General features: G+C 39.2%; 2 long non-coding RNA genes across 4 annotated transcripts; both read left to right on the forward strand.

Annotated features, from left to right (window-relative positions):
- The first annotated feature begins 9,991 nt into the window (after positions 1-9,991).
- On the forward strand, positions 9,992-21,548 carry LOC128097961 (uncharacterized). 2 transcript variants are annotated; one of them, XR_008214022.1, is made up of 4 exons: positions 9,992-10,118; positions 14,308-14,398; positions 17,600-17,659; positions 21,168-21,548. It is a non-coding gene; the product is annotated as an uncharacterized LOC128097961 (long non-coding RNA). The 2 variants fall into 2 exon arrangements; XR_008214021.1 differs by lacking the exon at positions 21,168-21,548 and having other exon boundaries at positions 17,600-19,214.
- A 5,884-nt stretch (positions 21,549-27,432) lies between these two features.
- On the forward strand, positions 27,433-111,128 carry LOC128097962 (uncharacterized). Of its 2 annotated transcripts, XR_008214023.1 has the most exons (4): positions 27,433-29,959; positions 34,053-34,122; positions 94,990-95,039; positions 110,199-111,128. It is a non-coding gene; the product is annotated as an uncharacterized LOC128097962 (long non-coding RNA). The 2 variants fall into 2 exon arrangements; XR_008214024.1 differs by lacking the exon at positions 94,990-95,039.
- The last annotated feature ends 33,051 nt before the right edge of the window (positions 111,129-144,179 follow it).

Here is a 144,179-nt window from a genome sequence, read left to right on the forward strand (position 1 = left end):
CTCATTGTAGTAACTGACTCTCAGTATGCTGAAAGAGTAGTATTACATATTGAGACTGCAGAATTTATCCACGATGCTTCAGAATTAACTTCACTATTTATTCAATTACAAGATACAATCAGGAAAAGGAGTCATCCTTTATATATAACTCACATTGGATCCCATACTGGTCTGCCAGGCCCTCTAGCACAAGTCAATGATGTGGTTGATAAATTATTGATAGGAAATGTGCTGGAGGCCTCAGAATTTCATAAAAAACATCATGTAAATAGCAAAGGTTTAAAAAAGGATTTTTCCATAACCTGGCAACAAGCCAAAGAAATAGTAAAGAAATGTCCTACTTGTTCCTTCTACAATCAAACACCATTACCAGCAGGATGTAACCCAAAGGGTACCCAGAAGAATGAAATCTGGCAGATGGACGTGTTTCACTTTGCAGAATTTGGAAAACTGAAATATGTACACCACATTATTGATACTTATTGAGGATTTCAATGGGCAACTGATCTGAGTTCTGAAAAAGCTGATTCTGTAATCACTCATTTGCTAGAAGTTATGGCTTTATGGGTACACCTGCACAAATCAAATCTGATAATGCTCCATCATATGTCTCTGTTAAAATGAAACAGTTTTTTGCTTATTATAATATAAACCATGTTACAGGTATACCACATAATCCTACAGGTCAAGCAGTTATAGAAAGATCAAACAGAACTCTAAAGGATATGCTAAATAAACAAAAAGGAGTAACAAAACCCCCCAGAAATAGACTACATAATGCTCTATTAACTTTGAATTTTCTCAATGCCAATGAGAAAGGAACAACAGCTGCAGAGAGACATTGGATAATAGAAAAAACTACAGAATTAAATCAACCTATATACTTTAAGGATGTGCTGACCTCAGAATGGAAACCAGGATATGTGTTACATTGGGGATGAGGTTTTGCTTTTATTTCTACAAGAGAAGATAAGCTGTGGGTACCATCAAAATTGATAAAGGTTCAATTTGAACAAGAGAGACCTCTTAATTAGAGGAGGTGATAGTTCATCAACTATCATAAACATCCAATTTAAACTAACTTACACCAGTAACACATGCCTCTTCATTTAATCAGATAACTTGGCAAAAAGGAACATCCCCAAACAACCTTGGGGAAAGGTTTTTGTTTTTGTCTTTTAGGAGAATGAAGGTTAAGGAATTTGAAGAACACTAGACAAATGAGACAACTGAAGAAAATGGACAAATCGTCTATCCTAAGAAACAGAGTGAAATGGCATATAAGTATGTTATCTAAAAAATTTTATGTCTTCCTAAATGTTTGTTTCTGTTTTTCTTTAAAGATTTAACACTATTAGTTTTCTTATAGTCCCAGTTCAATTAAAATTTAAAGCTGACTTTGGAGTTGGAGAATGGCTCTCTCCTTCTTTAAACTCAAGCATGTTGTTAAAAGGAAAATGCAAACTCCCTGTTTCATGCCAGAAGAAAAGAGCCATCTTCTGCTATGGGACAGGAGAAAAGCCAAATTAATTAAGGGACTATTCTATTACTAATCTCAACTCTTTGATTCCATTCTGATTCTTTAAACTTTTCTTAAAGTATAAATTTTATATCAAAATTTACAAGATTAATATATATAGATATATAGATATATATACATTTTAAACTTTGTTAAGATATGAATGGTCATATAGACTATTAATTAATTCTAGAAAAAAGGCTTCAATTAGCTGCATATATATGTCTTTGTGTTCGAGTCTCTTATCAGTTTTCTGCAGGAAATCACGGCCAGGCCTAACATCAACTGAAGTCTCCAGGAAGAAGATGGGGCCCCACAACAACAACAATTCCACGTGGACAACAATAATATCACTAAGCTGACAAACATCATCTACAGACCAGCTTTGAACTACAAGGTGCTCATAGCAATTTTGAGATGACTAGCTGAGATGATCCAGTCTCAAAGACTACTTGAATAAGGACTTGAGATAAACCCTGAACTTTGGCATTATACACAGACTGGATAATGAAGGATATAGTTACCTTTCCTAAAATTTGACAATTAACCTAAAATTTTTCTATTCAGGATAAAGATACCTTCACCCATACCCAGCAGGAAGCAATTTCAAGAATATGACGCCCACATTCCCAAAGAGGTGGTGTGGGGCGGGTGGTTTTTTTTTGGTCTTTTAATGGGTTTTGGGTCTGGGATAATTTTCATTGATTAGGGGGGTTGGTTACAAGTTGTTGTCAAGGGTTAGGAAAAAGGCTAAGCAAAGGAGATTAGATTTAAGGTTCTTGTTTAAAAAAAAAGAGAAAGAAAGAAGAAGAAAAAGACAATTACTAGTTTTAAATACTTTACATTGGATTGGATTGCTTTATATTATATACAAATTATATATATTGAAATTGATATTGTTAGAAAATGCTATATGTATATTTCTAATTGTACCATTCATTTAACAATGTAATGCAATTTTCTGATCCTTGAATGTTATTATTACCAACTATTAGGATATAAAGAAATGAAGGTTAGTAGTTAGACATTACAATAGAACTTGTAGTCATATTAGATATGTTTTAAAAATTGAGCAGATATATTTTAGACAGGTCATCTTCAAACCCTTCAGAGATCTACAGAATATGGCATTTAAAATGTTTTAATAACTTAGAAAATTTTTCTTTTTTGAGACATGTTGGCTCCTGGCAGTACCAATATACATCAGAGAAAATATGGGCATTGAAGAAACTGCATATGGAGTTAACTTTCATTGTGGCAAAAGTTAGCCACTGGACAACAAAGTATCCTCGAATCAGCTGCTGACAAAATGGACAGACAGGACATGAAACAAAGGACTACTGATTCTTGCCAAAACAAGTGTGGTTATGGCTTTATCAAAAGGCATCTTCTGAGGCCAGGACAATATGGCACCATCCCTGAAGTGGCCTTTGCAAATTGGAAAAGGTACAGTGCCCTTTTCTTTGAAGGCAGCTGAATAGGCAGTGCGCCGATGGCTTCTGATGTGCAATGGAACAGCAGCTGAAACAGTTATTCTTGAAGAGTAACTAAGCTCACGCCTCTCAATAGTAGACTGGCATTTGATAGAGGGATGTGGAGAAGAACGGGATGCTGAGATGAAGCCATATATACACAGCCAAGAAGAATGGACAGCTGAATTAAAAAAACATCAACAATTTCCAGAATTTAAAATCCTGAATCATGACATGACACTAGTGGAATTCAGGTGTTTCTGGTACATGGACTTCTCTGACCCAATGTGAGGTTGAACTGTTGACCTTGTGTACATCCTACTTCACAAATGAGTCTGTCAGATACGCTAAGCCTATAGGCTGAAGATGATGCCCCAACACTGCAGAGAAACCTCAGATGATTGTCCAGGCAGCTGGCTGTTTCTGTCAACTCACAATTTTTTGGAAGTTGCTTGCATATACTTCCTGTTTTTATTTTTTTGTTAGCTAATATTATTTCCTTCTTGGGTCTCTGAGGGAGTTGAAGATTAGTTAGTTATAGTTGAAGATTAATTAGGATAGAAAGTGAATTAGATACAATAGAATAGATAATGGAATTATTTTCTCTGAATTTGTCAAATACAAATGAACTAGACATTGTTTAGGTATTTATTACTTGTATATATTGTATATAGTTATTGTACTTTTGTATATAGTTTTTCTTATATTAGTTATAAGCTTTTTCTTTTTTTCCTTTTTATTAAAATAGAAAAGGGAAATATGGTGATATTTTATTTGTATTAAAATGTTATTTGTATGTTAATAAGTAAAGTCGCCCAGGGGTCAGAGCTATTAGCAAGCTATAGGAAAGCAGGGCAGTGGTGGCGTACGCTTGTAATCCCAGCACTTGGTAGGCAGAGCTGGGTAAGTCTCTGTGTGTTCAGGGATACAGCCATTATTGGATACACATGCCTTTAATTTCAATACCAAACATGGAAAACCTGGAGGTCTATACAGACAGGCCGTGACGAGGAGGTCATGTGGTTGGGTTTACAACCAATGAGAAGGCAGAACAGGAACTCTATATAAAGACTTTAACACAGGGGTAGCTCTGGTTTGGAGAGGTAGGACCACTGCAGGAGGAAGGGTAAGGTTTTAGCTCTTAGCTCTGACCTCTTGGCTTTCTTCTTTGCATTGGTTCTGTGTTTCTTATTTAATAAGAAGGTTGTTTATATCTACAAGATAGTGTTGCTGTAATTCTTACTTAATAACTCTTTTTGTTTTATGTAATCTTATGTTAAAGTTAAAAACCTTCCTTTTTAATTAGACAAAAAAGGGGAAATGCTGTGGAATAATCCTTTTGCACACTGTAAAGATTTGTCACTCAAATTGGTTTAATAAAATTGATTGTCCAGCAGCCAGGCAGGAAGTATAGGTGGGGATACCAAACTAAGAATGCTGGGAGGAAGAAGGGCAGAGTCAGGACTCACCAGCCAGACGCAGAGGAAACAAGATGAGAATGCCATACTGAGAAAAAAACTCCCAAGCCACATGCCTAAACATATATAAGAGTTATGGATTAATTTAAGTGTAAGAGCTAGTTAGTAATAAACCTGAGCTACTGGCCAAGCATTTATAAGTAAAATAATTCTCTGTGTGGTAATTTGGGAAGTGGCTGCTGGATATTTGGAGTTTCTGGCCAGACAGAAACTTCTGTTTACAGGATTGCTACACAGAGAAGCCCTGGCTTGAACACCCCACCACCACCACCAAAAGACTCTTCAGAACACATGTCATTAAATTTACAATCACCACAGAGAAAAACAGTCCTCCCACTGTCCAAGACCTAAAGAAGTCCAGTGTATGGGCATTTCCATCCCTGTACGAAGAAATGATGATTTGATATCTTGACCTCTACTGTCTATAACTGATCATAACCCAACTCAAAGAACAGACTGACACAGAAGGGGGAGGGAGATAGATAACTCACCCTAAAAGGGTCCAATATAATTGTGTTTTCAATATATCTCAGGGAACATTCAGACAGCTGGGATTTCTTAGAAAGATGTTCAATGGAGGCCTGATAAAAGTTGTATGGAATTTTCTCTTCTCATTAAATAAGACTGATAGATATTTATGAAGGTCTCTCCTCTAGCCTTCTCTTCCCATTAGGCAATGAAGATAACTGAGTTTGAAAATCCCTCCACAGGGTTATTTAAGGTTATGTACATGGAGACCCAGGGTTCCTAGGCTTATACAGAGCACATGCATGTAAAAGACTCATAGGTTTTCACCTGTCCTAAATGTCATTCTCTTTTGCTTACAGATACAACTAGCTTCACACACATACACACCACACACACACATAATACACACACACACACACACACACACATATACATGCACACACACAGAAGGAGAAAGAGAGAGAAGGAATGAGAAATTAAGATATATGTTCACTTACTATCATAAATAATAAGATGTTCGGTTTTCAGTTTATTGTAATCGTTGGATGAGATTGATGACATGTTGAAAATTGAATAACTTTTGTTAAAGTTTTGAAAATACATCTCCTTAGAATTTTATACAAACATTTTGAGTGTTAAAGCTTTTGTTAAAACTAATTATGATATAACTATTACCTCAAGAAAAGCAGTGCTGTCTTAAGAGTACATGTTTCCTGTGCTGTCTCATAAAAGCTAAATAAAGAACAAGTAGCACTTTCTATGTACCTTGCTTCAGGTAAATAAGTAAGGTGACAGTGAAACAACATATTTTTCTCGGTAGTTAGGCACAGAGTCAACCTCTAATAAGGTAATGAAGCAAGGAGCATGCTCTATTTGCTTTTCACCGGTAGTATGTAAGGATCTGGTCTCTAGGGAAGGCAGGTTCAACTAAGACTTGCAGGAAACACCAGGCCTGGGGGCTTTACTCAGATATGCACTCCCTTAAGTTCCTCCATACGCGTCCTAACATGCTTTAGGAACAAGTGATTAGACCTATGGCCTATTGTAAGACACTGAAAAGAATCTGTTCTGAAGTCACCAAACAGGATGGCTCAGAGGGTAAAAGCACTTGCAGTCAATACTGGTCACCTGAGCTCAACCCCCAGGGCCCACATGATAAAGGAGACAGCTAGCTCCTATAAATAAGTTGTTTTCTGACCTCCATGTGGGCACAGTAACACCATCATAATCCCCATTAAAATAATAAACATTCAATATATACAATTTGTATTGAGATAAGACATGCAATATAACATTTTCTGTCTAAACCAAATTTTTTTTTTAATTAAAAATTATTTTTCACCAAGAAACTATTTGTAATATAGCTGCTGGCAAGGGGAAAAATCACTGCTATCCAAAGGAGTGCCACTGGGTACGTCAGTCACCAAGCTCCGTGGCAGGTGCCATGCCCAAGAATAGTTGGCTAACACAAAATGAACTTCATGGGTTTTTTTTTTTTTTTGAGTGTGTGTGTTTGTTGGGGGGTGTTTGCTTAATTTTGGCATTTTTTGTTCTACTAGTCTTTTGTTTGCTTAGATTTTCATTTTGTAGGCTGTTATTATTATTACTATTTTGAGAATGAGAAAGAACATATGTTTGGTGGGAAGGGAGCTGAGGAGAATCTGTGAGGTGTTGGGGGAGGGGAAATATGATGAAAATAAAGCATTTTAAGTACACAGTTTGGTTGTCTTAAGTGTCTTTATATACTGTGACCATCAAGACTTCTCTTACAGAGCCTGTTCTCTTCTTAGATGGAAGCTGTGCCATAAGTGGGATATCTGGAAGCTGAACAGATTTTTGTGCCCTTAATTTTGTGTTCCATACTTCTCAGAGAATAACTATCTGTGGTTTTGACTCATTTTTGATTTGTATTTTTACTCTTTGTAACTGTTGAGTTTTGCAAATTCTTTGCATGTGCTAGATACTAGTCCTTTAATGTGTCTATCGTTTGTAACTACTCTCTCCCAGTCTGCAGCTCATCTTCCCACCTCTTCACCGAGTACACTTCAGAGAGTTCAGGCAGCTGCTTCTTCAGAGATCAGCGAACCACAGCCCCACAGGTTTTATTAGGTGTTTCCCATATTAAGCACTTGATGCAGCCTTGCTGAAAGAGTGACATGAAAGAGAAACTCCTAGAGTTACTTATAACTTGTGCTGGTGACTCCTCCTGACATCTCAATCCTGTTGGGTTTGAAAACCGTAATCTCAGATTGTGTTATACCTCTCCTGCTTCAGTGACACACTGCAGGAGATTGTGGGAGAAATACTGCATTTCTAGGGCCGGGAGGTAGAGTCCGAGGGACCAAGAAGAAAGGGGAACTAGGTAAGGTACACTGATGTAGGGATTCGTGGGGGCTTCTGCCGGCCTTCTGAGGCCCCTGATTGGTGCTTTGCTGATGTTTGCACCCGTGTGGTGCAAGCACAGTGTGGGTGTTGCTGGCCTCTGAACCAAGGCAGTAGAATAAAGCCGGCTTAGAATTCATTATGTTCTTTCCTCTACGTACTCGCAGGGAAAAAGCCAGCTTCACTTACAAATGCCCTTAACCATCAGTAAAAGTAACTCTTTTCACTGAATCTCTATTTTGAACCTTTTCCATGATGCAATGGTGTGTACAAGCAGTGATCGAAGCCAGGAGCCTCTGGTAAGAACTTTCCACACAACGCCAGAGTTTCCGTGACACAACTTTCACGGAAACCATTTGTTTAAACTTGAGTATTCGGTAGAGATTTTTTTCCCCGGAAATACACAGTGAGGTCACAGAATTCCTGGGAATGTGAACTACATGTAGCATGTGTTCAAGATCACTTTCCACCCAGAGCTCCTGTCCCATGTTCTTCAAGGCATCCTTACCTTGAGACTTGGAGTTACTTAATCAATGACTTTGGTAACATATACTTGCTTTGGAGTCCACCATCATGACAGAAGAATTCAAGTTCCTGTAAGATTATCATAAAGACTTCTAACAAAAGGGTTTAAAGAAGTATGGTGAAAATCGGACTTTGTGTGAGACAGGATGAGACTATTTGATATGTGGCCATCTTCCTGGCCCTCTGTCCTACTAACAGCGTAGCAATTAGTAAACATCACATTAATTACCTGCCTCTTTGCTACCTCTGATCACAAGACTGAACCTTTTGAAGGCAGGGCTTTCTGTTATCGAGCGTGAGATATTTTTAAGTCAGCAGCGGGCTTGGCACACGGCTAACATGTGGCATTCTTTGTGGGAGGAACACATTTTCCTCTGCCTGTGTTGGTCCCCTGCTGCTGTCTGTGTTCAATTCCATTGCTATTGTTGCTGAGACAGGATTTCTCTGTAGTCCTGGCTGGCTTGGAACTGGCTGTGTAAAGCAGGTTAGCCTCAAACTCACAGAGATCCACCTGCTCCTGTTTCCCAGCTGCTGACATTAAAGGCAAGTGCCACCGTACCCAAGTACATTCACCATTTCTATATTTGAAACAATAGCAACTTTGATATCTCTTAAGAATTTTATCATATTTCTGGCCAATGTTGGCCCCCAAAATGTATTTTGAACATGACATGAAGGTGGAGTAAGATGTACATAGTAATATGTATTTTATAGGATTATACATGTTACGCAAATACATTTATATAGTTAGACATATATATATATATATATATATATATAATTTTAATGTGTACACCATATGTAATTTTTTTACTATCTGAGGAAAAATCATTTCTGACTCTGCTTTTCTACTCATCTAACTTTAGTATTTCTATTTAGGACCTATAGAAAAATAATGTAAGAAAAACTAAAATCACACCAACCTTAATCTCTTTGGGACACTTGTTTTTAGGTGAAGTTTTGAGGCCCTCTGTTTATTATTCTATCTTGCTGTTTTCTTAATGAGCACAGTGTGGTGATATTTTGTTTGTTTTCTAACAAATAAACTTACATATATTATATAACTACTACTACTATATTATATAACTACTACAGTGGTGGCACACACCTTTAATCCCAGCACTTGGGAGAAGGAAGTGGGAAGATCAGGAGTTCAAGGCCACCCTGGGCTACACAAGATTGTGGATCCAGTCTAAAAGAGAAAGAGTCAGGCAATAGAGGCTCACACCTTTAATCCCAGCACTTGTAATCTTGTACCTTTGATCCCAGTACTTGAAAGGCACAGGACTTTAATCCCAGCACTAGGGAGGTGGAGACAGGAAGTGATATGGCTGGGTAGAGAGAGGAATATAAGGCAGGAGGAGACAGGAGCTCAGCCCTTTTAGGCTGAGTTGGTGAGGTAAGAGGTGGCTGTGGCTTGCTCCTTTGTCTCTCTGATATTTCAGCATTTACTCTGATATCTGACTCTGAGTTTTATTATTAAGACAAATTAGGATTTGTGCACTACAGCAGAATCCTGTTGGTGGAACACAGGTGCAATCATTGATATTGACCATCACTGTGACAGAATCTAGAATCATCTAGACAAGCTTGTGGGCACAGCTGTGTATGGTTTTGTAGAATAATGCTCACTTCTGAGGATGTCAGTGAGGGATTGTCTTATGCTAATTGTTTAGGAAAGATCCACTTAACTGTGGGCAGAACTGTCTGGGTAGAGGATCCTGCACTATACAAAATGGAGAAAGCAAGCTGGGCACTCTTATGCATTTCTCGCTCTTTGTTTTCTGAGTGTGGATGAAATGTGTCCAGTTACTTCAAGTTCCTGCTGTGTTGGTTTCCCCACAATGATAGACTGTACCCATGAATGTGGTCCATGACAATCCTTTCCCCTTGAGTTGCTTTTGTCAGAGATTTTTCTTTTGTTTTGTTTTTATTATAGCAACAGGAAAAGCAACCAAGACAACAGACAGCACACAACTGAGCCTGAGTATGATGTTTTGTCCATGCAGCATTTCTAGAGCTTGGGATCTGAGGTCCTTAGTTAATAGCTTTACAGGCAAGTATTGATCACTGGTATTTATTTTTTAATTGTTAATGAATTTTTCTACTTTAATGCTTATACAATTGTTTGCTTTGTACCAACAGACAACATTAAAAATCAGCAGAGCTGGTAATGGGAGAGAAGCAATCAAAAAGAAGTTGCTGTAGTTGCGATCATGAAGTTTTAAAGGCACTTCAGAATTTCTGGGGAACTTGTGTATTACTCTTGCAAAGGTAAAATGATGGCAGTAGTTGCCTGGATCCAGTGAAGAGGGAGGAGGAACTGGTGAACAGAGAGGATTCGTAGCATTGAGACCACCCAGTAGGGTACCACAGGGGTTGATGCATGCCATCACACATTTATCCAAATCATACAAAGTACAGTACCCAAGCAAACAACAATGTAAACTATAGACTTCAGTGAATAACTAATTCAGCAGTATTAGCTCACCAGTTGTAACAAGCATACTACTATAGTTAGGGGTGAAGATACTGGAGAGACTGTGGCTGTACTGCAGAGATCTGTTTAAATGTGAGAAGTCCTCCAAAGTTTGCATGCTGAAACTTCAGTCACAGTGCGATGGCCAGAGGTGGGGCTTTAGGGAGTTGGAAAGTGAGCTCTGACTGAACCAGTGCATCAGTCTATTAATAGATTCACAACTGAGTGGACTAGTGGGGAAGCTGGGACTGCTTTGAGGAAGAGCATCACTACGGCTGAAGGTGTGTCACAACAGCTTCTTCTTGGCCACTCTCTATATCCCTCTCCCTCCCGTCCTGGCCACCGCCAGTGAGCAGTTTCAATCTGCTGCACTCACATACATGTTTACCAAAGACCAGAAAGCAGTGGCAGCAAGGACATGGACTGAACCTTTAAAGAAACACAAGTTAATGTAAACTGTTCTTTGTTTAAGTTGCTTTTCTTAGGAATTTGTCACAGTGATGAGAAAGGTAGCAAATATTAGGGGAGATCCTTTCACCTTCCATTCAATTTCTATCATGACCTTGAAACTCTTCTAAAACATAGTCTATTAAAAATGTTGGACTTGGCTGGGATGTCACTCAATGGCAGATGACATGTCTCACATGCCCAAGGGTCTGGGTTCAGTTCCCAGTATCACACACTGAAAGTTAGGCAACATGTAACCTTATGATATATCTTCCTGTAAGTGTTATAAAATAAAACCACTTCCCCTGGAAAATTAATGAGCAAAGTATTTTTGCTTGACATCCTTAGTATCAGAATGTACTCACTTTAGTTACAATGGAAAGATATGTGACTTTTATTTTCCCAGAAATTATGTTTCATTTTTATAATTAGTGGTTTAAAAAGGTATATGTAAGCAAGGGACTTTTTGAGATATTAAATAGTCAATCTGTCTCATAAACAATGACTTACTGTCCAGATTCTCCAAGTCCTGTACTAAGGGTTCTAACATATGCAGAGCTTTAAAAACTCTAATTTGTTATTTCTTCACGTATTAGGTGGCTGGCTTGCCATTTTCTGTGCATTTCACACACACACACACACACACACACACACACACACACACATATACAAGTCATATGTTGTAAATATATATAATTTATTTTCAACAACTCTGACAGTAGGGACAGACTCAATACTCCAAACTCATGACATTTGTAGTAACTTTAACTTCATATTCTGTACAAAAATAAAGTTAAGACAAAATAGGATATAAAAGTCGTTTAGCCAACATCTTCTTAAAATTAGTTTAATTCATTTTTGAATGTGTGTGTGTGTGTGTATGTATGTATGTATGTGATTGTGGTATGTGTGTGCTGTGTAAGCATGTGTGTGTGCTTATGTGAAGACAGAGGAGAGCATCAGGCCCCTGTCTATCTGCCTTATTCCTTTGTGACAGGGTCTCCATGGAACTGAAGCTAAGCTGATGGGCAGTACCCACCAGCCAATCTTCTGCTTTCATCCCCGCAGCACTGACCTTTCAGGAACATGTGGTCACCCACCACAGATGACAGGAACTCAGATTCTGTCCTGTCTGTGTGGCAAGTGCTCTTACCCACTGAACTTTCTTCCTACTCCTGGAATACTAAAATTAAAATGCATCATTTAGATTATTCACAATTAAAGAATAAAGTAGGACAGAAGGGATATCCAGAGAAATTATTTATAGACTTAGAACAGGTTATTAAAGTTAGTAGTCAAAGTAAAAGATGATACTAATAAATTTAGGAGAAAGTAGTGATAATTAAGCTCTTACCAAGTAACAATGAGAACGTGTAAGTGGACCTTGAAGCCCTGGGTGATGTATTTTATTTTATTTTAGGAGCAGAAAGAGGAAAGTTGTGAACATGCTTGCTAAAATGACCAAGTAGAGCTAAAGTCCTTGGAAAAGTTCAACTCTGAACGCTTAGTTTTAATGACCTCAGCTGGAAGTCCCAGGCCCTCATTAATGTGGTCCTTTAGAAACCTCTGCCTCAAGGAGAGGAGTAGTTTCCTCTTTAGTTTAGATCTGGAATCTTCCCAAAAGGCTCTAGTGTTAAAAATTTCAGTCCCTGGCTGGCACCACTGGGAAATGATGGGATCCTTAAGAAACGGGACTAAGCAGAACATTGAGGGAGTGCCTTTGATGGGACTGTGTGTTCTGGCCATGACCTTAGCCCCAAGGAGTGGCACTCCCAACCTGTGCTGCCTTGTCATGGATCCAGAATAACATGGCCCACCCATCCTAACTGAAATGTCCCAAACCGAGCAATTTTCTCTTCAGAAGTAGATCATCTCGGGTGTCTGTGCCTTCCTGGAAATATACTGTCACCATGTGCTAGTTAGGTTTCATAAAAGGTAAGGGAGGGACTGGGAGCAGGGCTCATGCTACAGCTGGCATTGATGTCTGAAGAATTTGTCCTGAATTAGTCTAAGCTGCTATTTCTCTCTTGGACCCAGGTGGGCATCTATGCTGACCCTACCTCACTGCACATCTACACTCTTTCTCAGCTCTGCTGGGGTGCAGGCTAGCAGTCTGAGGGAAAAGCCAGAACGGTCAAATTCGGCAAGCTATAGGGTAGGAACACCTCTATTAAGAGAGTCGTCTTTGGCCGGGCGGTGGTGGCGCACGCCTTTAATCCCAGCACTCAGGAGGCAGAGCCAGGTGGATCTCTGTGAGTTCGAGGCCAGCCTGGGCTACCAAGCGAGTCCCAGGAAAGGCGCAAAGCTACACAGAGAAACCCTGTCTCGAAAAACCAAAAAAAAAAAAAAAAAAAAAAAAAAAAAACGAAAGAGAGTCGTCTTTGTTAGGAGCCTGCCCTCACTCCTGCACATGCGCAGCTTGGGGTCTTGCGTCTTACGTCATCAGGGGGCACTGGCAACTACACTGGCACAGAGTGGTCACTCAACCTGCACCTGAAAAAGCCGACTGCAGACCCCAAGCTCACTCTCTTTGCTCTCTCTCTCTGTTCCCTGCTCTGCTCTACTCCCCCCCTCCGCCCCCCCCCCCCATCTTCCTATCTCTCCAGGTCTGGCTCTCTTCTTTCCCTTACCCCCTTTCCCTCTTAATAAAGCTCTAAAAATTAACAGTGGGTTCTGTCGTGACCAGTCCACGCAGTAACCAGCCCTGCCACCAGCGCCATCTATCTTTCATTCTCGCCTCAAAAGACAGGTGGGGAAGTCAGGTCCAGAAAAACTGAAGCAGAAACTCACAGTCCAGATGGTCAACCATGTGAATTACAATCTTTAAACCACTGGATAAAAGTCATTCCTTTTTGTAAAGATTTATGTTACATTCAGAATTATGTACCCATGTGTGTATGGACAGGGGTGGGAGAGTACGTGCACATGAGAACTCAGGCGCCCGTGGAGTCTAGAAGAGGATTTCAGATCCCCTGGAGCTGGAGTCACAGCTGACTGTGAGCCACCTATAGTAGGTGCTGGGAATGGGACTCAGGCCATCTCCTAGAGCAGCACAGTACATGTTCTTAATGCTGAGCCTTCTCTGCAGCCTCCAAGGCTTCGTTTGTGTTTCCTTTTGCTCCACTTCAGATACTATCCAGACTTAAAATTGTGAACGATTTTATATCTTAATATTCAATTGATGGGATCATATTATAGAAGATGCAGTCCACTGATATTTCTGGGTATTTTGGAAAGATCTATATATATTTTATAATTTACATTTTATACTCATAATTTTTGTTTCTCCAATGTGAACATCTGTATTCTTTCTTAAAATGGGATGTGAAATATGCATTTTAATGTGGGATAGAGTTCAGAAGCAAATCGTTGCTTTCTCAAAAATTTCTGCAATGAATAACTAATCATAGACTTAGCTTACATCTTTGTTGTAAGATTTCATTTTAATAATTATTAATTATTTCCCCTTGGGTGTGAATTACTAGCCTGGGTACTTTCCTTCCTCTTCTGTTCTGTTCTGTTGACCCCTGTGTTAAGGAGATGGAGTCAAGGCATTGTGACACAAGTCAACCCTCCGTCAAGGACTGCTTCTGCCACCTCCCTGGAGCTGTTCTTCACAGAGTTTTAAGTAAGCTCTTTGCATTAAGTTTAGTCACATTTGTCTGTTTTATCACGTGTGTGTGTGAGTGTGTGTGTGTGTGTGTGTGTGTGTGTGTGTGTGTGTATGTGTATGTGTGTGTGTGCACATGTGTGTGTATGTAATGCGTGTACATGGAGGCAGAGGACAACTAGCATTAGGCAGTTCTCCTCTCTTAGGATTCCTGGGAATCAAAATCTGGTCGGCAGGACCGGCATCACCATCTTACCCACTGAGCCATTTTCACTAAAATTTAAAGAGGAATTCTTATCACTTCCCCTGTCCTTCTTGTTTCAATGAAGGCAAACAGCAGATTTCAGGTCTTGCTAACTCTGCTCTTCATGCACTTCACCCCTGTGCCTTGTGCCCTGAGGGTTCTCTGTAGTGAGCCTCTCTGCAGTTCTCCATGGACAGTCTGAGTTCTTGTCAACCTTGCGTCTCTCTCACCTGCTCTGCTGAGCTGAGCCCTCACTTCTCCTTGCTATTCCTCTTCTCCCAGTTTGTCCTTAGAAACCCTTCACTTGAGTCCACAGCTACCCATCCTCTTCCTCGTGACCCTTTTCCCAAAGTCGTCCAATGTTGGGTCTCTAATGCTGTCCCTGTTTTCTGTTCTTTCCCTGTGTACTGTACCCCTTAGACCTCTCTTTGCTTCAGGGTCTGCAACTCTGTCCTCATAATTTTTTTTTTTAATGATCACTAATTAAGACTTCTATGTGATCCAAACCAGTTTTTTTCAAGAACTTCCTGACTTTTTCTACTTGGGTTTCTCTGACTGCTTCATGAGATTAACAAACAGGAAGCTTAACCCTGAGTTTCCAGGTTCCTTTCTTCAAGTCAGACTCCAGCAGTCTGGGAGTTACCATATCACACTCTACTACTTCACATCTTAGCATCTCACCTCCTCTTCAGTCTGGTGGATGCCACTTCCTCCACAGCTTTTGTGTCTGTCTGTCTCTCTGTCTTCACTGCCACCAACATAAACTAGCTTCAAATGACCATTTGCTTGGACACTCTTAGCGTCTCTTACTAAATAGCATCCACCCACACCTCCACCAGCTCCTTTGTCCATGAATTCCTTCTGGAATTCTACAATCCAGTTGTCTCTTCACCAGGAAAAGCCTTTGGTTTCATAATTGGTAGAGGTCTGGGCTGCCCAGGCAACCCCAGAAATCCTGAGTTTAAACACTCCTTTTGTTCCCAGGGTCTTCAGGCCTGGGCTGGGAAAAAGCGTTCATGATGCAGAAATGGAACTCCCGTTTCTTTTCTCTGTGCTCTGAGAGGACCTGCTCTTTATGTCACAGCAGGTACATTTGCACTCATAGTAGATTCTAGGTGGTGTAAAAGCTGATACTGTTTTGTTGCCTGGAACTCAACCACTATTTTTATTAAATGAATAAAAACTTGCATTTCCCAAACTCAGATGGCATCATGCTCTTTTCATGGTGGCAGCAAGCCAAGGTGTAGGAAGCCCTCCACAGAGCTCAGGGAGTTCTGGTCATCTCGGGAGTGCATCTTTTGGCTATTTTTATGTTGTTTGCTTTATGTCAAAATTTTTCATTTCATTCTCCCTGATCATTTAATAAAGTTTCCCTTTTAAATGTCAAATGACTCCAAATGTCAGGAGTTGAGAAAAAAAAGTATGTGTGTGTGTGTGTGTGTGTGTGTGTGTGTGTGTGTGTGTGTGTGTGTATCTGTGTCTCCTTTTGTTTTGCTTGGCATATGCTATTGGGAGTTTTGCTTCGCTTTGGTGTATGTTGTCAAATCTTTTACTTCAGGGTTTCTAAGCCTGTCAGTCTTTATCTTCATTATTATTTTATTTATAATTGAGATTTTTGTGTGATCTAAACTCATCTATGCAGCCATTTTCTAAATTTTTGAGAGTCTCATAGTTGCAGCATAAGATTCAAGTGAGAGAATGCAGCACTGTGGAATAGTGAAGGAAACAGAGTCATTTGTCCCACAAGCTGTTCAATGTGGATGACTCTGCCCTCTATTTAGAGAGAAATTTGATCCAAGTCTGATATTGCAGCACAATGGAAAAATTGCACATTGGAGACCTGAGCATCTTGGTTCTTCATAATAGTGAATTCCATCCTGGAGTTCTTGTTAGGATTATTTTTATGTATTACTGATGTTCTCATTTACAAGTTCCCTTTGTGACTTGGAGTATTTTCTACTTATTATTTGTTTAGTAATTTCCCATTATTTATTTATTTATTCATGTTTTATGATCACAAATTCATACAAAAACCAACATAGACCAATGTGGACATGCTACAGCTTATCTTATGATCATTGGCATTTTGCAGAGAATTTATAAATAATTCAGAGGAAATTTTGTGTCATTAACAAGGAAAATGAAAGGAAAAGGAAAGCTTTCTTCCAAATGCACCAACCGTTAATCCATAGACTAAAGAACAGTCCTCACCTGGGTTAAGACTTTGCATTCAAATTCTCACAACTGTGTAAGAAAGCTCAACGCCCACACCCCAGGATCTTGGTCCTCTTCAATTTTCTCTAATTTGTGTAGTGAATAACCAAATACTCATAATGCAATTAGAAGATAATCAGGCTTGTAATTATGTTAATTGCTGGAGACTTACATCAATCCTCCAGCAAAGTGATAGGATTTCAGGGCAAGTATTAATGTGGCAGGAGAATGAGGAGAGGCCTGCACAAGAAGGGGGTGAAGCAAAGGCCTGTAGGAGGGGGGATTGACGCCCACCATCGACTTGTATCATTTAACAACCTGCAGAAGACAATGAAGGCATACATGAAAAGGGCCTTCAGGAGAGACCCAGAGAACATGGGGGTTTAGGTTTCAGCTAAGCATCCCCTTTTTGCAGTTTTCTCCATGAGTAATTATATTGTCTACTTACATTAATTGTAAGAAACCTAACTCAATGAAAGCATGAGGGATGGGGGAGGAAGAGAGGGGGCAGTCAGGGAGGGGAACAGAGAGAGAATTATTCCAATTTGCTCATGTTACTGCTGTCTTCCACAGTATGAAAAGAGAACAAAGTGGAATGCAATGGGATGCTCACAGGCTGGGCCTCTGCAGTGAAAGCCACCACTCTGCTTTGCAATGGAAAGCACCCTTCAATGGTTATGATCTAAGTAGCCCATACATTAAATTGTTTCCGAAAACAATGCATAAAAATATAAATTCATGCTTCTCTGTTTCCTTCCTAGTTGCTGGAGAGCCAGGCCCCATGTAGCCTTTGCTACTGCACTCTTCATGGATTCCTGCAGGTATGCAATCCAAGATCCCTTCTTTGCACCCACACTGCTGCATGCCATGACAGCTGAGAAAGGCTTGTGGCTCCTGATGATTGTCACTTAAAAATTCTCCAGTGACACATTTCTATCCACTAAGGGGTGAGAAATTACAATGCTCTGCAAAGGATTGGATTATTATTTAGAAATAGGACTAGCAGACACAGTAAGAACATGATATGTTGCTGTGGGATGGTCTGTATGTCAAGTGTGTTGCTGATTGGTCAATAAATAAATCATTGATTGGCCCGTGGCCAGGCAGGAAGTATAGGTGGGACAAGGAGGAGAATAAAGCTGGGAAGTGGAAGGCTGAGTCAGATAGACACTGCCAGCCACCACGATGACAAACAGCATGTGAAGATGCCGGTAAGCCACGAGCCATGTGGCAAGGTATAAATTTATAGAAATGGATTAATTTAAGCTATAAGAACAGTTAGCAAGAAGCCTGCCTCAGCCATACAGTTTGTAAGCAATGTAAGTCTCTGTGTTTACTTGGTCGGTTCTGAGCAGCTGTGGGACTGGCAGGTGAGAGAGATTTGTCCTGACTGTGGGCCAGGCAGGAAAACTCTAGCTATAAATGGCGTTCAACATGGTGGCAAGAGTTTCCACCTAAAAAAAGAGAAAAAAGATTCTAAAACGGAGCTAAAACAGTTCCTAGTTGTCTCTCTCAATTGAGCGGCAGCTGCCGGTTTGAGCTACTGGTGGGTTCCTGGTGTGCGCGCTTGACCTGCAGTATGGCAGGAATGAGGCCTCTGCAAGTGGCACATTAAGCTGCGTGGTGGATTTAGCCTTTGCTAATGCAAAACAAAAAAAAAAGAGGTTTCTGGGCTACACGCTGCTTGGCTAAAAGCATAGACCCACGATAGCTCCCAGAACTGGCGGTAAACGGTAAAGGTACCATTGCCATGTTGGGAAGCTGAGGTGGGCGGAGCCAGCAGCCATAGCACCCTTTCAGTCTTACAAATGCTGCAGTTTAAAGCAATAGATTCACAATAAGACAAATTCAGATGTAATAGTTTACAATATGTGTAAAAGATACGTAGGCTTGAAAGAGACAAAAAAGGTGATATATACAGTTATATAAACAAATACATAGTTTTAAAAAATAAAGTCTTTAAAGAGACAGTAAAATTAATATAAAAATAAGCCACTTGAAGATGAATATTACACAGAAAATCTGGATTGTGTTGTCTTTGGGATTTTTAACTGCAGAAAAACATTTGATCGTAAAAGATGTTGAGTTAAACCAATATGTATATTTTTTTTTTAATTTTTTTCATTTATTCTTTTATTAATTTCACACAACACATTTTGAATCTATTCTTTTCTATCCCCCAAATTCACTCAAAATTTTCCCCAATTCTTTATGCTCCCAACTCCATGTTCTCTTTGTTCAAATGATAAAAATTAAACAAAAACAACATCAAAGTCCAAATTATGTTGACTTGCTACTACTCCTGCCCTGGAGTGTGGTCACACTGTCACTCCAATTAAAGAAAACTGATTTTCCTCTTCTTTCAGTAGCTATCAATTGCAAACAGCTTCTTTTTTTTTTTTTTTTTCAGTTTTTTTTTTTTTTTTTATTAGAGGGACCTGATTTTTTTTTTTTTTTTTTAGCTCTGACCCCCAGACAACTTTATTTATTAACATACAATTAAAATCACATTTCAGTATAAGTAAAATACCACCACATTTCCCCTTTTCTATTTTAATAAAAAGGAAAAAAAAGAAAAAGGTTATAACTAACAAAAGAAAAACTATATACAAAAGTACAATGACTATATACAATATATACAAGTAATAAATGTCTAAACAATGTCTAGTCCATTTGTATTTGACAAATTCAGAGAAAATAATTTCATTATCTATCCTATTTTGTTAAGTCCAAAATGTATCTAATTCACTTTCTATCCTAATTAATCTTCAACTATAACTAACTAACCTTCAACTATAACTAACTAATCTTCAACTCCCTCAGAGACCCAAGAAGGAAATAATATTAGCTAACAAAAATAAAAACAGAAAGTGCATGCAAGCAACTTCCAAAAAATTTGTGAGTTGACAGAAACAGTCAGCTGCCTGGACAGTCACCTGAGGTTTCTCCACAGTGTTGGGGCATCATCTTCAGCCTATAGGCTTAGCATATCTGACAGACTCATTTGTGAAGTAGGATGTACACAAGGTCGACAGTTCAACCTCACATTGGGTGAGAGCAGTCCATGTACCAGAAACACCTGAATTCCACTAGTGTCATGTCATGATTCAGGATTTTAAATTCTGGAAATTGTTGTTGATTTTTTAATTCAGCTGTCCATTCTTCTTGGCTGTGTATATATGGCTTCATCTTAGCATCCCGTTCTTCTCCACATCCCTCTGTCAAATGCCAGTTTACTATTGCGAGGCATGAGCTTAGTTACTCTTCAAGAATAACTGTTTCAGCTGCTGTTCCATTGCACATCAGAAGCCATCGGCCCACTGCCTATTCAGCTGCCTTCGAAGAAAAGGGCACTGTACCTTTTCCGAATTGCGAAGGCAACTTCAGGGATGGTGCCATATTGTCCTGGCCTCAGAAGATGCCTTTTGATAAAGCCATAACCACACTCGTTTTGGCAAGAATCAGTAGTCCTTTGTTTCATGTCCTGTCTGTCCATTTTGTCAGCAGTTGATTCAAGGATACTTTGTTGTCCAGTGGCTAACTTTTGCCACAATGAAAGTTAACTCCATATGCAATTTCTTCAATGCCCATATTTTCTCTGAAGTAGATTGGTACTGCCAGGAGCCGACATGTCTCATAATCATAACAAAAAAGAAAAATTTTCTAAGTTATTAAAACATTTTAAATGCCATATTCTGTAGATCTCTGAAGGGTTTGAAGATGACCTGTCTAAAATATATCTGCTCAATTTTTAAAACATATCTAATATGACTACAACTTCTATTGTAATATCTAACTACTAACTTTCATTTCTTTATATCCTAATAGTTGGTAATAATAACATTCAAGGATCAGAAAATTGCATTGTTAAATGAACGGTATAAGTACAATTAGAAATATACATATAGCATTTTCTAACAATATCAATTTCAATATATATAATTTGTATACAATATAAAACAATCCAATCCAATGTAAAGTATTTAAAACTAGTAATTGTCTTTTTCTTCTTCTTTCTTTCTCTTTTTTTTTTTAAACAAGAACCTTAAATCTAATCTCCTTTGCTTAGCCTTTTTCCTAACCCTTGACAACAACTTGTAACCAACTCCCCTAAACAACGAAAATTATCCCAGACCCAAAACTCATTAAAAAGACCAAAAAACCACCCGCCCCACACCACCTCTTTTTTTTTTTTTTAAATTTATTTTAATTTATTTTGCAATACAATTCAGTTCTACATATCAGCCACGGATTCCCTTGTTCTCCCCCCCTCCCGTCCCCCTCACCTTCCCCCCAACGCCCCCCCCTCCCCATTCCCATCTCCTCCAGGGCAAAGCCTTCCCCACAGACTGAGGTCAACCTGGTAGACTCAGTCCAGGTAGGTCTAGTCCCCTCCTCCCAGGCCAAGCCAAACAATCCTGCATAGGCCCCAGGTTTCAAACAGCCAACTCATGCAATGAGCACAAGATCTGGTCCCACTGCCTGGATGCCTCCCAAACAGATCAAGCCAATCAACTGTCTCACCCATTCGGAGGGCCTGATCCAGTGTGGACCCCTCAGCCATTGGTTCATAGTTCATGTGTTTCCATTCATTTGGCTATTTGTCCCTGTGCTTTATCCAACCTTGGTCTCAACAATTCTCGCTCATATAAACCCTCCTCATTCTCGTTGATTGGACTCCCAGAGATCCACCCAGGGCCTAGTCATGGATCTCTGCATCCAGATCCCTCAGTAGTTGGATGAGGTTTCTAGCACAACAATTAGGGTGTTTGGCCATCCCATCACCAGAGTAGGTCAGTTCGGGCTGTCTCTCGACCATTGCCGGCAGTCTGTTGTGTGGGTATCTTTGTGGATTTCTGTGGGCCTCTCTAGCACTTTGCTTCTTCCTGTTCTCATGTGGTCTTCATTTACCATGGTCTCCTATTCCTTGTTCTCCCTCTCTGTTGTTGATCCAGCTGGGATCTCCCGCTCCCCCAAGCTCTCTTTCCCTCGACCCTCGCCTTTCATTACCCCCACTCATGTCCAGGCTGTTCATGTAGATCTCATTCCATTTCTCTGTCATTGGGCGATCCCTGTGTCTTTCTTGGGGTCCTGTTTTCCGGGTAGCCTCCCTGGTGATGTGAGTAGCAGACAATTCATCTTTGTTTCATGTCTAGTATCCTGCTATGAGCGAGTACATACCATGTTTGTCTTTCTGAGTCTGGGTTACCTCACTCAGGATGATTTTTTCTAGATCCATCCATTTGTCTGCAAACCTCATGATGCCATTGTTTTTTTCTGCTGAGTAGTATTCCATTGTGTATATGTACCACATTTTGTTTATCCATTCTTCAGTTGAAGGGCATCTGGGTTGTTTCCATGTTCTGGCTATTACAAACAATGCTGATATGAACATAGCTGAACAAGTGCTCTTATGGTGTGGTTGAGCATTTCTTGGGTATATGCCCAAGAGTGGTATAGCTGGATCTTGGGGGAGATTGATTCCCAATTTTCTAAGAAAGCGCCATATTGATTTCCAAAGTGGTTGTACAAGCTTGCATTCCCACCAGCAGTGGAGGAGAATTCCCCTAGCTCCACATCCTCTCCAGCATAAGGTGTCTTCAGTGTTTTTGATCTTAGCCATTCTGACAGGCGTAAGGTGGTATCTCAGAGTTGTTTTGATTTGCATTTCCCTGATGATTAGGGATGATGAGCAATTCCTTAAATGTCTTTCGGCCATTTGAGTTTCCTCTGTTGAGAATTCTCTGTTTAGTTCTATAGCCCATTTGTTAATTGGACTGTTGGGCATTTTGATGTCTAATTTCTTGAGTTCCTTATATATTCTGGATATCAGTCCTCTGTCAGATGTGGGGTTGGTGAAGATCTTTTCCCATTCTGTAGGCTGTCGCTTTGCCTTGTTGACCGTATCCTTTGCTCTACAAAAGCTTCTCAGTTTCAAAAGGTCCCATTGATTGATTGTTTCTCTCAGAGTCTGTGCTACTGGTGTTCTATTTAGGAAGTAGTCTCCAATGCCAATGCGTTCAAGACTACTTCCTACTTTCTCTTCTAGCAGGTTCAGAGTAGCTGGATTTATGTTGAGGTCCTTGATCCACTTGGACTTAAGTTTTGTGCACGGTGATAGATATGGATCTATTTGCAGCCTTCTACATGTTGATATCCAGTTTTGCCAGCACCATTTGTTGTAGATGCTTTCTTTTTTCCATTGTGCACTTTTGGCTTCTTTGTCAAAAATTATATGTTCATAGGTGTGCGGATTAATGTCAGGGTCTTCAATTCGATTCCATTGGTCCACATATCGGTTTCTATGCCAGTACCAAGCTGTTTTTATTACTGTAGCTCTATAGTAGAGCTTGAAGTCAGGGATCGTGATGCCTCCAGAAGTTGTGTTATTGTACAGGATTCCTTTGACTATCCTGGGTTTTTTGTTTTTCCATATGAATTTGAGTATTATTCTTTCCAGGTCTGTGAAGAATTGTGTTGGTATTTTGATGGGGATTGCATTGAATCTGTAGATTGCTTTTGGTAAGATTGCCATTTTTACTATGTTAGTCCTGCCTATCCATGAGCATGGGAGATCTTTCCATTTTCTGACATCTTCTTCAATTTCTTTTTTCAGGGACTTAAAGTTCTTGTCATATAGGTCCTTCACTTGCTTGGTTAGTGTTACCCCAAGGTATTTTATGTCATTTGTGGCTATAGTAAAGGGTGATGTATCTCTGATTTCCTTCTCCACTTCTTTGTCCATTGTATATAGGAGGGCTACTGATTTTTTTGAGTTGATCTTGTATCCTGCTATGTTGCTGAAGGTGTTTATAAGCTGTATCAGTTCCTTGGTGGAATCTTTGGGGTCGCTCAAGTATACTATCATGTCATCTGCAAATAGGGAAAGCTTGACTTCTTCCTTTCCAATTTGTATCCCCTTAATCTCCTTATGTTGTCTTATTGCTCTGGCTAGAACTTCAAGTACTATATTGAATAAGTATGGGGAGAGTGGACAGCCTTGCCTTGTTCCTGATTTTAGTGGAATTGCTTTGAGTTTCTCTCCATTTAATTTGATGTTGGCTGTTGGCTTGCTGTAAATTGCCTTTATTATGTTTAGGTATGTTCCCTGTATTCCTGATCGCTCTAATACCTTTATCATGAAGGGGTGTTGGATTTTGTCAAATGCCTTTTCTGCATCCAGTGAGATGATCATATGGTTTTTTTCTTTGAGTTTGTTTATATGGTATATTATATTGACGGACTTTCGTATGTTGAACCACCCTTGCATCCCTGGAATGAATCCTACTTGATCATGGTGGATAATTGTTTTGATGTGTTCTTGGAGTCTGTTTGCCAGTATTTTATTGAGTATTTTTGCATCAATGTTCATGAGGGAGATCGGTCTGTAGTTCTCTTTCTTTGTTGTATCCTTGTTTGGTTTAGGAATTAGGGTAATTGTAGCCTCGTAGAAGGAGTTTGGTAATGTTCCTTCTGTTTCTATTGTGTGGAACAATTTAGAGAGTATTGGTATTAACTCTTCTTTGAAGATCTGGCAGAATTCTGCGCTGAAACCATCTGGTCCTGGGCTTTTTTTGGTTGGGAGACTTTTAATGACTGTTTCTATTTCGTTAGGGGTTATTGGACTATTTAAATAGTTTATCTGGTCTTGATTTAACTTAGGTATGTGGTACCTATCCAGAAAGTTATCCATTTCTTTTAGGTTTTCCAGTTTTGTCGAATAGAGGTTTTTGAAGTATGACCTGATGATTCTCTGGATTTCCTCAATGTCTGTTGTTATGTCCCCCTTTTCATTTCTGATTTTGTTGATTTGGATGCTCTCTCTCTGTCCTTTGGTTAGTTTGGATAAGGGCTTGTCTATCTTGTTGATTTTCTCAAAGAACCAACTCTTTGTTTCATTAATTTTTTGTATTGTTCTCTTTGTTTCTATTTTATTGATTTCAGCTCTCACTTTGATAATTTCCTGGCGTCTATTTTTCCTGGGAGACTGTGCTTCTTCTTGTTCTAGAGCTTTCATGTATGCTGTTAAGTCTCTAGTGTGAGATTTCTCCAACTTATTTATGTGGGCATTTAGTGCTATGAATTTCCCTCTTAGTACTGCTTTCATAGTGTCCCATAAATTTGGATATGTGGTGTCTTCATTTTCATTGATCTCTAGGAAGTCTTTAATTTCTTTCTTTATTTCTTCCTTAACCCATTGGTGATTCAGTTGGGTATTATTCAGTTTCCATGAGGTTGCAGGTTTTCTGTAGTTTTTGTTGTTGTTGAAATCCAACTTTAGACCATGGTGGTCTGATAGAACACAGGAGGTTATTCCAATTCTTTTGTATCTGTTTAGATTTGTTTTGTGGCCAAGTATGTGGTCAATTTTAGAGAAGGTTCCATGGGGTGCTGAGAAGAAGGTATATTCTTTTTTGTTAGGATGGAATGTTCTGTAGATATCGATTAAGTCCATTTGAGTCATAACATCAGTTAAGTCCTTTATTTCTCTGTTAAGTTTCAATTTGGGAGATCTGTCCAGTGGTGAAAGTGGGGTGTTGAGGTCTCCCACTATTAATGTGTGGGGTTTTATATGTGATTTAAGCTTTAGTAATGTTTCTTTTACATATGTGGGTGCCCTTGTGTTTGGGGCATAAATATTCAGAATTGAGACTTCATCTTGGTGGATCTTTCCTGTGATGAGTATGTAATGCCCTTCTTGATCTCTTTTGATTGATTTTAGTTTGAAGTCTATTTTGCTGGATATCAGTATGGCTACACCCGCTTGTTTCTTAAGACCGTTTGATTGGAAAGTCTTTTCCCAGCCTTTTATTTTTAGGTAGTGTCTATCTTCGAATTTGAGATGTGTTTCTTGTATGCAGCAGAAAGATGGGTCCTGCTTTCGTATCCATTCTGTAAGCCTATGTCTTTTTATAGGTGAATTAAGTCCATTGATATTGAGGGAAATTAATGACCAGTGATTGTTCATTCCTGTTATTTTTTGGTGGTGATGTGTGGGTACTTCTATACGTTGGGGTTTACTGCTGTGGCTTTATCTGTTGCCTGTGTTTTCGAGGGTATATCTGACTTCCTTAGGTTGGAATTTTCCTTCTAGTGCTTTCTGTAGGGCTGGGTTTGTGGATAAGTATTGTTTAAATCTGGCTTTGTCATGGAATGTCTTGTTCACTCCATCTATGGTGATTGAAAGTTTTGCTGGGTATATTAGTCTAGGCTGACATCCATGGTCTCTTAGTGTCTGCATTACATCTGTCCAGGTTCTTCTGGCTTTCAAAGTCTCCATTGAGAAATCGGGTGTTATTCTGATGGGTTTGCCTTTATATGTCACTTGGCCTTTTTCCTTTGCTGCTCTTAATATTCTTTCTTTATTCTGTACGTTTAGTTGTTTAACTATTATGTGGCGAGGGGACTTTTTTTGGGGGTCTAGTCTGTTTGGTGTTCTATAAGCTTCTTGTATCTTCATAGGCATTTCCTTCTTTAAGTTGGGAAAGTTTTCTTCTATGATCTTGTTGAATATATTTTCTGTGCCCTTGAGTTGGTATTCTTCTCCTTCTTCGACCCCTATTATTCTTAGGTTTGGTCTTTTCATGGTGTCCCAAATTTCTTGGACATTTTGGTTCATGACTTTGTTGGCTTTAGTGTTTTCTTTGACTGATGAATGTATTTCTTCTACTGTATCTTCAACGCTAGAGATCCTCTCTTCCATCTCTTGCATTCTGTTGATTATACTTGCATCTGAAGTTCCCAATCGTTTTCTCAGATTTTCTATTTCCAGCATTCCCTCTCTTTGTGTCTTCTTCATTTTTTCTATTTCCCTTTTCAGGTCTTGGACTGTTTCCTTCATTTGTTTCATTGATTTTTCTTGATTTTCTCTCAGTATTTTATTGTTTTCTTCCAGGACTTTATTGATTTCTTCTAATTTGTTTGCCCTTTCCTCTAGTTGTTTACAGCGTTCTTCACATTTTTTTGTCTTTTCCTCTACACAAGCCTCTAGCTTCTTCATGATGTCATTCATAAGGCTGTTTTCTTCTGCTTCTTCCAATTTCTGATGTTCAGGTCTAGGTGTTGGAGGAGGGCTAGGGCCTGGTGATGCTGTATTGCTATTCATTTTGTTGTATATGTTTCTGCCTTGACGTCTGCCCATCTCCTTGTGGTTCGTTCTTGGCCTTATCCGCACACTTGGTTCAGCCAGACCAGTGTTCCAAAAGGGAAGTCCGGAGCAAGATGGGAGCTGGGGGCCGGCCTCTAAGTCTCAGGAAGAGGCTTGGGGCTCAGGCGGATGGGCGTGGGGGCAGGGCGTGGAGACTGCAGGGCCTGCCAGGGGTCTTGGAGAAGGGGATCCTTCCCGGTGGGGCTAGCAGGGAACCTGCCGGGTGGCCAGAACCTGGGATCAAGTTGGGCAGGTCTTCCCTGGAGTGGCTGGTGCCCAGGGATGGGGTCTGGGGCAAGGAAGGGCACTCACCAGTTTTCCAAAAGGGAAGTCCGGAGCAAGATGGGAGCTGGGGGCCGGCCTCTAAGTCTCAGGAAGAGGCTTGGGGCTCAGGGGGATGGGCGTGGGGGCAGGGCGTGGAGACTGCAGGGTCTGCCAGGGGTTTTGGAGAAGGGGATCCTTCCCGGTGGGGCTAGCAGGGAACTTGCCGGTGGCCAGAACCTGGGGCCAAGTTGGGCAGGTCTTCCCTGGAGTGGCTGGTGCCCAGGGATGGGGTCTAGGGCAAGGAAGGGTACTCACCAGTTTTCCAAAAGGGAAGTCCGGAGCAAGATGGGAGCTGGGGGCCGGCCTCTCCCAATATGTATATTTTAAAGATACCTTGACTTCAAAATTTGGATGTAAAGATGTGTTGCTTTGGAAAGGAGACTCTGCTTTTGTTCCTACAGAAAGCCAAAGGCTGTGGATTTGTTCCAGATTAAGGTACATCAGGTTTGACCAGCCAAGACCCCCTGAAAGGTCTCCGATGACACCATGACCCAGATGATCCAACATCCAGAATGGTTTCAAGGCAACTGGATCAAACGATACACCCTCATGGACTATTCCATAATCCTAAAATTTTCTTTGTGTCCCCATAAGATACAGTGCCCCCCTCCAGCAGGAAGTAGTAAGAGAAGCTATGCCCAAATTCCCAAATTATATGTAATTTTACTTTGTTAAGGTTAAAACCTTCCTTTTTGAAAAAAAAAAAAAAAAGAAAAGAAAAAAAGAAAAGGAAAGGGGAAGTGCTGTGGGATGATCTGTATGTCACGTGTGTTGCTGATTGGTCAATAAATAAATCACTGATTGGCCCATGGCCAGGCAGGAAGTATAGGCAGGACAAGGAGGAGAATAAAGCTGGGAAGTGGAAGGCTGAGTCAGAGAGACACTGCCAGCCACCACGATGACAAACAGCATGTGAAGATGCCGGTAAGCCACGAGCCATGTGGCAAGGTATAGATTTATAGAAATGGATTAATTTAAGCTGTAAGAACAGTTAGCAAGAAGCCTGCCACGGCCATACAGTTTGTAAGCAATATAAGTCTCTGTGTTTACTTGGTCGGTTCTGAGCAGCTGTGGGACTGGCAGGTGAGAGAGATTTGTCCTGACTGTGGGTCAGGCAGGAAAACTCTAGCTACAATATGTGACATAAAATACAGTCTATAAAAACAGAGCCTAGACTGCCTTTCACTGTGCACAAACCAAAACTCATCCTTTTCTCAGGTAGATGCAGAGAAAATGCCCTAGTATCAGAAGTAGGACTTTGAAAACCAAACCTCTACCAAGGCTACTCAGCATGAATACACAGTGTTCATTTCCATCAAAGCTTATATTTTACACCTTTAATGTCAAAATAAAGTGACAAATTTGGGTTTATAGCTCACCATATGCTTGCAACTTCTTGGCCATTTGGGAAGCATATTGAAGCTATAGAGTGTAAAATTAAGCTGTAAGAATGTTGTAAACTGAGTTAAATAAGGTGTAAGGTTAAATTATACAACATTCACTCATTTTCTGCTATGGTTTTGATTAATTTTTTTAGCCATTAATGAAAACACAGGTTTTTGGATTTGAGTCATTAAATGACCAACATAATTAAATTTTACTGGGTACTAGGAAGCCACAAAGGAAAATCCACGTGGAACTAGAACCATTAGAAGGAGCTTGTTTGTGACAGTCAACAGGCAATTTATTTGGAAATAAGGATGATTATATCATCAACAAAAGAGTAACCTCCAGTTATAAATGTTACAGAATAAATGAGGGATTTGAGAAAAAGCCAAATTTAGTGAAATGGACTGATTAGGAAAATATATTGCTCATAAAAACCAGAAACTTTTCCTGTAACTTATTCATGGCAAATTGTTCAAAAAATTCATTAGGCAAGCTGATGCCTTTGGAAGAGGAGGTAGACTTTCTCATGACAATAACTCCACAAATGTGTTCTCTCAGGAATACCCAACTCGGCAACTAATCAAACAGAGCATTTCTTGCTTTTTATCATTCTCTAATTTCAAATTTTGTCATTGGCTAGAAATCTATTTTCAGTGTGCACAGCAGTAATTGAGGTTGAAAAATTTGTTTAGCTTGCAAACCATCACTGCAAATCAGATGCAGATTTACAGTTAAGTCAGTTAATGTTTTACCATGATTTCCTATAATATAAAAATGTGAATTTTATTTTTTAACCTTCTAAGTTTAAACAATGAGAGTAGTATGTATGATTGTATTGTCACGGACTGAAGGAGAGGTTGCTTATTCTAAAAAATGCAAATGAAATCTATTTTAAGTATGAAAAGGGTTTTATGAACTTAAGTTTCTTTCTAGTCCCTGCCAAAATCTCAGCATGATGAAAGAATCAATGGCAGAGCGTTGTCATGGTGACTGTGGTCCAACTCAGAAGGACTAGGTAGATGGTTTCCATTATAAACTACATGTTGGTAAATGTCATATGCTACTTAGAATTAGTGGTTTTAGGGAAGCAGTTGAGGAATAGCACTTCTTGTGTTAGAACCTCACATTTTAGTCTAACTGGGGCTGTATGAAATGTTATAAAACAAAGATGAAAAGCAACAAAAACAGTGCTTTGCTCTCAATATTCTCCCTTCCTTTCCCTGACCAGCGTTCCTGACCTGCTACACTGCAATTTTCTCCTGTAAGTAACGTATTTGAATATCTTTAGATTTACTCAAGTTGCATTCAGTGTTCTCTTACCTCTGCACAAGGTTTTAGCTTCTCTTACTCTACGCTGACTTGTTTCCTTACTTGTTAAAAATATCTCAAATGAGTGATTAATGCAGCAGAGTATAACTAAACCTGTATTTAAAGTTTAAAAGATGACTGAACCAAGATGTCCTAATAACATTAATAAATTGAAGAAAAGTGCTAGATATGAACACTGAAATTACTTCACTTAAGAACTATTATTTGTCAAAATCAAGCTTATGGCTCTGGACAGGGACATTCAAAACATGCTTCAAATATAAATATTTCATCACTGTAACCTGAAATCTTCTTTGAAAATGCTAGAAAGAATTGCCTTAAGGTATAACTAAATTATTTAAGACATCCCTTTTCAAGTTTAATTTGTAATCCTAAATGATATTAATAGTAAAAAGATATTCAGAGTTAAAAATGAAGGTATATCATTGACCTGGTTTTTGGAAAACTATCAGTGCATTCCATATTTTGTTTATTTCCAAAATTCCAACTTGAGAGAAATTAATTTTCCTTACCAAGGAAAATTCTTGTAACGATTTCTTCTGATTAACTGCAGATGGCTGAGCAATTACTTAAAGAATTTGGTTTGTCAAAGAGTGGTCCCACTCACTGAGTAAAATGTTTCCATAAGAAAGGAGAAATAAGCCGGGAAGTGGTGGCACAAACCTTTAATCCCAGCACTTGGGAGGCAGAGCCAGGTGGATTTATGTGAGTTTGAAGCCAGCCTGGTCTACAGAGATCCAGGACAGGCACCAAAGCTACACTAAGAAACCCTGTCTTGAAAAAAGAAACAAGAAATAATAAGGCAGCCTTCTAGGCAGTATAGATAACTTTAAGAGTCATGTCGGCACGCATTGGTAAGTAAAGTGTTTCACTGTAATCAATCTTTAATATTTGATCTGAGGGGCATTGTTAGACAACCCCCTCTTAATGGCTGTATGGTCATCAAGTTAAAGATATTGAAAAATTAGATAGAAGATTGGGTTAAAAAGTAATACTCAGTAATGAATGTTCATTAACTTCACAGTCAATGGTGTTCAGAAGTCATAAATCTTGGATTATAGAATTGCAAGAATTTAACTCCCAAACACACTGAAAATTGGAAATAAATCTTATGTATCAATGTTACATAGAAAAGTTACATGCATATATAAAATGTGATTTTGTTTCACACAAAAAATACCATTGTGTAGATGGCAGCAGGATCATTGAAAGGTGCTCTCACTCCTTCACTGCAGTGCTTGGGATTAGTAGCAGGGCTACTGCAATCACCCACACGTTTATCAGTCAGTTTAAAATTGGCTGGATGTTGGATTATCATTAGAAAATGATTAGAAAAAAATGATATTTTCACAGGATTGACAACAAAAGTATACTCATGAGTTATAAGACTTGTTAATTTCTGAGCTATTTGGAGTCAAACTGTCAAATCATCCCTATAGAGAAATCCTTAAATAGAGGAGAAATTAGGACAATAATTAAGGCGTTGAAAATGATGGTGCTTTTGGGGATTATGAATTGCCAAACAAAGTTGTTTCTTTTCACAGGTTTTCTTTAACGGGAATGAAGAGACCAACTTCATTGTGTCATTAGAACCCTTTAATTACTATTTTTGTTACAGTATCATGCCTGTAGTAGTATAAAATGAGGAATCCATAAAGCATTTTGATTAACCACTCTAAAATTGTGTTTCTACAGTTAATGTATGAACTGAATTAGAATTTATTGAAGATAAAAATGTCACTTTAGATATGTGATAACTCCTGCCGTCTCAAATGAATGATAATATCTCAAATGTATGATAAAAGATTAAGTCCATTTTAAATAATAATTCATGTAATTTAGAAAGCAATTGACTGGGTGGAAACGAGGTTTGTTTTTAATACTTCTGATTTTCCTACAAATGGAACAGCATAGTGGTACAAATATTGTCCTAAATAGAGGAAAACGAAACAAAAAAAAAACAATCCCCCAAAAACAACCCCCCCAAATCAAACCTTGTTCCTCACCCTCTTTGCTGTTCATTATCTCTGACCATTCCCAGACAATTTTCTTCCAGCCCACAATTTTCTTCAGATGCCTGAAATGTCACCAGAATATATGACTCTATCTTATATTAACATACCCTTGACAGACTTTAATATATAAATATAGGCACTCTATGAGATCAACCACAAAGCAATAATAAATTAGAACAATGCAACAATACACTTTACTGAAAGTTATTTATTTTAAACTGTTGAGATGTTTATTTCTGGAATTTTCCACTTAATATTTAAGACTGCTCTTGGATATAGGTTAACTTGGACTTTGGAACCTATTATTTTGTTCAAGAGTCTGATGCATAAGATTAGGATATTAGAATGTTTTCTTCATTTGCAGGTTCCTGCTCTGGGGTCATCCATGAGTGCATGGGGATGGTTTCCCTCTTTTAGGAGAGAGCAACTAGCTTCTAAGAGTAGGGATAGTTAACACTCTGTCTGCCTTGGGTGTTGATCTGCACTATAGACATTTGCTTTTATTATAGGTTTAATGGTTCTATCTTATAAACTCTGAGAAGCTTAAGACACAGGGAAGGGTGAGAATGTAGCTCTGTCATATCCTGGATAAATATACACACAGAGAGCAAATAAAAGACACAAAGAGAAGTTTAAAATTATATAAATCACATACCTACATAAAATTACATATGGAAAACACCACTGAGCACTGTTTGAAATTTGGTCATCACATGGTTAAAAGAACTTTCTTTTTTTTTTTTTTTAATTTATTTTGCAATACAATTCAGTTCTACATATCAGCCATGGATTCCCTTGTTCTCCCCCCCCTCCCGTCCCCCTCACCTTCCCCCCAACCCCCCCCCCATTCCCATCTCCTCCAGGGCAAAGCCTTCCCCACAGACTGAGGTCAACCTGGTAGACTCAGTCCAGGTAGGTCTAGTCCCCTCCTCCCAGGCCGAGCCAAACAATCCTGCATAGGCCCCAGGTTTCAAACAGCCAACTCATGCAATGAGCACAAGATCTGGTCCCACTGCCTGGATGCCTCCCAAACAGATCAAGCCAATCAACTGTCTCACCCATTCAGAGGGCCTGATCCAGTGGGGACCCCTCAGCCATTGGTTCATAGTTCATGTGTTTCAGCAAGTGACAAGATCTGCATCCACACTCTATATTCAGCAAGTCTCTTTCTGACTAATGTTATTTTCTGCTTTTCCAGGAAGTATACTTCCTAAAGACTTCCATGTGATATAAAGTCCTTTAAGAGGTTAACATGTGAAGTCGGGATATAGCTGAGGGTTACTTCAACACTTGAGTAGTCTGCATGAGGCCCTAAGTTTGATCCTCAGTACTGCAAATAAATGTTTATTCTGTGCCATTCATTATACATTGGAAGCACATAATTTGGTTTTAATTTTATAGGAACTATAGATATATATCTTAACTATAGTTAAGATAATTTGAAATTTAAAGTGTTGGAATTATTTAAAATTTGGTGACTTTTAAAGTTAGATTGCACTTTTACATTATGAAATAAACATGAGGGTGAGGGTGAGGATATGGGCTGAAAGGTTTTCTTTTTTTCTTTTTTTTTTTTTTTTTTGTATGTCAAGCTGATGAGGGGTGGAAGAGTAATCTGGACTCTCGTGACAATAGAGTCTAGTGAGGGACTGTCTAGAATAGGCAGTTTTATGGGGTAAGACCCAGTCAGACATGGCTGCACCATTTCCTGGGTTTGGTTTTGAACTGTAGAGTAATAGAGTTGAATAGTAGGCATGCATATGCTAGTCCATTTCTCTCTCTCTCTCTCTCTCTCTCTCTCTCTCTCTCTCTCTCTCTCTCTCTCTCTCTCTCTCAGGTTTTTCGAGAGAGGGTTTCTCTATGTAGCTTTGTGCCTTTCCTAGATCTCGCTCTGTAGACCAGGCTGGCCTCGAACTCACAGAGATCTGCCTGCCTCTGCCTCCTGAGTGCTGGGATTAAAGGCGTGTGCCACCACCACCTGGCTAGTCCATTTCTCTCTTCTGTGTGTAGTGATATGATGAGCTGCCTCAAACACCTGCCACTGTGACTGCCCCAGCATGATGGGCTGGAACCTAGAATGGTAAGCAAAAATAAGCACTTCCTCTCTTAAAAAATAAAATAAGAATTTAAAAATGGAATGAATGTGTACTTTTTTAAGTGTTTGCAAAGTTGCAATTTGTGGTATATATAATCTGAATATATAATGAAGTATGTTTTTAATCCTTGTGACCTTAGGCAAAATCCACTAAGACTATTTGAACATTGTATGAAAAATGTGCTGGGTACTCTAGTTGGAACACAGATGGAACTGAATTCTCCCTTTCCCCCTCTGATCTGTATTCCATCACCTTGGGAGAACCGAAGATACTAGCTCTGTGGGCTTGGTAGTCACCATGGAATGATGTTTCCTGCTACAGCTCTTTATGTACTTCACGAGAAAATGTTTATCTTGCATTTTTCTTGAAAATAGTCTTACTGAGTGTAGCATCACTTTGTTTCATTTTCATGGAAAATTTGATTATTCACTCTGTGGCCAGCCACACTAGCCAAATGAGTGAGCTTCAGGCCCAGGAAGAGAATCTGTCTCAAAACCAAAGTAGAGAAATGGAAACACTCAAGATAGACCTCTCACTTATGTACACACACACACACACACACACACACACACACACACACACACACACACAGACAGATGCACAGACATGTATATACAAATGTTTGCAAACACTACACACAGATACACATAATTCTTAGCACCACACACACACATGCACACATACACATACAGGCAGGCACACATTGTCACTACCACTTCCAACAGCAGCAAAACAAATACTCAATAGTTCAGTCATCCTTTCTGTTAGTGTTAATTTGTAGATGTAACCGTCTAGTTAAATAAGAAACATAGAGCCAATGCAAAGAGGAAAGCCCAAGAGGTCAGAGTAATAGCTAAGAGCTAAAAGCCTTTCCCTTCACTGCTGCTGTTGTCCTCTTCAGCAAGAGACCTACTTCCTGTCTGTTTGTCTTTATATAGACTTTCTGTTCTGCCTTCTCATCGGTTGTAAACCCAACCACATGACCTCCTCATCACTGCCTGTCTGTACAGACCTCCAGCTCTTCTATGGTTGGTGTTGAGATTAAAGGCATGTGTCTCCATGCTGGCTGTACCCTTGAACACACAGAGATCCACCTAGCTCTGCCTCCTAAGAGCTGGGATTAAAGGCATGCACCACCACCGCCCAGTTTCTGCTATGGCTTGCTATTAACTCTGACCCCCAGGCAACTTTATTTATTAACATACAGATAAAATCACATTTCAGTACAATTAAAACATCACCATATTAATTTATTGAAATAATCTCTGAATTAGTATTTTCTGTCAATGTTTTGAACTCATACTGCACTTCTACAATGATTGCTTTAATGTTTTCTTATATTCCTACTGAATTTGCTCTGTCATCTCTTTTTATGAATTTAATTATATTTTTGAAAGATTCCACAGTGTTAAATGTTTCATTTTTTTTCCACAATGGCATTGGAATAATTGCAGATGAATCCACAAAAACAATGAATCTGCACTCAGATCTTAGCCTTGTCACAGAATTCAACTCCACGTGGGTCATAGAAGTAAAATATAAAGTGTAAAACTGTAATACTTCTAGGGAAAGGAAAAGTCTTAAGTGACTCTTGGATTGAAGATGATTGGTAAGATAGATATGGAAAGTATGACATAAATGTGAAATTGGCTCACTTGTTCTTATTAAATAAAAATGTGCAGGTGAGAATGTGGTTATGATAATTCTGAGATAACCTACAGGCTGGGAAAACTACTTTATACAATATGATAAAGGACTTATATGTAATGTATTCAAAGAACTTTTAAAATGAATAAGAAAATTAACAATAAAATTAAATTGGACAAAATATTCATAGACAAATCATCAAAAATGGAAGACAAGTCTTGATACACTATGCGTATCAAATAAAACTCAACAACATTTGCCATTTGGAAACTGAGGTTAAGAAGAGTAATTGAAAGTACACGATTCCCCAAACATGGGCAGCACCTTCTAGTAGGCTGAAGGTAAAGGGCACAAATGGAGAAAGTATGGAAGCGGGATTTTGCTCCATGACTTCATGCTCTACTTCACGCTCTGAGTCAGGGTAAGTGTGTCAATTGCTCCTGTCATCGCCGGAGACTCTGGAGTCCTCAGCCTTTCAAAGTAAACTCATAATTTGAGTTTCAGCTTTCAACTGATTCTATACCATTGCAATCTTCTTAAGAGGTTTCTAGCCTCTTGGACTGAGCATATATTGGGCTCTGTCTTTCCACTGTGCACTCCTAGCCCCTGAGGTGTAAGCCAAGTCAGTAAAACTCTATACCCCCCACCTTGGGAGACTTTTATTCCTTTTTTTATTTAAATTTTTTTCTTTCCTTTTACATACCAACCCCTGCTCTGCCTCCCTCCCCTTCTCCTGCTTCCCCTACCTACTCTCATCCCACCCCAATCCTCTCCTCTATTTATAAGTACAAGCACTGCATATACTTGCATTACATATATTGGCTTTAAAATGTCATTTAAAAATGACAGATTTTTGGTGCCAAGACTTTCTGTCTTTCTGTGTACTTGAAATAAACAATTAGGTGAATAGGTTGGAACAAATTTTCTCAGTATTAAGAATTACAGATAAGCAACAGGAATGGGCAAAATATACTCAAATGCCAATGAATTAGAGTTAGAGACATTTAAAGTCATGTTTAGGGTAATATGTGTACAGATGGGGTTTGTGGATACCATACATTCATATGTTAGTATATCATGTATTCCATTACTCTGTTATTTGAGACATTAGACACAATGATACTAAATTAACACTAGGCACATGTAGTGCCCAGTTCTTGGATTCTTATATCTCTTTCTAATCAAAGGACTCCTTGTGGAAAACAGTATTCTAGGGCTATGACAGGAAAAATATAAGCATATAAGCTCAGAGTATCATGTGTCAGAAAACAAGGAATTACTCAAAACAATCAAGGCACACATGCACACATGTGCATGTGTCTGGTAATAGGAGAATGTTTGAAACAACCACAAAAATCAACAGAAGAACCCTCAGTTGCTAAATCTGAAATAATTTGAGGAGTGAAGTAGTACTGAGTTATAACCCAGGGCATGTATAATATATTTGTGTGGGAATAGGATGGATACAATCAAAATAAATTGTACATATATGAAATTCTCAACAAATAAACCATATTTAAAAACAGTAGTTCAGAGAGTAAATACATAGAAGAAGAAGACTTAAATCCCTCAGACAGAGATATTCCATATAATTCACAGTTCTGCACCCTCAGGAAGGGGAACATAAACTGTCAGGAACAATGAGTAGAAAAAAGAAGAGTTTTATGGTGTAAAAGTCTGGCAAGCGCCGGGCGGTGGTGGCGCACGCCTTTAATCCCAGCACTCGGGAGGCAGAGCCAGGCGGATCTCTGTGAGTTCGAGGCCAGCCTGGGCTACCAAGTGAGTTCCAGGAGAGGCGCAAAGCTACACAGAGAAACCCTGTCTCGAAAAACCAAAAAAAAAAAAAAAAAAAAAAAAAAAAAAGTCTGGCAAGCACTTGATGAAGGTTGAAGGCATCAGCAATGATGATTTGTGTAAGTGGACACATTTCACATCTAACGACTGGTCTTTCATCTCTGTAATAGTCCTCTTCAAAATTATATTGCTTACCCAACCAAGAGCAAATCTGCAGATATCCTAACAGGAAGATGTGTATCACATTGCTCTGAATTGAAACATTCTATCCTGCAGGGAGTTACTAAAGGCAGACTCGGAAAGTAAACAAAACTTACAAGGTTCAAAAGTAAGACACTCAGACGTCTCAGGGAGCTCCTGAAACTTATAGGATTCACACAGTTCCTCCCTGAGGTCATATAAGCAGCAGTAACTGCTGTGGAAAAGAGACTATCTAACCTTCTGAGTTGATTGCAAATCATGCAGGGAGCTCCACAAATTGAGCTTTTTTGAGTAACTATCCAGGCTGAGATAGGCTTTTCAGTGATATAGCCATCTTTGAGAGATTTATGCTTCTGTAGTAACTCCATAAACTCACTGGTCCACTAAGCTAGATTTGTGTGGAATACTGTGTTTTGTGTGTCATCAGTGACTTATCTGGGATGAATAGCCATCCATTCACATATTCCCATAAAAGTCACTCAAAGGATAGTCCACAAAAAAGCATTCCCTGAACTCCTCAAAATGATCATTCATTAAAAATAAGAAAAGCTGGATGTGGTGGTGTGCACCTTTAATCCCACCATTTGGGAAGCAGAGGCAAGAGGATCTCTGAATTCAAGGCCACCCTGGTCTATAGAGTTAGTTCCAGGAGAGTCAGGACTACACAGAGAAACTCGGTCTTGAAAAACCAACCATGAGCTCCCCAAAAAATAAAAAAAAAGAAAGGAAAGAAAACTCACAGAAATTGTCATGGTTAATAGAAACCTTAAAAGATATGATAGCTGTATGAAATGCTGCATGCTGCATAAAATCCTGGAAATAAAAATGAGAGATTAGGGGAAAAGGGAAATTTGAAAAAAAAAAAAAGGTATTGGCTTTAATTGTTAATAATATACCAGTTTGGATTCATTAATAACAAGAAATATGCCATAGGGGTACAGAACAGTGGTAACAGGAAGAACTGAGTGTGGGGTGTGAGGGGCTCTCTGGCCCTGGCTCCACACTAAGTGGAAAATAGACTGCTGGGCCTTTAACCTACCTTGTTTTCATGTCCTCATTGTATTGTTGCTGTTCTTTTAGCAAATAAATTCGAATTCTTCAATTCTCTCTTCCATTTAGGGTAAAATACCATTTCTCCCCACATTTTAGACTTAACATTTTTTTATTACTAGAAATTCTTTTTCCTTTAAAAAAAGTGTCACTTTTCACTATTTTCAGCGTCTTAGAGACATTAAATGTATCTCTTTTCAGTCAGAATCACCAAGTATAATTAAATAGTATCCCAGCACTTTTAACAACTGTTGATGTGCGGTGCATCCATTATCCACAGCACCAGCTTTTTTTTGGGGGGGGGGGGCGGGGGGGGAGCTGTTTCTCTGCACATTTGTTTTGGTGACAGATCACTGTTTATTGTCATCCTTGAAACATCTTTGTAGGAAAGGGTTCCTTGGAGACTAGAATGAAGTGTCCTCATTTAGAAGAACATCGTCTATTTCTTTGATTATCCTGAGACAGTTAGCAGCCAGTGGTTGGATTGTCCTGGATCACTTTGGTAACTGCAACCCAGGCTTTAATTCTACATGTACCACCCTCAGATTTTTTATCTTTATTATCCATCCTTCTCTATTACCTCCACCCTACCAGGTTGTGGGATGAAGAGTGTTTACTTTGGGCTTATCTTGAATTAAAAGTGTATTGGGATTTGAAAATTCTCTTCCTCTAAAGAAGTTTTCTGTGAAATTCACTGGCCCTTACCTTCCCTCTGTCTTTCCTATTGAGATTGCCATACAGAGACCAAGCTTTCCAGTGTAGGTACATTCCTCAGAGAAGTGACTACAGTGTTTTGATTGCCTGCTTCCTTTTCAGCTGTCTTTTCACCTGGTCCTTCTGTTTTCTTTCACTATCTGGATCTTGCTTTTGAAAATACACTGTCAGCTTTGTGGATTCCCGAGAGCCTCCCCAGCACCCTGCCTCTTCCTATTCCCATGATGTCCTCATCTGTCATGGTATCATCCTCCCTGCCCTCCCACTCTGTCCCTGTTCCAGCTTGACCCTCCCATTTCCCTATGTTCTCATCCCCCACTCCTCGCCCTCTGCCACACCCCCACACCCAGTCCACTCATGTAGATCTCATCCACTTCTCCTTCACAGGGTCATCCATGTGTCCCCCCTGGGGTCTTTCCCTGTTAGCTAGCCTCTCTGGAGTTGTGGGTTGCAGTCTGGCCATCCCTTCCCTCACATTTAGTATCCAGGTCTGCTGGCTGTGGTCCAGAGGGTGCCTGTACTGGTCTACTCTGGTGACCAGCCTAGCAAATAACCTAGCTGTCATCACAGAGCCTTTGTCCAGTGACTGATGGAGGCAGATACAGAGATCCACGGCCAGCCACCAGGCTGAGCTCTAGGAATCCAATTGATGAGAGAGAGGAGAGATACTTCAGGCGAGGGACATTGGGATCATGATGGGAGGATGTGCAGAAATGACCGGCCACACTAGTGGAAGCCCATGAACTGTGGACTGGTGGCTGTGGAGCCCTCATGGGACTGGACTAGGCTCTCTGGATATAGAAGACGGTTGTTTGGCTCAAACTGTTTGGGGGACACCCAGGCAGGGGGATCAGGATCTGTCCCTGGTCTATGGGTAGGCTTCTGGAACCCGGTCCATGTGGTGTGACACCTTGCACAGCCTTGGTGCAGTGGGAAGGGGCTTGGACCTGCCTAGGCTCAGTGTGCTAGGCTCCGTTGGCTCCCCATGGGAAACCTCGATTTGGGGGATGTGGGGATGCAGGGTGGCTTGGGAAAGAGGGCTGGGGGGTGGGAGGAGGGAGGAGGGGAGAATCTGTGGATAGTATGTGGAGTGAGTAGAAAATTTCTTAATAAAGAAAAATGAAAAAAATCAATAAAAAGAAAAAAAAGAAGAAAAAAATAAAAAATTACACGGTCATTATTTTTTCCTTGCATCTTATTTTGTAGACGAAGTACCAAAATTCCACCCATCAGTGTTAGATGGTTGTAATCTTAGGATGAAGGTGGTATTATGGAGGACTTGGGATGGATGTGGACATAATAATATTCTTGAATGATTTCAGATAGCCTCAATGCAACTTATTCTGCATGAGATGCACATTTATCAAGTCAAACATAATGCAGCTGAGTTTTAGTAGCTGCATATCAAATAAATCCAATATTATAATGCATAAGTTTCCTTGAATACTCACCCATTGGGACATAAGTACTAAGAGGAGAAACCTTTATAAAGTTACCTGTAGTGTAACATATGATGCCTTAACCTTAAAAACGTTCTAAATACAAATCTAATTTGTTATTTGCAATATTGCAGAAACATATACTTTAACTTGTATAATAAATGAGATTTTAAAATTTACAAGTTTGACTTAGGGGCTTAATAATATGTAGATTTAATGAAAGAGAGAATATTTATTGTATACTGCTCTAGTTGGCAGTCTGAACTTGGGAGACCTGAGTCCTAAAAATGAGGTGGACTAAAGTCTCTTGCAATAGCCAACTTTATTTAGAGCATCAGACAATTCATACTCTGAGGGTTAAGAAGAGTCACCTGAGTAAGGTGTACAATCAGAAGAATAAGCTACACATGGCAAAAACATGTTTTTCCATGGAGTATATGAACAACAGCAGTTAAAGTAAACTCACTCCTATCCACTACACCTGGGAAGAGCATGAACAATTATGTGTTTTGAAGAAACTGAGCTCACAGACTCTTGTCTTGTTTACTCACAAACACTCAGAATTCCCATATGACTCCATTCTCAGACTGTGTTCTGACAATTTATTAACATTAATTAATCTTTTCAAAAAACCAGTTTTTTTGCCTTTATATAGATATGTTACTATGTCTTTTTTGTTGATTTTTTTCTCTTATGTTTTAAAAAGTTATTTTCTTGAAATTTTCTCTTTCTTTTTTGTTAACTTAGAATCTTAGATGGCATTTATTTTAATTTAAAAAGATTCCATATTTCTCTTAATGAAAAGTGACTAATCCACAAAAGTTGATATGTAATCTCTTTATTATCATTCGGTTAAAAGCTTTCTTGCACTTTTTTGAATAGTGTGTTGTATAGGAATTAACTGCTTAATTGTGAACAGTTGGTGATTTTTCTAGCTATTTTCCCTCATTAATTTCTTGCTTTAATTCAAATTCGGGCAGAGCATGTTCTGAGGGAAAGCAATCATTCAGAAGTTGTAAGCTTCTGCAGGAAGAAGCATATGGTTAATTTTGGTAAATGTTCCACATGTACATGAAAAATATATATTTTACTGGTGGTGAAAGACATGTTTTCTGTATGTCAATTAACTTACATTTGCTAATTAAGTTCTGTCATGGATATATTCCCTTCTTCCCTATTTGTCAGCTGCTGAGAGTGTATGGCAAAGACTGCCATTAAGATTATGAATTTATCCATTCCTTTTGCATGTATCAAATTTGTTTCTTTATTGAGCACATATTTATTTAGAGTCATAATTTTCACATGGATTAACGCTTATGCCATTAAAGGGTCCTCATTTTTATTGCTAGAAATTCTTTCTAGATTAAATTATGCTTAAATATTAGTATAAAATGTACTTTTTATTAGTTTTCTTAACTAAAAAGTGTTTTGTCAATTATTTTTCTGAAAACTTTTTTATTTCACCTCTACTTCTGGTGAATATTTTTGTTGGTTATAAAACTGCAGGTAACCAGTTATTTTATAATTTTTTATTTTGAATTATTTTTTTATGGGTGGATATGTATATGTGAGTGGGATTGCCCACAGAGAAAGGTACTAGATACTCTGGAGTTGGAGTTCCAGGCAGTTTTGAGGTGCCCAAGGTGGGTGCTGGAAACTGAATCCTGATCTGTCAACCACTGAGCCATCTCTCCAGCCTGCTGAATTATCAACCCTGAGTTGTTCTTTGCATATTGGACCTGATAGTCATGATTCACTGCGTCCCACTTCTCTGTTCCTATGGAGAACTCATCCCCCAGTCTTCTTCCTTCTCTGAAAGTAGTAATTCTTTTCCTTCTACTCTGCTGCCCGCCTATCTGCCTTTCCTCACACTCACCTTCATTTCTTAGCACTTGTGTGATAATAAGACAAATGATATTCTTTGCATATATCCCACAGAGGCATCCAGAGGCCTACAGAGGAATATGAGTTGACACCTTTCTTCAGTTCAGAAACATCTCTGCCATCATCTCTTCAATATATTTCACATTCATTTTAGACATTGGATATTTTATTTTACAGATATCCCAAGCAGCTTGGACTTACAGGTGTGGTACCTGGCTATAAGTTGTTTTTTTTTTTTTTTTCTGGTTAATTCCATTATACCTTTAAATTTTCCCCAGCCCTACTATAAACTTTTAGGAATTTCTGCCAACTTTATATTATGAAGACTCCTAATCTTATCATCAGGTGCCTTTTCTCTCTCTCTCTCTCTCTCTCTCTCTTTCTTTTCTTCCTTCCTTCCTTTCTTTTTTTTTTTTTTTTTTCATACCTATCATTTATTTTACATTTTATTTACATTGATAATGAGAGCATTCAAATATGGATATTCAGTTCAATAAGCCTTCTCCTCATGACTCGCTTTGCTAGCATCTGACTTCTGGCAATTTGTTTTGAGTAGGTAAATCACAGTTTCCTCATCTAGAAAGCATACGGAGGAGAAATAGATGTGGGAATAAATGGGGCAGTGTATTTGTTTAGCATAGTGCTGAGGCTGTGTAAGGTCAAAACACATTAGCTAGTAATATTAGCCAGGCTAATTTTATGTGAAAACCACAAATGGAAGTGACCCTGTAAAAAGTACAGATTTAAATTTAGAATGAAATACGTTAGTTGGACCTTAAATGTTAGATATCTGAAAACAGAATAACTGGTTTATATACATTGTTATTGATTTCTGTAGTTTTTAAATAATCAAATCCTCTATATCTTAAAACTTTAATTATTGATGTTTGTTGAGATAGGACCTATGCTGCCCAGGCTAGTCTTGAATTTGGTACGCAATGTGCTCATTGCATGAGTTGGCTGTTTGAAACCTGGGGCCTATGCAGGATTGTTTGGCTCGGCCTGGGAGGAGGGGACTAGACCTACCTGGACTGAGTCTACCAGGTTGACCTCAGTCTGTGGGGAAGGCTTTGCCCTGGAGGAGATGGGAATGGGGGGGGGGTGTTGAGGGGAAGGTGAGGGGGACGGGAGGGGGGGAGAACAAGGGAATCCGTGGCTGATATGTAGAACTGAATTGTATTGCAAAATAAATTAATAAAAAAAAAAAAAAAAAAGAAATGAAAGTTAGTAGTTAGACATTACAATAGAAGTTGTAGTCATATTAGATATGTTTTAAAAATTGAGCAGATATATTTTAGACAGGTCATCTTCAAACCCTTCAGAGATCTACAGAATATGGCATTTAAAATGTTTTAATAACTTAGAAAATTTTTCTTTTTTGTTATGATTATGAGACATGTCGGCTCCTGGCAGTACCAATCTACTTCAGAGAAAATATGGGCATTGAAGAAACTGCATATGGAGTTAACTTTCATTGTGGCAAAAGTTAGCCACTGGACAACAAAGTATCCTTGAATCAACTGCTGACAAAATGGACAGACAGGACATGAAACAAAGGACTACTGATTCTTGCCAAAACGAGTGTGGTTATGGCTTTATCAAAAGGCATCTTCTGAGGCCAGGACAATATGGCACCATCCCTGAAGTGGCCTTCGCAATTTGGAAAAGGTACAGTGCCCTTTTCTTCGAAGGCAGCTGAATAGGCAGTGGGCCGATGGCTTCTGATGTGCAATGGAACAGCAGCTGAAACAGTTATTCTTGAAGAGTAACTAAGCTCACGCCTCGCAATAGTAAACTGGCATTTGACAGAGGGATGTGGAGAAGAACGGGATGTTAAGATGAAGCCATATATACACAGCCAAGAATGGACAGCTGAATTAAAAAATCAACAACAATTTCCAGAATTTAAAATCCTGAATCATGACATGACACTAGTGGAATTCAGGTGTTTCTGGTACATGGACTGCTCTCACCCAATGTGAGGTTGAACTGTCGACCTTGTGTACATCCTACTTCACAAATGAGTCTGTCAGATATGCTAAGCCTATAGGCTGAAGATGATGCCCCAACACTGTGGAGAAACCTCAGGTGACTGTCCAGGCAGCTGGCTGTTTCTGTCAACTCACAAATTTTTTGGAAGTTGCTTGCATGCACTTTCTGTTTTTATTTTTGTTAGCTAATATTATTTCCTTCTTGGGTCTCTGAGGGAGTTGAAGATTAGTTAGTTATAGTTGAAGGTTAGTTAGTTATAGTTGAAGATTAATTAGGATAGAAAGTGAATTAGATACATTTTGGACTTAACAAAATAGGATAGATAATGAAATTATTTTCTCTGAATTTGTCAAATACAAATGGACTAGACATTGTTTAGACATTTATTACTTGTATATATTGTATATAGTCATTGTACTTTTGTATATAGTTTTTCTTTTGTTAGTTATAACCTTTTTCTTTTTTTTTCCTTTTTATTAAAATAGAAAAGGGGAAAAAAAAAAAAAAAAGAAACAACACAAATGGGGGGGGGCGTTGGGGGGAAGGTGAGGGGGACGGGAGGGGGGAGAACAAGGGAATCCGTGACCAATATGTAGAACTGAATTGTATTGCAAAATAAATTAAAATAAATTAAAAAAAAAAAAAAAAAAAAAAGAAAACATAGGCTTGACAGTCACTTTAGGAAGAAAGATACGGGGCAGTGTTTTCTACCACATATTAGTTAACACAGTAGAAGACAACGTAGACAAACCCAAGATTTGCTATAAAAAGAAAATGATGCACTGGGGATACAGCTCCACACAGAGCAAGCTTGCTCAGGAAATGCAAAGCTCTACATTTGATCCTTTAGCACTTAGAAAAAATAATAATGGTGCCAACAAAAATTATTTAAATATCTGATAAATGAAGTAATCTTTTTAATGAGGTACTAAAAATGATGAGTTATGAGAAGGCTCCATTTAAATATTGGAATCATTTTGGAATTATAAACCTCTGTACAGAAAAATAAAATAAAATACCAGATTTTACTATTGCACAAAAGAAAAACTGAGAGACACCCCCTTGATATGTTAGCAAATATCCATGATGAGCTAGAAGCTGGGTATGGTGTTCCACACCTCTAATCCTAGCACTCAGCAGTGAAGATTGGAGGATCAGGCCTTCCTTCCTTTCTTGTTTCTTACTTTCTTTCCTCCTCCTCCTCCTCCTCCTCCTCCTCCTCCTCCTCCTCCTTCCTCTTCTTTTTTGACAGGGTCTTATTATCTAGCCCTGGCTGGAATGGAACTCATTCTGTAGACCAGGATGTCCTGAAAACTAATATCTCTGACTCTAAACAAAGCAGAGTTCTCCGCTTGCCTTTGCATCCCTAGTGTTGTTATTAAAGGTATGCACTGCACACTAGGCCTCAAGTGCCATTTTTATGCACCATTACATACTATGATGTTTTATGGACGTGCATGCAATGGGTTCACCAGTGCCTGGTACCTATATCTCTGGTCTCACTATATCTCTCTGTAGCCATCTCAACAAAGAAAGGCCCATCCTTGTTTTCATCTCGCTGTTTGTCCCTAAGCTGATCAAGTAAAACAAGGCATGATATCTGAGAGATAATCAAGAATTGTTTATTTGCAAAATATCTCTGCTGTGGATGATTGATTGATAAATAAAACACTGATTGGCCAGTAGCCAGGCAGGAAATATAGGTAGGACTAGCAGAGAGGAGAATTGAGAGAACAGGAAGGCAAAGAGAGGAGACTCCAGCCTGCCATCCAGGGAGCATCATGTAAAGGCAGCAGGTAAAGCCAAGGAACATGTGGCAACATATAGATGAACAGAAATGGGCTGAGTATAAGAATAAGAGCTAGACAATGGTAGGTCTGAGCTAATGGCTGAGTAGTTTAAATAATATAAGCATCTGTATGTTTATTTTATAAGTGGGCTACGGAACTGCCGAGGCTTGGCGGGACCTGGAGAGAAAAACTCTAGCTACAAATGGTGCCCAATGGGTTGGCAAGAGTTTCCACCTAAAACCTGAGAATAAAGATTCTAGAATGGAGCTAAAAACAGCTTCCTAGTTGTCTCTCTCAAGTTGGCAGGTTCCTTACGTGGGCGTTTGACTGGGGAATGAGGCGTCTACAAGTAGCACATTACGCTGCATGGTAGATTTAGTCTTTGCTAGTACAAAAAAAAAAAAAAAAGAAGAGGTTTCTGGTCTCACACTGCTTTGATAGAAGCACAGAACCACTGTTTCTAAGGGTTGATGTCTCCCAGAGCTGGTGGTGGCCCAGAGCTGGTGGCAAACTTACCACCTCCGTGTTGGGAAGCTGAGGTGGGAGGAGCCACCAGCAAAAGCTACAATTTAGTTCTAGTAAAGCTACAGTTTAAAACAATAGATTCACAATAAAACAGATTCAGACAGAACACGACTTAAAATGCTTTACAATGTGTATAAAAATGTATGTAGGCTTGGAAGAGAGAAAAAAAGGAATATATATATATAGTTATATAAAGAAATAGTTTTTAAAAATAAAGTCTTTAAAGAGATAGTAAATGTAGTATAAAAAATAAGCCATGAAAAGATGGATATTACACAGAGAATCTGGATTGTGTTGTCTTTGGGATTTTTTAATTGCAGAAAAACATTTGATTGTAAAAGATGTTGAGGTAAACCAATATGGATATTTTAAAGGTACCTTGACTTCAAAATTTGGATGTAAAGATATGTTGCTTTGGAAAGGAGACTCTGCTTTTGTTTCTACAGAAAGCCAGGGGCTATGGATTTGTTCCAGATTAAGATACATCAGGTTTGACCAGCCAAGACCCCCGGAAATGTCTCCGATGACACCATGGCCCAGATGATCCAACATCCAGAATGGTTTCAAGGCAACTGGCTCAGACGATACACCCTCCATAATCCTAAAATATAGCGCCCCCTTCCAGCAGGAAGTAGTAGGAGAAACTATGCCCAAATTCCCAAATATACCAAGCTGGCTTTGGAGATGGAACTGGTTCACTCCTTCTCTAAACCCAACATATTGCCAAAAAAAAAAAAAAAAAAAAAAAAAGGTTGAGAAATTCTTTTGTCCCATATCAGAAGAGCCCTCTGGTGTGGGACAGAGAAAAACCAATATTTTTATTTAAATCAGGTTGATTATAAATGCGATCTCTTTCTAAAGAAGAAAAGGGGATATGATATAGATATGAAAGGATGAAAGGGTAGATTACTGAATCTACTTTTAAAGAGCAACTTGTTTAAAATGTTTTGCATTGCTATGGATTTTAGTTTATTGATACAAGTTTAAACTGAATTTTGTTATACTATATATATATTTCTATTCTCCTTTGAGGTATTATGTTTATATAACTCATTTAAATTGTAATGGATAATTGGGAAATACAGATTAATAATTAGTCTTCTATGATAGTTAAACTTATAGTCATGTTGTCTTCTAGGTATGCATAGATATAATTCAATTAGGTAAGTAATCTTCAAACACTTCAAAGACCTACAGAATATGGCATTTAAAATGTTTTAAAAGTTTGGACTTTCTAGATAATGAGACATGTCTTCTCCTGGCACCAATTTATTTCAGAGAAGAGGATGGGCACCGAAAACACTCGATATGGAATTTATCTTCACCTTGGCAAAAATAGCCATTTGGGCAAGAAACTGTTCTTGCCTGGACCGCTTGATCAACTGGATATGCAGGACCCATAGGAAGGTGACCACTGAACTTTGCTTGGTGAAATGGCCCTTCAGGTTCCTGCTTCTCTGAGGAAACTGCCAGACATTCTACAGGACACAGAGAAAAATGACTGAGAGACTCTAGGCCTGTGGGCTAAAAACAGATGCCACAACTTTACAAAGGAACATTAAGTGACTGTCAAGACTGCCAGCTTTCTCTGTCTACCCTAGAAGACTCCTGAAAGTTGCTTACATCCTTCTCCCATTTCTCAGGTATATCCTTCTGAGGTCTTTGATGTGTTTGAAGACTAGATAGTTATAATTGCCTCAGTTATGATAAAAGATGGGTTAGATATAAAATGTTATACTAACAAATATAAGATAGATAGGATATCTTCTTTAATATTGTAACTATAATTCTTTTTTTTTTTTTTTTTTTTTTGGTTTTTCTAGACAGGGTTTCTCTGTGTAGCTTTGCACATTTCCTGGATCTCACGCTGTAGACCAGGCTGGCCTTGAACTCACAAAGATCCACCTGCCTCTACCTCCCAAGTGCTGGGATTAAAAGCGTGTGCCACCACCGCCTGGCATAACTGTAATTCTTGCTTGATAATTGTTTTGTTATATGTAGTTTTACTATGTTAAAGTTAAAACCTCCCATTTTGAAAAAAAAGAAAAAAAGGGAAGTGCTGTGGATGATTTATTGATAAATAAAACACTGATTGGCCAGTAGCCAGGCAGGAAATATAGGTAGGACTAGCAGAGAGGAGAATTGAGAGAACAGGAAGGCAAAGAGAGGAGACGCCAGCCTCCATCCAGGGAGCATCATGTAAAGGCAGCAGGTAAAGCCAAGGAACACATGGTGACATATAGATGAACAGAAATGGGCTGAGTATAAGAATAAGAGCTAGACAATGGTAGGCCTGAGCTAATGGCTGAGCAGTTTAAATAATATAAACATCTGTATGTTTATTTTATAAGTGGGCTACAGGACTGCCGGGGATGGCAGGACCTGGAGAGAAAAACTCTAGCTACATATCTCAGACATTTTAAATAACCCATATTTGTTTATTTCTGCAAAGAGTCCTTCCTGTAACTGGAAAAGGAACTCATGTGGAAGTGACTTGGTAGCTGACTCTGAGCTGGAACACAGTGGCAGCTTCCTAGCCTCACTCTAGCCCTCCTTTTCCTACTGTCCAGTCCTTCCTTACAGGGTGAAATACATCCCATGTTTGAGTTCCATCATGTTTGCTGCTTTTTAGAACTCTTCGAGACCCTACCATCAATCCAACAGCTGTTAATAATTACTCACATGTGCAAGACATGTTGCTGTTGTTGATGTTTTTGCTAACAAATCATTTGTTGTACCCTGAATAGCATTGCAGAAAGAAGCAGCTAAGTCATTTCTGTAACTACTTATTCCCTTGTAACAATAGCTATAATTGCTGCAATAAAGCCAGGCCAGTCCAGTGCTCATCTATTTGAAAATTTCAACAATTTCTACTCAGAGCTGGGATTTGAATGCTGAATTCCAATCTAGAGCACTTTATTTCTTGTATCACTTCCAAAATATCTACCAACAATTTCAGGCAAGATTAAAATTAGAAAGACAGTGTGACAAAAGACCTTTGATACTTTTTCCGTTAGGTCAATTAATAGCTTTTCTGCCTTTGCTCCTCATGTGCCAGAGATCTGCCTGAAACAGGCGTAACCAAAATAGCAGTTACCTAAAGGCTTGTTGCCCTTTGAACTCTGTCACATTCAGCATATACCACAGCATCAGGACTAAAGAGGATGCTGGCAGGAAAAAGTTTCCTATCAGTTGCTTTATGCTGCACACTGTCATTGCTTAGAGACTTCTCATTTAAAATTACTGAACCATCCTAAAATTCATATGGAACCCCCCCCACACAATCTTTAATAGAAAGAGCAAACTGAGAAGTATTACAGACTTCATATGGTACTACAACCTATAGTAATCAAAATAGCATGGTATTCCTATCAGAATACAACCATGAACCAATGGAACAGAGTGGAGAGCCCAGAAGTAAAGAGTGGCTTCCACAGATCACCAACCTGCAGTCAAGCTATTGATGATATGCACATACATAAGGGCAATCTCCTCAACACTTGTTGCTGGGAAAATTGGATGTCTACATTAGGAGGTGATAAGAGATCTCTCACTCTCACAGCATGTAAAAACCCACCACAGAAATATTGACTAGCTGGACAATCATCAGGGATGGGCACTTAGCTCCAAGGCAGATGAAATGAGTGCTCTTTCTGGGACTCACATGGAGGAAGGAGAGAGCTAAATTTCATAAATTGTTCTCTGACTTCCACATGAATGAGTTACAAACAGACTCAAAATAAATAAAAGTTTGAGGAGTCAGAGGAAAAACTTCAACCATTAGAGCACTTGACACAAATGCACAAGGATCTGAGTTTGGTCCCCAGACCCCATGTAAAGAATTGCATGTGGTGGCTTGTGTAATCCTAATGCTGGAGAAGTAGAGACAGGAAGATCCTTGGGGCTTGCCAGCCAGCCAGCCGATCCTAATTACTAGTGTAGAATACTAGAGAGAGACTTTGTCTCATGAAACAAGGTGGGCTGCTCCTGAGAAAATTCATCTGAGTTCAACCTCTAACCTCCACTTGTATGTACACATATGCATAAACTCCTACACATTTGTACATCTATACACACATAAATGCTTGTGCACACACCAAGTTAAAAATTTAGATGTAAGATATAAAACTATTAGACTACTAGAAGAAAACATGACAAAGTCTTTGTGATATTGGAATGGGCAAGGATATGTTATAAACCATAGAAATACAGGAAACAGAAGAGAAAAGATGAAGAAAAAGACAAATGCCTCAAGCAAAAATCCTTCTGCATAGCCCAGGAAACAATCAAAAGAATGAAGAGACAAATTACAGGCTGTGAAAATATTTTGTAGGCTATATATCAAACAAGGAGGCTAGTTTCCAGACTACAACAGAGTTCAAACATTCCAACATCTAAGAAAAAAAATGCCAAGCACCCAGATTGAAAATTGAGTGTGATACATTTCACAAAGAAGAAATAAAAAATGGTCCTTGGGTATATGTGAAAATTCTCTCCAACATCAGAGAAGTGAATACCAAAACCTCATGAGATATCTTTATTCTGTTTGAATGGCTGTTATTAAAAAGATGAAAGGTAAAAACTGATGAAAAATATAGAAATAAAAAAATATAGAAAAAAACCTTACCTTTGCAAACTTTTAGGAGTGAAAATTTTTACAGACATTGTGGAAAACAGTGGAGCTTACCTAAACAAACAAAAATAAGAGCATCACATAGTCCAGTATTCTTATTACTAGATGTATACCCAAAGACAGTTTCCATTTTGACTTTAGGACTATACACACTAGTCAAGAAATATAACCTGGGTTTGGTGGCATACATCTGTAATCCACAGCACAGTAGCAAAAGACAGGAGTCACTATGGGTTCTTGGGCTATCTTGAGCTACATAACAAGAACTTGTCTCAAAATAGCAAAAACATGACAAAGAAACATGTGAATGTCAAAAGATTCATGGCTGAAACATGGTTAAGCCATAAAAAGGATGGAACTCTTTCATTACAACAATATGAATGAAACTAGGGGTCATTGTGTCAAGTGAAAGAAGCCATGGAGAGATAGCTCCCACACAGATTCATTCATTATGTTGAGTCTTGAAAGACTGATGTCACAGAAGAAGGTGAAAATAGAAGATGGCACACAAGAGTCTGAGAGATTAAAGGGAGAAAGGAGGAGAGCTTAATTAACAGACAACAGAGTTCTGTTCTATTGTTCAGTAGTAGTAGGGTGAGCAGCTGGTTGTTCAACAGACAACAGAGTTTTGTTCTGTTGTACAATAGGGCAAGCAGCTGGTTGGTCAAAGACAACAGAATTCTGTTCTATTGTGCAATAGTGTGAGCAGTTTGTTGGTTAACAGACAACAGAGTTCTGTTCTATTGTACAATAGCATAAGAAGCTGGTTGGTCAGCAGACAACAGAGTTCTGTTGAATTGTGCAGTAAGGTGAGCAGTTGGTTGGTTAATAGACAACAGAGTTCTGTTCTATTGTGCAGTAGGGTGAGCAGTTGGTTGGTCAACAGACAACAGAGTTCTGTTCTATTGTGCAGTAGCATAGGAAGCTGTTTGGTCAACAGACAACAGAGTTCTGTTGAATTGTGCAGTAGGGTGAGCAGCTGGTTGGTCAACAGACAACAGAATTCTGTACTATTGTGCAGTAGGGTGAGCAGCTGGTTGGTCAACAGACAACAGAATTCTGTTCCATTGTACAGAAGGGTGAGCAGCTAATTGGTCAACAGACAACAGAGTTCTGCTCTATTGTGTAGTGGGGTGAGCACCTGGATGCTCTCTAAACTCTTGTTATTTTGCATATTTACAAAAGCTTCATTTTGTAAGTATGGTTGATCAACCTGTTGGCCATTGGTGATCAGTTTACTCTCCAGTTCCTCTCTATATGCTTAAATGTGAGGGAGGGGCTGACGGTTTCAACCCTTTCATTACTCTCTGATTCTTCCTGTGGCCAAATTTCATTCTGAAGCAAGCTGGTGTGTGACAGACTTAGGTCAACTCACCAGCACACACAAAATTCAAGCATGATGAAGATCCCAGGGACTTCAAGATCTAGCTTCACACATTCCTGTATCCTTTATGAACAAGATTTCTTTCTATTCCTGATTCATTTGAGTCTACTCCCAGGGTAGAGCATCTGTGTTAGAACTTTTCCATGAACCTCCTCATGGCTAACCTGCATCTGACTCAGGTCTTTATCACAAGATTTGTGTGGCCCTTAATTGACAGTGGGTCCCATGATAAGTAATAGTATTATCATCATTTACCTTTTCCTAACATTTATCATATTATACTGTATTCAATCTAATTGTTTGCTTACTCATGCAAGTGGCATGAAGAGACCCTAGCCTGTTTTGTTCAATGTCCTACTCCTAACACCTTGAAGAGTGGTTGCTATATAGAGAAGATCAGGAAACATTTATTAGATACAGAAACGAATTGAAACTCTGTGTACTTAAGTAGATGAAACAAAAGGATTGACAGAATTATATTTACAGTGTCAATTGTAGCAACAGGAATACAGAAGAAACACACATTTAAAAGGTATTTCTAGAGCCATCTAATGAAGGATTTAAGATGAAGAGTTTTCTTTTTTAAATACTAGATGTTTAATTTGAGGTGTCAAATGGTTTATTCTAAAAAGGGGAGCTTTAAAATAATTCCCACTTTTATATTCCATGCTATTATTATTGCAGTAAATAGCACTAGGTGGGGAAGCAGGTGGTCTTAATTCTATCAGCAGTAAATCCCAACCATTAACCATTTGATGAGACACCAAGTCTACGTTGTATAGAATGCTCTTACCGATAATAGATTTCATTTTTAATCTTCTCAGAAAATGTAGTCAGCTCTGTCCTTGCCTTAAGGGTCATTCAGAAGCTGGATTATAAAGGGCCATCTCCTGTTCTGAGCAACCACAACAGTTGGGTGAGTCCTGCTTCCCTGTGGTCAGGGCAGGCAATCAAGTCGCTCCCATTACTGCTCCCATATGCAGGTGATGAAAGATGAACAGAAACAAACACATTTCTGCCAGAGCACAAAGTTCCAAACTTTCCACTAAGCTTTTCTCTTAAGCAGTGAGTCATGAAACTCATTCAAGTTCTCTTGATCATTTTCTCCCATAGGGAAAGGATGAGAAAGACAAGGCTCTCTAGGAGATCAAAATGCAGGAGCAAATAACTTTAATGAAAAGAACAGCAGGCTGAGAAAATGAGTTGAACAAGTGTTTGAAGCTCTCCTGCATGCCCAGCTCTGGGTAGAAAATAGAAAAGGGCATAGACACTTTCCTACAAGGAGTGCACTTGTATCCTGTAGTGACAAGCTGCTGTTCTTGGAAACTTAAAAAAGGAACTTACCAAATGGATAGCATGTCCCAGATAATTAGCAATAATTGTCTGCCTTCTCTGCTGACCCATTCTAGAGCTTCTTGCAGGCACTCCACGTTTTCTGATAAAGCTGTTCTGAGAAGATGCTGTACTTCAGGCTTAGTTTCTCTCTCCAGGTGATCATGGTGATCATGGCTATCTACATGTATGATCTTATTTCATATGTTATTAAGTCTTTGGTGGAAGGAGGAATGGCCAATTTATCTCTTCCCTCCCTCCCATTCACACTTCATCTTCAGTTTGTGCATTCAGTAAAAGCAAACATGTGCTATTCTCTTTTGATGACATCATTGCAATATCCTTTTGTTTGAGTTAATTTTTATAATTAAAATTGTTACAGTCCATGGTTATATTTGAATTAGGTAGAATTTCTAAAATACAAATTGTTGTTGTTTTTTTTTTTACCATTTAATGAATTTTACCATCTTTGAATTAAAAAAGACAGGCAGGTCATTAAAATATAATCCCAGCTCCTAACTTTCAATATCACAGATGGTCAGTCCTCATCATAAACTACATTTTTATTTAAATGGCATATTTTTACTAGAATATTACTCAAACCAGGAGTTCTACTCCTGGAGGAAAAAATTAACACCATATACATTCATGACACTCAAACTCTGTGACAATTCCTATGAGAATTACAATTCAGGACACTTTTAGTACTACCACATGTAAGTACAAGACACTGCATGTAAGATGTTTATGCTGGTCCTTAAAATTGTTTCCCGAATAGTTTTACAAAAATTCTTTGTAGTTTTCCTTTGATATTGTTACATTGATTATTTTAACTTCTTAGAAAATATGAATTGACAATTAAGGAAAAATTTGTGAGAGAAATTTTAGGAAAATATATAAGGAGTTCTATTAGAGACTGTTAATTACCATTGAGTCTTTGTGTGGTTTGGGTATCAGGGTGACTGGCCTCATAAAATGAATTTTGTTGTGTTCCTTCTGTTTTAATTTTGTGGAATAATTTCAGGAGTATTGGCATTAACTCTTCTTTGAAAGTCTGGTAGAATTCTTACTATAACCATCTGGCCCTCAGCTTTTTTTGTTAGGAGAATTTTAATGACTGCTTCTATTTCCTTGGGGATTATAGATCTAACATAGATAATATTTAAGTGTAGAATTATTGTGGTATAATGGTATTGAGTAATTTTAAATACATTTATATATTGATTATATTTAAAACTTACTAGTCTGATTGCAAAATTAGAATACATAATTTTTCCCTTCAGTTCTGATGAATCATTTCTCTGCATCTTCTAAAAGATTCCCACATTTTAAGAGTAGAGTGACATGAGATGGACTTTCCTTATCACTGTGAGTGACCATGGAGAAGACAGGCAACAGCACCTGTGCTAAAGAGCAGGCAAGGCAGAGCTCTAATGTTAGAGAAGAGGAAAACCAGTGAAAGGATTCTAGAATCCCTCTGGCTTTTCTCAAAGGCACATCCCTATTTGTGATACAATGGCAGATGCCAAATGGAAGAGAGATTAAACTCTGGAAAGACTGAGGAGAAGGGGGTGTAGGACAAACTTCCAAAGAGGTGACACTACATAGAAAAATGAAGTTGAGAAAATAATGTGCGAGCCCACTGGAGTACTTACACCTCAAACCCTAAGTGAATGTGCATGAAGCAAGGCAAAGACATTTCAGGAAACAGAAATTGAGAAAGCAGAGAAACAGGCTCACATCAGCTGACACTGAACATTCTTTTTCTGACCGACTAAAGAATTCAGTAGTGACTCCTTACATGATATGATACTCAGTTAAGCAATGTTCAGGGTAAAGGCTATTCTAGATCCACCCTAACAAAGATGAAGGTGCCTTATGTAGAACAAGTCATTTTGTATACATACTAGAACACCCACACATAAAAACCAGAACTCAAGTATGTGACAACACTACATTGAACATTTGATTTGAAATTTATTAGCTTTGGTAGGAAAAATGAACTGTATCCATAATTGAGAAAGAGATTAGCCTAGAGAAACAGGTTCTGGAAAGGAAAAAGATGATGGGATTGGCAGCAGATGACTTAAAGACAAGGTACTAAAATCCAGCCAATGGACAAAAATTTCAGAAGATAAATATAAAGACATGAGCAATGGTGGATTCTCATTTAAGATTGAACATTAATGCATAGACAGGTTGCTGCTGAGCTCAGGTTCATCAAGCCATATCCTCTGGAGTGCTGGGATTATAGGAAGGTACCACCATACCAGAGATGTTAAAAATTAGGACCAGAAATGAGAAATGTTCTACATGTGATTTATAACATAGTAGAGACTAGAAACAAGACAAATGATCACAAGAACACCAGTGATAGACACTTAGTAAAACAAAGCACAAGAGAAAAACCTAATTGCAAGAAAATCGAAGATACTCAATCAACTATGAACAGTATAAGTGGTCTAACTCATTTGCTTTCGGAATTCCAGAAAAATGAAAATTTAAGGAGAAAATTAAGTGAGGGCAAGGCATTTCCAAGTTTCCAGTACCATGGGCACTGTACCAAAGGACTGTATACAAATAATAAACATTAAAAACCAAAAATACAAAGAAAAATAAACATTGTGTTCAAAGAATTGCAAAAAGACTGCATGCCAGAGATTGTGAAAACCAGAAGACAGCCAAATCACAGCACACACACACACATACACAAACACACACTTACACATACACACATTCATACACACATACACACACATTCTCACACAGACATACACACACATTCATACACACACATTCACACACACACACTCACACATTCATGCACACATACACACACATACACACACATTCACACACACATACATATACACATTCATACACACACACACACACACACACACACACACACACACACACACACACACTTGAATTTAGAACCTTATATCCAGTAAACAGTTGTTTCTTACCATAAGAGAAAGGCTTCTTTGTAGACAAACATAAGAAAAACAGACTGAGGAGACAGTTCATGTGGTGAGAGACCTTGCAGTCTATACATGAGGACTCACGTTCAAATTCTTAGTATTCACGTAAAAATCTGGGTGTGGCTGCATGTGTGCCCATAACTCTAGGGCTGTGGAGAAAGGACACAAGAGGATCACTGTTGGTTGTAATCCCAGCTCCAGGATCAGGGAGAGACCTTGAAACAAAAGAGTAAGGTGGAGAGTGACAGAGCAGGACATCGAGTGTCTTCCTGTGACTTCCATGTGTGCTTGTATGTGCTCCCCATCACACATACATGAACATACACCACACACACCACGCACATGGGGGTATTGATGACATTAGACCTGATCTATAACAAGTGTTGACTTAGGTCATCAGTATAAGTTGTCAAATGTAAATCTACAGGAAAGATTTATGGAGTATCAGTGATCATAACTATTATAATTTGTCTCAGAATAAATATTCACATCAATTTTATTTTAAGCAAGATTTCACATTAGTGACAATTATTGCCACTCTGTATCAGATCCAGTTAAATATATATGTATATGTATATATATGCGTATGCATAGCTACATATATACCTACATATATGCATATTTACACACACTTATATCCATATATACTATACACATATGCATCTATACATGCACATTTACATTTAAATAGCACTGGTTTGACATGAAGTGATAAACTAGTGTGACATTAAAAGGAAAGTGTTGGTGAATTGATGGAAACATTGATTGAAGAGGCAGAATTCATTAAAATTTGAATAAAAACTTAAAGCTTAGCAAAAAATAATTTTAAAGTGTTTTCTTATTTATTTGTTTAATTCCTCAGACAGAGTTTCTCTGTATAGTGCTGGCTGTTCTGGAACTCTCTCCATAAATCAGGCAAGGAATATCTCTGCTATAACCATTACAACGCCATCACTAGTCAAATGTTGCCATGTTTTTCCAGACTTCTTTCTGTCAGCACACATGGAGTTAAAAAATTTACAAAATTTAAGTTACTATCATACTTAACACTATGGGGTATCATAGTGTAACTTTCTAAGCAACAACTTTCTAAGCAATAGGTAATTTAACCTTGCTAATTATTCCTGAATGTATATGCATTATAAATAGTTATATATGCATATGTACATATATAGTTATATGTGTATATGCATATATATGTGTGGTTTATTTGTGTTGTTTTCTCAAGACAGGGTTTCTGTGTGCATCCATGGCTGTCCTAGAACTCACTCTGTAGAACAGGCTGGCCTCAATATCAGAGATCTGCCTGCCTCTGCCTACCAAGAGCTAGGCTTAAAGGTGTGCACCCCAATGCCCTGATTTTATTAGTATTCACTCATATGCTATATGCTCTATTATATTCTGCTATTATTTAGTCAATCTATTACTGAGCATTTATGTGGCTTCTAACTTTATATATATATACATATATATATATTACAAACCAGAATGGTTTAAAAATTATTTATAAATGAGAATGAAATATGTTATATGTTAAAATGAAACTCCTCAACATTTAAAACAAGGCAGAATAAAGATTCAAAATATATTTTTTTTAGATTTCCCCACGTGTAATTTATCAACACCAACCGCCAAAAATACTACTTTCAAACAATTAGTCATCAAAACCAGCAGATTCAAACATGTTTCTTTTTAGTGGTTAAAGTTGGGATGAGCTGGGAGTACTTCTCAGCTCTAGAGAGCTCGCACTTAAGGTCTTGGGATTTAATCTCCGCCACTTAAAAAAAGAAAAATAAAGAAAGAAAAACTGAAAAAAAACTGAATGTATTTTATCTTGATTTTTTGTTATATTGATAAATTTAAAAGACTTACACACACACACATATCACTCTGATACCTTTTTTTAAAGATATATGCCATATTTTGCCCATTGAGTAAATAAAAAAGCCTCTCAGTATTTTTTCAGTGGTTTGAAGTAAAGTATCTAACATGGATATGATGTAAGTCTATGATCTTTAAAATAATGAAGTAGCAAATCTCTTACTGTTTGGTATTGATTTTTAATAAATATATTAAAATATCTCCTATTGTACACTAGCCTGTGTGTTTATTTAAACTTATATCTTTTACATTTAATAATTTCTTATAGAAATTCATCTGTCTGAAAAAAAAATACAGTTAGTATGTTATATATAAAAAAGACTTATTTCTCTATCACTTTAGATTTGACTTGTGTCTTTTTCTATTATTAGATTTGTTAAGAATTTTACATTTACCACCAAATCCTCTTAGATTTGCCTCTGATCTATTCTTTCCAGCTTTCTATATCGTTTTCTTCTCATATAGACATTGTCGTTTCTAGAAATGATAGTTTTCACCCATTGCAGATTTTTGATATTTTTCATAGTACCTCAATGCTTAAGCTACATATCTTTTTCTTTTTTTTTTTTTAATTTGAAGGGACATGTGTTTCCACTGTGGCCCAGACTGGTCTCGAATTCACAGCAATCCTTCTACCCCAGCTTCCTGAGTGTTAGTATCACAGGTATGAAGCATCACTCTGAACTCAAATTTCTAAATTTTAACCAGCCCTCTCTGTGCTGGCTTCATAGTCACATTTGACCTTGAAAGAGGAGGCAGCATGCAATGGAGCTTTTTTTTTTTTAATAGTTACTGGATTCTACCATACAGCATTGAAATGCAGTTTTTATTTTTATATTTTTTTTCTTTTTTTATTAAGAGATTTTCTATTCATTTTACATACCAACCACAGATTCCCCTGTTCTCCTTCCTCACCCTCAACCTTCCCCCCCCAACCCTCCCCCCATTACCACCTCCTCCAAGGCAAGATCTCCTATGGGGAGTCAGGAGAGTCTGGTACATTCAGTTCAGGCAGGTACAGTCCCCTTCTCCCTGCACCAAGGCTGCACAGTGTGTCTCACCATAGGCACAAGGCTCCAAAAAGCTGGCTCATGTACTAGGGACAGGTCCTGATCCCACTCCCTGGGGGCCCCCTAAATAGTTCAAACTAAACAACTGTCTTGCTTATCCAGAGGGCCTAATCCAGTCTCATGGGGGCTCTCCTCAGCTATTTGTCCATAGTTCATGTGTTTCCACTAGTTTGGCTAGTTTTCTCTGTACTTTTTCTAATCACAGTCTTCATATGTCTTGCTCATAGAATCCCTCCTCTCTCTCATTGACTGGACTACTGGAGCTCTGCCTGGTCATGGATCTCTTCATCTGCTTCCATCTGTCACTGGATGAGGGTTCTATGATGACAGTTAGGGTATTCAACCATCCGATCACCAGAGTAGGTTAGCTCAGGCACCCTCTTGATTATTGACAGTAATCTATAGTGGAGTCATCCTTGTGGATTCCTGGGGACCTCGCTAGCACTCTGCTTCTTCCTATTCCCATGATGTCTTCATTTATCATGGTATCTCTTTCCTTGTTCTTTCACTCTGTTCCCATTCCAGCTCGAACCTCTCATTCCCCTATGTTCTCATCCCCCATCCCTTGCCCTCCATTACAACCCCCTCACCCTCAGTTTGCTCATGTAGATCTCACCCATTTCTCCATCGCTGGGCTAAACATGCATCCTTCCTAGGATCCTCCTTACTAGCTAGCCTCCCTGGAGCTGAGGGTTGCCGTCTGGCTATTCTTTGCTTTACATCTAGTATCCACTTATGAGTGAATACATACCATTTTTGTCCTTCTGAGTCTGGGTTACTTCATTCAGGATGATATTTTCTAGTTCCACCATTTCCCTGCAAACCTCATGATGTCATTGTTTTTCTCTGCTGAGTAGTACTCCATTGTTTGTATGTACCAGATTTTCTTTATCCATTTTTCAACTGAGGGGCATGTAGGTTATTTCCTGGTTTTGGTTCCCAATTTTCTGAGAAACCGCCATACTGATTTCCAAAGTGACTGTGCAAGTTTGCATTCCCACCAACAGTGTAGGAGTGTTCCTATTGCTCTACATCCTCTCCAAAATAAGCTGTCTTCAGTGTTTTTGATCTGAGCTGTTCTGACAGGTGTAAGATGACATCTCAGCATCATTTTGATTTTCATTTCCCTGATGACTAAGGATGTTTAGCAATGTCTTAAATGTCTTTTGGCCATTTGAGCTTCTTCTGTTGAGAATTCTCTGTTTAGCTCCGTAGCCCATTTGTTTAATTGGACTGTTAGGTATTTTGATGTCTAGTTTCTTGAGTTCTTTATATATTCTGGAGATCAGCCCTCTGTCAGATGTGGAGTTGGTGAAGATTTTTTCCCCTTCTGTAGACTGTTGTTTTGTCTTATTGATTGTGTCCTTTGTCCTACAAAAGCATCTCAGTTTTAAGAGGTCCCATTTATTAACTGTTGCTCTCAGTGTCTGTGCTACTAGTGTTATATTTAGGAATTGATCTCCTGTGCCAATGCGTTCAGGACTACTTCCTACTTTCTCTTCTATCAGGTGTTGTAGTTTCAAAACTACTCTTTGTGAATATCACATGTTAAAGAATGAATTTTGTCATTCCCCCCACTTACCATCTCACCCCCCCCAGGGAAGCCCTTGGCATCTTACTTTGGTCCCCCTTCCTCCATCTATCTCCTTTTTCCTGTTTGTTTTGGGTCCCATTGAGTTTAACTATGGTTTTGTTGTCTGAGCATGGGTAAGTAACCATAAAAATATATTTTGAAAATATATAATCCATGTTTGTCTTTCTGAGTCTGGGTTACCTCACTCAGGATGATTTTTTCTAGTTCCATCCATTTGCCTGCAAACCTCATGATGACATTGTTTTTCTCTGCTGAGTAGTATTCCATTGTGTATATGTACCACATTTTGTTTATCCATTCTTCAGTTGAAGGGCATCTAGGTTGTTTCCAGGTTCTGGCTATTACAAACAGTGCTGATATGAATATAGCTGAGCAAGTGCCCTTGTGGTATGATTGAGCATTTCTTGGGTATATGCCCAAGAGTGGTAAAGGTGGATATTGGGGGAGATTGATTCCCAGTTTTCTAAGAAAGCACCATATTGATTTCCAAAGTGGTTGTACAAGCTTGCATTCCCACCAGCAGTGGAGGAGAGGTCCCCTAGCTCCACATCCTCTCCAGCATAAGATGTCTTTAGTGTTTTTGATCTTAGTTATTCTGACAGGCATAAGGTGGTATCTCAGAGTTGTTTTGATTTGCATTTCCCTGATAATTAGGGATGTTGAGCAATTCCTTAAATGTATTTCAGCCATTTGAGTTTCCTCTGTTGAGAATTCTCTGTTTAGTTCTATAGCCCATTTCTTCATTGGACTGTTGGGCATTTTGATGTCTAATTTCTTAAGTTCTTTATATATTCTAGATATCAGTCCTCTGTCAGATGTGGGGTTGGTGAAGACCTTTTCCCATTCTGTAGGCTGTCGCTTTGCCTTGTTGACCGTATCCTTAGATCTACAAAAGCTTCTCAGTTTCAAGAGGTCCGATTGATTGATTGTTTCTCTCAGTGTCTGTGCTACTGGTGTTGTATTTAGGAAGTGATCTCCTATGCCAATGCATTCAAGACTACTTCCTACTTTCTCTTCTAGCAGGTTCAGAGTAGCTGGATTTATGTTGAGGTCTTTGATATGTACTCACTCATAGGAGGATACTAGATGTAAAACAAAGATTACTGGACTGTTACTCACATCACTAGGGAGGCTATCTGGAAAATAGGACCCCAAGAAAGACACGGGGATCACCCAATGACAGAGAAATGGATGAGATCTACATGAATAACATGGACGTGATTGGGGGTAATGAAGGGCAAGGATCGAGAGAAAGAGAGCTTAGGGGAGTGGGAGATCCCAGCTAGATCAAGAACAGAGTGGGAGAACAAGGAATAAAAGACCATGATAAATGAAGACCACATGAGAATAGGAAGAAGCAAAGTGCTAGAGAGGCCCACAGAAACCCACAAAGATGCCCCCACAATAGACTACTGGCAATGGTCGAGAGACAGCCCGAACTGACCTACTCTAGTGATAGGATGGCCAAACAACCTAATTGTTGTGCTAGAAACCCCATCCAATGACTGAGGGAACTGGATGCAGAGATCCACGGCCAGGTCCCAGGTGGAGCTCCAGGAGTCCAATTGGCGAGAAAGAAGAGGGTTTGTATGAGCGAAAATTGTTGAGACCAAGGTTGGATAAAGAACAGGGACAAAGAGCCAAACAAACGGAAACACATGAACTATGAACCCATGGCTGAGGGGCCCCCAACTGGATCAGGCCCTCTGAATAGGTGAGACAGTTGATTAGCTTGATCTGTTTGGGAGGCATCCAGGCAGTGGGACTGGGTCCTGTACTCAGTGCATGAGTTGGCTGTTTGAAACCTGGGGCTTATGCAGGGATGCTTGGCTCAGGCTGGGAGGAGGGGACTGGACCTGCCTGGACTGAATCTACCAGGTTGAACTCAATCCTCAGAAGAGTCTTTGCCCTGGAGGAGATGGGAATGGGGGGTGGGTTGGGGGGAAGGTGGGGGCAGGAGGGGGGAGAACAAAGGAATCCTTGGCTGATATGTAGAATTAAATTAAATTATAAAATAAAAAAATAATAATAATACAAAAAAAAGATATTTAGAGTATGAACCTAGTGTGGTGACCCTCAGCATAATAAAACTTTTGTTGTACTGACAAAAAAAGAAAATATATAATCTACCTTTATCTCATGTGAGCATATATGAAAATTTTCCACCTGTATAAATTTCTAAATATTCCCCAATATTATCTGACATAATTGTTATGGTGAGGGATGTGCCCATGAGTTTATATTTTATCATATGCTAAGAGCATCATCTTACTGTGTTTGATTTTGAAGGAATGATCATTACAGTTTGTGTGTGTCAGGTCTACTTTTCATTCTGAGCATCTGTGTACTTTCAGTAATGTTTGGAAAATGGAATGGTATGGGACAAGGAGTGATTTTTAAACACCTACAATAGAAATGGTTTTCAATATTTATTTCATGCCATTGCCATAAGAGCCCAGCACAAAACTTCTATCTACACCAAGTATATTTAAAGTCAGTGACATCTCATATATCTTTAGTGTAGGGAGTGTTGGAACTCAAAGTCAGTTTTGTGTGATGCCAAAGCAAATTGCTCTTTGACTAAATTACAGTGTCTTTCCAGGGGATATTATTCCTATCATGGGTGTGATGTATATCTAATTGTCTTATGTTTACTGTATTATTCATTTCTTGGCTATCTGTATTCAATTTTAATGGGGGGTTTAGCTGGGATAAGTGGATGCTGTAATAGAGTGGTAGGTTTTTAGAATGTGTATCCCTTGGGCAATCATTTTAATCTTTCAGTAAGTTACTTCAACTGTGAACTCCTCCTGCCTGTGATCTGTTGAATATTTAAAAAAATACATATTTTTTATTTTTTGAGAATACAATATAATTGTATCATTTCCCCCTTTCATTTCTGCTTTTCAAATCCACTCATTTACCATGGCCTTGCTCTCTTTCAAATTCATGGAGTTGTTTTTTCATTAATCGTTGTTACACACACACACACACACACACACACACACACACACACACACACACACAGAATACAAAGTGCCACTTGCTCAGTCTGTATAATGTTACTTGTATATATGTGTCCAGCACTGACCATTTAGTACTGAATAACCAATTGGTGTGTTTTTTCCTGGGGAAAGACTATGTCTCTTGCTCTGAGCATTCCTTAATTGTCTGTAGTTCTTTGTATAGGGCTGATGCCTCCTGGGCTCTCCTCCTGTTCACATCACCATGTCTATTGTTGTTATCCTTGTTCAGCTCATGTTTAGGCAGTCATGTTGGTAAGATTTTATGGGCATAGCTTCTGCCATTCCTAGGAGACAATCCCAGAGCAAATTCCCTGTTCCTCTGGCTCTTATACTCTTTTGTCCTCCTCTTCCATGAGCCGCTGACTTGGACTTCACAAATATGGATTTTTGCTTGTTTTTGTTTTAGGGCATTGGGCATTGATCTGGCTTTATTCTTTCTAAGATCTACAAATACATCTTTGAAAACTCAGATGTAATATTTTTCCACATTGCCTTGAGTGTTAAGGGTAGTTAATAGGTGTTTACTGCAGAGTCTTTAGAAAACAATAAAATATGTAATAAAATTATCTCTAATGTTACAGATTGAGACAAGTCACAATGTTTTTATACTTGATGCTGTCTAGTTTCTTTGCCATCATATATGCTTACACATGTACCTTATCAGTTTTATTATTCTGGCTTGAGTCTCTTTTTAATGTATATATATGTTATTAAATAAAATTCCAGAAGGTATTTTTCATAATCCTCATTATATTGTAGTGTGTATAATATGAGGATTTAACAAGGCAACTCCACGGAGTTAAAAAGGTTTATTTTGGGGTAACTTACAGCCAGTAAAGGGGTTGGTTGCAGGATCTGGGAGAGGTGAGGTGCAGTCCAGCGGTGTTCTCTGGAAAACTCTGACTCAGTCTGCCATCCAGCATCCAGGATCATGAGAAACCAAGAGGCCTGTACATCCAGATAGTCATGGATGTTACCAGCTGCCTCACTGGGGTAGTGCTTCATGGTCAAAGTTAGAACAGCTACTCACTACATGTGTATGTATGTATTATATTATAGTATGCTAATTCTACACTACTGGTAACTGAAAACTTTATATCAAATGTTTATACAAGTCAAATAACAGATAATGATGTATATTTTAAATTGCTCTTATGGTACAACAAATTCTTCTTAACAGAATTCCATCATGCAGTGTGACCTTGGCATGGAAATAACAACTAGCTAACAACTCTACAATATGCGTCAGATGTGGGCACCATTACCACCAACATTTCTGTGTATAGTATATTCCACTTTAGGCTAGATTTTTATCAGGAACTATTTCTCCAGAAATATTCTAAGCATTCTACTCCATAGAACTTACATTCTTTAATCAGTTTATTAGGCAGCTTAAGGCTGCTACTATGCTGATGACATGAGAGATGAGAACTAACTTGTTCTCTGGATAATGACTCCTAAAGTCAGGTGGACTTGAAAAGCACATTTGAAGAGGGATTAAATACTGTGGTATAAATCTCCAGGAGACTGCTCATTACTGATACTTTAGTCTTCCCCATCCCTGGAATTTCATCTTATACTTTCTTGAATTTGCTATCTGAATATTTGTGCTATTCTGAAAGTGGTTTGTGAAATACAGAGAACATTTTCTTCCCATTTGAGTATTTCATAATAGCTTCTAAATAGGAAAGTTGTGAGAAAATGTTCACATATAATGTGAAGCTATTGAAATTTTTCATAAAAGGCAAGAAAAAGCTAAAAAAAAATCTCATTTCACTTAATGTATTTCACAGATTGCCATAACCTAGGACTCTTTATCATTGGAAAGAAAATACTGCTTTTCTTCAATGGGAAACAAACATATTTGCATCATAAGAGAATAAGGGAGCTGTAAATAGAAGGTTAACTTTGGGTTACTATGCAGACTGAGCTAACTGTCATAACCTTCAGAGACATTTGGGGAATATTTTCACACAAAAGGTGAGAATCTAATTATTTATTCATTAGAATGTATGATTTACTTCCCACTTTTAAAAAATATCAAAATTTCAATGACTTCAGGTCTTCTAGGCAAATTAATCATGTGTCCTGATGACCCTTTCATAACGCTAGCCCATACCTCAGCATTTCTGGCACTCCATATCTACATAGCCCAGTCAACACTGGCCTTTCCTTTGATGTATTCATCTCTAACATGCTGTGACTCTCCAAATAAGAGGAATATAAATTCCTCTGCTAACAATTATATTTTATTTTCTTCTAGAGAAATCATCATTCTTATAAAAAAGATTGTTCTTGTCAGTTTTATACATTTATATAAGATATTTTAATTATAATCAACCCCCAATTACCCCGGTTAATCCCTTCTCCCTTCTGTTGAGTCCATTCTTCCTCCTCACCAGTCTCCCTCCCATGTCCTTGACTGTATTTCGTGCAGGTCATATTCAGTAGTCATTGCTACTGTGTATTCATGATTGCAATGATCATATCATATCCAGCAGACAGTACTTCTCACCCCCTTCCACCCCAATCTCAGGTTCTTATGGTCGATCCTTACCCTCTTCTATGGTGCTCCCTGACCCTTAAAAGGGGGTGTTATAGATGTCCTATTTAGTCACTTATTCTCAGCACTTTGCACAGTTATCAGTCTCTGAATTATTGGTCACCGTCTGCAAAAAAGAAACTACTCTGATCAAAACTGAAGACAGCACTATCTATGAATATAAACATACATCTTTAGAAGGCACTTGGATCATATGCCCATTTAGCAAAACATAGGGAAAAAAAATTCTTCCCTAGATCCTATGACCACGCCAGCTGTAAGTTTTGACCAAATTTACAGTACCATGCATGCATTTCCTCCTACACAGTGGGACTCAGATTTAAGCCGAAAGAGAATGATTACCCCAGCCATTTCACTGTTGCATCAGTAGGCACATCTTACCTGACAGGTTGATAAGAAATTATTCTTTATGTCCACTGTACCGTCTAAACTTGATTCTGAATTTTCATGTTCATTGTCATTTCCCTTGAGTGATCTATGGTGGGAGATGTCTTCTGAAATGGCTCATACACTAATGGCTTGGTATCCAGCTGATGGTGATCTTTTAGAAGGTTCTGGAAACTTTAGGAGGTATAGCCTCACTGGAGGAAGCAGGTCATGGAGGGCAAGTCCTGGGTGGAGGCTTTATCTTGTAGGCACTTACTGTTCCTCTGTCTCTTTGCTTTGTCTCTATCATGAACTGAGCAGCCACTGTCATGTGAATCCATGGCCATAGCATTTTTCCCCATTACAGGTCCAGATTCAACATAGTCAATGGAATGGAACCTCTGAAACTATAAACTAAATGAACCTTCCCTGTTTTGAAGTTGTTCTCTCAGGTGCTTTGTCAAGGCAACGGAAAGGCTAAGATACACTGCCTCTTTTTCTAGTCTGGACTAATTGAGTTTTATCCTTTTGATTACATGCTATTTCTTCTCCCTGTTAATTTATTTTCAAAGAATCCCTGTATTCTGATCTCCACTGCTACTCTTGTTATTCTGTTAAGAGCTGATATGGCTATTTTGATGAGGAAATCTCTGATTGGCCCATGCTCATTAACCATCTCAAGGCTCTTAGTATTGCTAAGAACATGTTTCTTCATTTCTTGAGAACTGCTGTCCTCAGTATCTCTAGCAAATGCAGTTTCTTGCTACTTTTTAAGTTACTAGCTTGACTCTGCTTGCCTGGTCTGCTCAATTACTCAGGTTCCTGGGTCATCTGCTGTGCATGTTGTTGCTGTCCATTTGCTTGTACTTACTTCTTCATTTCCTGTATTTGAAAAAAAAGGCTTATTGCAAGAACTTTTAATATTTTAGTAAGTCACAGAAGAATGATAAGACCTTCAAAATGAAGGGGGTTTGTGTTGATCTTGAGGACAATGATTGCCCAGGTTTGAGGCCAGGGTTCCACACTCACGTGAGAGTGCAACTCATTCGGCTGCCATAGGGTCACTGAGAAGCTGCCTAAGGGCCAAGGCTGACTTTCCCATGGCCTCTGAGTCTCATTTCTCCCACTGAGTTGTTGATGCAAGACAGGGTACCCTGTGAAACTGCAATTTCAGATGAACAGTGAATTATTTTAAAGTATTAAAATGCCCTAAATGTTGTAAGAGGTAGATTCACACTAACAAGTATTGCTTATCTGAATTCAAATATAGTGGGCAGCCTGTTGATCTGCTTGCTGAACCTGGAACCCTGCATCTGATTTCACCTGTGCCTCTTCTTTACTGTTCTGCTCAATTTTCATCTCTTATGAGCATTTCTGAGCACATCCTTCCCATCTGCCCAAAGGTGTGCCTTGGACTCTGCTTCCCTTATGCTAGGGATGAGACTGGCTTGTCTCTCTACTTCCTGTCAGTATTCTCCCATATCTCTCAGGCTTTATCCAACTATGACAACACATCCTTCTCTTGATTGCTGCCTTTCTTTAGATCAAAGTCTTTGTTCATGCCCTGGATTTCTAGTGGTTAAAATTCAACTTTTCTTTTAATGTTTAACTTAAGTATGCCCTACCAGTCTTGTACACATTCCTGTCTTGTCTTGTGGCCACTTTCCTGTCTAATCCAGTGCCTTTACCAAAGGATTCCTCTGGTCTGAAAGGTACTTCTGTCAGAACTGGAACTACTGAGATTTCTCAATGACTCTAAGACTGTATACCATCCCTGCTTTTAAAAATATATATATTTATTCTTCTCTCATATATTGCATCCCAACCACAGTTTCCCCTCCCTCTTCTTCTTCGAGTCCCTCTCCCAACCTCTCTTCTCCCCCAGATCCACTCCTCTTCTGTTTCCCTTAAGATAAGAGCAGGGCTCCCAGGTATATCGACCAAACATGGCATAACAAGTTATAAGACTAGGCACAGACCCTCATATCAAGGCTAGAGAAGGCTGGTAACCCATCTTTTCAATACCCCTTCTCTGATCCCTCATCGGCCATTGCATGTTCTAGGCCCTAGAGTATAACTGCTAAGGCATTTACATTCTACTTTTCAATGGCAAGGTTCAAGCCTCTTTGATCTTGTACTCACTTCTGTATGCAAGTCACAGTAGAGCAGCATATAGATCCTTACCGGGGAAATAATCCCAAAGTCACCATAGCTTTGTTTTTTGTTATTGGTTTTGTTTTCTTCAGGTAGGGTCTCCGGTATAGCCAAGCTGGCTTCAAACTCACAAGCCTATTTCTTTAGCCTCTTGAGTGATGAAATTACAGTCATGTGCCATGCTTAAAACTCACCTTGATTTATTTTCCTTCCCCGAATGGGTCACAAGTATGCTAAGAAATAGATTTCTATCAGTCCAAGACAGTTATCTCCAGCCACCAGCAGCCCATGCTTCCCAGTATGCCATCCAAGAATATTTTTTATGTATGTTTCAATGTGGAGAAGATTGGGAACCTCTGCTTTCTGAGTTCCAGTTGAATAAATGGGTAGGATGAATGTTATATTCCAGTACTTAAGTGCAATTGAGTGACTTTACCTCACTATCCATTTCCTAAAATATAGCTGAGTTGAAATTGTCTATGAAAACCATTGCCTTTATTTCATTATAACAATGATTCTCAGGCCAGGAACTGTGGTAAGGGTTATGGGTGATCTGGAAGAAGCTAGACACGTGTCCTTAAAGAGATGTTAGTACAGCTGGAGACAAAGAGAAAATGCCAGAATTAAGAGTCAAATACTTATTATGGAGACAGTGGTAGCAGATCCAGGTGTCAGATGTCTAAGGGAGGGCTGGCCAAGAGGTGTATAACAGGAGTTGGGTCTTTAAAATGTAATCCTGAGTCTTATAGTAACAGGGGGCCTGGCTGACACTATCTCTCTATTATAAGAGATTATTTAATTATTTAAAGGAAACCAGTTATAAAGGGTTTTGTGGTAGGAAGCTAGGCTCTCAAGAAAATGGCAATTTCAAATTTGATTTACTTGAAGAGTTGACACATAATTTGAAACTGCTTTTTAATAATTATCTCTCCTTTTTCTTAGTCCCATGACTGAAAAAATAGGAGCATCATCCATAAATAAACATAAATACAAATATAAATATAACTTTGCCTTTTCCCAATTGGTTAGGGCTTGGTTGTTTTTATATGTTTATTTGATACAAAGCATCCTTTCTCTCTTGATTTTTGCTTCCTGATTTCCTCTGTTTCTGATCAGAATGACTTTAGCTAAAGAAAGGAGCAGACCAGAAATCAGGTTCCTCATGTTCAGTGGCAGGGGGTCCTATGCGATCTTTGCCAGCTCCTTGTTTTGATCAACCATCACAAAGAAGATGATGAGAGGGGGCAGAGGGCAAGAGGAGAGCAGTTCGAAGAAGCACTCGAGCTCCCGACTCTATGACCTCTGGCCAGTGGGTTCCTTTTCTCTGAGTACTTGGTCAGGAGGTGAAACGCAGGAAAGTGAGCTGAAGAACTGGAAAGCACTACCTGCCTTTTCAATTTTTTCTAAATTGGCCTCAGCAGCAGCAGCTCTAATGTGATGCTGGGAATATGTTTCCTTTTAAGAAACATTTGCTACATGGGCTACTTTGACTTGTGGTTTATCTTAAAATGAGTCAACCTCCCTGATATCTTAAAAAACACTCTAGTATTACAGGATTAGCTCTCATCTCTAACCTGAGTACACAGCATTAGCTTCCTGTAAATTACTATATAAGCTCAAAGCCATTTAGATCATAGAGCACTTGATTCTTTCCAGGCACAATCAATGGAATGGCATCTTTCTCCCTGAGATAGATAACCTCGAGTTTTGTTCTTTCTACATGGTACATTAGGGTATATTATTGTGTCAATACAAGTTGTACATTAATGAATATAGGACTTTGGTGGGAAGGATATTTGTTCTGCCTACAAGGAAGCCCGTATCATTATTAGGCAATTGATTTAGATGGAAGTTTCAGTTGATGACTTAACAGATTGGGAGGGGAGCCTAGGTTTTGGGATTGCTCATAAGAGATTTTCCTAAAATGTCTTAGAAGGAGAAAGGAGTTGATTGTCTTTCTTTCCAAGCATCTGTTAGTGCTATCCCAATTATTTCCTCTGTCCCTGTTTTCATCACTCTCTTTCAATAACCCAAACATAATAGGTCCATAGGAGTTGAGGAATATGTGCTGACAATGAGCTGCACACAGAGAATCTGGAACTTCTCCAACCTTCTGTTTAGATTGCCAGCAAAACTCATACACTCGTGGTGTGAATTCTTTTTGTTTGTTTGTTTGCTTGTTTTTGTTTTTAAAGACAGGGTATCTCTGTGTAGCCCTGGTTGCCCTAGGACCTACTCTGTAGATCAGAGTGGTCTGGAACTCAGAGATCTGTCTGCCTCTGCCTACTAGAATTAAAGGCATGCCCCACCGCTGCCCAGCCTGATTTGAATTCTTAGGACATGCCAAGTAGTAATGCATTGAGTAGACAGATGGACTGAGATTATGTATTAGCACAAATTTTCTTTCTTAGAAAATGTTTCACTAAAATCACCATGTGTCACTTAATAATCATAAAATAACATCAACAAGGGGAATTTCAGGTAATACACAAGTCCATAAAGAAAACATTTTCATTAATAATGAATATTTATTAATTGATTGAATAGTTCCTTGTGCATTCCACAGTGTAGGGAGCTCCTTCAATGAAAACAAAGACTAGGCTGAGAGCAAATCTCGGGAAAATAGCATAAGCAGAAGGAGGCCACCTTGCTTATGAAATACACTAGATGCAAATTCACAGATTAAAAAAAATTCATGCCTGTGATAAATGTAACAATGAATTAGTTTGAGCAGAAGCAGACAGTTTGACCTAAACAGACAGAGCCACGTATTTTAAATTAATTGTGTGTATGTGTATGTGCACACATGTGCCCATGCACCTCCAGTCATCAGGCTTAGAGACAAATGTCTTTACCCTCTGAGCCACCTTTGTAGACCAAGTCATAAATTTCTAAGACCAAATGGAAAAAGAGAAATATTATCATGCTAGTGGTTTCAGCATTGTTGGTCAAACAATAGGACAGCTCACAGTTTTCAGTAAACTGAATGAGAGCAATTTATGACAAATATAGAAAATAAAATTGGGAATGCTTCAACCGTTTACTAAGAATGAGACATCCATGGGCTACTCAGGCTAGTTGCTGTAAGGGCTGTAAATAACAATGTGTCTTACTTTTGTTTCTTTTCTGTTTTCTCAATTCATTCAAATTTGGCTATATTTCATATAAATACTCTCTATGTGATTTAACTCTACATGAAAACTGCATTGTCTTGTGGTAGTGTATCCTGGCAAAGGCATTCTCTGTGCCTCCACACACCTTCTCTTACCTGGTCCTGTTTCTTTTCTCTGTCTCTTTCTTTTCCCCCCACTTCTCTTCCTTGCTGTTCTTTTTCCTTCTTTATTGTATTTTTTTTTGTTTGAGATCCTCTTGCCCCCAACTCCCAAGTATGGGGATTATAGTTATGCACCATGATGCTGGGTTATTGTTTGCCATTTTTCAGTTTGTGTTCACAATTGGAGTGGTCCTAAGGCAAGACTTTGTCCTAGGAAGCAGAAGGCAGCCTTGGCTTATAGATGATGCAGCTTGACACTATTGAGCCCACCTTTCCACCTTTCTTATTACATTCTGAGCAAAGACATATAGTTTACACATTTTCGTACCACTGCAGATTAATATACTAGCAACAAAAATATTTAAAACATTATAAACTCCTACGTTCTTAGATATTAATATCCATAATAAGCATGGCAGACAGAAGATGAGACAGTTTTTGCTAGCACTCTCCATTTCCCAGGCTATCTCTATAGCACTGTACACTCATGACAAACAGAGATGGGAAAGCACAAGTGATATTCCTCAGGTAGAACATTTTATCCATCAGAGTTTAGATCCTGAAATACTAGAATCATAATAGATCTCTATAAGGAATAGTAGATCTCTTGTAGGCACAAAGACCCTGCCTGGTATTCCATATGCCCATTTCATGTATTTTAGACTCTTTAAAGCAGTCACATTGAACTTTCCACAGAGTGCTCAGCAATCCTGCCAGTGACTGACAACCTCAATATCCAGGGCCAATTCTATTCATATTTAGAGATGAATAGTTAAGTTCTTGACATAATTCTTGATGAAGAAGACCATATTTCAGAATATCTTTTTTTCCATGGCATGGAATTAGGAATTTTGCTGCTCAATGTTTGGCAATTTGTTTAGAGTATAAAGGCCTCTGGCTCTTAGAGTCCAGTTTGCTGCTCCCCATTACCCACCCCCCAATCACTGTTGCAGGGCACAGAGTATGGTTCCCCTGTGCTAACTCCTAGCTGGTTCTCTAACTCCTTGAGCAAGAGTAGGGAGCAGTTCAATTCTGGCTGTTTTGCTGCTTGTCACCAAACACAAGAAGCATCTCTGTTGGCTGATAATGGCAGTCAAGTGTCTGCATGATCAGCCAGAGAGCATCAGATTTAGTGTCACCTTAGGCAGTACCTGAGGTTGTCATGGCATGGTAGATGGTGTGCTTTCTTATTTTGGAAGCTAACTCTACATTCAAGTTAGACTTGTTCTCATCCACTCCCCAATAGACCAGAGATACAAAAGATTGTTTTCTCTGTCTGTCTGTGTGTGTGTGTGTGTGTGTGTGTGTGTGTGTGTGTGTGTATGCTGGCAACTTCATTTTCTCTTTAAAAAGGAATATCTATATCTAGACATTTTTTATTTGTAATTTTAGGTACTAAAAGGAGGAGACCAGAGCCTAGAGGAAAGGGCAATGGAAAACAAAGAGCTGCACTCATTTTCATAAGAAATGGTTATTGCATTGAAAGAAGTTAAAGAGAAGATTGTTGTGAACCATTGCTGAATAGTGGAATTGAACAGAAAGCAATTCAATAACTCCTGTGACTGCAACCAATGGACAGCAGATTTGGAGAACAGAGATGCCTAACATCTCATTTCAACTTGATTACTATGACGTTAAACATACTAGACATAAAGGGATAATTCAAAATGAGAATGCTTAGTCAGAAGATCTGCATGCAGACATAGTGCTGCTTATTTCTTTTCTTAAATATTTCTGTCATATTTCAAAGAAAGCCATATTTAGCAAAAATATCTAATTTAGAAAGGCATCATCAAATGGGTTTCTAATGAGAAGGTAGCTCCAGTTGTAGACATTCCCAACAAGAGCCTGTGAAGCCCTTTCAGAAAGTATTGGACTGGGTTCATTTTGAGTTACCATTGCAGTTTTTAAATTCAGATAAAGTGGCTTATCAATGCTGCTGTTTCATGACTCATCTCTCATTCAAAAGAACTGTAACAAGCAGTAAGGATGTCATTAGACAAATACAGCAGACTAATCAGAATGCTAGCATGCCTAATGTCTCTCCCTGCAACTATGTGGATTTTGCCTCTCTTATCATCAGGAGTAGAGTTCCACCTGAGGCCCAAGACATACAAAACCAATCATGTCTCAAGCACTATGACATGTCAGTGTCCTCTCAGCCACTACACAAAATGAATACTATCATTATTGCTGGCTTACAAACAAGAACATAAAGACATAGGTTGATCAACTGATTTGCTGCAGGGCCTGCACCTTGTCTTTGATTCCAAGGGTCTCTTGAGTTTCATTATATTTCTCATAACACAAAGCCTTGACATAGTCTCTGTTATGTTTTATATCTGCAGTGTTTCTCAAAGTCCCATTTGCTAAAGGCCTTATCATCAGGCATGCACTCTGTGGTGAGGTGGTAGAACTTTTAAGAGATGGGGCTTAATGGAAGGAAATGAGATCATTTGGGTACAAAAACAATGCCACCACACAAACATTTGCTGAAAGATCTGAAGCCTTGAGAAAGAAGAATTCTTTTCTTCTTTTAAGTTGATTATCTCAGGCATTTTGTCACAGTGACAGCAAGCTGAGTTCTCCAGCCCCATACCTAGTCCCTGTTCCTACTGGTGACTGCCAACATTTTATTCTCCCCACAGAAATTCTCTTACAATGGAAACAAGATCCTTTAAATTCCTTGCTTAAAATCAGATGGTGGCATCTCATTTCACAGAGGATAAAAGTTCATGCCTTTATCGCTGTGACTATGATAAAGTCTCACAGGGTTTGGCCCTTTTTAGGTTTATGGATTAATGTTCAAATGTCTCTGAGCAGAACTACTCACACTCTCGTTCATTGTTATCTTTCAGCATATAATATAACATGTTTCACAGTAGTGTTCAAAAACAAGATACTGACAAATGTAGATGGAAATTGGAAAGTCTTACTCAGCATGTGGGTCAGCTTTTGCAATGACTCTTCTTATGAGAGTCCAGCTCCAGTAAGCCAATAGAAGCCTCATCATCACTTTCCAGAACACCACCCCAGGTGTTTCCTCCTGCTTCAGAGCTTCATTTACTTTAGATACAGAATATCTATTCTGACCAATCTACATTTCTACTAACACCACTTAATCCATACTCAGGCATCTTGGTGGTGATGATAGAGAATCTGTCCACTTCACTTTTTTTTTCAACTTCTAAACTCACTACTTTGCCAATTCAAGTACCACTAAGTCTCAGGATGGATTCCCTACAAGTAAAACCATTTTGCTTATTTATTTATTTTAAGAAAGAAAAGTTTACATTTTATATGTCTTGATTTCAAGTTAAGCCATAATGATCAAAACAGTGTCACTAAATTACAGAGATCTACCCTCCCCTCAGAACTCATGGAACCCTGTGGAAAAAAGAGTGTAAGAACAAGAGGGAATTGAGGACACCAAGAAAGTAAGGCCCTTTGCTTTATATCTAGTATCCACTTATGAGTGAGTACATACCATGTTTGTCCTTCTGGGTTTGGGTTACCTCACTCAGGATGATATTTTCTAGTTCCATCCATTTGCCTGCAAATTTCATGCTGTCATTGTTTTTCTCTGCTGAGTAGTACTCCATTGTGTATATGTACCACATTTTCTTAATCCATTCTTCAGTTGATGGGCATCTAGGTTGTTTCCATTTTGAATAGTGCTGCTATGAACATAGTTGAGCATGTATCTTTGTGGTATGATTGAGCATTCCTTGGATATATGCCCAAGAGTGGTATGGCTGGGTCTTGAGGTAGATCAGTTCCCAATTTTCTGAGAAACCACAATACTGATTTCCACAGTGGTTGTACAAGTTTGCATTCCCACCAACAGTGGAGGAGTGCTCCCTTTGCTCCGCATGCATCCTCTCCAACATAGACTGTCATTAGTGGTTTTTTTTTTTTTTTTTTTTTTTTTTTTTTTGGTTTTTTGAGACAGGGTTTCTCTGTGTAGCTTTGCGCCTCTCCTGGAACTCACTTGGTAGCCCAGGCTGGCCTCGAACTCACAGAGATCCACCTGGCTCTGCCTCCCGAGTGCTGGGATTAAAGGCATGCGCCATCACCGCCTGGCCGTCATTAGTGTTTTTGATCATGGCTATGTTCATTAGTGTTTTTGATCATAGCCATTCTGACAGGTGCAAGGTGGTATCTCAGAGTCATTTTGATTTGCATTTCTCTGATGATTAAGGATGTTGAGCATTTCTTTAAATGTCTTTCAGCCATTTGTGATTCTTCTTTTGAGAATTCTCTGTTTAGCTCTTTAGCCCATTTTTTTAATTGGATTGCTCAGTATTTTGATGTCTAGTTTCTTGAGTTCTTTCTATACTTTGGAGATCAATCTTCTGTCAGATGTGGGGTTGGTAAAGGTCTTTTCCCATTCTGTAGGCTGTCTTTTTTGTGTTATTGACCGTGTCTTTTGCCCTACAAAAGCTTCTCAGTTTCAAGAGGTCCCATTTATTAAATGTTGTTCTCAGTGTCTGTACTGCTGGTGTTATATTTAGGAAGTGATGTCCTGTGCCAATGCATTCAAGACTACTTCCTACTTTCTCTTCTATTAAGTTTAGTGTAACTGGATTTATGTTGGGAGTGAAGAGTGGCTACTGGTGCCTAAGGCCCCAACACTCAGGAGGCAGAAGCAAGAAGATCTTGAGTTTAAGGCTCTCAAAAACCCAGCTAACCAACCAACAGCAACAACAACAAAACCAACCAACCAACCAACAAACAAACAAAAAACAGATTTGTTAAGTACATGCCACATACAAAGCAGCTTCTCCACACCTACTATATTATTTTAATAATTTTGAACCTAAGCCAGGTTTGATGGTGCATACCTTTGATCTCAGGAGGCTGTTGCAGGTAGATCTCTGTGAGTTGAGTTTGAAGTCATCCTGGTCTACTTAGTGAGTTCCAGGCTAGCCAAGGCAACATAGTGAGAGCCTGTCACAAAAAAATTAAATTAAACTAAAAAGGCTCAGGAAAATCTGTGGAAGAGGAGCAGATTCTAAGGGCCAGTGGAGATAGAAGACACCAAGGAAATAAGACCTTCTAGACATAACAGGACTGGTGCACATATGAACTCACAGGCTATGGCAGCATGCACAGGGCCTGCACGGGTCTAAGCCAGATGAGTCCCAGTGCTGAGAGGGAGAGTGGACACAAGCCCCATCCCTAACCTAGAAAGTATCTCCATTTGGGAACTGCTTGTAAAGAAAAAACTAGTTTTCTGTCATGAACTCTCACTGGGTGCATAAACCAAACTTAAGGGCAGGTCCCATGCCCAGCAGTGGTTGGCCAACATAAAATGAACTTGATGGTATTTTTGGAGGGTTTTGTTATTGTTGTTTCAAAATGCTATGTCAGGATAACTAAAAAATAATCTTTCAAAAAAAAGGCCCTCTAAATCAACAGGATGGATGCACATATGAACTTACTTACAGAGACTTAGGTAGCATGCACAGGGCCTGCATGGGTCTGTTCTAGGTCCTTTGTATATGTGTTATGGCTTCCAGCTTAGTATTTTTATGGGATTCCTGAGTGTGCCAAAGAGTGGGTCTCTGTTTCTTGTGCCTTCTCTTGGATTCTTTTGCTTCTGTTTATTTATTGTTTCCTATTTTAATGTGTTATTTTTTGTTTAATCTTATATTTTATTTTGTTATTATTCCTTAGAAGCCCATTTGTTTCTAATGAGAGATAAAAGGTCAGGATGGGAGGGGATGGGGAGGAACTGAGAGGAGTAGAGGGAAGGGAAACTGTAACTAGGATATATTATGTGAGAAAAAAATATATTTTCAATAAAAGGAAAATAAAGCCAGGGCTCTAGACCAATAGAACAGAATGAAAAGCATAGCTATAAACATATATATATATATATATATATATATAAACATATATAGCTAACTTATTTTCAACAGTAACTCTATAAAGGCACAACTAGGAAGCCTGTCTTCTTTTTCATTAATTTAAAATTTATGTATCTTATTTTATATGTATGACTGTTCTCCTGCATGTAAATATTATATGTATATATACCACGGGTGTGCCTAGTACCCAGGAAGATTAGATGGGGGAGTCTGAGTCCCTGAATCTAGAGGTATAGATGGTTGTGAACCACCATGGGGGTGCTGGGGACCAAACCTGAGTCCTCTGCAAGAGCAACAAGTGTTCTTAACTGCTGAATCATCATTCCAGCCTTAAGAATGTTTTCTTGAGTTGTCATGATAGAACTCTCATCCAGTGACTGGTGGAAGCAGATACAGAGATCATGGCCAAACCCCAGGTGGAGCTCCAGGAGTTCAACCTCTGAGAGAGAGAAAGAGAGAGAGAGAGAGAGAGAGAGAGAGAGAGAGAGAGAGAGAGAGAGAGAGAGAGAGAGAGGAGGGATTATATGAACAAGAGATATCCAGACCATGATTGGAATAAGTACAGAGACAAAGAGCCAGACCAGCTGAAACACATAAACTGTGAACCAATAGCTGAGGAACCCCCATGGAACTGGACCAGGCCCTCTGGATATGTGAGGCAGTTGATGAGCTTGAACTGTTTAGGAGGCCCCCAGGCAGTGGGACCGGGACCTGTCCTTGGTGCATGAGCTCGCTTTTTGGAACCTGGGGCCTATGGTGAGACACTTTGCTCAGCCTTGGTGCAGGGAGGAGGGGACTGAACCTGCCTCAACTGAATCTACCAGGCTGGGCTGAATCCCCAGGGGAGACCTTGCCTTGGAGGAGGTGGGAATGGGGGATGGGTTGGGGGGGGACGGCTGCGGAGGTGAGAGGAGGGAGGACAGGGGAATCCGTGGCTGATGTGTAAAATTAAATTAATTATAAAATAAAAATATTTATTAAAAATAAATAAAAGAATATTTTCTTTGATAAATGGTTCTGGGGAAACAATATCCCCAGATATTCTATGCAAAAGAAAGTTACTGCTCCTTTATTTGATGTCATTCACTAAAATCAACTCACACTACATAAAGGACTTCAAGGTAAAACTCAAATCAAAACATTCTTCTAGAGTGGAAGAAAACCAGTGGCATTGGCTTAGGGAAAGATCTTTATCTTCCACTGCAGAATTTGGGGCTACAAAGGCAAAAATAAGTACATAAAAATGATATCAGACTAACAGGAAATAGGCAAAAAGGAGTTAACTGAAAATAAATAGGGCATGAAACCATGGTAACCAGGGGTGGTGGCATATGTGGAAATGGGGCTACATGTAAAGGGTACAGAGCACAAGAGAATCAAAGAGTTAATGTGCAATGTTAGCCAGAGTGAACAATATTGTGTCATGGAGTTGTGTTACTGCTTTACTTGGCAAGTGTATCTCGTGTGCTCTTGTCACCAAATAGCACAGGTGACTGTGTGATGACAGGTAAGTCAGAGTCTGTGATTAGTGTCCTGTTTTCCCCTGTGTAAGCACACGTTAGTGCTCTGCACCTCAAACCTGCAACAAAAGGACGTGGAAATCCCTGAAACAGATGTAACTGTCATTCCACTCAGACTTTCACATATTCTAGCCTATTTTTTAAAATGTGTGCATGGCCCTTGAGTAGATAATGCAAGATTCTGTCTGTTTTCATGTTCTACCTATTCCTCAGGTTTTCTGACAGGATCTTTTCTGCTTCAAGCCCGGATGCCTTCATCCCCTGCTAAATACAGAGCCCTTCTCAGCTTATGGCAAGTCTCAGGAATCATGACATCCTGGAGAATTCTTTAAGTGGACCCCAATATATTTTCCGTAAACTTCTTTGTATCAGTCATATTTGGCTATGGATCAAGTCAGACCAGCATTCTGCAGACTAGGACAACAGTGCTTCGTTATTCATCTCGAGCCTCTGGGGTTCTCAGGTAGATCTTTTACTGCTTCCCTTGAGTCCTGTATATAACAGCATACAGCTGTAATGGTGGTGGGCAGGAAGGGGTGAAATGACTTTATGTACTGCTGGGGCAGTGGATGCTGACCTTGGCTAGGCTTCCGGATTGCCTTCACATAGCCCATCAACCTCCAATTGGTTAGAATTTTTCTCCACCTCATCCTTTCTCTTTTCTTTTCGCCTCTCACTACTTGTCTTAAGGTTTCAGTTGCTGTGACGAAACCATGACCAAAAAGCAAGTTGGGAAGGAAAGGATTTATTTGGCTTACACTTCAACATTGCTGTTTATCATTGAAGGAAGTCAGGAAAGAAACTCAATCAGGGCAGGATTCCAGAAGCAGGAGCTGATGTAGACGCTATGAAGGGGAGCTGCCTACTGGCTTACTTCCCCTGGCTTGCTCAGCCCACCTTCTTATAGAACCCAGAAGCAGCAGCCCAGGGATGGCACCACCCACCATCAGCTGGGCCCTCCCTCATTGACCACTAAATGAGAAAATGCCTTGTAGATGGATCTCAAGGTGGCATTTCCCCAGCTGAGGCTCCTTCCTCTGATGACTCTAACTTGTGTCAAGTTGACATATAGAACCACCCAATACATTACCCCTTTCTCTTTTTTATCTTAAATAAAGGTCTTGTTTGTTGCACAGGTTGACATGGAGCTCATCCTGACTGTCCAAATGTGTACCACCATGCCCAGTTTTGGGGGTTTTTCTTAAGTAATTAACTATCTCAAAGAAAATTATCAGATGCAATTAAGTCTGATGATGTGATCTCAGAGTGGCAAAGCACCATGTCCTTTACATTCTCTTGGTCAAAATGATTCACATTGTTAGTCTGAATTCAATGAAAGGAGTTGGGAGGATATGTCACTTCCTGGAAAGAGGAACAAAGTCTCATCAAAGAGGTGAGCATGCTGGACCAGGAGGCATTTGCCGCTATGTTTTTACAATTCACTTCCTTTATTAACTTTTATTATTTTGTGTCAAATAGTTTACTTCTGTTGAAGTCCCAGGAACCAACTCCAAAGTGTAATGAATTTTATGGATCATGAATCAGTTGAAGTATTTTGGTCATTTTGGTCTAACTAGCTAATAGATAGCCATCACCTCAGTCTCTTCTCTCAAATTTGGATGCAGGATGTTTGGCCAGAGCTGTTAGAATTACCTGCCACTGGGACAAGTGTCTGGCCTGTATTATTTCAGTTCAAGAGACAAAATGGAAAACTAGCTTACACTGTAGAATGAAACCTGCAGCCCTTGCAAACTGGCTGCGTATCAGGTTTGTCAATGACAAACACATTTCCTTTTGTTTTACTTTTCTTCCTCTTAACTTCATTCAAGAAACCTAGATTAATGTCAGCATCTTTTAGAGGCACCTGTATATGCATACGAAGGCTCAGCAAAAGACGTTTGTGTTATAGACTTCACATTATCATAGTATGCTTAGGGAAGTTGAGATGGCTCAGTTGGTCAAGTATTGGCTATACAAGCATGAGGACCTGTGGGCGGGTTCCCTAGTACCTTTGTGAAAGCCCACATCCATAATGCCAGCTCTAGTGGGCAGTGGTGGAGGACAAGTAGAGACAAGACGGGCAGAACACTGTAGCTCATTGATGAGCCCTAGGTCTAGTGAGACACTTTGTCTCAAAGAATAAGGTAGAAAGTGACTGAAGGTGCCACCCACTGATTAAGGGACACAGATGAAGAGACATGCAGGGTGAGGTTGAGAGGAGGGTATGCATCACGCTCTCGAAATCCTCATTTGTTGGTCTATCCAAAAACTCTCCATACCCTGTTTCTCTGAGGTTTCTAACCATGCTGGTTAAATTCGTGGGTCCTTGGGCGACAATATTAACTTTAGTTCCTGAACCTTCCTATAGAAGTTGAGAGGTGAGCTAAAAGTTCCAGCTCTTACTCGTGCACAGCACTTTCTGTTGACCAGCCTCCATCTGATGCTTCCTGAGGGCTTCAGTTGACCACATCCCAAAAGACACTTGTTGGTGGAGACTTCAGGGGAGACTTAGGATTTGTGTTCTAGGAAAGGAGACAAACACCAAATATATATTTTACAATTTTAGAAGACTCTAGAGCCAGTGAACAAGTGAAACTCATGTTTAAACACATAAGCCAAATCTTGTGTGTTTAAAGTGCACTAAACCAACTTTTAAAATCGTTTTAAAACATTCATTTGTTTCACTACAAAATGTGAAAGTACAGTGTGCCCATCTGCCCTGATGTTGGAAATGCTGCTCATTGCTGAAGGATTTCACCCCTTCTGAGTCCATCACAAACCCTCTGTGTTGTCAGTCTGTTAATACCTGTCTGGACCCTTGAATTAGTATGGGTAATAAAATCTGCAGAGGTAATCAGAAAAGCAAAGAACTCAAGGCCATGGCTTCTCAGTACATAGAACAAAACTGAAATTGCCAGGTATTGAAGTCACTTTACATTCAAACATAATTATAGGTGACCCGAATCATCACAACAGATGGCCACTGAACCGAAAGGCTTCCAGACTTTGAAGCTGCTTCATGGGTGGCAGCCCCACCTCCTCTGCCTAGGGCATGGGGAGGCTGAGCCAGATACCTGGATTTCCACCCACATTGCGGCAGCTTTAGCGCTAGTCTCTTGATGTTGTTGCTTAGAATCCCCAGCATTGAAAAATAAAGTAATACTGATGGAAATGGATAAACAAGATGGCACATGTTTTGAATAATCATCTCCCTAACAAATACTATGACATGTACTGGGGATACTGATGATTAAAAGGGAGAATTCATTCACACTCTTTTCTTCTATTATGTTGTTTTTGAAGTTAAAAATAAATATAACCATTTTAGGTATTTGGAAAATACAGGCAAATGTAAGCAAGGAAAACAAAAGAAGGTAAATTGACAGCCTCCACTCTCCTACAATTCCAACATCAAAAGCAAACTTTGATTTATAATTCTTCCTTAACTGATAGCCCTCTTCCATTATTGACCCATTTCTTTGTTATTCCCTACAACAAACCAAAACCAAAACCAAACCAACCAACCAACCAACCAACCAAACAAACAAACAAAAAATAACCTACAGAAGGCTTGTCCCTCTGTGTGAAAGTCCTCTGTCCCATTCCTTCATAGGGCGAGTCCCATCAGGACCTGTTGGGGCTCAAGTCAGAGATAAACACTGGCTCTAAATCTATTGACTAACCCTCAAACCAAACTTCCTGCACTCTCTTGTTCCCCCGACACCACCACCCTCCACTTCTCCACCCACGTGGTTGCCCCCTCCATATCTTATCATAGTTGTTTTTCTTTCCCATATCTGGTCATCAAGACAGCCCAGGGCTCACTCATTCTCCTTGTCAACTCATCTTCTTCATGGATGCAAACATCAAATTGATGGCTCCAGCCAGGGCTACCTCCCTGAATGCCAGTATCTGGTTTCTAGCTGGAAATCTTATTAGGCATGTTACCTTTAGCAAAGCCAAGGTTAGCTTCTCCTCCATCCCACTCTTTCCATAATGGTTCTGATTTCAGCAAACAGCAATCCAGGGACCTAGATCGGAAACTGTAGCTTCTGTCTCTCCCATTTTTTTCACACCTCCCAGTATAACCAATCTATCAGCAAATCACATCAGCCTTACTAATCATGTGTTCCGAATCCAGCCATTTGTCACGACTTCCCCTTCTACCAGTCTGCTTTTCACTGTCTCTTTTCTCTGTGTTATTGCAATGGCTTTCTGAAAATTTCATGTTTTCCCTTTGCTCGGCTGCGATCTAGAAACCAGAAAAAGTGATTGCAATACTTGCTTGTTTACAATTCCATTAAGCTCCAGGCTCTAGTCATCAGCCTTTTCTGCCAGGGCTCTGGGCTAAATCTCTAATCTCATCCCCATTATTCCTTCCATTCCTTTTGGTGTTCCACCTGAAATGGCCAGCTTCTTTTTCCTTAAAACGGTGTGTCTTTTCCTCCTGGCATTTGCTCTCTTGCGGGGAAGTCAGAACTTTTCAGGGTTTTTTTTTCCTCCCATTTCCTTTATATCTGTGCTCAAAGGAGTACTTCTTTGTTTCACTTTCTTTTTTTGTGGTACTGGAAATGGAAATGAGGCCTTGTGTATGTTATGGAAGTGCTCTACCAGTGAGCTATATCCCAGCTCTTAGTTTTTTGAGACTTAGCCTTGAGTTTGCGATTCTCTTCCTAACTCCCAGTTTCTGGTGTTACTGGTAAGCACCATGGTGCTCAGATGCACAGAGAAGTTATAATCCAGTAAAATAGTGAGTTTTTCATTTGTTTCTGTCTCCATTAATTCACCAGCAATGCTTTGACTGCACAGGTCTTGCATACCTTTTGTAGACTTAAATTAATGATTTATTTTCAATGTGCTATTAAATTTGTGTGTGTGTCTATTGAAAGTAATAATCATTGATATAGAAAAAACATTGGTGGCGCACGCCTTTAATCCCAGCACTCGGGAGGCAGAGCCAGGCGGATCTCTGTGAGTTCGAGGCCAGCCTGGGCTACCAAGTGAGTTCCAGGAAAAGGCGCAAAGCTACACAGAGAAACCCTGTCTCGAAAAAACCAAAAAAAAAAAAAAAAAAAAAAAAAAAAAAAAAAAAAAAAAAAAAACATTTGAGAAAATCGACCACTTCCTTATAAAAGTTCTCAGCACAGTAGGAATAGAGAAACATTTATCAACCTAATAAATAATATTGGCATCACCCCTAAGCTAACAGGGTACTTAGAAGCTGAACACTAAATGATTTTCCTTATATCAGGAATGAGATTATACAATATTGTGGGGTGGGTGTCCTGAGTTACAGTAAGGCAAGATGGAAAGACGGGATGCATCCAGATTGGAAAGGAAGAAAATCTGCTGTCGGTGCTGATGACATTTTTTTTTTTTTTTTTGCATGAGGAAGCCAGTGTAAACCACAAAACAAAGCACAAACACACCACCACCAACACCAACACCAACACCACCACCACCACCAACAACAACAACAACAACAAATAACCTAAACTTACAAGTGTGCTTAGCAAGATTGCAAGATAAAAGAACAGTGTACAAATAACAGTTTTATTTCTTTCACAAAGGAAAGACACATCAGACAGGTATGGTAAAAAAGTACAGAAACTAGTGATGAATTCTAAAGATGAGCACTGCCAATGACAATAGACTGCCTTTTACAATAGACATCTCACAGAAGATGTGAGGAGGCCCTGAACTTCTGGGATTGATCACACTCATACACTCATTATCAGACACCACTTCTTATGTAGTTTTGGAGTCATTGTGTTAAAACCTTTTAACAATGTTTACATTTATGCTCCTGAAGTATGGTGGCCTGTTTTCTTTGCTTATGCTTTCCTTTTGGTAAAGTTAGCATCATAGAACGAGCAGGTAATTGTTCTTTCTTTAACACTATGGAATGATTTGTGTAAATTTAGTATTACCTCTTCCTTAAAGTTTTAGTAGAATTCACCAGGTAGTTCATTTGAGTTTTCTGTGTACAATGGTTTCTAAGAGGAAATGTAACTTCTCTGGTAGTATAGGAGTGTGAGAAGCCCTCCCTTCCAGCCAGGCTTGCTGACCCACTCCTCTCAGAGTGGCCCATTTCATCTAAGTTGCTGAGCTAATAGGCAAGAAGCTGTCCTTAGTGTCTGTCCATCCTTCACTACCCTTACTTGCCACAGAACCTGTGCTAATAATGGCTCTCCAAACAAAGGTTTAAGTTTTGTTGATGTTCTCTAGTTATCTAAATTTTCTTTATTGCATTGATTTTATCTTAACCCCCTTTCCCTTCCTTGCTTGCTTTTGTATGCTTCCCTCCTTAATTTCTTAAGGTGCATATTGAAATAATCAGTTTCAGACATTTGTTGTTTACCTTTGTATTTGATATTAGAAGTTTTCTGTAAGTCTTGATTAACAGTGTTTCATAGACTTATGAACAGTATACTTTTACTTTTGTCCAGCTTACAATACTTTGTCTTTTCATGTTTGTTTGTTTGTCTGTTTTTCTTTGATGCAAGGTCTATTTATAAACGTTAGCTCCAAATAACTTTGAGATTTTTCAAAGACATTTCTGCCAGTTGTTTTTAGTTTAATTCCACTGTGGCTAAGGTTAAGGAAAATACTTTGTATGACTTTAATCTTTTCAAACATAATCTTTGCTTCTTGTAGTTTATTCTTGTTCAATTCATTTTTTAAGGTCGTTTCCACCTCTGCCTATTGTTCTGCACAAATAGAATTCAGCTATGTTATTTAGTATACTCAGTTCCCAATTCTGACCCTTATGCCACTTTAAACTGTTTGCAATTATTTTTCTCTTTATTGTAGGTTATATTTTTTCTGCTTGTTTGCATGTGTCAACTTTTCATTGGGATATTGGATATTGTGAATTTTACATTTTTGGGCATTGAAAATTTTGGACTTTTTGTAACCATTCTATGCTTAGTTCTCAACCAATGTCATACTTATTGGATATAGCTACTTACTCCTTAACCATGGAGATTTTTTTCTCTAAAGTGCATCATTAGGTGTTTAGTGTGTGAATGCCATAGGAACACAAACTAAAAAGAATGTATCATCAGACAATACAATCTTATGAATATATATATTCCTATGTATATTCATTGGCTAAAACATCAATCACTGAATGACACACTATTGTATACAGACCCTTGAGGCCTTGCCTTTAGCACTAGGTAGGTACAGTGCAGGGCTTGAACTAAGTAAGAATGTTTTCTATTACAGTATTAGTTTTTACTACTTCCTGTTTACCCAGAGCTCCATGACATATGCATGATGTGGCATGGCTGGTAAAAACAGGTGTTAATCCCTGTGTTAGTTAAGTGTTGCTGCATGATGCTCCTATCTACCACAATCAGGCAGGTCTTTTCCCAGCTTCACATGTATGGTCTGATTAGGACTCAAGAGGAATTCACCGATCCTGAGAACAGGAGACCTGGAGATTTTTCTTGGGATTTCTCCCCTTTCCTATGCTTTGTCCTGATAACTCAAATGGCATTATACTCGCTGGTATCAGCTCTGTCTTCTTCACTTGTGGATGTTGTTGAATGTCATCTGGATCCTTCATCCCTGCACTGTTGACTGAAAACACCCACTGCAGGCAACCATTTGGCTTTCTTCAACTTCCCCCTCCTTCCTGGCTCACTCCATTTGCCATCCAGAGTTTTGTATCTTCAACACACTGCTTTATATGTTTTGCTCCATTTTCTTTCTCACTCCCAGTAGGGATTCATTTCTTCTATCTGCTATTGCTCTTTGGGGGTGTGTTGGTTAGAATTGTCAACTTGACAAAATAGAGTCACTTGAGAAGTGGGAGCCTCAACTGAGGAACTTCCTCTGTCAGATTGGCCTGTGAGCATATCTATGTGGGCATTTTATAGATTGATGATTGATGTAGAAGGGCCCAGCCCACTGTGGATGGTGCCACCCCTTGGCAGGTGGTCCTGGCTGGTCTAAGAAAGCAGGTTGAGCAAGCTAAGAGGATCAAGCCAGTAAGCCAAGCCCATCCATGGCCTTTGCTTCAGTTCCTATCTCCAGATTCCTGCCTTGACTTCCTGCCCTGATTTCCCTTCATGATGACTACAAGCTATAAGGTGAAATAAACTCTTCTTCCCCAGGTTGCTTTTGGTTAGTGTTTTATCACAGCCACAGAGAGGCAGAGGAGAACAGTGGCAAATACAAGTTTGTTGTTAAATAGATACTTTATTTATTTTATTTTATTTTATTTTATTTTATTTTATTATAGTGAGAAAATTTCAATAGATTAAGCTACTATAAGGCCTGAGACTTCCCTCTTGCCCTGGCAAGTTTCTGTTTAATTTATGTAGAAAATGTCTGTGACTCTTTACAAGAAAGCCAGTCACTCATCTGCAGAATAGTAGGTATGTTAGTAAGGACAAAGAGCTCGCTGCCTTTTCCATGACGTGAAATCCACAAAACCTTGTACCCAGAAAAAAAAAATCTAGTCACAGAAAACAATGAAATGAGGAAGAAAAGTGTTTTTCCAGTGTTTTAATTCTCTCCCAAAGTTAAATGTTGTTATTTTATTTACATACAACTCAGATATTTACTACAAACTGCATGTGCCTTTTCCCAATTGTATTACATTCATTTATCTAGTTTCTTTGATTGGAATAGCACATTAATAGGTTTATTATGAGGATTTGTATATAACATATTCCCTGTTTAATATTAATCACCTACTAAATTCTGTAGGGATTTTGTTAATCACAATTAAGTTTTCTCGATATTGAGTAGGTCTAGATCTTGGGTTTGTATTTCAAAATCAGGTGTAATAAAATATTTTAGAAATGGGTTCAGACATTGTGGGACTTGTGTTTAAACTCTGAATAAATGATGTACTTATGTACAAGTCAGTAAAATCTTTCTAAGCCTCGGTTTTCTTATCTGTCATTAAGTAATGTTGTGTAGATCATATCTAATATTAATTCCAGTTATGAAGTGAGCTGTGTGTGCTTAAAGGTCTTTTTCATATATTAGCAGTACACAGTTAGGTTCAACAGGAAGCTTGGCTCATTGCTGCTGCATGATGACAAGAGAGCATTTTCCTGACTCTCATATTCACCAGGCATTTACATTTGCTTGCTGGGTGTTGTCTGTGAGTGATGCTGTAGTATGATGGAAGAGAAATTCTGCCTTCAGTGAAAGAAAATGTGAATCATAGACTTGTATGTTCATGTTCCATTTCTAGGCCACACTTTGTAGTAAGTAAATCTATTTGCAACTATCCTTGGGGAAGCCCGAGCACATTGCATGGTTTTTATGTTCAAATATTAACTTGTTAAACAGTGGCAACACTGATTTCTATCTTCTTTTGAATTGTTAAAATTGATAAATAAAAAACATAATTTGCTTAACACCATGCAATAGCAGAAAATATTTACATGTGTCAAACAAAGGGAAACCAGCGGTCTTTTCAGCCCTTTGTCTCTGTATTTCTTTGTGACAAAAACATACAAACTCTTTACAAACTTTAAAACCTACATTCTACATTAGTGGTATCTGGAGTTCCCTCATGTGTCTATAGTTACCCAATAGAATAACAAGAAGTATTTAATCTGTACAGTAACTTTGGCAACTCCATTTAAAAAATTCTTTCTAAGACAGGTTCACCCCAGCCTAGCTTCCCAAGTGCAGAGTACAGGCATGCTCCACTAGTCCTTGTGATTACCTTTGATTAATATTAACTGTGGGCATAAAACCTAAATAGTGTGCTCTCCTAGTGATGTGCAAGTCTCATGTAGTCCTGCCATAAGCATTGTAGCTGGTATGTAATATTCCAGTTAGGGAGCAGAGACTGGCTCTTACAGTCCTACCAGCTGAGGCCATATTTTGAGTTTGTTTTCCCTTCCTTCTACTTATATGCACATACACATATGGTAGTCTGAGATAATGAGATTCTTTTCCGTTTAGGCTGCCTAGAGTTAGACATATGAACAAAACACCTCCACAGGATTTGCTTCTTTTAGTGGCGTTTACATGGGTAGATGTGTTTTGATTTGCCTTTGTGTAGCAAATACTGTGTTATCTGGGCCAAAAACATTTCACCGTGAGAATTAGAGACTGTAAGCACAGCTGATTCTCTTGAGTGTTTTGGGAAGCTGTACAATTCTGATGACTGCCCATCAGGCACTGCCTCCCTTCATTGCACAAATGGGCTGAATTTCTCTCATATCCAACTTGATAAAAACAAAATACAAAACAAACAAAAAACTAAACCCCCAGTCTAAAATTCCCCATCTTCCTGAAGCAATAAGTATACAAAAGAAAAACAAACGTGCACAGGGGAGATGTGTAGGGGAAAAGCTGCGGGCCCATTACTTTCACGTTGCTGTGACCAAGCACTTGGTGGAAATTTCTAAGGAAAGAAAGGGTTTCTCTTGGCTGACAGTTCCAGAGGGGGTGGGTCACGGATTGCTAGCTCTTTGTACTTGAGCAGAGAATCATGGTGGCAGGATCATGCGGTGGACAGGGCCAGGACAGGTCCAGCTACCCAGTATAACTTCAAACACATTCCTGTACACCTTCCCGCAGGGAAGATCACATCCTGAAGTTTCTCAGAGCCTCTCAAGGTAGCAAGCTTGGGACTAAGTATTCAAACATGAACCTGTAGGGGGTATTTCATCTTCAAAGCTAGACACTTTGTGTTGAGAAACTGCATAGAGCATTTTGAAGTTAAGTCAGTGCTCATCTACGTGCCCTTTGGTCAGAGTTTGTCTTCTTTAATTGCAGCAGAAATTGTCCTTAACTCTGAAGAACTTTGTGACAGATACCGTTCTGTTTTAGGAAAATAAGACACATCAGAAAATGTATGCCTTGATTAAGATATGATTGAAGGAGGCTGATACTTGATTTAAATATGCATGAGACTGGGGTGTAGGTCTGTGGTAAAATGTTTATGTAGTATGCACAAGACCCTGGATTCTGTTCCCCAGCACTGCAAATGATAAAAACAACAACAGCAATAATAATAACAAGTTTGCACTTGTGAAGTTGTGACTCTGAGATGAAAAGGGATGATTTAGCATAAATTTGAGGATATATTGGAAACCATTTTCTAAGTTTTTTATATGGTCCATTTGCACAGGTTTATTTGCTACAATCAATAATTACTTAAGAAAATCAGATTATTTTACACTTTTATTTTATTTTTATATATGTGCATGTGAGTGTGCATGCGTGTGCATGCGTGTGTGTGTGTGTGTGTGTGTGTGTGTGTGTGTGTGTGTGTGTGTCTGTGTGTCTGTGTGTCTGTGTCTGTGTCTGTGTCTGCAGGTACATGTAAAGGCCAAAATGGGCATCATGTCCCCTGGAGCTGGAGTTATAGGCAGCTGTGAACTGTCTGACATGTGACCTATAGGCATTCAACTCTACATCTAATTAGCTATTTGAAAAAAAAAAAGGTAACTTGGAGTTGGGAATGGAGGAAAGAAAGTAGTGACTAAACTATAGTCTTCTAGAAGACCAACACGGGATCTTAACCACTGAGCACTCTCGGCAGCCCTTACTTTATACCATTAACACTTACATATTGGTATCAGTCTTATTTCATAGCTGAAGAAAATAGCATACAAGACAAATTACACATCTAGGGAAGAGGCCAGGACGCTGAGCCAACCTGCATGAGGTAAAGGTCCACCGGGTCTCACTCCAAGACACAGAATCTGTCATGAGCTCACCTTGCCACTGTGGGGTGCAGCCCACTGGCAGTCCAGGAACACCTAGGAACAAGAGATATCTTCATGCGGTGGAGGTGGTCATTCTCTTTCTGGTTAGTGACCCATTGTCCTGTAGATTCTGTTGACTGCACAAGAATGAGGCTCTTTCAAACCATCTCTGCTTTTTGGTTCTTCCTAAGGAAGGCCACTTACTTTTCTTTCTCCATTCTCAATCCAAAATTGGCCCCCCTTTTTTTTTAAATTTGAGGAGATAATCTAACTCAGAGTTGCTACAGGTATCTCACATCTAATAATGGATGTTTTCTCCCATAAGCATCCTGATGCACAGAAGCCCAACTGTGGGCAACACCTGGCTCTCCTACTGCCCTTTTCACAGTGCTCTGAGGAACTAGTTTGTGTGAGAAAAACAAACCTTGCATCAAGGAAACATAGAAGCAGCCAAGTGCCCTTTAACAAGTTTGGAGTCTTTATTGTGCTAATCTGCTTTTTTCTTTCCCAAAGGAGAAAGTGACAGCGCAGGACGCCCACAGAGACTCCTGGCCACACCTAGCTACTCTTGTTCACTTAGTAAATCCTTTAAAGGGAATGGTGTTCTGTACAAGAAGCTGTGAATCTTGCTGGCTTAACCTAAAGAAGCAGTGGGGATTTCCTAAGCCTTTAATAAGCAAGCAGGGGAAGTACTTTGTGGTGTCCCTATTTGAATTTATTGCAACAGATTGTACTTGGGGATGTTTTTCATAAGGATGATTGCTGAGCATCACATTGGACAGACCCTTTGAAAGCAGCACCCCAGCCCTGGCATCAGCCTGGGCTATGTAAATGTCCATGGCTGAGAATTGAAATGGGAGATGAGAACTGACCTCATTGGAGATTGAAAGCCAGGTGTGTATCTATGGCCATTGTATCTATCAGAACAGGTCAGGGCTCTTTTCCTCCTGGAAAGACTTCATGGAAAAGGTGAGGTTTGAGCTCACTTTTGTAGGAGGGGCAACATTGGCAGATGCTCACTGAGTCCTCTAGGCTTGGCATGAAATGTATGAGGACAGATGGTGAGTCACATCCTAGAGACGGTAGAACTTTGATTTCTGCTTCCCCTCTGTCCAGGCCTGTATAATCAAGTTGATTCCCTTTTCCAGAAGAAGAGGGGTGAGGCATGGGGGACAGGAGGGTATCAACCTGACCTAAACTGGAATAGTCAGGCAAGTACTTCTATGTAGATACTTGTACCTGTCCAAATATGAAGGCTTGAAAAGAGACGCTAGAAAAGGTGAATCATGAATTCCCAACTGAGTTCTTAGAAGCATTTGGCCAACAGAAGAGCTGTGGAGGCACAACAGCACGAGGCAGACTGTGGTTTAGCTCTGTACACTGGCAGAGATGACAGCACCTGGCAAAGCTCTCTCCTGTCTTTCATCTCACACTCCACACTCTATCTTGCCTGGTACTGTCCCTTGATTCCTCCTCAGCAGGCTCTGGGCACAACTCCTGCTAATTTCCTTCATAGGAGGAAAACGGCCTTTTAAGTAAAAAACTGGATGATTTATTCTCCCATGTTCAAAGGTCTCTAATAGTTTTTTTCTGCCTTCAAATGGTTGCCCCTCTCTCCTCATAGGACACTTCTGCCTCCTCTGCACTCGACTTTCCAACTTGAGTCTTGGGGAGCAATTGCTTTCTGCTTCTACTTCTTCTTTGCCCATCAAAGTCTTGAGAAACTATGACCCACAAGGCTGGTTTAGACCTTTGTCTTATTCTCGTAAGAGTTTTTAAAGGAATTTGTAACATGCAGGGCTGAGGAGATAGCTTCATGGGTAAAGGTACTTGCTGTGCGAGCATGAGGACCTGCGTTTGAATGTGCAGTATCCATGTAAAAGCCTGACATGCAGCATGAGTATGTTCTCCGAGTTCTTGTATGAAAGAGGGGAAGTAGAGACAGGATTATGTACAGGAGCTTGGGGGCCAGCTAGCATGGCACACACAGTACAGAAACAACAGAGCTCCTGTCTCAAACAGGATGAAAGGCAAGATCCATACCTAAGGTTGTCCTTTGACCTATCAGGTGCACAAATAGCATATATTTGTCTGAATTCACACACACACACACACACACACACACACACACACACACACACACACACACACACACACTGCAGCAACAATAAATTGCAGTCACTAGACCCTATGTGCTTGGTTTCATGGGATTTATGAAAGAAGTTAGCTGATTCCTGATCTAGATCATGTTCTCCATTAGTGCATTCCAGTTATTCTCTGTGACTTATGTACCTGGATTTACAATTATGTTCTAGGGAGAACCTTATCTTGCTGTCTAACCTCTCCTCTCATATCTACAGGGACAGGGCCATTCATGAGGGTGCTTGAGTCCACAATTAAGAGCCTGACATATAATGTCTTATTAACCTAAGTTCTCAATATATATCTATGTTGACCTTATGTTTCAGTGTCCCAGAGATGACTTTAAGACCACTGGTCTCTGCTAAGGCCACTCCAGGTAAGTGTCATCCCTGTGCTTAATTAGTCATGGATACTCTGTACATTAGGAAACCAAGGTCCATTGTGGGCATAACATCTGCACTCATGCTCTTCTAGCACAAGTGGACTCACCTAAGGAAGTGGCCTTATATCTCTAGGGTGGTTCTTGATAGGCACCTGTTATAAGTATTCCAGACCTGTAGGCTAGCCCCTAAATCATTTCACAGGGGCACAAGGCCATCATGTTTATCTGAACACTGGTGATCTGCATAGTTGAATGCTTTGTTACTGAAGCTTAATAGAGAGGCACATTTCTGCATTTCACAAACTGGATTGCTGTTGATAACTGTCTTGCTATAACCGCAGGAGGTCCATGTTAATAATTCTCTACAATCTTATTCAACGATGACATCTGTTTAAGCATACATTATAAAAGTCAGATTTGCTTCCAGATACTATATTAATTTGTTACTTTTCCTGAGCAAATGTGACTACACATTTGGTTAAATATTTACAAAATGTAGGTGAGTGAGCAGCAGAATGAGTTAAAATTAAAGCCAAATAGGACCCATGTTTTTCGAGGAAGAGTTCCATTGACTTTGTTGTTGTGTGTATAATAAATTGCTACAGAAAATGAGATATGTTCAAACTGTGCTCTTCATAGTCACTGATTGAAAAGGGACAGTTCCATTTTCTGCAGTGCAAAACCAAGTCATTCTTATTAAAAGGTCACAGGAAACTGAAGAGAAATGTCAGGCACACAGACTGACCTATTCAGAATATAATCAAGCTTGCCTTAAAAAGACAACATCTACATTATGAAGGGTAGAGATCTGATTGTATTCTCTATACCTTGATAATGCAGTTAGTACCGATAAGACCTTGAGACAATCTTGCCCTTCAGAAAACGAGTGTTTGTGGTGGGTGTGGGTGGGTTGAAGGAACCTCGTGATGTAATGTGGGTAAGATCTTCTCTCTAGCCCATTTCCTTTTGCATTACTGAACTTACCCTTTTTTTCACAAGATGCACATTTTTAGTCCCATAACTTTAGCTCACTTTATTTCTTTATTTTTCCCATACATTAAATAATTTTATAAATGGTTGATAAAATTGGCCCTCTGGCCCCAGCAGCAGACTGACAGGTATACAGCTCCATCCTCTGCTTGCCCAGTGGTACCTTTATTTATTTATTTATTTATTTATTTATTTATTTATTTATTTATTTATTGCGATGCATCTTCTGGAAGTCTCCCATTCTATTTGAAGAGACCAGCTGCAAAGGCAAGACAGTAATTCCATTTTCATGGCAGTTTATCTTTGGCTTTTCTCCAGATTTTAATATTTAGGGCTTGATTTTGCTGGCTGCCTCCTTCCTGGATGCACAGAGCTCCCATCGACTCTATTATAATAAGCAGAATGATGATAAACTTCAATGGTAAACAGAAGGGCTCTTCACTTCAACGGGAATTCTGTGTGCATGAAGAGATATTGTCCAGTAAAATCATCCCATTTCATATCAAATAAATAAACATAATGGTATCAGGAGTGAGAACTTGGTGTCATTTGACATATGTCTAAATAACATGAGGGCCATAGATTCTACTCCCTTGGTTACACAATTACTGCCTGATAAACAGACTTGATTTCCTTACTCACTGCTCTTACAGAAGAACCCCAGATGCTCTATCCTTCTACTGGTATGACTCTTTCTGAAGATGTACACAAATTTAATGTTTTTCTTGTAAAGATGGGCCCATCAAAGTGAGTAAACTTTAGAATTTTTAATATTTGATATTTTTTCATTGGTTCAAATTTGCATGGCCAACAATCTGGTGTGTAATTTCCTCCTGGGCTAACACTGTGGCAAACTGACATAATGAGGATGGTGTTGTTGGGTTAAGTACTGAGGGTGCTAACAGACTCATTTATTTAGGCATGCATAATTAGTCGTCAGAATGCATGTTAGCTGTTTTGGAATATCTGTAAAATTGTGTTTTCATAAAATAGCAAAATGGTTTCTGCTAAAACTGCTAATTTATTGCCTTCAAAATAAAAAGAAAACCCAAATTGGAAAACCCAGGCAGAGTAAAATCCTCATGTTCCTCACAATAAGAACTTTTTAGTTAAATGGTAGTGTATATTGATTTTCACACAAGAACTATTAACTAACAAAGTTAGCTTACCTTTGCTGACTTAGGCAAAACTTTTCCATTAGATCTATTTGTTTAAATGATTTTTTTTCTGATCAAGACTTTCAGGGTTTTAAGTTTATTTTATTTGTCCTTCTAACAGGAGAAACCCGACAGCTTCCGATATCAACTTTTAAGAGAAACCATTGAGAAAGTTTTTTGCTTTTCTACTTTCTCTCACTCCTTGAATTTGAGTTTTTCTTAGTGATTTTGTTTTATTTTATTTTTTAGTACTGAGCTTCTATGTGTTTCCAACTCCATTTCTGACTCTCCTTTTCCTGTAAATTGGTTAATCTCGGTGCCACTGGAATTTTTACTTGTGGATAAAAACTTGCTGTGTGCTTCCCACCATCTAGCACAGATCACATTACGAAAATGAACTATTTTTATTTTTCTAGTCCTTAGCTTCTGAATAGTTTTTAAAAAGCGCTTTTCCCTCAAGTGATTTTTCTATTAAACTATTGGAGGCCTAGATCAGAGACTCCATTGCATACCAACCAGAAGATAAGTAATTCATTAGCAGCTATTTCTCATTCACACCAGGAAGGCTTCCATTAGCCAGGAGGAAAATGGTGCTGAGTAATTAGTGAGGGAATTAACATGAAGATTTAAATTTTAAGGAAAATATTGATTTTCTCAGGTTATGTACACAACAGACTTACTCTGCCCACTCATTTTAACCTATGCTTCATGAAAAAAAAATCCATTTAAGAAGCCAACAAGAAAATCATCAGGAGATATATGGTCCCTTACTAACAGCCAAAAAATTAAACATATGTAAAGAAAAATCAAAAGGAACAAAATACTTTAGCATTTCAAATAATTGCCATTGCCATTGTCATTTTCTCTGTATAGTTATTTTTTAAATCATTTTTATTCTCTATTATAATAATTTTTGAAGGACTGTATTATTTCTGGGCTTGCCTTTGTGTTATATTAGTCAGTGTGACATTTTTCATGCTTATACCAGCAGCTTTGATTGTAATATCTAAGTAATACGGGGATTTGATATCTCTAATTTTGTCTTTTTGCTCAAGATTGTTTTGGCCACTCAGAGTACACACTGATATGAAAGAGCTAGGAGGAAAAAAAAGGTGCTGTGTAAACTCTCACTGTTGCTTGCTTTGTTTCCTGTCACAGTAGATGAAGGAGACCCAGTGAGCACCAAGTTTGAGTGTTAACTGTGGGCTTTCCCAAGCTGCTCTTTTAGAATCAGCAGGTCCAATTGCTCTGCCTAGACAGGTGCGTGATGCAGGGATGCTCTTCTCTTGCTGATCTTTGACAGTCTTTGCACCCTCCAGCTTGGTAGCAGTGAGCAGCAGCAGGCAGCTGGGAAGACCTGTAAGAGGCCATGCCCTAGGTATGGAATAGGGGTGAGGGTGGGAAGGTTTCTTTAGTCCTACAATAATGACTGCTCCAGCTTGTGTGGAGCCTTGGGAGGTTAGGATTCTGTGGCCCTCCATAACAGTTAGGGTTATAGTTCACCTAAGGCTCTTAGTCTTTTTGTGTATACTCTAGCTACTGTTTCTACTACTGCTGCAGTTGGCTCCTCCTGCTGTCTCTGCTGCGTCTACTGTGGTGCAAGCACCCTCCTGCAAGATAAAGCTGCTTTCAGCTCCTGCATCTCAGCCCTTCTGCAGCGATCAAAGCTGCACACTATCTGGCTCCACCTCTACAGTAGACAAACTGCCAATTGCTTTAGTGTCTGTGGCTGTTCCTTTGTCACCACCGTTACCTCTTCTTTTTCATGATATCAGCTCAACCAATGCAGCTAATAATAGACATCAAAATTGAGAAGATATGGTCACTTAAGGGAGACCTTACATTGAGCCTAATATTGCCATACCAAGGGAGACAGCACAGGAAGAATTCTCCTAGCAGGATCACAAAATGAAGGAGCAACCTGATTATCCAACCAAGGGATATTTGCACCGATCACAGCAGACCTGATTATAAAGTACTGTTTTTACACCAATCATGACATTGTCCAGGTTGTAAAGCCCCTCTATTAGGGCTTGGATGAAATGCATCCCTTGGGCATGGATGAAAACGTTTGAGGGAAAATTTAGTGCAAGCTGCTAGAAGCAGCTGTGTTTGCAGCAAGCAGCTGCAGTTGTCAGGTAGCTTCATCAAGGCATTTGTGAAACATTCAAACATCTGCTACTGGCACAGGGTGATGGAATGCTGGAAAAAACATCAGGAAAAAGTCCAGCAACTGTTGACTAGAGAGTCATATTGCCCCATCTCTCAACATTTTGCTTATTTATAGGAAAATAAATATCAAGAGAAATGTTAATAATATGTAAATACTTTAACATCCATATTCTCAACACTATTTAACATGCTTCCAACAGTGTTTAGCACTTGCCTAGAATCCCAGGTAAAGATATGTGCACCCCAATTTGTCTCACATTCATTCTACTGACCATCAGTTTCCACATTTGTAACTAGTCATTAATAGTTCCCAACAATGCAGACACTATGTAATATAGCATTATGATTTTTTTAAATGGCAGGGATAGTTTAAAATGTTTTCCTTCTTGTTCCACAGTTTTAACTGGATTAATCTTCATTCAACTCTATGAATACACTGTTCTCCTAATACTAATGGGGGCAAACTGAGGCAGAGGGAGGCTACCTGACAGAGAGAGCTAGGATTACAATTCTGGGAGAGTGCTCTGGAATCTCTCTTTGCTTTGCATCCTATGACAATGATAATATTATGATAGAACTTGAAAACAGTATATCACACTAGCAAAATGGGAATCTGATCAAAAAAGATTAATTGCTGTGATTACCTGCTACATCCCTAACTTTTAACTTCAGAATACTTCTGTTTCCTGTGTCCAGGAAGTTGAGGGCTCCACCACCACTCACAGGCAGGCTGTAAATTAAGGGGATTTTCCTTGCACTTCTATGCACCTCTGAACAGTGAGGGTTCCCAGCAGGTGCTCTCTAGAGGCACTGCCTGCTTTCATTCTCTGTCATGACTATCTGGTCAGGTAGTCTTGCACAAAGGGCCTCCAGGTCCGGATGCTCAAGAAACTCCACAAGTTTGGTGGTTAGAGTTTGTGTCTAGGTCTTCATGCCAAGAAGAGGGAAATTTTAATTAACAATTAAATAGCGAGGCACAGTGCTGGGATTCTGAGGCAGAAGGACTGTTTAAACCAAGTTCAACCTGGACAATGTTGCAGGAACCTATATCAGAAAAATCAATCATCAATGTACAGCTCTTGCCATTAATAATGAGAAAATTCATCTGATAAAAATTGTGATGTAGTCTCAGAGTTAAATGAGGTACCTAGTAGAATAGACAAACAAAAAATACTTCAAGAATGAACAAATATCAAGATAGGAAGGTCCTTTCTACTGACTTCATTCTAAGTATAATGCTACATCAGTAGACAGCTGAGACTGTGTGTGACATATTTGCAGTCAAAGGTGTACCTCATTAAATCCAGCCACACCTAGAACAATACAGTCTGAGGAAGTCAACTCCAAGGAGAAAAGAGCATTTTTCAGCAGTTAGCTTCTCCACTAAGGTCATAGGTGCCAACCTTTCTCTTTTGCTGTGGATAAGCATTATTAAAGCTAGATGCTTCTGCTGTCCCACATCTAGGAAATGTACCTTACACAGCCTCTCTTGCAGAGCAGATTTGAGAAAAAAAGTGCTTTAAAATTATGATTGTACCCATAGCCAGGAATATGCAGAGCGATGACTTTACTACTGAGCTCCATCCCACTACAGAGAACAAAATGTAAAACCCAGGGTCCCACAAACTTTCTTACGGAATCTAGTGACAGTAAATAACTCCTCTGTGTGATGCTGATGTCATCTGCCCCAAAACAGGCATTTCCTTACCTTCTCCTGGGAGAATAAAGTGAAATATGGGGCTGGCAGAATGGGCCAGCAGTTTAGCTGTTAATCCTGGAGATTTGGATTTAGTTCTCAGAACCCACATGGTGGGGAAGGAAAGGAGACTCACCCAGCTTGCCTTGTGACCTCACATGTACTCAAGTGCTACCCTCTACATAAACAAACAAACAAACAACAAATAGAATTACTGGGAAAAATATTTGCAGCCCAAATACCCAGCTTCATATTGCATACATCTGATAAGGGTGAAGTAGTAACACTGGAGATCAAGGATTTCTGGGCTGTTCATCATGTGTGCTCAGTCATGCCTGCAAAGCAAAACAGTGTGTTTGCATTTCTTTTTTTTTTTTTTTTTTGGTTTTTCGGTTTTTCGAGACAGGGTTTCTCTGTGTAGCTTTGCGCCTTTCCTGGGACTCACTTGGTAGCCCAGGCTGGCCTCGAACTCACAGAGATCCGCCTGGCTCTGCCTCCCGAGTGCTGGGATTAAAGGCGTGCGCCACCACCGCCCGGCCTGTGTTTGCATTTCTTACACTGTCTTTCAGTGTTGTATAGTACTTAGTTACAATGAAAATAAACATGCAACACTAACTGAAGTGAATAGAATTCCATTTCTGAAAACTTATTACTAAGCCACTTGTGAGTTAGGGACTATGGATATGTTCAGTAGAAGCACAGTAATTAAGTGGCTTCAATGTGACCAATATTTAATTTGGGATTAAGAAGCATAGCAATAAAAGAATCCATAAAATCTTATTTGAGTATCTTTAAATAGTGAGATATGAGCATAAATATCTGACATTTAGACTTTATTTATGCTCTATTACATGCATTTCTAATGACACCTTGTAATGATTGGTCTTTGTAATATCTCAGACAAATTTGTGAAAATAAAATTATCTTACCTTTATTGGTTAAGAAGTTTACTTTCAACTCCCTGTCTTTGTTATTTAAATTCCTAGTTCATTCTCTTTTTCCAGCTTTACTATTCTTCTAGAATTATACCATGGGAACTCTGGGAATATTACAGGCAGATGTAGGAATGTTCAAGCTCCATATTTAAAATGGAATTGTGCTTGCATGGAATCTGCATTATGTCTATGTACATTTTAAATTGTGTCTACAAAGTTAGAGCTGTATAAAGTCTGACCACATATTATCATTTTCTGGAATAATGGCAAAGAAGGTCTGTATGCATTCAGCTCAGGCACGGTTTTTCTTTTCTCCTGATACTTTCAGTTTTTGTTGATTGTATTCATGCCTGAAGAACCCTCTGATGTGGAGGACTAACTGTCAAACAGAGTCTGGTTCTCCTTGCAGATGGCGAGAAACTGCCTGCCAGACTTTCTTGCCCCAGATCAATCTGCAAGGAATGCTTGGGAAGTTTCAGTGATTTGTACCATGGAGCTCCAAAAGCTGAGGCCCAAAGATATGAGTCTAGATCTGTGCTTTTCTTCCACTGGACCTCAGTGGGCCTTAAGTGTTAGGCACTGAGCACTGATACTGAGTTTTGGCTATTAAAACCAGCAGTTACTCAAAAGGAGAGGATAGGCCACTGGCATGGTGCTACACACATGACTCTGTTTAACATGTCTACAGCTCAATTGCAACCAAGCCAATTTGGAGTGACAAAACCTTGTTGTTCTCAATGAAGAATGAAACTGGAAATTCAAAAGTCACTGCCATCCCTTTTGAGGGTACATGACTAGGGGTAGATATATAACAGTTTTGAACAGAAGATTTGAAACTAAAGTGTGGTTATCAATGGACCAGAGGCCACATTTTGTCAACTTTTAAATATATCACCAGCAGGCATTACAGAGTCCTTCTGTGTGTTAGTGACCAAGTACTGTAGCATGAATCTTAAAGAGTCTTATTAATAAAATCAAACCTGAGGCCAGTTATTGGGGTGAACGCTGGGAGATCAGAGAAGCAGAACAAGCCACAGCTTCCTCACCTCAACAGTTCCTCACCTGATCCTGTTTCCTCAGACTGGAAACTTCTGTGTTCTCATCCCAATGGCTCTCAGCTGAACTGCTGCTACTCGAAAACCTGAAGCTTAACCAGCTAAAAGCTTCTAGTTTCTGGTCCTCACGCCGTATATATCTTTCTGCTTTCTGCCTCACTTCCTGGGATTAAAGGCTCACTTTCTGGGATTAAAGGCATTAGTCACCATGCCTGGCTGTTTCCAATATGCACTGAACTCACAGAGATCCAGAGGGATTTCTGCCTCTGGAATGCTAGGATTAAAGGCATGTGCTACCACTGCCTATCCTCTATGTTTAATATTGTGGCTGTTTTCTTCTCTGACCCCAGATAAGTTTATTAGCATGCACAATATTTTGGGGAACACAATACCACCACAAAATACCCCACATAGTTTACCTAAAGTTCAGAATGGGTTGTTTTGGCTCACAGTTTCAGAAGTTTCAGTCTGAGTGATGGAGAGGGTGTATCAGGAGCACAATAGTTCCTGTAAGCAAAATCATGCAGAGAGCATTGCTGTTGGTTCTTATTTCTCCTTTGGGAGGTGGGCTGCCATCCTGCTCCCAAATAAATCACACATGGAGAGGTTTATTCATAATTATAAATGCCCAGCCTTAGCTTGGCTTGTTGCTAGCCAGCGTTTCTTAACTTACTTCTATGTATCTTACTTTCACTCCTACTCTGTGGCTGGCTGTATGGCTGGGTGGCTGGTCCCTGTCATCCTTATCTCCTTGTTCTCTTGCTCCTTTTTTTTTTCCTCCCAGATTTCTCCTTCTATTTATTCTCTCTGCCTGCAAACCTTACCTATCCTTTCTCCTGCCTCACTATTGGTCATTCAGTGCTTTATTAGACCATCAGGTGTTTTAGACAAGCAAGTAACACAGCTTCACAAAGTTAAACAAATGCAACACAAAAGAATTCAATACATCTTTGCATTATTAAAACAAGTGTTCCACAGCATAAACAAATGTAACACACCTTAAAATAATATTCTACAATAGAGCATTCATGGAAGGCAGGGAAGGCAGGTGTAACCTTCCAAGTCTTTCACTAGTAACCACCTACAGGTACCACAGCTTCCTAAAATAATATCACCAATTTAGAAATGAGCATTCAAACAATGAGCACATCTCAGCTATTTCAGAGACAGATCATAACAAACTGGTATCTCAATATACATGTGCTTTTATTAAGCCACTGTCAAGTGATTACCCTAAAGTGGTTGTATTCATTTTGTGTGTAGCCTGAGGATGCAACCAGGGCCTTGTACATGCTAAACATGCTCCCTGCCACTGAGATACAGCTCCATGAACATCTTTAATGAACATTATTTCAGAGAAGTAGTAGATTTACATGAAATTGAAAAGATGATGGTGAGATCCCCCATGATCTGTACTCAGTTTCCTCATTTCAAACAGCTTATAATAGCACAGTTCTTCTCTCATGGTTAACAAATAATGGCATGTCAATAAGCCTACACTCATTGTTCAGATGTTCTGAGTTTTTACTTATTTTTTCCTGTTTCCTGTATAGTACATCAATTTCATTAAGCTATATCTCCCTAGGTTTTTCTTGGACATGATGTTTTATCAGATTTTTCTTGTTTTCAATGAACTTAACAGTTTTGATTACTATAGATCAATGGTTTGGAAGAATGTCTCATGATTGCTATTTATGTGATGATTCCCCTATCATTAGTCTGGGTTTATTTGGTTTCAGAATACAGAAGATTACAGAAAAGTATTTTTTTTTTTAGTTTTTTGTTTGTTTGTTTTGTTTTTTGAGACAGAGTCTTACTATGTAGCCTTGGCTGGCCTGGAACTAGGTGTGTAGACTAGGCTGGCCTTGAATTCAGAGATCTGCCTGCCTTTGTCTCCTGAGTTCTAGGATTAAAGGCATTTGTCACCACACCCAGGTTATATTTGGTTTGGATTGTGTAAAATATTGATGATGTTCGTATACCTACATAAACATATATGTTTATCTATATCTATATCTATATGTATATGTATATGTATATATATGTATAACAGAATGAGTACAACTCTTAAACACATCTTCCTGTTTACTACAATCAGTAGCTATTTGTAGGTGTCATTAGGGCTCCTAGTACCTAGTTTTTTAGTAGTTTCCACGTGTGATATTATTAACTATAGTCTTCAAGCTGACCCTTTGATCTATAGACTTGTTTATCTTACAAAACTCCAATTCTCCACTTTTAGCCTCCTCCTTTTGGTTTGTCTCCTTTCATTGTTGCATCAGGAGCTCAGTTTATGGGGCTAGAGAGGTGGCTCTGGCAGAAGACGTGTGTAAGGTCCCAGCTCCAACACCCGGTAGCTCACAACTACCTGGAACTTCAGTTCTAGGGGATCTGATGTCCTTTGTGCTCTGAGAGCTTCTTCGCGCATACACAAAATAAAATAAATGAATAATCATACTTTATAAAAGTGCACAACTATGAATATGGCTGCCTACTGTTGATGCTGACATTGGCCACAGCCTTGAGGAGAGCTTGGCAGGTTTTTCTGCTGTAAAATTTCTTTTACCCCCCCACCCTTTTAGACTGTACTCTTTGAAATGGAGTATAGTACTTTGCCCACACTAAGGAATGGTAAATTCAGAGAATCTACACAAATTATTTAGAAGAAATTATATTGTTTGTATACTTAACCAATTAATAATATTAATATATAATTATTTTATGGTTGTACAATATTAGAGTAATTCTATATTTATTTTATAGATCGGATGGTTCCAGATATAATCAATGGGAGTTCTTTCTGTCAACTCTGATCCTTTGTCACATCTCCATCATTGGGGGAGTCTTGTTTATTTATTTGCTTGTTTCCAACTGCCCCACTTGCTGGCACTGCAATACTCCAGGCTCATTTCATTTATTTTCTGTTTTAGGTCTAGAGAAAGCAATTTCTCCATGGAGACTGCTTATTCAGGAATGGTATTAGAAATCAGGACCCAGGCTCTTAGTTTTCTCCTTGACTCTAGGGCACCATTGCTCCCTAGATCTCTCACTGACAGGCAAGAAAATACATGTGAATATTTGAAAGTGTGTATACATACACTTATAAACATAGCCATGTGACCATTTGTGTACATATTAGGTTAATAGGAATGTGTACTGACATCTCCAATTTTAATTTATCGCCATATGGATAACTCTAACTTCTCTTGTTATCTGGAGACTCTCACTCCAGCAGTGAGATGCCAGCTGCTGTCCATTTACCTCATTTAGTTCAACATGTTCAATTTCTAATTCAGCATGCATCGCTCCAATTTGTTCTCTGCAGTTATTTTCTCTATACAGTTTCTCTGTAGAGAAAGAACAAACAAGAGTGGTAAGTTGATTGGCATTTATTCCTTTGAATTTATCTTCATAAACACAAATTTGTATTATTATTGTTTTCTGGTGCATATAAAAATTCTGAAACCAAAGAGCTGTATGTATTCAATGATTAGGTGAAGGTATCTGATTCATAATTCCACTATTTCCAGTTGCATAGGCTCACTTTCAGAAGCATGTTTACATGTCATCTGGCCCAAAAGAACCATGTTTAGTACCAGGCAGTGTTCACATTGGGGTTCGGGATTCTGACCCTCCTCCTGGTAATGTCCCAGCCAGATATTTCTGTGCATCCCGTTTCTAAAGACCCTGTTCTGCCATCTGTCAGCTGATTTCCATATGGTATAGCTGCTGAGACCACTAGGGACCACCCTTTTCAGTAACACTAAGATTTAATATACAGTGCTAAAGACTCCAAAGCACTCTGAAATATTAGAAACATTTTGATCTGATGTGATTTGATTTCTAATGATGCAGTTCCAGGGACAGATATTTCTGGAGAGAAAGTCCTGTCTAGTGGTCCTTAACATTTGCTTACTTAATACTCCATTTATGTATCAGTCCAAATAATCATACCTTTCTCTGTGTTAAATGCCTTTTATTCTCTTCCTTGTAAATAGGAACTAGAGTCATTAGGGAAACTACACTCTCAGTTTAAATGCATGTGTCTTTTGGGTATTTTTATTCATGTTAGAACTTAGTCTAAAAATCAACCACTTGATATTGTTCAATAGCATCTCAACAGCCAAAGAAATGAGTTGTCAAAAATCTTAATTAGACGGATGTTCTGGCACATGTTCACACAACAGGAGTAATTACATAAAACAATTGCCAACACCACAAGTACCACTAGTGCCTGTATTACAGCATGCAAAGACCACAGTGACAGTCTTTCTGGATTCATTTGCCATTTTTTAATTAAAAATAATTGATGTAAAATACACCATATAGATTTTTGCTTTTCAAATCCTGTATTGTGAAATAACACACCAAATAAAAAATTCCTCTTTTGCACATTGTAGAACACTTCCTGCTTCAGAAAAAAAAATGGAGAGTGGCATGAAAATTAAGTTAGTAGAAGAGGGGAAATCATAAGTGGAATGTATAAGAAAACAATTGCAGAAAAGCTATATTTTACGAGTGGAAAATAGTCCTAGACCTAAAATCTTTAAAGTGAGTGTTCTTTGGAAATAGTTTGTGGTGAGTCTAAGCCTGGGCAAACAGTCAATGCAAACAAGATGACCAACATTAAAATTAAAGTGGGAAGTAACTCCCTGGGAAACACAGAAACAATCCTGGAAAAGTGGTAAAAATATTCCTGTGGTAGCTAATACTTGTTTCCAAATGATAATCACTAACCTCATATCTGTATTTTCTTTAGGGAGCACAGTTCCATCCACAGCTTTCTTAATCAAAGAGAGATGCTGTGAGATTTTGCCCAGTTTCTACTCTTGCAGCTGAGAATTCCATTCCCAGGCTTAGTTCTAATGTGTTCACTCTTCACTTCCCCTATCAGTTTTCCTTTTTTGTGGATGGATGACTGTCTCTGGTACTTAATGGGCATTTTGAAGTACTCTGGATAATCTTAGCCTTAGGTAGAGATGAGGGAGTTGGATTGTATCCTAGGGTAGATCATATTCTTCCTGCCCTCTTTTACTTCACACACACACACACACACACACACACACACACACACACACACACACACACACACACACACACCATTAATGGCAGCCTCAAAAGGATAAAGGAGTGATGAGAAATGTTACTAGAGAAAAGTAAAGCAACATGACTCTTGCAAGGAGAGTCTGAAGTGGATGGTAGATAGCTTTGTTTGGGCAAATGTTTTTTATTTTACCTTTTGGTGACCTAATTCCCAACTATGAAAGTCTTAATTTACCCTTCACATTTCCTTATTTTTAATTAGAAAATTCATTTCATGTGTATCGGTGTTTTGCCTTCATGTATGTCTGTGTACATGTCCACATCTGGTGCTCTCAGAGGCTAGAAGACAGAATTGAATCCCCTGGAAGTGTAATTATAGATAGTTATGGGACAATATGTAGGTGCTGGGAATTGAACTCAAGTATTCTGGAAGAGCAGCCAGTGATCTTAAGCACTGAGACATTTCTCCAGCCCAATTTTTAAATCAGCAGCTTTTGTTGAGATCTACTGTTTTCCAGATGCCTTGCTGTGATTATCTTGTTCCTATAGAAGAAGCCAAATACAGGGCTTGTAGCAGAACTCCTGATCTGAGTGAACTTAGTGTTTGCCTTGAATGGATGCATGCAAAGGTCCACATGTCAAGCAGAGCAGACAACAGACCCTGTCTGAGGTGACAGTGATATTGATTATCTGGCAGACATTTATGGTACTCTGGCTCTTCTGCTATAGAGCTTAAAACATCACCAAAGCTAATCTTCAGTGAGAGTTGGTGTAGATTCCCAATTCATCTACTCACACTCATTTATTTAATTTTTATTAAATGCCAACCACCAGGAAATATCTGAAAATTTATCATTTAAAACAGAGGGCTGGAGAAGTAGCTCAGTGGTACAGTGCTTGCATAGCATGTGAGAGGTCCTTGGTGTCACCCCCCAGCACTGTAATAAATACAAAATATGAAACAATAACAAAATTAAATAAAAATATAGATCTTGCGAGGTCAAGATCATGATGGGTAAAACCACAGAGATCATGACCTGAGCTAGTGGGAGCTCATGGACTCTGGAATGACAGCTGGAGTCCTGCATGGGACCAAACTAGGCCCTCTGAATATGGGTAACAGTTGTGTGGCTTGATCTGTTTGTGGAGCTCCTGGCAGTGGGACCAGGACTTATCCAGGGTACATGAACTGGCTTTTTGGAGTCCATTCCCTGTGGTGGGATACCTTGCTCAGACTCAATGCAGGGTAGGGGAGCTAGGCTCTGCCTCAACTTGGTAGGCCAGACTTTGTTGACTAACCAAGAGAGGCCTTACCTCCTCTGAGTAGTGGATGGGGAGTGAAATGGGGGGAGGTGGGGGGTGGGAAAAGGAGAGGGAGGGGGAACTGGGGTTGGTATGTAAAATGGAAAAAAACCTAAATAATAAAAAAATAAAGAAAATCATACACGCCTCCAAAAATAAAATATAGCCCTTGCATCAACCTAATTGTATCCCACCAAGAAGGAAATGGCTTGGTAGAATGCATATGATAAAAGATGTTAGGGAAAAAATATTTCTCCTGACTACAGCTGTAAGCAATTATAAAACTCTTGATGTCTTCTTTAAAATATAAAGTGAAAAAACAATGCTTACACTGGCAGGTAGGGTCCAGGAGAGACAATTCTGTGATGATTCCTTTGCCCTCATGAATGGATTAGTATCATCATTTGGGGCTTTATCAATAATGGAAAGTTTATCAGACAGGCAAGTTCAGTCTTTTCTTGTTCTGCCCCGTCTAGCAGTCTCTGGTGTCCACCACGGGCAACTACAGTGGAAAGACCCTCACATGTGCGGTGCCGTGTTGTTGCACTTTATAGCCTCCTGACCTTTGAGCCACACAGATATCTGTTTATTAGAAATTACCCAGTTCTTGGTACCCTATCATAGCAGCTTAAAACAGACTAAGATGTATAATCAGAAGTTTCTCTCCCTCCTGCCAGTTCCTGAATACCCATTCAGAGACTTAATATTAATTATAAATGTTTGGCCGATGGCCCAGGCTTATTACTAACTAGCTCTTACAACTTAAATTAACCCATTTTTATTAATCTATGTATTGCCATTAGGTCTCCTGACATCTTGCTCCTTAGGTGGCTGGATAGTGTCTTCCAGACTCCACCCTTCTCCTGTACCTCTGCTTGGATTTCCTGCCTGGCTCTATCCTGTCTTGCCATAGGCCAAAGCAGCTTTACTCATCAACTAATGAGAGCAACACATATTTACAGCATAAAGAAATACATCCCACATCGAAGATGAGACCCCCCAATTATGTTTCTTCTGAAATGAGGACTATATACACTAAGCTGGAAGGGTAGAAAATAACAAGCCACCAGGGACATGTCTGTCTCTAGGATTTTAGTAGGAAACAAATGATTGTCTGTATTGCTTAACAAAACTTGAAAAGTGTGCTCATTCCTTTGTCTTAGTGTGTCACTCTAAGCAGTGATGAAGAACTTGTTACCCATTGCTTTCTGTGAAGATCTTGGAAGTGGATGAGAAGAAACTCCAACTTATTTGTGTTACTTTATTTTGGCAACTCAATCTATTTAGAGAAATGGAGAGCCAATTGTTTGTGTTGTTTATACCATGATGCAAAAAGAACTTACTAGTGACTAATATTAGAATTTTGATTTTCTGTGATTCTTTTTTGATCCAAGTTTGAATAACATACAAAGATTCTAATTATAAAGAGACAAAAAAATCAAGTTTATAGTTGATATACAATAGTTAATCAACATTATTGAGAAGAAAATTTCAATGAATAGACAAACACACATATGCATGCACATGCTCTATCTTTTGAGGGACCGAGAAAATTGATTTAACTAATTGCAAATGTACTATTACTGTCTTTAATCCTAAGACTGAAGAAAAGCCAGTGGTAAAAAAAATTCTTAAAAGATAGCTAATTGCTAAAAACAAAAAAAAAATATAACTGCTTAGAAATCACGGGGTAGTAAAATTTACTGGTACTTTTATTGAATGTAACTGTTTTAGTCAAGTTATATATTTTTATAATTAAAGGAAAACTGTTTTCACTAATGGATGTTTAAGACACTTATTTCCTTCATTTATATACAAAATAAACGAGGGCAAATGAAACCCTAAAAGGGACTCTTTGGCCATGGGGTATGAGAATGGGGTGGGGGTAGTTTAGGAAATATCTCAAAGAAACTTGACTCTACCATTGTCCTAAAGCGAACTTCAACCTCAAATTGAAAACATTTGGGGTTTAATAAAAGGGGAGTCTGTATGTAACTGTGGCTTGATTTTTGCTTTGGTTATAGGCGGTTAGAAGATACCACATGCATCCCATGTGTTACTCATTAGACAGCAACTAAGACTCCAAGCACAGTTACTTTGTGAGGAAGATTTCAGGCATGCGTAAGTTATGTCCTCAACATGCAGAAGAACAAACTCACAGGGATCTGGGGGTGCCATGCAGGAAGAAATAATGAATTTCAGTACAGAAGAAATATCCCTATGCATGAAGATTCATAAATATTTGCCATGTGCATTTTTTGGTTTGCTGGTCACCTGTTTCTTATAATCTCAGTGTTAGATTACACACCAATAGTATACAGTATTGTTACTATTGTCTGTGTATATCACTTAAGGAGTTTATTTTAGTAGATGAAATTCTTTATTTTTTAGATATCATAGTGAGTAGATGTATAAGATCAATGATAGATATAGACACACATAATTAAAAATATAGACAATCTGCTAAATCATATTTTTTTCTAAATGAGATAGCGTATCTTGAGTAACTTCTTGAAATCATAACCACAGTGAAGGCAACACTCTCCAATGCTTACGACTGACACGGAAGGTCACGTTTGTGGCTATAAGGTACTTTCCAAAGTCTGGCTTTTGTTGGGTACTCTTCACTTCCTATAGGTGTTTACTACTGAAATCATTGTTATTAAGGCTGATCTTGGCCTTTAAAAATATTGCTAGGCCAAAGAGGTAGATTATTTGGTAGTGTACTCAGTTCGCATGCATGGAACCCTGGGTTTGATTTCCAGTACCAAATGAACCAACAGTGAATGAAAGTGTATGCCTGTAATCCAAGCACTCAGAGGAGGAGGTAGGAGGATCAAGATTATAATATGGATTACAAAAAACCCTGTCACAAACAAACCAAAATAAAGACCAAAACCTCAAAACAAACAAAAACCTCATGCCTCTTTCAACCTTCTATGTCTCACCCCATGCAAACATGCCCACACTCAAACAGTTAAATCTCATAGCATCCCAGCAGTTTTCCCTTGTTCCACCACTGATTGACTCTTTCCCAAAGTATTTGTCAAAAAACAACAAACAAACAAACAAATAAACGAAAAACAATTTGAATTTCTCTTAAGATTGTGGGACAATCTATCGATTAATGTGTTATTTATACATATCAAATTATAGCTTGGAATGCATCAAACAGTATAGGAATAAATCATACATTTAAACTTATAGATATACATCTACAACTCTCCATTTAATAGATTGTTAAATTAACAGTTGAGCTGAACTTCAGATGCTTGTTTCAACACTCAGAATGGTAGCATTCGATATTCTCTGCCAGATGTAATAGTTTCCTTACAGATCCCTTGAGGCAGACATTTCATCCCCTTTCCTGTATCTATGGACATGACAGTCAAAGGAGTTACATACATTCTCCAAGAGGCGGAGCCCTAGCTATGCATAGATCTCCCAATGGTCAATGGCCCAGCCTAAAATGTCAACTATACAAGCCCCTCCAGATATTTTCCTTATGGCCACATGTCTTTCTAATATGTCACCCTCTGGAAAAATTACAGAACAGAGTTTTCATTATGGAAAAGGCAGATCATGAACTGCGACTTTGTGTAGACAGCCAATGTGTCCAATGGAAGGTAAGTGAGGTCTTTTACAACATGTCAGTGTCCTCCCCATCTACATTCACTTCCCAGTGGCCTATGTCCTCTTGTTTGGCAAGTGGAATATCCACTCTTCCTTTCCCCTCACAGTCGTGCCATCTCTTTGTGGAAACCATACCCCTTTGGGATCTCATTTTGCTGATTGTGGCTGAAAGCCAGCATCGTCTGCTCAAATCTAGTTCGTATCACTATAAAATATTGGGTCTCAGATCATGAGTAGGTGATCTGTCTGCTCTGAGCCTCAGTTTGGTGACCAGTGACTACGTCTCTCCCAGATCTCCCTACCGGCTCTGCTGCTTGTCCTCCCTGTCACCCCTGATCTTTCCTGCCTTTCTTTCCTCTCTGCCTCCACCCTCCTTTGCTGCTTGCTTTCTGCTTGGCCCCCTTCCTTTCCTCCTCTGCCTATTTCCTTTTCTGTCTTTATAATATATCTAATATTAAAATGGCGTTTTCAGTATCCTATGCTCCCCAACTTAAGCTTTGCATACATTTCTGAGTAATGGTGGCTGCATGTCTAGGCTTGAATTCTATGAATATTATATGGGCTAATAAATCCACCAAAGAACACATTTAAAGAATAAATTTTTTATAGACATATCACACGCACTAAGAGTGCCAGGGTATTTTTTTTTCCTCTTGCAAACACCTGGTAATGAAATTTATTGACATTTAAACTTAATAAGTGCTAATTGAGTAATTATCGATTGAAGGAAATGTGTTCTTAAAAGTCACATTATCAATGGACAGAGAGGCAAAAATAGAACAGACTGGGTTTTCAGCTTGCTTTATAATATTACCTTAGAGTTTATCTTATCACACTACACATGGTTGAATTTATAAAAGATAAAATCACAAACGAGTAATACACAGTTACTTGTTACATATTCTTCCCATTACAACTGACAGGTTCATTAATCATACAGTGTATTTTGCTATTAGAAGCCATAAAGGAGATCAAATCTCTTGTAATTTTTCTTCTTCTCTTTCATTTGATAAGTGTGTTGTTTCAGTGTGCAGATAAAATATAGTGTCAGTCAGCAATGGTCTCAGGAGGTTTTCATTTTTCCAGTAGGAAATGTCCTTGCCAATTTGCAATGTAAAACATCCATAGCTCATGCATCATTTCCTTAGAATTTGACCATCAGATCAGGAGAAATGTCTGTATGTGCCTATCCACAGGATCGGTCACCCAGAAGTAAGAGGTGGGGAGAAATAACGTGTTTTGTTTTTTGTTTTTTTCTTTTCGTAAGAGCCATATTGCTTACAGAGCATTGAAGGCATCAGTGCTGAACACCTCTATTCATAACGTAACACTGATTCATAATTAAGGTTCATGTAAATTACACAGCGAGCTGACAGATTTCATAAGCTGTTCTGGGGAGAGGCGGCAAATTTTACAGCTTGACACAGATTGCCGATGAAACACTTGAAAGCATAAATGAAATATAAGACTATTTGCCAATAAATGAGGGCGACTATGATATCCCCCTTTCACGGAGCGTGATGAAAACTAATGTCGTAGAAGACGATACTCTAGTTAGAAAACAAAGGTGCTTTTCATCTTTACATCTAGAAAAGAAGTCTTGAAAAGAGATGTCATCAAGCCATCCAGTGAAAACAGATGAAAACATTTTTAATTTTTTAATTAGTGAAGATAAAGGGAATAAGCCTTCCTGAGATCGAGCCTGTCAATGTAGAGAGGGGAGATGACAACCATGAAAATTCTTCTGTGTTTCTCAGTGTTTTCATTTTTTATTGGAAAAAAAACATAGCTTATAAATAAAATTCTTAGGATTTCTAAGTTTTGGTGATTTGTGTGACACTGATGGACTGTAATTTATACAAGAGCTACTTCAGAGTGTGCTTTTTTTTTCTTTCTTTCTTTTTTTTTTTTTTTTTTTTTTTGGTGCTTCTTGCCAACTTAAGTATTCTAAATATAAACTGAAGAAATTCAGTCTGGCACAAAGCAGCTGATGAAATATTCTGGGCTTGCATTCTGCTATTTTCCCATAAGACCTTCTATGAGAGGCAGGGAATGTAAACGGATCTTGATTAAAGTACAAGAATGTGTGCAGTCAGTGGCATGTAGACTCAGTTTAGAGTCAGCAGTGAGTGGCCATCTCCTGCTCCATTATGAGGGCTCAGCTCTGACAGAGGCAAGAGTGGCCCCAACTCCTTTCCTTTTGGCTAACAGTCCCTTCCTCATGTTACAAGTCTGTTCCAAACAGGGGCAATTTTACCATGTTTGTCTAGTAGGATTTCTGCAAGGCTGGACTGGTCCATAAGTCATCAGAGGTCTCATTTCCACAACATGTAGGAGAAATCACTCCAAGAACCTGAGAGGTTTGAATTCTCAGCCTTTTGCTCCCCTCAAGGTTATTTTACCCTTTCTGTTGACATACATACTTATCCCAGTTTACACTTTTTTTTGTATAACTATCAAGTTTTATATATGAGAACTGATTCTGGTTTTTCTTTATTTCTTTTTTTCTTTTTCTTTTTTTTTTTTTTTGGTTTTTCGAGACAGGGTTTCTCTGTGCAGCTTTGTGCCTTTTCCTGGAACTCACTTGGTAGCCCAGTCTGGCCTCGAACTCACAGAGATCCGCCTGGCTCTGCCTCCCGAGTGCTGGGATTAAAGGCGTGCGCCACCACCGCCCGGCTTTTTCATGTTTCTTACTTGTTGGCTTACTAAAGGTTGAAATAGGAACTTCACTTAAAATGCCAAGTCAGAGCTCCCAGGGATGCAAGGGCTCCTAACATACAGGTTCTTATACCTGGACACGTTTCCTTCCTTCCCTTCATAAACTGTTGTTTAGGCATCTCTGTGCAGCATGTTCAGAGAACATGCATATCATTATTTTAGTATCACCAGATGTGGTCACTAAACCAAGAAGGAAGTTCTAAATGTAAAGCCTAGTTGAATTTTTCCACACTATTTTTTTTTTTTGTCTTTTTATTTTCTGTGTATGGGTGGTTTTATATCTGTTATGTCATGTGCATGCAGTGCCTTAGGGGGCCAGAAGAGGGTGTCAGATCCCTTGGGAGTGGAGTCACAGACAGTTGTGAGCTGCCATGTAGGTGCTGGGGGTTGAAATGGTATCTTTTAGAAGAGCAGCTACCCTTTTAACCACTGGCACATTATTGTTCTTAATACACTGAAACTTCCACTTGAAGATATGAGATGTTTTCTATGGGCAACTAAACCAGGGAGTGTCAGTTTCTCAACAGTTCTTTAGGATGAGTGGGTGAACAGAGTTTCAGAGAAACATTCTGGTACTCTTGCTTTTATTTCAGAAGAGTCTACTGGGAGTTTACATCTACAGTATTTTTTATCTGCTGTAGAGCTGCAGGCCTTTAGACCCAGGCAAGCAAGATACCACTCAAACTTACATTTAGAACATTCTACTCTTTATTCAAGACTCAGAGGCCAGGTATAGGCATATCTCACAAACATCCCTGTCCACCCTGGAGCAGACCCACAGGGGCATGGTTCATTTGTCTCTCTCCAGTCTGGTGGGTTAGGCCAGTCACCAATAGTACTCTAGAAACACAGACAATTAGGTCATAACCATAAAGATGATTAGCTTATTTTAGGCCATAGATGGGATGTAAGAAGGAGCCATAATCCAAAGTGGCTTTGAGCTCTGTGTGGTTTATCAGTTGACCCAGAATCCAAGGATGGCAGGAGTGGGCGGAACAGACACAAGCCATGGTGACAGGACACTGTCTGTAGCCATCCACCTGCCTCTTCTCAAGACCTTCTGGACCTGTTTCAAGAAACCATCAGCTCAGTTTGCTGGCTGCTTTGTCTTTAATGGATGTAGCAATGTTGAGTGCACCCATGTGGATCTTCACCTGCAAAGGAGGCTCAATGCTTTCATTGCTCCTTCTACCAGGTTTTCACTGCCGCAAACGCCAAGAGACACCCCATTCTAAGAACTCAGCAAGTGTTACCCAAAGTGACCAATGCAAGATGTGAAGAAAAGTGATGTTCTTCTTAGTTAACAGAGTCAGGAAAGAAGAGTTGCACAGGAGCAGGAAATGGGTCAACGTCCTTGTTTTCTCACACGCTTAGGTAGGATTCATCTGTGATCAGGTCCAGTACCATGGGCAGGATAGATGATGAAGTTCTTAGCACCAGTGAGAAACTGAACAAACGGTGCCAGGGAACTGCAAAAGTATTGAGATTAATACTGTTTAACACAGGTATGCTCCAGAGCCCTAGTACTGTGACATTTTTCCTGCATAGTGATACTAGAAATCACTTAGACATACGAAAGTGTACATTATATGAATTCATAAGTTTTATAATATGTATCCTTAAAATTGGATTTTCAATAGAGACGGGGTATTCACAAACAGGCAAGACAGGGCCTCATTCACTATAGGGTGAAATTGCTTTAGGTACATGTATCTGAGATCTGGGATGGGTGTTAGCAAAAGGATAACCAATGGCATAGTTCTATTCAGCTTTTCTTTTGGTTGACAATATTGAAATTTATAGGCAAGATTATCACATGTAGTTTTCATTAGTATAGATAGCCATGCCTCAAGCTAATTGAGTCCATTATTGGATATTTTCCTTTAAGAGAATAAATGTTTATTTTTCTATCACTTTCCATTCTCTCTACTGATTTAAATAACTTAATAATGAGCAATGCCAAATACATAGTGGGTGCTTATGAAGGTTTTTGGAAGTGAAGAAATGGTGTGCTATATATATATATATCCATACAAACATATATATTCTTTAGATACAAAAAGGAAAAAGTGAAGAGTCTTGGTTTGGCTTCATATATACCAAAGTTTTGACACTCAGAATACCACATTGCAAGGAGAAAGGATCTTCAACATTATGAGCATCACTGTGGATCTAGTAAATAGAGGTAGAGTGGTATATAAATACTAATGGAGTCAGCTCTGGAATCCTGTTTTTGGATTCTGAGTGATAGAAAGTTTCTTTTTCACTCAGCTGAATAAATGTAGTCCTTACCTTTACCTGATCCCCCAGGGGCCTTGGTTCTGTGAGTTTGCCCATTGTGTCTCGTCACACAGTATGTTTTCTGTCATAGCTACCTTCATATCATTTGTTATGATTTGAATAATCTTTGAATGGATGTTTTCATTTCTCCCTCCATTTCTACTTCACCTCCCTGGGCTGTACCCAACTATGTTGAATGTTACAAACTGAATTAAGAGGCCCAAGTGACTTTCTTTTCCTGGAGTCATGCCAAAACATCTGTAGAATACTGTATTGTTGGCATTATCTCCAGTTCTCATCATGTCTCCTACCACTGTCTTCAGGCCTGTAAATATTCATGGCTTTCTGCTATGGACATCCATGTAGGCTTGCTTATCCCTTTGAGACTAGTTAATCACTACCTTTTATACACACCCTGCTTTACCCTTCTGGAATATGCCATCTCACTTAGGCATGAAACTCCCTTCTTTAAAGTGGAAGTCATTCAAAGCCAGACAGATAATATGAACAAGACATGGAGGTGCATCCTGTGTCGCTGGTCAGCATCCTATAAGTCAAAACTCCACTATAATCTGCCATGTGAGTAACCAACCAAACTATTACTAAAATGCAGAACTTTGTAACAAAGTTGGTCAAAGGCCATCTTTTGGAAACTGAGGAGATGGTAGGACTGCATGCTGACAATGTCTTCCCAGAGTGTAAGAGACTCAGAGCAGAAGTCTGCTTTCTTCCCCTCTGTACCACTCTGTCCATGTTGGTCTAAGACAATCTCAGCCCTTCAGCCTTCCTCTTGGTATGTAGTCCTGGAGACTGATCTGAGAGTGTCTCATACATGGTAGGCACTTAGTCTGCAAATGATCACGGGCCATCATCTTTTTTAAAATTGTATTTATTTAGACAGCTCCAGCAAGTTGCCCAGACAAATCTAAAACTATGTAACCCAGGTAGGCAATGAACTTGTGAGCTTCTTGCCTCAGTCTCCCAAGTCTCTGGCATTGTAGGCTTCCATAACCAGACCTGGCTTCACTTGGCACCACTGTAATGATTATTTCCATTTTGCTTTGTCAGGATTCATCTGAACAAAGAGCTGGGTCATTGACACTGTATCCAAATCCATTATGTGAGATACCAGGTTTTGACCAACTAAGACCTGATCCTCTACCTGATAACCTGGAGAAGAAGACTGGTTTTAGCATGTAAAAAATGATTAAAAGTCAATCTAAAGAAGCAACTATTTTATAAAATGAAAATTATATGAAATTTGAATATGAGATTCTATAAAGAAAACATCATCAGAATAGACAGACCATGGTGATTTTTTTCTCAGTATAAACAAAATACTAATTGTTTAGCAGACTGTAGTCGATTTTGATTATAGAGCAAATAGGAAATAAGGAGTCTACATGGCCCTGAGGAGTCCAAAGAATTTACCATGACTCTGTACAGGGAACACTGTTCCTTCCTATGTGACATAAGCTTGTCTTACTAGGTTTATGGTTCTCTTAAAATTTTTAATTATACCACAAAGCTAACTACTTTATGTGTGTGCCTATGACCATTTTAAAGTTTGAAGGATTGTTTCATATATTTTACTTTGACTTTTCACATCCTTCAAAGTTCCAGAAGGTTGAGAGGAGACCCCATGCAACATTTCTTTTTTGTTTCTTCCTACTGTGCATAGTTCTTAATGTGTGTTGATTGAAGGGACATGCACACTTGGAGTACATCCCCAGTGCTCATGAGGGTATATTAAATAAGATTTTTTCTGTTAGTGTTTTGAGAGTCAAAAGTGGTGATGGAGTTGGTTTCCACCAAGACCTCTGGGTGGCTTGCAAATAGCCATCTTCCTGTGGGTCACCAGTACAATCCTATTCATGATGTCACATATACTTTTTCTATCAGCACACCAAAAACTCAGGAAGATCCATGCAAAGCTCATCTGATGTTAATTAACTCTGTAAGAGTTCTGTCTTTAAATATGGTCAGTGGGGTGAGGGCTCCAAAATCGGAATATGGCGGGGGAGGGGGAGCATAGTTCAGTTACAACAATTGTCAGTGGATAATTCTTCAGAATGCTTCTTAGTTAGATTATGATATGCTGGGGCAGAAATGGAGAGATATGTAAGCACATCTCAGGAGTCTTACTGTCAAATATAGCAATCATAGTCTCACATTAAATGCCAGACTCATTATTTCTCATGCTGAGTGGGCTGGGCCGATGTAACTGACTACATTATTTTTTCTCATTTCACATCTTTAGATTGTGAAGACATTGTGTCTCTCTAGACACATCATGTAAAAGAGCAAAGGCCACTCTGAACACCTTAAAGGGGAAAAGAAGATTATAAAATGTTAGTGTTTTCCACACTTTTTGGTGCACTGAACATTCTTTTTAGTGTATTGTGGGAATTAGATGCAGAGATGACAGGAAGGGAAACAGGTGTCACCTAGCAACCTGTCTCCCTTAGGGCCTCACTTTAGAATATCAATCTAAAGCTTTTAATGATCACCACTGAATGCACCCACCATTGGCCTCCTGGGAAAGTCTCAGATCTCTGCATGCTTTGTCTACATGGGTGTATCCTGTGTATAGGGCAGACTTGGTCTCTGACAGTGTCATGGACAATTTGGAAGTTATCTAATTTTATAAAGGATAATTACTTAAGATTTGAGGTAGAGACTAAAACAGAATTATTTTTAAACTTAAAAGTGGAAAAAAATTGGCCTAACCTAAAGAACATATGGAAGACCACATTGGGAACTGCATACTGCTAAAAAATCATCAAATTCCTCTGAGTCTCTGTATTTTCCCACTACCATGAAGCCGATTCTAGTCCCAAATATGTAAGTCTCACCATGAAGGTATCTGAGGATGTGATTGTTCAACCCAAATATCACACCAGGAATATCTTGTGGCCAACCTGACTTTCTGTGTTCTAGATCTTTCTGTGAATCCAATCATAGCTGATAATGACAGCAAGTAGAGATGGAAGTCTGTGTGTGTGTGTGTGTGTGTGTGTGTGTGTGTGTGTGCGCGCGCGCACACAAGCTTGTGCTCATGCATATATACACTCTTATTATTTGGGGGAACAGGTCACTTAACGCAACTTTGGCTTTGGGAACCCCATCTCTACTCATGAAAACTTCATCAGATATGACATACAGCCTTCACCTGAAGAGTTAGAACACCTTTGTAGAAAGCTGTGTCTGAAAAGTCAGACCTACCTCTTAATCCTACACCCAGTGAGGCTTCTACAGCACACAGTAGGGCTTCTGAATCTAGAATGCTCCTGTTCTTGTCACAGTAATGTTACTATGTCCCTGGATTTCCTCCTTTTAATTTAAAGGATACTGCCAAACTTGAATTTGTGTTTCTACAGGCAATATATATCTCTTTTATTAAAGTGAAGTTTCATATTTCTGTTATGATTTTAAAAAACACAAATTCAAATAAAAAAGCAAAATTCTCTGAGCCAGTCTATTCTTTCATTTAATGAAGAAAAGCTGTAAGCAGTAAGGCTCCTTACATTAAGAACACTGAAATAGTCAACATGGAATATTCAAACTATAACAGGAAAGAGCACTTCAAAGTAGAATATGTCTTTTAAGGGGGAACAAGAAAATGACAGACTGAAACAACTCTTGGGACATAGACCTTATAATGTCTAAAGGATATTAACTGTGACACCAGTCAACTACAATAAATTACTAATTTTATTATGGCCTTTGAAACTAACTCCTCTACCCCAAGTGATTACACAATACTGTGGAGCTTTGCCCTGACCTCTGTCAATTTCAGAGGAGTTCTCTTGTTTCTGGTGTGTCTGGTGATACCTATAGCTTTGACCTTATTTTTGCTTATCTTCCATAAAATATACTTATCTCTACCCTGAAGTGCCCAGGGCATAGTATATGTGTGCAAATTCATGAACAAAATTTATATTCCTAATAGAAATCAAGTCTTTTATAGCTCCTAAAACAAGGACCATGGAAAGGCACATTTATGTCCTTATAAGTGGCTCACATTTTTCCTCGTTAAAAGTGTCCACTATGGGGAAAAAGAAAGTTTGGTATTTTATTTTAAAAACCACCAGGGGCCAAATATTGGCTCTGCTATAAATATATCTAGCCAAAATATTGTTAATGTGTTGAGAGTTTTGCAGGCCAGATTCAGTCATCACTTGCTTTAACTAAATGCTCAGGGTGAGTCGATCATCTTAATCTCCTCCTAATAAACCCATCCCAGAGGACTGGAAGGAATGTTCATTATAAATCATCTTCCTATGAACTTCTATGTGTTTCATTGAGGAAACAAACATACACAAGAGAAAAAAAACTCTGAAAGTTTGAGAAAATTCACAAGGATTGAAGCCATGAGTGACTGGCTAAACAGGGTATCTACTGATTAATTCATCCAAAATTACTGAACACACTAAATGAACAGAACAAATGCAGAAACCAAGCATGCAAAAAACCTTTAGCAAGTTGGGTTAAAACTTTGGTTTAATTTGGTGCTTAAAAATATAGCTTTGTATAGCCTTTGAAACAGAAGCATATTTTAAAAGCAAGCTAAGAGTTGCTTTTATTTATTTATTTATGATCAAACAGGGTCTTGTTCTATAGCCCAGGACGGCCTCTGTCTCCCATGTTCTGAGTGCTGGGATTGCAGGTTTATTCGACTATACTCAATTTAGCATTGATGATCCTTTTGATCTCTGAGAATATCAATGTGGAACACCCAGGATTCAATGTCTCTCAGAATCCGTATCAGTTCTACTCGCCAGCATGGCACCAATTAAACCAGTCAACAAATGCTAATTCGTTCTACTCTGTTATGTGGACACCAACAATTTAGATCAATTAATAAATACTTTTTAATTAATTCAACCCCAGTGATACTCTTTACTCTCAAATGTTTTACTCTCATATATTCTTTTGAGATTATAAAAATGAGCTATTTAATAAACCAGAAGCAGTTTATTACTGGTTTAGTACAGTGGGTATGGGTCATTCCTATTGAGAGAAATGCAGAGGCATTTGTAGGTAATGAGTGGTAATCAATTGATTGTAGACTGTGGTTCACCTGTGGCTGATGTGTTCCCATGATGGGGTGCATTTGAGTTAATTCATTAATTGAAGAAGAACTGTGGCAGTGCCCTGGAAGTAACTGGAGCTATAGACACAGTCTGCAAGTTTCCATGTGTCAGATTAGAAGAGAAATTGGCTATTTGTACTAGTTTCCATTCTTGTACAATTGTTGTCGTGAGAATGGATTCACGTTGTGCCTTTTTGTGTTTCTTTGCTACTTTTTTGTCCTAAGAACAAGATACGGGAAACTCAATGGCTAGTGTTATCTATGAAACACAGTAAACTATTCTGCTTTAACCTTTTATAGACTCATTTTGATTGACTGGCTATTCTAGCTTTCTCCTAAGTTCCCAATGCAGTTAAAAGAAGAGAGAGAAATGACTGCCCAATCAGGTGGAGGGACATTAGAAAGGTCAAAGGCACAGCCCTGGCTGCCAGCATTCACAGCATGGATGAAACATTTTTTTTTAAAGAAGAAAAAACTTATTCTTGTGACAAAGATTGCAGTAAGAATAGAAAGTGTCAGATGAAGAATCTATTCATGGGCAATGATTGTAATGGGAATGAAAATAGTGCCCACTTTAGCCTTTCTTTTCCTAATCATGCTGAAGTCACCTCATGGGGTGCGGCTGGGGAGCAGCACTGAAACTGGGAGAAAAATTCAAAAGGAATGCTGAGAAATAATGTAAGAAGAATCAACATTTGAGTGGCCACCCAAGGCATCTGCTTGTCTCAATTACAGAAAGGTGGGTGGCTTGTACTAAAGGTCTGGTGAAATCGATCTGTAGATTAACCACCACATGGAGTTAAACAGGACTTGTTATTTTTCTACCTACATTGCCTCAGAATATCAAACTGTGAACCTCTCTTTATTATGTAGATCACAAAATGAGTTTCTGAGTACCTGACAAAGGAAGTAGGTCATTAAATCTACAACACAGAGAGATTTAATTGTTTTCTTCTGTGACCACAAATGAAAAAAATTATCTACAAATTTTTTAGATTCCTCCTAGCATAAGACTCTAAACTGAGACATTTAATATGTTTTAATATTGTCAAATGAACTTATTTATTTAGTATTTTATTAAAAAATGAATTGCAAGGAGTTAAATTAAACCTCCCAACTTTAAAATGAATTTGAAAGAATTCAATACATAACACTTAAATGCCATTATTAAAATAATGATGCAATTAGAAAACTAGGTAATATTTTGAGACTGTTCTGCATCTACTGGAAGTAAAATATAGCCAAATAATAAAAGAAAAACTTTCCCCCAAGTACTCTAACTTTATAATTCATGCTTTAATATTTCTTGTGTATTTCCTGTTTCCCACCAGAGGGGAGGCCCTAGGATCTCCCGTGCTAACCCTGCTCAGAGAGTCTTTGACATAGAACTACAAAGTTTGGAAAAATAGAAAGAAAAATGAATGATATAGATGATTATATTTATTCTTACATATTATTATATATAAATACTTGTATTTGTGGACTTAAAATCATATACATATGTTCTGATATGAAAAATGACTTCTTGGTCTGACATTTTACATTTTTATTGTAACTTTGTCCCAGTAGCATATTCCTGTTCTAAAGGGTAATCAAGAGTGTCTGTGACCTTTAAACTTCTGAAGACAAAGATTTAAGATTAAAGAAAATTAATTCTAAAGGTGCAATTAAGGTGCTTTTTCTAGAGAGCAGCAAATTTTTCATTCACAAACTTCAGTCATTCCATTTCTTTTCTCTAGAGAACTCAGGGTTCCTGCTTCATTTGAGCAAAAATTCTCAAATCTCCAGGCTGCAGAAAGAGAAGGTTGTGTGTTTCTTTTCGGGCCCCCAACCCCCACCCCACAGTTTCCTGTAGCCTACCTACTAGCCTGGAACTTGCTCTTCTCCCGTAACTGGCTTTGAACCTCCTGAACCCAGCTGCCAGGAGTTGGTTTACAGCATTTCACCACCAAGCCTGGCTTGGAAGAAAGTTCTTTGTATGGGAATTAGATCTTGGCCTCTAGAGAAAGGACTACATCATATTCTTCCCCAGCACTGACTGAAAGAAAGCATAGCTTACTGGACATTTCTCTAACTGGATGTGTTACTTCTATGTTAGCAGTCTCCAAAGCTCACATAAATCACAAATCCACATAAGGACCTTTCCAGAGAGAACTGCCAGCAAGCTAGAGCCAACAAAGTGCTTTTAGTCACTCATTTAGAGGGGGTACAGGAAAAACTCCACTGGGAAATGGTGGTGGGCAGTGGCTACCACTCTGCAAGAAAACATTCATGGTGAAGTTTGGCATTCAGTTGGAATTTTGGGCTTTTGAAAGGGCTTTTCTCATCAGTGACTTTCTGTTCCTATTAGGATAACTCAGCACTCTACAAAGGAACTTGAGAATTCCAATGGCCAGCTTGTTAAAAATGCAAGCATACCACACAACACTCAATCCCCAGTCACCTGGAACATCTTCAGAGAACTGACAACGCTCTTCAACAACAAGAAAGAAAGTCTGTTTTTATTTGGAATAGTGTGTCCTGGCTGTCATTTATGTGCTAGGGTATGAGCTGCAAAAGCGCTTCAAAGGAGAGCAATGTCACCCTGATTGAAGATGTCTTGGTGTGAGGGACTGTGGATAGAGTAGCTGGGGATGCTAAAATGCCATGTTTGTTATGTGGAGCAGCAGACACACTCAAGGTGTCTTGAGAGGATTGTTTTAATTCATTCAGATAGCTTGCTTTGGGGAATCTTAAGTTGTGCTAATACAATTTTTAAAGACTTGTTTTCTCTTGCTTAAGGTTGCTTTGAACTGGAAGCATCTGAAACTCAATGTCAGAACTGATACCTCCCTGAAGCCTGATGTAGGATTTGGTTAGGGACTGTGCTCTCTTCTTCAGCAGCCCTGCTCCCTACACTAAGCTCAAGCTGAAGGTGCTGAGTAACAGGGAAAGGGAAAGTGCCTTCTTCACTCATCATCAGGTCATCTGCATCCTTTCTAGTCTAGGGGAAGTGATGTTCCCTTCCGAGCCTTATTAACTCCTGAAGAAAACAATTGCATTCTGAATTTGTGCTCTGAAGGTGTACCCATTTCACCTTTTGCATATGGAAACTAACCATTGAGCTTATTGGCTGTGGGGGTGGGTGTACTGTCAGGGTGGCCCTTGGCCTATGCATAACTGGATGTGCCCATAATGTCCTCAGTGAGCAGAAGAAACTGCTTGAAAGGTGCTTCAATATGATTGGAATTAATTGGCTAATTGAAAGTCAAAAGGGATTGAGTTCCTTAAAAACAAGCATGAATGACTGTTTGAAACTATGTCTATATTTGCATGCTCTTGTCATACACCTGTGCATGTGTGTGCATGCATATCGAAGCCATTTTTTTTTTTTTAGTCAGGGTTTTTCTGTATAGACCTGGTTGTCCCAGGCTCTCTTTGAACTCAGAAATCAGCATGTCACTGCCTCCTAAGTGCTGGGATTAAAGGCATGTGCCACCACCACCTAGCAGAGGCCAGATCTTAATGTCAAATGACTTTCTCAGTCACTCTCCATCTTACTTTTTGAGACATGGTCTCCCACAGAAACTAGACCTTACTAATTCAGGTGGACTAGCTGCCCAACCTGGTCTCAGGGATTCTCTGATTTCACCTCCTATGTGGGTATATAGATACATGGTCGCCACGCAAGACTTTACACATGTGTTCTGGGGGATCTAACTCAGGTCCTTATGCTTGTATGGCAAGCACTTTACTGGCTGAGCCAACTTCCTGGCCTCAGTCAGTATGAATGGTTAGGGAACATCCATTTTTTTTTTACTACAAGATTATGGTTAACCTTTTGGATAACAATGTAAATATTCAAGTTGACCTTTGTTTTTCCACAATCTCGCAGATTATTTTCAAAATACAATGTCAAAGAATGTGGTTCATGTGGTATGGTAGTTTTGTAGCACAGTATAAGTTAATTTATTATAGATGCAGGATCTCCCTGCATAACTCAGGTTGGCCTCAACCTCCAAAGGTCTGGAATTATTGTCATATATCACTGTGCCTGGTCAGTTTTTGTTCTTGAAGAACAATTATTTTCTTATAAAAATATAACACAACTTTTTATTCATTAAACCCTATATCAGTGAATATTAATGAAAAAACAAACAAACAAATAAACAAAAAGGTTTAATAGTGAAGACCACAGTCAGCATAACTGTGGACAAGAAGCAATGCTTCATGATGAAAAGGCACTGTGGTTTTCATCCATGGATAGGTGTGTGTGAAATTTGGAACTGGTTATAAATTATTTGGCCTACTATTTCTATTCAGACAGAGGAATATTATTATTAGTTCTTCATATCAAAGAAAATAGATGTATTTTCAACTGCTGCCTATTTTCTTCAATTTAATTGACTCATTTTCTGAACACGGTAGTGGGTGGTGACCTTCTCCAGACATAATTTTTGATTGTTTGGGAAGAAAGACAAGCAATAATCCAACTTGGGTAACATGACTAGTGTTCACTGGCTGTAGACTGCTTATACATACTTGGTAATGGAGAATTATCTATTCTTCTAGGAAATGCATCTTAACCTCTAACAGTTCTTAATGTTAGAAGCTTCGTTCCATCACACCAAAAACTTCCTTTGTCATGTCCAATTCTTTCATGGGTTCTGTTTTCTGAAAACCAGCAAATAAACTGACTTTCATATAGAGACTTCATATTTGGGTGATGGCTTTACAAATCAAAAATTTCATGTTTATTCTGTTTCTGTGAAGGTGGAAAGATGTTTCCATCGGTCTTCGGATGGCCTCTTGGATAGCCACTGTCTTTCCTAACATGCTTAGGCCAGATCTAGAATATATATGTGAATGGTACCTATATAACAAAGAGCATAGTGAAGATCTTTCACCTGCAGCATGCACTTCTTCTCACAGGGTCTGGAGGGGCTGACATAGTGGTTGTTCACAGGCCCCTCATAATTTAAATGTACTCACAGCTCCTGATGGACCAGCACTGCTCCAACTTGTGCTGTCACAAACAAAGAAGAGGAAATGACTAGATTGACAACATTGTCTGGAAGCTCCCTAAGAGGACTCAAGTGTAGAGACAAGGCTGATAAAGCAAATAGTGAACCAACAGGCTGTTTGTAATAACAGTTACTTTCAATTCTGGGGTTAGTAGACTATATCTAGCTGCAGATTTGAAGGGTAAAAGGTTTTGTGGTGTTTCTTTAAGGTAAAAATGTAGAATTATTCTGCTGTCTTCTAGAGGCAGAAGAACTGAATACCACCAGAAGATGTGGTCAACCTTGGAGTACAGGAAACCACAAAGGGAGCTGCTGCTTTATCTTGTTCCCTGGTGATTCTTCCTCCTCTAACAGGGAGTGAAGGGTAGGGGGCCTTCCTGTCAGATAAGGGAGAGAGGTGCTTAGATGATGGAGGGACAAGGGTTGCCACAACAACCTATGCATTTGGAATCCGTCTTGAAAAAAAGAAGATCTGAGGGGATATAGACTCCAAGGTAGCTGTTATCAGTGGGAGGCAGAGAAGAACAGCACACTTGCATGCATGTCTGTTCAAATCTGAGGGGCTGAGGATGCTGGGATTCTGATCTACTGGCCCAGAAATTCCCAGTGCTTCTTGTGTTAGTCATCCTAAGGTATCACGGTACTCAATTAAGGCTAATAACTACCACATGATGCTTGGGGGCTTGGCCTATGCATACACTTGGTGGGCTATTTTAGCTCCAAGCTGGTTTCCTACCAGTTAGGAAACCTGAGTCAGTTGTCCCTTTGCTGTAGTTTCAATCTGTAAAGACACCCAAGTGCAAGCTTAGGTTGCAACTTGCTCTGCTAGAAGTGATGAGGCCCGGGATGTGGAGCTGGGTGTTTTGAGGGTTTGACTCTAAGCAAAACTGGATTTCCAGCCCTTCCTCTCTCTCTCCCTTTGTTGCTGGGCCAGCATGGAGCTCCTAGGCCTGTATTCCAGCCATGATATTTTGCCTTCTCATAGGACCACAGCAAAACAGCCAGGGGAGCAGGGCCTGAAATCTGTGAAACTCTGGGCCAAAATATGTATTTATTCTTTGAACTTGTTCATGTTGGGCATTTTGTGACAGACAGAAAGCTAGCATACCCCGTAAGCACTTATGTTCTTTAAGATAAAACCAGACCAACATTGAGATTTTATATGTGTGTGTGTCTCCTCTTATAGAATCAAAATAATATTGGAATAATTATCATTATTATTTTTTTGATACTGTGGATCAGATTCAGGGTCTCATACTGGCTAACCGTATGCTCTATCATTAATATGCTCCCTCACTTCCTCTAATATTACTATGATGAAACAGCTTCAGCAGGTTATTGTAAAGACTAAATGAAACAGGACATGCATATTAGCAATGCTGGTTGTTTCTTTGGTAGTTCCCTTACAGTGCTATATATCTTCAAAATTGTTTCACTGTTCAGATATTATGATTAATATGTGTCATAAGCATATTATTAAAAACTGCAATGTGGGCAGCACAATATATGAACAAGTTGGCCGGGACTGGAGGCTATGGACTGTTAAGCAAAATTCCATGTGTCAGAGAAAGAGAAAGTGCTGAAGTGTTTTGTAGCCAAAGAATAATTCAGGACACCACATCTGACCTTGGACCAAGGGAAAAGAGTTAACACTTCAAGAGGTTACTACAAATTGAATGTCTGTCATGTGCCAATAATTATCTCACCCTCACAACAAGTTTATGAAGCCAATTACTGTCATTCCATTTCAAGAGGATTGTATGGCTTGGAGTGCTTGCATACACTGAGGAGGGTGTGGGAGAAGCAGGAGTGGGCCAAACAGGGTGAATATGATGATATTTTATTGTATACATGTATGAAATCCTCAAAAATAATATATTTTATTGTGTATATTTATATGAAAATTTCAAAGATTATATATATATATATGTAAACATATATATGTATATGTGTATAAAATAGTGGTGGGAGACTTTTAGCTACCTAGTAGCAGAATACTTCAATTACAGGTTTAGTTTACTGGAGGATTGAAATTTTACAGAATTAGTAGAATCCCAAGATTCTGAAAGATATAAAGGGAATTGGACTTAATATTTGACCATCTACTAACAAACACATCTGACTAGAGGTGTCATAGCATTCTATAGATATCACTACATACTATATAGCACATACTGCCACTTTGTGTTTGGAAAAGCTTGGGTTAGAACTTCATCAGGTTTGAGACTTTTTTAGCGTATGAATGAACACATCTTCTCTTAAATAAAATACAGACCATGCTCTGTGCTTTAAATAGGCAATGACTGGGAAGATGGGGTAGGCATGGAGTTTACAAGGGGACTAATTGCTTCTTCTATACTGTGTGTATGTGGTAGGAATTGCCTGATAAAGAGGTATTGGTGAGGGTGTAGCAAAGTGACACTGAGCAATGTGAAGTCTAGCTCATGGGAGCTCTGACTTGTAAGCGCTCTGTTTTGGGGGGCAGGTCTGTTTCCTAAAACTTCCAATGAGCTGTCACCTGTCAACATCTCCATATAAGCTATTGAATTACAGTTTAGGATAATCAGGGGCTCCTCCCCATGGAAGTTTAAAAATCTTGTGTGAAATAAAATTATTATTTGCTTCCATAGTAGACTAGTGATTTGTATTTAATTAAGATTATGCACATCTTGTAATTTGTTCAGGAGAACAGAATATTTTTGGTTACATTTATTATTACTTTTGAAATGAAAACTAGCCAGGAATGTCCAGTCTGTCTTTGTTACCTAACTCTGTCTTCCACTTCCCAAGTGTTTGTCAACTAATTTTATTAATATTATGATTCCTTTAACATTTTACATGTATGTGACAGATGTTTAAAAATCCAATGCAATGATAAAATGAAGGTTAGGAATGGTGGTAAATGCCACAGAACCCTAGTGCTCTTGGGAGGCAAGAGGACCTTAACTACCATGCCATCTCAGATTTAGAATCCTTCTAAAATGAAAGGAGACCAGCAAGATGTTTCATGATATAAAGGTGCTTGCTTGCCCTGTGAGTTCAATTCCTGGAACCCACATAAAGTTAAAAGGAGGTAAGCAAGTTCACAAAATTGTCTGATGTCCACATATGCACATAGCATGTGCATTAATACATACACAGTAATAATAATAATAAATAATAAAAGTAAAAAAGAAGGATGGAAAGAAGAGTTGGTAGCTCAGCATCTACTTCCCTCCCTGTTTTCCTACCCCATCTTTGCATACACAGAATGCTTTAAGTCAACTGTGTATTATCCATACTTACTTGCTCTACAGAATGTTCCTGGTGACAGCATGCAGTGTAGTACATAAGGTGGCATTTGGTCTCCAGTGGGTCACAGTGAGATTGTCTTTCTTCTCCTATCAACCAATTCCTATGCTGTGTAGACATTAATAAAGATACAGCTCAGTTTCCTTGTAAACTCTACACCTACCCATTCTCCCCAATCATTTGCTGTTTGTCTTATATCTCTTTCTTGTATGTGATAGACATTCCCTCTTCAGGTTAAATGTCACTGAACTCGTCCTTCTGTTACTTCTGCCACCCAACCTAATAAACAGAAACTCTTGCATGTGTTGCATTGTTGCACAGGGCCATCTGTGCAAACTCAACTGCTGCCTCCAACAGATGCATTTCCCAAGGTTGCAGAATAGAGTGGCAGGTGTGGACATCAGTGGAAATGCATACTGTTGGTGCCATTTTGTAGTGGCATGGTTCATCTGCTAAGCATGGAAAAGGCCTTTCTCTAAAGGCGGTTGCTGCCCTTCCTCTCTTCACTTAGTCTCCAGGACAGAGGCATTTCTTTTAGGAAGTCTATGAGCTCTTTCTGCACAAGTAGTTACTCCCTGCTCAATGTTTGTCAATACACACCTATTATGTTACACTGTCCCACAGAGACCTGAAAACATGTCTACTCACCCCAGATAGGAAACTGATGACACAATCAAGGAAGTATGCCACCAAAGCACAACTTAGTGAGCCAGTGAGTTTTACTGGGCTAACTTACTGAAACATGGATGAGGGAGTACAGGAGCAGAAATGACTCAAAGACAGCTGCATAACCAAAGCCACCCCAGCACCGGCAACTCACAAACCTGGAAACCTGGATTGTACTGCAGAGCAAGCCTGCAGGTAGCTCACAGGTTGGAGAGTGCTCTTTTCAAGTAGCCCAGTTTGTATGATCCTCTTCTAGGAAGCTCAGCTTATCTGAATGTGTTTCTCAGCTGTTCTTTCTCTTTTCACACACTTGGGCACGGAAGGGTCTAGTCAATATGGTCAGTTTCAGTGACTTCCTGAAGCCTCTGAGTTGTTTATTTCCTGAGTTTAAAGAGTTTCTCTGCAGATGGGATGCTTTGCCTCCATTTAGAACATCCTTTCATTTTATATCCTTCCTATTCTTTTTCATACGAATCTTCCCTCCAATATGGAAGGTTTTTTGATCTCAGAGGAAACTGCCACTCAACAGCACCAGAGTCTATCTTGTGGGAGACTTTAATATGACCCTGACTGGCTGGTCCTCTGCAGGAACAAGTGTGCTTGAGTAGCTGTGGGAAACTGGAGGCCCCTTAAGTTCCATTCTTTTCTCATTGAGTGCTAACGGCTTCTCTTCACTGCTGTATGCAGCATCTGCTGAATTATACCACCTGAGGAAGGACCCAGAGCTTTCATTTTCTCTTCCCAAGCTCCTAAAGCAAACCCTCGGTTGTAAGGGTTCTATGTAGATCATTGACACTAACTATTGAGATAATCATACCAGAAAGCTCTGCAGAAGAAGGGAAGGTAGGTACAGAAATCAAAGCCAAGCCTCTGATTCCTTGCAATCTTGTTACCTGCTTAATAGTTCCTATCCAACATGATTTCTCCCTTTTCTTTTGTCTGTGAGAGGGTTTCTAGATTGACTAATTGATGTAAAAAGAACTACCATAAATATGAGTAGCTCTATTCCATGAGCTGGGGTCTGGGGCTTAAATTAAAAGAATTCATTTAAATAATTTAATTAATTTTAATTAAATTAAAATAATTTTAAAAGTTAAAATTTGAATGGGATCTAAGTACTAATATGCTCTGTGTTTCCAAACTGTGTACAATTAGGCCACTTGCCTCACACCCCTGCCACTGTCCCTCCCCTCCACCGGGGACAGCCTCCAACTGTGAGCCTCAGTAAACTCATCTTTGCTTAAGTTAGTTTTGTCAGAGTACTTTGTCATAGCAATGAGAAAAGTTACTAATGTGTTTTGATATTTTTAAAAAGGCTAAACAGAAAATACATTTGCAGGCATTTTAGCTATTTTAGCTCCTGCTGTTTTGCCAGAGAAATAGCTTGAAAGTGAAAATTCAGAATAACTGTTTTTAGATCTCCAAACTGGAAGTGACCCCCATCTCCAACCCATCTCTATCAAAATTACAGTTCCCTTCCTGATGCCACAGAACAGCACACAAGCATTTGCACATGTAGTTTGGATTGTGGATCACTACGGGGAAGTTAGGAAGGCTGATAAAGACATGAGGAAAAGATGTATGGGTTCCTTGGTCAAATTTTTGGGGTCACTTATGTATACTATCATGTCATCTGCAAACAGGGAAAGCTTGACTTCTTCCTTTCCAATTTGTATCCCCTTGATCTCCTTATGTTGTCTTATTACTCTGGCTAGAACTTCAAGTACTATATTGAATAAGTATGGTGAGAGCGGACAGCCTTGCCTTGTTCTTGATTTTAGTGGAATTGCTTTGAGTTTCTCTCCATTTACTTTGATGTTGACTGCTGGCCTGCTGTAAATTGCCTTTATTAGTTTAGATATGTTCCCTGTATTCCTGATCACTCCAAGACCTTTATCATGAAGGGGTGTTGGATTTTGTCAAATGCCTTTTCAGCATCTAGTGAGATGATCATTTTTTTTTCTTTCAGTTTGTTTATATGGTGTATTACATTAACGGACTTTTGTATGTTGAACCACCCTTGCATCCCTGGGATGAAGCCTACTTGATCATGGTGGATAATTGTTTTGATGTGTTCTTTGGAAATCAATCCGGCCCTTTCTTAGAAAATTGGGAATCAATCTCCCCCAATATCCACCTATACCACTCTTGGGCATATACCCAAGGAGTGCTCAATCATACCACAAGAGCACATGCTCAGCTATGTTCATAGCAGCATTGTTTACATGTATAGCCAGAACCTGGAAACAACCTAGATGTCCTTCAACTGAAGAATGGATAAATAAAATGTGGTACATATACACAATGGAGTACTACTCAGCAGAGAAAACCAATGACATCATGAGGTTTCCAGGCAAATGGATGGATCTAGAAAAAATCATCCTGAGTGAGGTAACCCAGACTCAAAAAGACAAGCTTGGTATGTACTCTCTCGTAGGTGGATACTAGATGTAAAGCAAAGGATGACTAGACTGCTACTCACAACTCCAGGGAGGCTGTCTAGTAAAGAGGACCCTAAGAAAGACACAAGGATCGCCCAACGACAGAGAAATGGATGAGATCTACATGAGCGAACTGGACTTGAGGGGGGGTAATGAAGGGCAAGGGTCAGGGGGAAAGACAGCTTAGGGGAGCGGGAGATCCCAACTGGATCAAGAACAGAGAGGGAGAACAAGGAAAGAGAGATCGTGATAAATAAAGACCCCATGGGCATAGAAGAGGCAAAGTGCTAGAGAGGTCCCCAGAAATCCCCAAAGATACCTCCACAATAGACTACTGGCAACGGTCGAGAGAAAGCCCGAACTGACCTACTCTGGTGATCAGATGACCAAACACCCTAACTGTTGTGATGGAACTCTCATCCAGTGACTGATGGAAGCAGATGCAGAGATCCACAACCGAGCCCCAGGTGGAGCTCCAGGAGTCCAGTCGGTGAGAGAGAGGAGGGATTATATGAGCAAGAGATATTGAGACCATGATTGGAAACAGCACAGGGACAAATAGCCAAGCTAGTGGAAACACATGAACTATGAACCAATAGCTGAGGAGCCCCCATGGAACTGTACCAGGACCTCTGGATAAGTGATTAGCTTGAACTATTTAGGAGGCCCCCAGGCAGTAGGACCGGGACCTGTCCTTAGTGCATGAGCTGGCTGTTTGGAGCTTGGGGCCTATGCTGGGACACTTTGTTCAGCCTAGGTGAAGGGAGGAGGGTACTGGACCTGCCTCAACTGAATCTACCAGGTTGAGCTGAATCTCCAGGGGAGACCTTGCCTTGGAGGAGGTGGGAATGAGGGGTAGATTGGTGGGAGGGCAGGAGGTGGTGGTGGGAGGAGGGAGGATAGGGGAATCTGTGGCTGATATGTAAAATTAAATTAATTATAAAATTAAAAAAAAGACACGAGGAAAACAGCAAGCTTACCAAGGCCCTCAGTGTGAGCTGCACTCCAACAAATGCTGGCTGGCATCCAGATGCTCATCACCTGTCACCTTACTTTGTTTTTAAGGAGGCACACCTGATGCCTTCTTTCAGAGTGTTTGTTCCTAACCCTTTTCACAAGACTCAAAGGTATTAAACTAATATGATCCTATACTTGTCTTGAGTTGACTGACTCAACCATTGGGCACATTTTAATTGGATGCACCCAGTCTCAAATAGTTTATGTGAACAAATAGTTATACAATTTCTACTTTTCTAAGTGGGCTACATAGTTGTTTATCTTTTTTTTATTCTTTAGATTATAAGGGTGATGACTATTAATGAAGTTGGGGGAACCAAACCCTATAGTATTAGTTACATTTCCAATTGCTGGACCAAACACTGGGTTTGAAAGTACTCTGCTATACTATGAAGCAGCTTGGAACATAACCAGACAGGTTGCAAAGTGTTCAATCATGAGGATTTACTATAAAATTAACTTTGTTACTTTATGACATTAAAATTCATTCCAGTTGCCAGTCTTATGAGACTAATCCAAAGGAAACTTGGTTGACCTGCAGACACATATCTGATACTGAGTTTTAGATAACTACCTAGAAGTGGAATTTCCTAGTCAAATAGCACATTTCTCTACAACCTGATGCCCAGTAACCTTCCCTAACAGCTCTATCACCTAAGAGCTGCTGACAGAGCCCCTGCCTCGCTGTTCCTGGGCCTGTCACAGGCTTCTGAATATATATCCAGTCCACAGACAATACCAGGAGGTGATGAGGCATTTTGTTACCGCATCCTGAGAGTTTCATTCCTTTGGATGTTTATTCACTCCCTTTGAAAAATAATTACAAATACCTGGTGTCTTATATGTTGTTTACTAGGTTCTCTAAGTTCTAACATTGTAAGGAGCCGTTAGAACAGACACCCAGTCCAAAACACAACAAGAACACAGTACTACCTACTCAGTTCAAGACTGTGTACAGTGTTTCGAATTTCCCACTGGCTTCCTTTGCCTGGCCAAGGATCCACTCCAGAACCCTACATTACATTTAGGTACTTATTTGTGTCTAATCTGGAAAAGACTGATGCTCAGTCTATGTCTTTTACTAAGGTACTATGTGTACTTCTTTATTTATTTATTTTACTGAGTTGAACCCAGGGCACATAGTATGTTAAACAAACACTCTACCACTGGTCTAGGCACCAATTCCTCTCAATGACTATCAATAATATAGGCCCTGGTGTTTTTCAGAATGATCTCTAGCTGAGTGATAGTGGTGCACGACTTTAATCCAAGCACTCGGGACGTAGAGGCAGGCAGATCAGTGAATTTGAGGCCAGCCTGGTCTACAAAGCAAGTTTCAGGACAGCTAGGACTGTTACACAGAGAAACCCTGTCTCAAAAAACAAGGGGGAAAAAAGAATATCTCTATAAGAGTTCAAGAACTGTTTCCGCATCATTTCATCATTCTGGCAGGGCGTGTATTTTTAGTAGGAATAGGAGAGAAGGGACATTGGCCCCTTCTCTAAGCATCTTATCAGAAGTCACATGGCACCAATACCACTCGCTAATGCTAATGTCAACTTGGATTATTTGTGTAAGGTGGAGATTGCCAGTCTTCTCCATTGGAAACCTCGCCCCTCTTTTGAGGAGACTTTCAGCTCTGTGTGTGCTGTGCTCTTTATCATATATTTATTACTCACACACCAGAACATGTAAATAATCTAAATAACTGACTGACATACATATTGGGGGCAAATACTTTTTATTGACATGTTTACCTGGCCACAGTTGTTTTGGGAACAACTGTTCAGACCAGCTCATGATCTTTGCCTTCAAGCATGATCTCCCTATTACTTCTTACAGAAACACATTGTGATAGCTGACTCTGTTATTACATTTTATGTCCATCTTGTACAGAATCAGGGCTGGAACTAACGCCACAGCCTGTTCTTCTGCTAGCTAAGTTTTCAAGCCCTGACTTTTCCTAAGCTCAGTGCCACACATTTCTGTCTAGATTTGAAGTTAGCCAAGGATAGGGACCCCATACATTGTACTTGTTTAAGGCTAACTCTTCTGAGGGGGATGTGGGTCCTTAGTTTATCTCTACATGGTGCCTTGCACATGAAAACCTGTCAAATTAGCCTCTGTTTATTGGCTGAGAGGATCAGCATTTGGGTGATGTTTTGCATTGTGAGAAAGGCAGTCGAGTGCTCTGATCCAGTGACTATGGCAGTCACTTGTGGGTTGTTAACCCAGCTGCTATTTCCAACTTCTTTCTAGCCAGCTCTAGTTAGTGTTGGGCATATTCTGTAGAGGGAGGGGAAATCATACATCTGTTTCTGGAAAATCTTTTGTTTTCTTGAGTTATTGTTATTTACCTTTCCCTGTAATGAAAGGTTACGTGGTAGTTGGTTGTAGCAGCCTTCTTTTGAAGGACAAAATAAGATAAAGCAGTGATATTGGCTCTCACATCTTTAAAGTGAAGAAATGAGACAATGAACCATCTGCTTTGGAACATGTTGCCTCTTAAGAAGCCTACACAGGTATAAGTTGTGTGGCTAGATTTCCTTCTACTTGATTAATAAAAAATATTCCTGGCTTATGTCTCAATAGACCAGAGAAGCAGAACTTGCTCTTTGGTCAGTTCTGAAGAGCTTCAGCTGTAAGGAGATTTGGTCATTTTCGCAAGAGGAGAAATGACCTGGGGTGCTCAAGAGAAGAAATCAGAGCTCCCTGGCATAGTGGTGCTCTGGATGTGTTCTGCTGTTAGTTATGGGCTGAGCAAACAAAGGATGCTCCTTTCTTATCTGTGCGGATAGAGAAGGTGGTGGACAGGGAGCGGAAGGGACAGACACACAGCGTAAGCCTTCTGAGAGGCGACAGCAGGAAACTGAGTTCATCTCAGGACAGAGAGATACAGGTTTAGGTGAAACAAAGCAGCAGGCTGCTGCATGGAGACGCACTGTGGTGAAAGGGAAGCTGTGGAGAACACAGGGATGTCATGGAACCCAGGGAAGAACAGCAAAATGCAAGGCTGAGGCTGGCCTCAGAACTCACTTCAGCTTCCCAGCTGAGCAGCCTGGCCAGTTCATGTTCATGTCAAAGTTTAGCTTTCTCTTTGTGGAGTAATGTATGGTTATTGCCCTTTGTATAGCATATACCTCAAGAGAAATAGAAATGAATATTTAAGTGGGAAATAATGAGTAGTGAACAACATTTATTGTTATGAAATTATAGTTTGACTGGGGACAATAGTCATACTACATATTCTTCAGAAATGTGTAAGCAAATTCTCCTTCCTTACTGACTTGTTGACAGTTCTGGGAGATGCTAAAGCAAGTGCTCTACCAATGCTGAAAGCCAGTCTCCTTTCCTTCCACCTTGAGACAGAATCACACTAAGTTTCCTGGGCAGGCCTTGAGCTCACTTCATAGCCCAGGCTAATCAGAACACCAAATCCTCTTGCCTTGGCCTCTGGAGTGGCTGGGGCTGTGGCACCCCCAGACCCCACTGGAAGTGATTTCAGGTAGAGTGTGTAGGAGACTTCTATTGTGGGACCTAGTTCAAGGCCTGTGTGTGCTTGGGTTATGAACATTGTTCCCCTAGCTTCTCATTTCTTGGAGCCTGTGGCAGAAAGGTCAGCTCACATAATCTTAGCACTTCTATCTAGACTCTAAGTCCACAAGCCAGTGGTAGTTGGCTAATGTCCCATGCCAGTCTTTTCACCTCTGTTAATTGGGGAAATATTTAGGGCTATTTTGGGTTCCAGCACATTCACCAGCAGTGGTGACTACTCAAAGCCAAAGTCATTCAGCCAACATCACTAAAAATACTTTTAGTTTCAGCCAGTCAATTTTCTTCTATTTTCACAATTAGTAGGTCTGCCTGGAACCAGCCTGCCAGCATGCAAATCTCCTCCTGGTGCTGATGGAAATCTGAGAACGTGCTAAGCTGTGGAAGGCTTAAGAGCAACATTATTCATTCACTATTTGAAATATTTAAACAAATGGAAATCAAAAAAAGAGATGAAATCTCATTATAAGAAATGAATGGCTGCTTTTCACTCTCTACAATACAGCCTCGATACCATTTACATACCATTTGTAATATTAATATTATCGGCATGAAATAAATCACATCCTTCACTTTTACATTTTTAATTACATTTTACTGCATTTGTTCTTTTGTTTATAGTTAACTAATAAAATATTTATTACATCTTACATATATGATGGCATTTCTGTATTTTAATCAGATTTCACACATAATCTTTTCTCCCTCTTTTAGTATCTTTTTTATGACCCTACACACCACAGGATGTTGTTTGGTGGAGAACCTCATTATTTTTTAATGCATGGCTATTTATTAATGTATTGTGTATATAACACACTATGCATTGCTTTGAATTGATGAATACATTTACATCCACTTGAGAATGAAAATTCCCCTAAGGGCCAATCTCACATTTCTCTGGCTGTGCTGCCAGAAGCCAGATACTGATTGTTTTTCTTGTTTTGTTGAGGAATGGAAAGTGAAAAAAAGAGAAGAATATTAGACAAGGGAAGAAAAAGGAGGTATAGTGAATCTTGTTCTTAATTTCATTTTCAGGAAAACCTTTCTTCTGGGGTCAAAAAATTAATGTCTCATTGCAAAATGGAATCTTGAGAGCATGCAAATTAATTTACCTTCTGTGAAATCTTATATGCAATATACATTATTATTGAGCACTTGATCTGCCATGGCTTGAGATATCTGCTTTTGTGTTTGTTCTACCACATTGCACTTAAAGATTACTTGAAGGACCAGAGAAGTGCTCAGCTGACTATGACAGCAGGTATGACCAGACATACTTTCACAGCTGGAGCAAACATGACTTAGTCTCCCTTTAAAAACTCACTGCTCACCATTCCATTTGCCCAGAAGGCAGAGTCTGTATTATATTAGGCTACAGAGTAAGCAACAGAGAATCTCTCTCTCTCTCTCTCTCTCTCTCTCTCTCTCTCTCTCTCTCTCTCTCTCTCTCTCTCTCTCTCTCTCTCTCTCTGTGTGTGTGTGTGTGTGTAAGGAGAAGCCTCTCTGGAAATTGACTGCTTGCATATGGAGGATTGTTCTGAGGTATGCAGGAGTAGGGCTCCCAAATCCAACATCATGATAGACATCTTCTACTGATTATGACTTTTTTCAGGACATTTATCTGGGCTCTTTTTGGAGCAGCACAGAACAGTAGTTACTATCAGTGTTAGAGAACATTAAGATTATGAGCCTGATGCAGTGGAGAATAAGGGGAGGGATAGGTGCATCACCAAGCAGTGAATTCATTCTCTTCTGAGAATATTGTCTTGGAGGCTACAGAGAGAAAACATGGCATAGAAAGAAATGTTTCTCCACTGTGTTCTCTCTCTGGCTACCATCAAAACTCTGCTGGATGCCATCACAAACAGCACAGACAGTATTGTTGGAAGTATTTCTTGACTCCCTGTATTTCAAATGTTTCTGTTCAAATTTTTTTCACATAATATTAAGAGGGTGCAAAGTAAGACTTAAATAAGTGTCAAGTAAGACTAAGTAAGACCTCTCATTTCAATACATAACTGCACATGGTGACTATGTATGCAGCAAATCCAATATGAAATGTTTCCAAGTGTCCCTATCTAGTTGTAGCAAAACACAAAGCGCACTCATCTTGTCAATATCTTCTAGGTGACAGGGCTCCTGTGTGTGTGTTCCTGTAGGCTGGATGGTGAGCCTCTTCAGCAATGAGGGGCGCACATTGAGAAACAGAGGAGGCATTCTTTATGCATAGCTACATTGCTTTTGCGCCAGCAGCTGAGGATACTCTCAGGTTCCAGGTTTCAGATGACCTACTTGATGCCCCTTCCCTCCCAGATGTTTTCCATGACCTGCCAGTGACATTCTTTTCAGTAAAGCTATGAATGTAGCTCAGTAATACACCTGTAGCTACCTGTAAAAATGTCAAAACATCGGATACTCCAGCAGGGAAGCTACGAGAGCGTGGGTGGGGTGGTTTCAAATAAAGGAAAGAAGGCATGGTTGAAGACAAATATATGTAATTTTTGAAAGAGTTTATCAGTTTGGTTGTGGGCCAAAGGATCTTGTTTCTTTGCTGTTCAAATTGTCTTAATTTATCAAAGCCTGTGTTCTGATCTAGCTAGAACTAGTGACAATAGAGACTTAACAACAGTTAACTTTCAGTCACACCCCAGGGATTTACCTGGACACTAAACATGTTCATAAATAAAATCCCTTATTTCTTTGTTTTGCTATTTGCCCTCTCCCCATCTTATCACATCCCTCCCTTTCCTTTCAGGCAATCTCTCAAGTTTTTGTTTTGTTATTTTTAAACAAGGTTAAGGCATCTTCCACCCTGTCACTCATCTCTTTCTGTCTAGTGGACCATCAATACACAGCTCTGAGAGCAACACAGGTCTAAGTGGAAATTTCCTCTTGCTGTCTATGTGGTTTTTTCTTTTTAACTCTGAAGTAAACATTTGATTGTCTAATCAGGTGTCATAGTCTAGTTTTACAGTCATAGGCACCCCACTCTGCAGCATTTCCACCAGTGGCTGGCCTACCTGCTCACCCTCTCCTGGGAGGCCTCACTGACTGTTTTCCCTTTCCATCTGTGGCTGTGATGAGACCCTCTCTCAATGAGGCCTTTACCTCCAGGTCTGAGGGAAATCCCACATTAGGCATTCTGTTACTCATATTGCTGCCTGAATAATGAGCCACAGTAAAACAAACAAACAAACAAACAAACAAACAAACAAAAAACAAAGAACAAAACAAAACAAAAAACCAGGAATTCCTTGCTCAATAACTTACTAAGCTTCATTCCACTGCTTTCCGTACAGTTTTCACCCCTATATATACATACTTCTAAATTCCCCAGATCACACTCTTTCCATCTCCCCCAGTTCTTTATCCATAAGACAGGCACAAGCAGTAACCCTCTGGCTATTAATAATATCATTTCCACCTCTGGGCATGCTCTCACTGTTGTTTTGTGTTCCCAGACTCCCTCACTGCTTTTGGATTTCAGTTTCTCTGTCTGTCTTTTCCCTTGCTCTGCTGCTGTCTTAACACTTCCATAGACTTCTGGGACTAGTGGCTTTTATGTGTACTTTCTAGGGGTGCTGTCCAACTGATGCCATTATCAGACAGACCATGAAAGTGTGCACCAATCTGCTCAGGTTGTTTTAACTGTTTGTGACACAATGGGTTCACGGGTATTCAAACATGTGATGTTATTAATTAATCTGGTGACCAGCTTCAAGCTTGCTAATGCAATGTGTCCAATGTGTGAGCGTTCTTTCTCTTTGGCTTTAAAAAACAAACAAAACAAAAACCACAACTGAGTATTAAACCTAGGGTATCATTCATGAAAGGCAAGAGCTCTACCATTTAGCTTCAGCCCTTGCTCATAAATGTTCTTAATACATGTCAGAACATAGTCTAAGAATGGAGTTGTGCTGGGGGAATTGTGAGTGCTTATGAAAAAACTCCAAAAAAATAAGACAAGGGTCTTGAGACTTCAGTTTCTTCAAAAACACAGAATTGTTCTTGGAATGTGCTTTCCACGTACTCCCAGGGGTAACAGATAGGAGAGAGTGTAGCTAGAGTTTTCCTACCTGGCCCACGGTCAGGACAAATCTCTCTCACCTGCCAGTCCCACAGCTGCTCAGAACCGACCAAGTAAACACAGAGACTTATATTGATTACAAACTGTATGGCCGTGGAAGGCTTCTTGCTAACTGTTCTTACAGTTTAAATTAATCCATTTCTATAAATCTATACCTTGCCACGTGGCTCGTGGCTTACCGGCATCTTCACATGCTGTTTGTCATGGCGGCGGCTGGCAGTGTCTCTGACTCAGCCTTCCACTTCCCAGCTTTATTCTCCTCCTTGTCCCGCCTATACTTCCTGCCTGGCCACTGGCCAATCAGTGATTTATTTATTGACCAATCAGCAACACACTTGACATACAGACCATTCCACAGCAAGAGAGTTTACTTTAGATTATTCATTACAACTGGCTATTGTTATTTGTTTATATGCGTCTATGGAAAAACATGTTTTTTTGCTATGTGCCACAACCTGTAGCTTGTCCTTGTGATTATAAACTTTACTCATGTGACTCTTCTTAAACCCCAGAGTACAAATTGTCTGATACTCTGAATAAAGTTGGCTATTGCATGAGACTTCATTCTACTTCATTTTTAGACTTCACTCTTGCAGGTCCCACCACCAGTTAGAGCAGAAAACAGTCTGGTACTGTTCCTATGTGCCTCTAAATGGATGCAACAGATAATGGTTCATCCAATTGTATAATTTGATATCACATAGTATTAATTTATACTATATTCAATTCATTAATTGGATTTTTTCATTTTGACTCATCTAGCACCTAACTATCCATGTACCTACCGCACACAAGAACAAACCATTTGCTGACTCATTAGCAAGCCTGGGGTCCTCTGCCTCCAGGGGAACTGTCAATCATACTTTATAGATAGCTCTTAGAACATGTTTATAAACAAAGATTTTTGTCACCTTTTTCCCGTCATAAGATGTATTTTCAAGAACTTATTTAAGTTTGATTGACTTTCTTCACCACTTTATAAAGTGTATGGGAACAGGCGT

The sequence above is a fragment of the Peromyscus californicus genome, unplaced genomic scaffold (genome assembly GCF_007827085.1).
Source record: "Peromyscus californicus insignis strain IS unplaced genomic scaffold, ASM782708v3 Scaffold_5__1_contigs__length_169319896, whole genome shotgun sequence".
In the NCBI taxonomy this organism is placed as follows: Eukaryota; Metazoa; Chordata; class Mammalia; order Rodentia; family Cricetidae; genus Peromyscus; species Peromyscus californicus.